Genomic DNA, 141,007 nt, shown 5'->3' on the forward strand with positions numbered 1-141,007 from the left:
GGGAAGCTCGTATTTCCAATGCTGCTCCATTTGAATTTATTCCCTGGTCATTAGCGCTTTTTTAAAAAAAAGAAAAAAGAAAACGGGAACAAATATGCGTATATATTGAAGAAAAGAAAAAATCAAACACAAAAGAGGGGACTTGTCACCTCATTATAATCAAAGATGAGCTCTTAAAAAACTTCTTATGGTGAGTTAATTATAGATTCACAGGAAGTTGCAGAAACAGCACAGGCAAACCCGGAGCCCGGGCTGGAGCTGCGGCTGGGCGTGGACCTGTGTGCTGCAGGCCGCGCCACGGGGGGCGTCTGTGTGATGTGTGTCTGTGTGCAGCTTCTGTGTCTATGCTTGTGTGCCTGTGTGTTTGTGTGTCTGTGTGTATGTCTGTGTTGTTTCTCTGTGTTTGTGTGTGCCCATGTGTTCGTGTCTGTATGTCTGTTTTGTGTCTGTGTGTGTCGGTGTGTGTGTGTGCATGTCTGCACGGCAGGGCACGGCGCAGTGTTCTCCCACATGTAGATCTGTGGCTCTGTCACAGCCAGGGTGCAGAATCCGCTTTGCCCCAAGGCTTCCGTGGGCCCTGTTCTCTCTGCTGTTCTGAGCTCAGAGGATGTTGTGTGAACAACATCACAGCGGGTGACCTTGGTGTTGGCTTCTCCACTCAACACGATGCCCTTGAGGTCCAGTCCAGCCACGGGTGGCTTCGTTTCCATCATGGGCGTCCCAGCAAGTAAAGGCACTGTCTGCTTAACCACTTGAGGTGGAGGCCTTTGGGTTGGTTCTAGTTTTTGCTGTAATGGGATGAAGCTGGCAGACACATTCATGCGGGTGTTTTTGTGTGAAGCTGTTTCCATTCCTCTGGGACCCATGCGGAGGCTGGCTCAGGTGCTAAGTGCACACGCAGGTATGGAAACCTGCCAAGCTCTTTTCCAGAAGGGCGGCTCCGCTTCAGATCCCTTCCAGAGACACGTGGGAGACCAAGGATTCCTGGCGTGTTTGCTTTGCCATTTCCAGTCCCTTGATTCAGGGGAAACGAGGTCTTGGCCCCAGTCTCCCTGCTGGTTCCTCTGCCTGCCCCTGCCGCCAGCCTGTCCCCTCCTGGTCCCCACAGCCCTGCGGAGCTGGGTCTGCCCTGGACCTGTCAGAGCGCAGACCACGCCGCCTCTGCCACGGGGCCGGGACATCAGGGCTGCCAAGTCCCACACCAGCCACGCCACCAAGGCATTTGCAGTAGACACCCCAGCCCTTCCCATCCCTTTGGCAAAGCCCCACGGGGCCAATGGGTGAGGTCCCGGGCTGGGCCCCTGGGCGTCCTGAACACACGGTCACCTCTACCCAGAATGTGAGTCCCACTCCCGGTTGGAAAGCTGGGGCAGGGACGCCTGGGGGCTCAGGTCATGGCCACACCCTCCCTGTGAGTTTGGAGGTGCTGGCATCTGCGCCAGACGGGGGGCAGAACCAGGCTGGTCCCTACTTTGGGGGCACAGAAACACAGTTCAGAGGTGATGAAGCTGTTTATTGAAGCACTTGGACAGACCCATGTCCTCATTAGGAGCAAAGGCATGGAGGCCTGGGGCCCCAGGGAGAGCCTGGAGAAGCAAGGGCCCCCGGGTCCAGGCAGCTGTGGGGTAGGCCCAGGTACCCCCACCCGCCCCCAGAGACTCCACCCCCCACCACGGGGCCCTGGCTCCACGGTGGAGATGCACAGGCATTGCCCTGTGCAGAACGGGGTGGGGGCTCCGCTGCACAGCCTGGCAGGGGTCTCAGGAGGAGGCTGAAGGCCCCTGGGAGCGGGCCGGACGCCCCTCACACGATGGCCTGGTGCGGCAGCCCATACAGGACCGTGTTGAGGGTGATGGGGAGCCGCTCGGAGCCCTGCAGCTGTGGCCGGAGTGCCGCCGGCCGGTCCTTCCAGGCGTGCAGGGACTCGTCTGGGGAAAGCGGACGGGCGCGCGATGCAGGCTCACGGGGACAGACACCTGGGGCCAGCCCGACGGAGGGGATGGTGCCAGGCCCTGCCTTCCAGCACCGCCCAGGTGTGGACGCCGCAGAGCCACGGGCCACCCTCACCCGCTCGCCCGTGCAATTGCTGCCTCACTCACACACCCTCACACTTGCTCCTACACGCTCACTCACACACCCGCTCACACACTTGCTCATACACATACTCCCATACTTGCTCACTCACGCACACATTCACTTAGGCACACACACACTTGGCTCACTCATGCACTCACTCGCTCATTCAACAAGCATTTATTGTTTGGCAACGACCTCCCTGGCACTGTGGACCGTGGGATTTTAAACTTTAGGCTCTTCTGCACCCTGTATTTGAAGACCTCATGAGCTAGGCTAACTCTTTCTTAGTTACAGCAGATTCTTGCGTCAGCATGCTGCACTTGGGTTTTTCACACCAGAATCCACGTGGGCGCTGTCGCTACACGTGGATATTAGGGTTTCGTTTGCACTGGAGGATTGGGTGGGTTTCCTCCCCAAGAGCGCCCCGGGGGGCTTTTCAGGGTGTGAGGACTTGAGCCTTTTGAAGATAAAGATGTTCTAGTCATTTGCGTGTTTCTCCCTAAACACACTGGATGCCAGATTTCGCACAGGCTATGGGCTGTTGGAGGCTGAGGGTCCCCAGAAACAGGAGGAGTGAGAGCCCCCGAACCCCAGACCGAGGGGCTGGAGGAGGAGAGGCCATTGCTAGTTACCGTGGTGGGCAGCTTCACTGGCTCCCGCCTCCTGAAGCAGGCGGGTTGTTCTCCCGATCGGCCTGCCAACCGCCAACAGATCTAGAGAAGAATCAGCCCTGAGATGGGCCATCCGCCCCCCAGGCCCGGGGAGGCCGCGTGGCTGCAGGACTGCACAGCAGGACCGGAACCACTCACTTTCCCACAGGACCCGGGCCCGCATCGCGTTGTCCTGCAGGACCGTAGGCCACTGGCTCGCCACGATGCTCCCGACCCCCACCAGGCTCAGGAGGATGGCAGTCTCGACTGGCTCCTCCAAGGACAGCTGGAGTTCACTGCAGGGGACCAAGATCGTGGGCCGGCACGAGGGGCCCGGCCAGAGCCTCCCCGTCCACAGCCCGAAGAGCACCAAGTGTGGGACCCAGGAGATGGACTCACCGTCCTTAAGCTTCTTGAAAAGTCAAGATTCCACCCGCCCGCCCACCACCAGCCTCCCCACGCACACAATTAAGTGCCATTTAGCAAGAAAAGTCATTCCGGGGACCGGCACACTCTGGATGGCTCCCTGCATGGGGGGAGCCGCGAGGGGAAGCATCCCCCGCAGAGGGTGGTCTGCAGCCCCGCTGCCCGCAGCCCCTGAAGCCCTGGGGGGTGTGTGACGGGTGACGCGGGGTGCTGGAGCCAGATGTCCTCCCCACTGCCCCCTCTGTCTCCGGTCCCAAGCCCAGCTGCCCAAGGCTCCGGCCAGGCCTGTGGTCTGGGGGCAGGTCACAGCGGCCCAGCTGCTGTGGGGGGCAGGGCCACTGCCCCAGATGGACATCCACCGCTCACACGCCCCCTGGGTCTCCCATCAGCTTCCAGAGGGGACCCCTGGCACCTCCTGCTCTCCGAGGACTCTGCGTGGCGCCGCACACTCTCGTAGGACTGGGCCAGGTCCAGCAGCACCACCATCTGGCACTCTGTGGTCACAGGCGGGACTCATCGGCGGGGTGCCCGGGGCGGGGAAGGGGGGAGCCCTGTGGGCAGGGTGTCACCCAGGGCACAGGCAGCTGTGGAAACGCAGCCCCCTCTGCCCAAGGCTCGGACTTTGGTCCATTTTCTGGGCCACATGGGCAAGCTGGTCATTTGCCTTAGGGGCTCCACACCTTCATAGTCTCCCTAGGCGGCCAGGCCAGGCAAGGAGTGAGGGGCGGGAAGTCCACCCGGGGGGCCTACTGCATCTCCCGACCTGCAGGAGAAGTCTCAGCTCCCAGCTGCCCCCACGAGGCGGTGGCCTTCTGTGCCCACTGAAACAGGGCCCGTGTTGGAAATGGAGCACTTGGGTGTGGGTGTGAGAAAGCCCCATGGACGGAGGCCGACCCCCGCCCAACCTGGCTGTGGGCCGGCCTCAGGGGCCATCCCCAGGGGAGCCGACAGCACAGGCTTGGCTGGGGGTGAGGTGGGGGCGGGGCACGGGGGCACCTGGGTGGGGCAGGGTGATGAGGTGCCAGTGGACAGCGAGGAGGAAATGGGAAAAGGGGCCAGAGCCTGCAATTCAAGCAGAAGAGCTGGGAGCGGGGAGAGTCGTGACCAGCACCTTCCAGAAATGCCAGCCCAGCCCTCCTGGACTCTGCATGCTCAGTCGTAAAGGGTGAACTGCCCCAACTCCAGAGTCTGGGCTCTCAGAGAAATGAAGGAGGGGGACGGAGGGCAGGAGGGGCCTCAGCCCCACCCCCAGGCCCTGCTGTGCGGTCCTAAAGCCCCCAGCCCTTCGTCAGAGGACGGGAGAGACCTGATAAGACACAGGGGGCGTGCTCTGTCCTTGTGCGAATTCGACCTGTGCCCCGGGCCGGTGGGTTTAGCAGAGAGGCGGGCCTCCGAGGTCTCACCTTCCAAGTTCATGGCGGCCAGCCTTTCCACTAATATGTGCGATAGGAAGTTCTCCATCCCGTAGAAGAAGAAGCCTGTGCAGCTGCCCAGAAGCTGCTCCCACTCGGCCTGGCTGCCAAGGCAAGAAGAGGGAGAGCGGGGTTGGGGAGGCGACGGGGCTCGGGCCGCCACCGTGAGCAGCCTGTGTCGCGGTCCGCTCCAGCCCTCCCCCGGGCGGTTACTCTGAGAAGCAGCAGAGGGACCTTCCTGCATCCCGGGAGCCCAGTTCCCCGAGGGCGTCGGCTGGGACGAGCCCGGCCGGCAGCTGGCCCCACGCTCGCAGGCCCCGCCCAGACCCCGCCACGGCCCCGCCCCGCTCAGGCCCCGCTCTCCACGGCCCCGCCCCAAGCCCCGCCCCGCCTAGGCCCCGCCCCGCCCAGGCCCCGCCCCAAGCCCCGCCCCGCCTAGGCCCCGCTCCGCCCCAGGCCCCGCCCTCCCAGGCTTCTTCCTTCAGGGCCCCGCCCCCGACACGCCCCTCGGCGAGGCCCCGCCTGGAGGCCCTTGAAGCCGAGCGGGTGGGCGCGCACCCGCTGGGCACTGGGGCTCTAGGCGCCTCCGGGCAGGGAGGAAGGGACTGAGGAAACAAGGGGTCAGCGCGGGAGGGGAAGGGGCCTCCCGTGGGCACAGCCCAGAGGCCAACCTGGGAAACTGCTTATTGCCCAGGTGCCCCGTCCATTTCGCAGTGAACGTGTCTCGGAATCTTTCCAAAATTTCCCGGGTCACGGAGACAGGAGTCAGCATTTCTGCAACCAGAATGGGATGGTGACAAAACGGGCGTCGAAGGTGCGGACACGGGGTGGCCCTTGGTGTGGCGGGCGCCCGGGGCCTGGCTCCTCACAGGCAAGGGGGCCCAGGGAGTGGAGGGGTGGCGCTCCTTCCCTCCTCTGTGAAGATATGAAAACCAGCTCAGCCAAAGAGCCAAGGAATTGTCCCAGAGCCGCGGGGGCGGCCCTCGGCCACAGGTCCACACGCGGGGGCGGCACCTTGCCAATTCAGGGGTCCCTGTCACACGCTGTTAACCTGCCCTGGCTGCAGACGAGAGTGAGGGCGGGTCTCGGAGCACATGGCCACCGCCCCCCTTCCCCGGGGCAGTGTAGCAAGAGCTGGCCCAGAGCCACATGGAGGCAGAGGCTCAGAGGCCAGCACCCAGGCCTGGATGGTCCCAGTGCTGTGGGTGGTCCCTGGCAGGGAGCGCTCACCTGGGCCTTGGGCCTCCTCATAGGGGTCCACGACAACTGGGCCTTGGTTAAGGAGAACTAGGCCCCAGGATCCGTGTCTGGGGCGGGTGAAGCATCAAAGGATACACTTGAAGCTGTCCGAGTCGACGAGGACGCAGTGGGAGGGGACGATCCGGGGTATGCTGCCCTGTGACGACAGGCAGGAGTCCCTGAGGGTGCAGCCTGCGGGCAGAGCTGACCCGCTCCAGCCAGGGGCCGGGCCTTGGGCTCCCCAGGCCTGGGGCTCAGTGGGGCCTGGACCACCTACCTTCCTGGCCTTCCGTATTGTGCCTTTCTTCTTGTGATCTTTGCCTCTGCTCTCCTTCTTCATGTTCCCCTCTGTTGAGATAGTAACGGGAAGTGGGGTCACGGAGCTAGACAGACGCACAAGGATTGACTGCACCAGACACCACTGCATGGTTAATTTTATATTATGTGACTCTCACCTCAGTGTAGAAACAAGTAGTGAGAACAGCTGGTTTTAATTTTGGTAAATACGAAATGGCAGTAATTTCTCCAATGTAAAGGCTCCCAGGGTTGGGAAAGGCCTGGGCCAGGAGGTCTCAAGAAAGGAACAGTTGCCAGAGGCGCCCAGGCCCGCACGCCTGACCATTCACACACCATGCTGGGCACCTGCCAGCGTCCATGCCGCCTGGCGCACTCACCGCGGGCGGGGCACTGCTTGCTGGCTGCTCTGCCTCCTGAGAATGTACACCGTCCGCTCCCTGCCCGTCCCTCTTCTGGTGGAGGGAACTGACCTCTGCGGAGGCCTCCAGCTGAGCACAGATGTGAGCGCTGACGTGGGGGCGCTCTGCTGAGTCCTGACTTTACGGGGCACATGGGAGGCAGCCTGCCCTCCCTCAAGATGAGGTGTTCACTCCGCTCCTGGCTTGCTAAGAATTTCTGTTTTGAATACCTGCATCATCTGAGATGTTTATAGGTTCATTTTCCCTTTACTCTCTTCACCTGTGACATCTGTAGGTTTTAAGGTCAGACGGGGTGATGAAATGTTGTATTTTTCTTTCCTATTCCTAGGCAGCTCGGGTGTCAGGGTCGCCACTGACCAGCAGAAGATAGCCTTTTTCCTTCTACCTGGGAGATATGTACAGACTGACAAGAACGGTTTCTTGGAATTTTGGTAGAATTCAACAGAAAAAAAAGGTAAACCTGGTATTTTTGTGGGGGAATGTAAATCTGTTGATCGTTCTTTCTTGGCTATAAGGCTGTTGGGGTTTTCTTTCCTTCTTGAGTCTCGAGTTCTTTTCCCTAGGATGTTGTCCAAAATTTGCATAAATTTTTGAATATATTGCACAAAGTTGTTCACAATATTCTATTATCTTCAATCTCTGATGCTCTTTAGAATTTGTGTCTCTTTTATTTCTAATATTGTATATTTGTGCCTTTATTTTTTCTGGATCATTCTCACAAGAATGTGTCTATTTTATGAGGTTTTTTTTATTTTCTCAACCAACCAATGTTTATCTTTGGTTCTAATTTTGTTGGTGTCTGTTCATGTATTTTTTGTAGGCTTTCCTTTGCTTTCTTCATTTTTTTCTTTTGTTTTTTGTTTTTGCTGTTCTTGCTCTAACTTCCCGAATTAGATGCTCAGCATAAAGCCTCCAGCCCTTTTCCTAACATAAAGGTAAAAGATCCTTCTCAATTCTGCTATAATCCAGTCTTTTTGACATTTCTATGGTCGCTTCTTCTGAGTCCCATGAGCTATTTAGAAGTCACTGTTATAAAATTTCTAAAAGTATGGGGATTTTAAAAAAATCCATCTTTTGGGAGTTGATATCTGACCCAGTCACACATGGCCTCAGCCTGTTTCTCTAATTTCTAGACACAAGGTCCACGTGTCCGCGAAGCTGAGTTTAACTGTGTTGCTCAAAGCCTGTCTGTGCTCTTTCTGCTCATCCGACTTGCAGTGGTGGATGCGGGCTGGACTCTCCCATCTTGAGCGTGGGCCCCACAGTCTTGCCCCAGGTTCTTGCTACTTGTGCTTCCCACGCTGGGGGCTCTTTGGTCACTGAGTGATGGCCCTGCCCTGCGGGAGCCCGAGGCTACAAAGGTGGCCCCGCTGCAGTGAGAAGGTGGCCCTCTCAGTGGCACCCGGCACTTCTCTTGTCTGTTCCTCTGCTTTCCTGCTGCCGTGGCTCCTCTCTGGTCAGGAGTCTCTCGCTCAGACAGCACCTGACTGGCATGCTCTGGCTCACTCTGCCCTTAGTGGCAGGTGGGGCCCACTCACCTTTTTGGCTCACGATCCAACGGACGAGTCCCGGCACCTCGCCCCGTGTTCTGTGTGTGGGTCTCCGTCACTGGCCGCTTGTAACTTGACTGAGGTCTTGGTTCACCTGTTCTCTTACTCATTTCCCCTCTTTACTGGTTTGGAATTTATACACCAGTTGTCTTCTTTTCTGGTTAGCCTTAAAGGTTTGCCCTGAATAATTAACATTCAAAGAGCACTCCTGCAGCCTGAGGGCTCCAGGGTCTGAGAACTCCTCACTCTGGGGTGTGCAGAACCCTTCTTTCTATCCCCACTCAGCACTGCTTCGGAAGGCAGCTCGCATCCACGCGCTGTGCTCGCTGCGTTACGGTGGGAGTGTGCTCGAGTGTCGCTGCTGCTGTAACACATGACCACAAACGCAGGGGCTTCCACAACAGCTCCAGAGGCCAGAGCCCAAAAGGGGCCCCACTGCGTTAAAACCGAGGCGTGGGCAGGGCTGGGTCCACCTCAAGGCTCCAGGCACAATCGGCAACCTTGCCTTTTCCAGTCCCTCCGTGCCCGCCCCCCACCTGTTTTCAGGACCCTGGTGATGGCACGGGGCCACCCAGACAATCGGGACAATGTCCCCATCTCAGGATCTGTCACTAATCACACCCTGAAGGCCCTTTTATCATGTCGGGCCGCATCCTCTTGGGGCCTGGGGATCAGGAGAGGGACATCTCTGGGACGTTGCCCTGCGTCACCGCCGGATGCCCACAGGATGATCTGCTCTTCCAGACAACGCTGGCAATGCAGAGCAGAGCAGGAAGGCCCTCCAATAATGGTGTGCAGACAGCTGGGGCCTCACGCGGAAAAAAGAAAACTAAACCCTACCTCACACTGTACACAAAAACCAGTGTCAGATGGAAGGTAGGCAAAAGCATGAAAGGTGAAGAAAGAGACATACAGGACATCACAGAGTATCTTCATGGTCTTCAGGTAAGAAAATATATGTTTTATTTTAAGACCTCATAAGCATGAGGTGTTACGAGAAGATGGATACACTGGACTATATTCAAATACTTTGTTCACAGAGAGGTACCAGGCACAGGAGTGAAGAGACCAGCTTGAGGAAGATCACTTTAGACAAGTGATCAGAAAATGTATGCAGACCTAACGAGCAAAACCTGGAAAACCCAAGGCAAACACTGGCAAAAAACTAGAACAGATTCTCACAAAGGCATCAAATAGCCCATAAAATGTGAAAGGGGCGGGACTCCCAGCAGCAGGGGTGCAAATGGGCAGGGCTTGTTCCAGGCTCTGCCCGCCCAACCCACTCCTGCTCTTGCTCCGAGTGGGCCAGGAACCCGCGCTCTCTTCTGTCCTTAATTTCTGGCCCATTAGTGTCCTTTGATTTAAGCTGATTTCCTTAAAGAAGCATGTTTGGGGCCAGGCCTTGCATTTCCATTCAGGGAGGGGACCTTCACCTTTTGATCTGGGTGTTTTGACCTGCACGGAGACTGATTATTGGTGTGTTTGGGTGCAAACACACCATCTTGCTGTTTTATTTCTCTTTGTCCTGTCTGCTCTGCTCCATGTCCCCTCTTCCTGGCCTCTTCTGATCAGTCCTGCTGCTTTATGAGTCTGTTTCATCTTCTTCATCGTTTACTAGCTGTACGTTTCTGTCTCTGTGTGCAGTTGCTGCGCTGGTCGCTGGTCACGGTCGGTCAGCACACGACCCTCACCCCCTAGCCTTTGCTGCCCCACACGTGCCATTTATATAATACTGTAAACCCCATCACACATTGCTATTAATTTTTAATGTCAACATCTCTTAAAGAGATTTTAAATTAAGAAAAAGTTTTAACGCCACCCACCCCTTTCCAGCTTCTGGTGTTTATTCCTTTGTGTAGACGTGGACTCCTACCCTTTTTTCCCTGCCTGGAGAACATGCTCAGCCTTTCTTGTGGGGTAAGCAGGCCTGCTGGGAATAATTCAGCTCATCTGTTTCTGAAAAAGAATTTTGCCACTGTTCTTGAGAGTTATTTTTGAAAATGTCCACACTGATAGATATTTCTCTAATAATTTAAAGACGTCCTTCACTACTTGTGTCGTTTCAGTTGAGAAGCCTGCTGTGCCTCTTGTATTTGCTTCTTGGTACACAAGGTATCTTTTCTCTTTCAGTTCAGTTCGGTTGCTTAGTCAGGTCTGACTCTTTGCGACCCCGTGGACCGCAGCACGCCAGGCCTCCCTGTCCATCAGCAGCTCCCAGAGTTTACTCAAACTCATGTCCATTGAGCTGGTGATGCCATCCAAACATCTCATCCTCTGTCATCCCCTTTTCCTCTCGCCTTCAATCTTTCCCGGCATCAGGGTCTTTTCCAATGAGTCAGCTCTTTGCATCAGGTGGCCAAAGTATTGGAGTTTCAGCTTCAGCATCAGTCCTTCCAATGAATATTCAGGACTGATTTCTTTTAGGATGGACTGGTTGGATCTCCTTGCAGTCCAAGGGATTCTCAAGAGTCTTCTCTAACACCACAGTTCAAAAGCATAAATTCTTCAGTGCTCAGCTTTCTTTATAGTCCCAACTCTCACATCCATACCTGACTACTGGAAAAACCATAGCCTTGACTAAACGGACCTTTGTTGGCAAAGTAATGTCTCTGCTTTTCAATGTGCTATCTAAGTTGGTCATAACTTTTCTTCCAAGGAGTAAAGCGTCTTTTAATTTCATGGCTGCAGTCACCATCTGCAGTGATTTTGGAGCCCAAAAAATAAAGTCTGTCACTGTTTCCCCATCTATTTGCCATGAAGTGATGGGACCGGATGCCATGATCTTCATTTTCTGAATGTTGAACTTTAAGCCAACTTTCTCAGTCTCCTCTTTCACTCTCATCAAGAGGCTCTTTAGTTCTTTTTCACTTTCTGCCATAAGGGTGGTGTCATCTGCATATCTGAGGCTATTGATATTTCTCCTGGCAATCTTGATTCCAGCTTGTGCTTCATCCAGTCCAGCAGTTCGCATGATGTACTCTGCATATAAGTTAAATAAGCAGGGTGACAGTATACAGCCTTGACGAACTCCTTTTCCTATTTGGAACCAGTCTGGTGTCCCATGTCCAGTTCTAACTGTTGCTTCCTAACCTGCATACAGATTTCTCAAGAGGCAGGTCAGGTAGTCTGGTATTCCCATCTCTTTAAGAATTTTCCAGAGTTTGTTGTGATCCACACAGTCAAAGGCTTTGGCATAGTCAATAAAGGAACTCTCTTGGTTTTTCAATGATCCAACAGATGTTGGCAATTTAATCTCTGGTTCCTCTGCCTTTTCTAAATCCAGCTTGAATATCTGCAAATTCACGGTTCACATACTGTTGAAGGCTGGCTTGGAGAATTTTGAGCATTACTTTGCTAGCATGTGAGATGAGTGCAATTGTGCGGTAGTTTGAGCATTCTTTGGCATTGCCTTTCTTAGGGACTGGAATGAAAACTGACCTTTTCCAGTCCTGGGGCCACTGCTGGGTTTTCCAAATTTGCTGGCATGTTGAGTGCAGCCCTTTCACAGCATCATATTTTAGGATTTGAAATAGCTCAACTGGAATTCCATCACCTCCACTAGCTTTGTTTGTAGTGATGCTTCCTAAGGCCCACTTGACTTCGCATTCCAGGATGCGAAGGTCTGGCTCTAGGTGAGTGATCACACCATCACGATTATCTGGGTCGTGAAGATCTTTTTTTGTACAGCTCTTCTGTGTATTCTTGCCACCTCTTCTTGGCTCTTTTCCCCTTGGCTGCTTGCAAAATACTCTACCGCTGGTTTTAATCACTCTCACTACAATGGTCCCTTTGTAGCTTTCTTTGTTTCTTGTGTTCGGATTCACTGAACTTCTTGGGTCTGCAAGATTGCAGTTTTCATGAAATTTGGGGGAAAGCTGCTGATTATGCACTCACATAATCCCCAGAGCAAGCTCCTCTGCAGGCACATCCAGTTACTGTACCTTGCCCAGCAGCTCACTGCTGCTCTGTTCTCCACAGTGTTTTTGTCCTGTTTTTCCCTCAGTTTGTTTTTTCAATCTCTTCAAGCTCACTAGGCTTCCCTCCTGCCATGCCAGGCTGCAGTAATGCTGCCCAGGGCATGTCTCTCCTCAGCAGAAGCTCAGTTCGGGTCCACGTCATGTCTTGCGCATCTCTGCTTACCGCACTCCCCCTCCCACCACCTCCCGCCACGCAGGCCGCAGGTCCAGGGCCGCCTAATGGTCTGCTGGCTGACTACCACCTGCGTCGTGTCTGCTTCTGCTTTTGACTGACTTTTCTTTAGGGGTCTCTGAAAGCACGTACTTTTTGATTGGATGTCAGACATTTCACGGAGAAGGCAATGGCACCCCACTCCAGTACTCTTGCCTGGAAAATCCCATGGACGGAGAAGCCTGGTAGGCTGCAGTCCATGGGGTCGCTGAGGGTCGGACACTACTGAGCGACTTCACTTTCACTTTTCCCTTTCATGCATTGGAGAAGGAAATGGCAACCCACTCCAGTGTTCTTGCCTGGAGAATCCCAGGGACGGGGGAGCCTGGTGGGCTGCTGTGTACGGGGTCGCACAGAGTCGGACACGACTGAAGCAACTTAGCAGCTTAGCAGCAGACATTTCAGATTTTACCTTGTTGGGTCCTGGATTTTTTTTAATTTTGAAATTAAATTTAATTTTTACTTTTTAAAAAAATTTTTAAACCTTATTTTGAGACACAGTTAAGCTACCTGGAAACAGTTTGATGCCTTGAGGCATATTTCAGCTCTGGCGGCGGGACTGAAGCCGGCTCCCCTGGCAGAGGCAGCACCCCTGGCCCCTGTGCCTGATGCGGGAGCCATGAGCTCTTGTGTTTCCACACACACCTGCGCTGACTGGCTTGCAGCTGGGGACGGAGGGGACCCTCTGCGTGTCTCTCTTCCCAGGATCGCATGTGTCCTCAGCCCCACTCTGCTCACCTTGGGGAGACCGCTGGGCTCTGCCTGGGCCCCCCTCACCTGTGCAGCCTGAGACTCTCTCCAGGCGGAAAGCTGGGGCTCACCTGCCTGTCTTGGGGGTCGCTGGGCCCACTGCCTGGTTGCCAATATCTGCAAACTGGTGCTTCATGTATTTTTGTCTGGGTTTTCGTTGTTTCAGCTGGAAGGGCATATCTGGTCTCTTTCACCTCATTCTGGGTGAAAATAAAAGTCCAATCTCTTTGTTTTTAATGTTATTTGACATTTATCACAGTGAAACATACCTGGAAACCACAGGGCACAAATGGACAGCCTGGAGAGTGTTCACACGCCCTGCACGCTCATGGAACAGAATGTGACCATACCTGGCTCCCCCTGCGCCCAGGCCAAGCCAGGCCTCCCGGTCGTCTCCCTTGCCGCCTCTCACCATCTAACCGATGACCAACTATATCGTTGGCTGGTGAACACCAGTCCCGTCCTTAGAGACAGAAGTTTGTGAGGCCAGGAGGGAAGTTAGGGTCCTGCCTGGGGTACGTTGGCAGCTGTCAGAGCACTGGCTCATGGAAGGTGCTGCCTAAACACCTCCAACTGCGCCAGGGCCTCGAAAAGTGTGGCAACTTAGATAACTGCCTTTTCACAAGAGTTACACTCTCTTATCGTGAAAGCTGTCTACACGTTTCAGGTGTCTGCCGGGCTCTTACCTGGCTCCTCTCTGCGGAGGCGATTGCACAGCATCTGGAGAGAAAAGTCCCGTGACAGCGAGGAGACCAGCCCGTCGTCGAACACGGAGAGCCCTTCCAGCGGCAGCTCCAGCAGATCCCTGTCCGCGATCAGGATGACGTCGTGTGCGGCCTCGGGTTGCACTGTGGCGGGGGGGACGCAGCTGCTACCGCCCCCTGGAGGCACAGACCCCTGCCCCTCACACCCCCAACCCCACCCCGTGAGGGACTTGGGGAAGAGGCTGAACTGGGCACAGTCAGGACCTGGACACAGCCCGGGTAGGGGGACAGCCTGTCCTCTGTGGTGCCAAGGGCCGCCCACGCTCCGTGGGCACTCCTGAGGCAGGTGCTGGAGCCTCGGCTCCTCCCACCAGGGAGCCCCTTCAGGGACAGGCAGTTGCGCTAGCCCCCCTCCCCGAGGACTGTCCGGAGCAGGCCATGGCCGCTGGGGCAGCTCCGTTAGAGGAAGGGTAGTGCTGCTCCCAGAACCCCGCAGCCACTCCAGCCGTCAGCCCCCGAGGGTGACGGTGACATCGCCATGGTCTCTGTCCCTCGGCCTGCCCAGGCGGGGCGCCTGAGGGCAGGGTGGGCAGCGGGGGGCTGCACGTGGCCCACCAGGGCACCGATCAGCGCCGTCCAGAGCGGTTTCTGCCAGCCTCCGTCCCACAGGCCAGGCCCCAGGCCCCGCTCACCCTGGGACAGGGACGCTTTCCTCTCCTTGTCTTTGCCCTTGGTTTTTCCAGAATCTGCAACAACCATGGGGATTGGTGCTCTGAAAGCAAAGGCACAGATTCAGGTTGAAAAAACCCATGAACACCACTGAGAAGGGGCAGTGAGTCCTCAGGCGCAACGTCTCCAGGGCAGCATCAGGGCACGAGGCTCCCCATGCTCCCTGCTGGGGACTCGTCTCCCGAGACCGGGGCATGGACATGAGCACATTGGAATCAGGACACTCTGACCTGCTGGCCAATCAGGGAGTCCATGCACTGACCCCTCCAGCTTCCTTCCCCCCCAAACCCAGATCCACAGGGCCGGGCCCTTTGCCAGGCTCTCCCCTCCCACCACACTCAGACTAGAGGGCAGCGGGGCTCCGCGTGGCAGGGACGTCCCCCAGAAAAAGTCTGGGGTGGGGCCAGACTTCCCCCCGACAGCAGGCAGGCAGAGCCCAGCTTGTGTCTCCGAGGGCCTGTGCTCTCTCCAGTTCAGTCCGCCGCCCAATTCCACACAGAAAGAAGCCCGGGGCTGAGGCCTCAGAGTCCCCAAGAGGACACAGCTCTGCCCGCCCCCACACCCACAGCCAGCCGCTCAGCTAGCCGCGGGGCTCGGGGGCGGAGGCTGAGCTGGCTTTTGCATGGAGCCCCCTGCCCGCCCACCCTCGCCCTGGGCGTCACACTGCTTGGGACCTGTGCACACCTGTGGGGACAGAGGGACGCCGTGCCCCTCCGCCCCCAGGGTTCCAGCAGTCTGGCTGGAACTCCGTGCCTGAGCCCCTCGGGAGGCAGCCCTGGGCAGTACCTGGGCTCCGGGGGGCAGCTGAGCAGCGGGAACAGCGGCTGCAGGTACTGCTCCATGGACTTCAAGACCGCCTCGAACCTCGGCAGCGCACGGTCCTCCCCCATCGGGTGCCCACCTTCCGACTCCTCCTCAACCCAAACAACCGCGGAGGTCAGAAGGTGTCAGAGGGGACCCTGTCCCCAGGCGGCCAGAGGGAAAGGGCCAGACCCTGTAGGCGACCCCCAGGAAAGGCCCCGTTCAGAGCCAGGGCACCCTAGCCTGCAGCACTATTCTGGTCCCCGCCCTACCCGCGGGCTCGGGTCTCACCAGGCCAGCGCTCAGGGCCATGTCCCCACTGTAGGCCTCGGCCTGGGCCTGCTCCCGGAACTGCTGGATCCTGGCCAGCAGGCGGGAGAAGTCGGCGGGGCTCACGGCCACCCGAGCCACCTTGCAGGAGCCTGCAGAGACAGAGGCATGTCCCCACACTGGGCCTCGCAGACTGCCCTTCAGGCCGAGAGCACTGCGGACGGAGCCCTGTGCACCACCAGACTTGATGGGGGGTGGCAAGCTATGGGCAAAGCTTTGGGACCTTCCCCAGGAGTCAGCACCAGAACCCCGCTGGAGGGGGGACAGCCAGAGAGGTTGGGAAGGAAGGCAGACAGAAACTCGGCCTCTGCAACGTGCCAAGGCTGCTCTGCAGACACAGTGAGGGGCCAGCAGGGAGCGGGGGGTCGGTCCCCCGGCAGGGGACAGGTGGCTGGTACCACTCCTGTTGACGTTCAGGAGCGGGGACAGGCCCTCGGGGCACCAGGAAGTAGCCAGGGGTCCTGGGACAGAGCAAATGGCTCTCTATCTGTGGTTGTAAATGAATGGGCAGGTGGAATGAAGAGCTGAGGCTGAAGAAGGAGCTGGAGAGGGAATGTTGGGGGGGGGTCTCCCCAGTGAGAGGCACATGGGCCAGGCTCTGCTGCTTCCACCTGATGCCCCCTCCCTACCTGGGAAAGATGCCTGGATGGGGGCTGGCAACCCGGGGAGGGGGGTGGTGGAGAAGTCTCAGGTCTCCGTCTGTCCCGCCCTCCCAGGGACGCCCCCACTCCACAGAGGACGGTGCTGTGCCACGACTCACCCCCTGTCTGGAGTATTCTGCCTTTGGCAGCAGGGATGGACTTGGGTTTGTCGTAGGAGGCGCCGTACAGATGGGTCCTGTTGGCAGGACAGGGTGGGGTCCCAGAGGAGCCCAGAAGAGGCAGACTCGGTGCCACCCCCCCGACATGAGGCCCTTCCTTGAACCTCAGACAAGTCAGGACATGGAGTCACACAGCACCCCACCCCCCCGCCCCGCTACCCAAGGCCGGCAGACCAGGGGTTCTGCTGCACTTCAACCATGCCCTTTAGGCCAGGGCTGTGTGCTGGCAGGATGCGGCACTGTGCCCAGCCCCCCGCCGTCATACCCGTCAGCCTGGGCACCCTGGCAGAGGGACGGTCCACCCACACCATCCCAAAGGGCGGCCCACCCTGGCCTGTGCTGTGTCCACAGCGACCGCTGGAGCAGGGGGCAGGGTCCTGGGGAGCAGCTGGGGGACAGGGGAGAAGGCCTCACCTGTCCCTGCAGTGGTGCAGAAAGACGATCCGTATTGTGGGGGGAATGTCATTCAAGAGGTTAAAGTGCTGTTCGGTGACCCCGAGGTTTTGCCAAGCCTGCGGGTGACACTCGGGGTCAGTCCGGGCCGGCGGCCGCCGCCAGGGGGCAGCAGAGGCACGCGGACCTCGCCGCGGGCACCGCCGGGAAGACACGGACCCAGCGCCGCGGAGGGCCCGGCGGCCCCGCCCCTCCGCTCCGCGCGGCGCCTCCCCCAACCCCCAGCAGACACAGGCCCGGAGGCCCGCAGTCTCCCAGCCGGTAGGTGGTGCGGTTCAGCCCCTTTCCTGCGGGTCTGCAGCAGGAGCCACAGGCAGCCCGCAGACCACCCCCAGAGAGGAGCCGCTCACACCCTCTCCCCACTTTCTGATGAAATGAGCTTCAGGTTTGCAGCGACTGACCAGTGTGCACACTCAGGTCCACTGCAGGGGGCGCGGGGAACGCCTGTTCCAGCGGAGCAGACGGAGCGAAGCAGGGGGAGACCGTGCGCCCCAGTCTGGGGGATGAGTTACAGGGGCCAGACCTCCTCCGCTCCAGCGGCCACGCCCAGCGTCCGGGGTCCCTCCAGGCTGGCACCCGTGGCAGCTGACCCTGTTGCCCTTTACGCCTGCAGTGTCCCACGGGGGAGCCACAGCCTCTCATCCGCCTGTGGCCAGTGGGCACTAATACTGCTGTGACGTCTGTCCTTGGGGACCACAGCCCGCAGGGAGAGTTGCTGAGTTGAACTCACTTGCCAAGGGGCTACGTGCGGACGGAGCCTACCCCCACCCCCACCGGGGCCCTCTCCTCTTCAGCCCTGGGTGTTTTCCGCCCCTCTGGTGGACGTCCAGTAGCACTTGGGCAGGGTTTTAAGTTTTGCGTTTCTCTGATGACCAGTGAAACGTTTTAAAAGTTTACTGGCCGTTTGGGTATCTTCTGTGACAGTCCAGCCTTGTGAATTTCCTCTATTGGAAGCTCAGTCTTTCTCTTCCTGAGAGCGGGCCGCCTCCTTTCTCTACACAGGATTCCAGCTCCCGGTCACTCCGGGAGTGTGCTGGACCTCTGAGCTCTGCCTTTGACTCCTGGGCTGTGGTTCTGATGAACAGAGGTTCTTCACGTCCGTGCAGTGCAGCGTGTAGTAAGTACCTGCTTCCTGGTGATGAGGAGGCTCGTCTCCGAAAGCGGCGTCCGCGAGCTCTGCTGTGTCACCTCCTCAGGGGGAGGCACCGTCCCCTCCCCGCCCAGCAGTCGCCCTCGATGTGAGTCAGGCGTGCGTGGCGGGCCTGTTCCTGGCCTTTCTCTGTCGTCTCTTCCGCCGCTTCAAGCAGGTCCTGCTATCCTGTTTCAGAAGCTGGCACTTCCTTACATCCCCCAGACGCGGCTGCCTCTCTGCTTAGTCAGTTCTTTTTGAATTTTCCTTAGAGACGTTTGTGGTTTTGGGGGTAGAGACCGTGTGTCTTTTATTGGGTTTTCCTTAGGTGTTTGATTGGTTTTGATGGCACTGAAAACGGTTATTCAGACACCGTCGCTGCTTGTAACTGGCGTACGGAGCCGCAGCCACGGCACAGCCGGCAGCCGCGGCCTCCCACCGTCTGCATGTTGTGTCTCAGAGACGCTGACTTTTGAGGCCCACAATCATGCTGACTGTGAGTACAGGTTTACTTCTCCCTTTTCAATGCTTCTGCCCTTTATTCCTTTTTCTAGTCTAACTGTTCTATTGAATAGAAGTGTGATAGCTTTCTTGTGTCATTTCAACTCTAGGAGAAAAGTTTTCAGAATTTTTCTGAAAATTAATGTATAGTATGATCTTTGCTATAGAGTTTTAAAGATATTCTTTATCAAATTAAGGAAATTATTTTCTTAGTAACATGGAAACATACATTACCATATGTAAGCCAGAGAACCAATGGAAACTGCTATGTGACTCAGGGAACTCACACCCGGGCTGGGTAACCACCTAGAGGGGTGGGTGGGGAGGGAGGGGGCGGGGCAGGGGTAAACCCTTGGCCGATTCATGTTGGTGTTTGGTAGAAACCAGCACAACGCCGTAAGGCAATCACCCTTCAATTACAAATAAATAAAATTATCTCCTATCTTGATTTTTTGAAATCACGGGCTGGTGTTGAATTTTGACAGTTTTTCTGCATCTATCAAGATGGCCTTATGATTTTCTCCTTTTCCTCCTGTTAATACGGTGGACTATATTGAACGAGTTAAAATACTGGACTGCATGGTGCACAGCATCTGATCCTCCTGCATTATCCCTTCACAGTCGCTGGGCCTTCTGGCTGATACTTTGTGTCCACGGCGATAAGAGATTTTTCCCCGCATGTGAGGTCCTCGCTGGGTCTTCAGTATGGAGTCTCGTGGGGCCTCTCTGAAGAGAGTCAGGGAGTGTTCTTCTTGCTCCTGGTCCCTGAAGGATCATTTCTTCCTTCAGTGTTTGGGGGAATTTGTTGGTGAAGCCAACTGGGTCTGGGACTGTCTTTGTGATGGTGTTAAGGCTTCACTTCTTGAAGAGAGATTAAGTTATTCAGATTTTCTATTGTCAGCTTTGGTAGGTTATATTTTTTGAGGAATTTGTCCATTTCATTCAAATTGTCAAATTTATTAGAGTAAGGTTATAAAAACAGTCTCTTATTAGTTTTTCGATGTCTGAAGGATCTCATGATGTCATATCACCTATCCTGAAATTTCTGTCTTTTCTTCGTCAGGTCTTCCTAAGTGTCTATCAGTTTTACTATTGGCAGTCCGCCCCTGGGAACCCATTCTTGCTGTTACCGATTTCCTCTGCCGGAGGCGTGATTTAATTTCATGGTTTCTGTTGTTCTGTCTCTCACTTGTTTTCCTTTTTTCTTAAATGTTTTTATTCTAGCTTCTTGAAATCAAAGTTTAAATCAGTTTTTTAAGGCTTTCTTTTTGTACTCAAGGGTGTATTTTTCCCTAAACCCTGTTTTAGACAAGGCTCCTAGGTTTTCATATATAGTATTTTCATTCTTTAAGTCAATTTAAAATATTTTGTAAATTCCATTGTCATTTCTTCTCTGACCAATTGATGATGATAGACATACTGTTTAATTTCAAGGAAATTGCATTTTTTTTTACATGTATCTTTTAGTTATTGATTTATGTTTTAATTTCCTTGTGGTTAGAAAACAAACTCTGAGTGATTTCAGCACTTGGCATCTGCTGAGGCATCCAGCGGCCAGCGACGGTCCACTTGGTAGAGGTTCCACACACACCTGGGGGGGGCAGGTGCGCCTGCTCCTTCCTGGCTCCTCGTTCCATGAACATCGGGCCATGTCCGTGCAGGCCTCCTGCACTCGGGGACGTTCCCGCACACTTCTGCAGGTTGCTGCCGATTCATTTTCTCTTTCTACCAGCAACTGCCAGGATGGGTCCAGCCTCCCCACGGAGCCGAGGATCTGTCTGCGGCTCCTGTTTGAGTCGGTTCTGTTCACACATTTGAAGCTGTGTCTCTGGTGCTCACGGGCTGGGGACGCGGGTCCCCGCTGACTGGCCGCTGGGGCGTCCTCTCCAGTACCGTGTCTCAGCAGAAGACTGCCGGGCTTTCAACTGATGAGTTTTCCCAGGGTTTACAGACTGCCTCTCACCTCCTCCAGGCTGGCCCTGCCCTGCAGGAGAGGGGATTCCTGTCCCTGGGTCACGGCAGGGCTCTTGGCCTGGAGACATTTCTGGGGTGTCACATGGGAAGGCACTGGAGGCCAGGGCTGCCGCTAACACCCCCGGCACACACAGTTACGGCCGTGCACAGAGAGTCATCCCATCCCTACTGGTCAGAAGGAGAAAGGCAGCCTGGATCGAGGGGTGCGAGGTCTGCCCACACCAGCGGCCATGGAAGCCCCACAGAGGAGGAGGGTGGGCTTGACCAGAGTGTTCTGGCCTGTTTTCTGTATTCAATTTCATCAAGTTTACTTTCTTTAGTTTCCAATTCATATTTGCTAGTCTAAATAAAAGAGGAGGTTCTATTAGCTACCATGCTCTGCAAATTTCTTCCAAAATTAAATTCTAAGACTTGGCTGAATATAAAACATTTCCTCAAACACAGCATGAACTGAAATGGACCCCCCTAGAGCCCCGTCCTCCCGATGGTCCTTCACGACCTTCGCAGGCCTGGGTGTCTGTACTGTGAGTTTGCGGAGTCCAGCCAATGCTGAAGGTGAGCTCTCTCCCCGCTGGGCCCATGAGAAGCTGCAGCTCAGAGATGGGGAGTGGCTCTCCCAGAACCACACAGCAAGCGGGAGGCAGGGCCGGGATCTGCACCTGGTCCGAGGGCATCTGCAGAGCTGCGGGGCGGGGCAGGCTCAAGGGTGGCCTCGGCTGGTTTACCTTGGATATGGCGGCCAGTCTCTGCTCCACGCTGGCACACAGGTTGGTGGACGTCCTCTCCTGGCGCCTCAGCCTGTCCTGAAGCTGCAGCAGCGCAGCCAGCTGTGAGCTGCTGGTGTTGGCTGTGGCGGCGAGCAGGACATCGCGCATCCTCTCGGAGGCCGAGCAGCTCTGAAACAGACCGCGGAGGCTGCCATGGGGGCCTGGGCACTGTCCGTGGCAGGTGGGCACCCAGGCGCTCCTCCAGGTGGCTGGCACAGCCTAGAGGCCGGGCGAGGCGGCCTTCACCGCTGAGCCCGCGGGCCTGCCGGCTCAGGACGCAGGGAGGAGAGTGCTCTGCTCTCCCGAGCCCCAGGAACACAAGCCTGGGGGCTTTCGCTGCTCGTGCGCCCACGGGAACTGCGATGGGGGGCCGGGCCCCCTTCTCCAGGTACCTGGGGTGCCTCCTCCAATGAGCACTGTCCTTAAAGCGGAGCCCAGTCGTAGCCTGGTGGGTGGGACCGCCGGCAGAGGGAGCACCGGGGTCTCCGGGGGCCTCCCTCTCCCCAGTGGCCAAGGGGGGGCCTTGCAGAAGGGGCCCAGAGCAGAGCACACCTGAGACAGCGCAAGGAACTGGCAGGCGGTCGCGGGCTCCAGGATGCCCATGCACTCCACCATCTCCAGGCTGGCGGCCGCAGCGATGTCCAGGAGGTTGCTGCCCAGGGCCCCGTGCAGGCACTGCAGCAGCACCTCGGACGCCTGGGCCAGGTACTGCTGGGCCAGCACCACCCTCCTCTGCGGGGGGAGCTCAGACTCAGGCGGGCTCTGCGGGCCGGGCGGCCTGGCGCTGGGCGGGGGCCGGCGTACCCTCTGGTCCCAGCCCTTCCTCCGCTCCTCGGGGGTGGCCCTGAAGGACGGCAGTTCACTGTAGAGCCCTTCATGTTCTGGGTCCTCCTGGTTGACCTCCAGACCCCTGAGGCTGCTCAGCTCAGCGGCCCCCTGCAGAGGACACCCCTCCAGTCAGTGCCTGGGGCAGTGTGGATGCGCGTCTCGTCAGGACCCCTCGGTGAGGGGTGCGGCAGGTCAGCTGCAGCCCATCCTTCGCTGATTTAGGTGACCGGTGGGGGCCTGGCAGAGAAGCTGGCACCTAGCAGGTGCCGCAGGGAGGAGCCTTGGCATGCCCGTGGGGTGGCCTTCTGTGCCGCGCCCCTTCAGGCTCTGCAAATACCCTCCCTCGAGCACCAGGCCTGGGGGAGCCGGGTGCCCATCTGCCCCAGGGGCCCAGGGGCCAAGGCTCCTCTTGTCTCCTCTGCAGGACAAGGCACCCTGAAGGGGTCCTTGGGAGGCCAGAGGGACCTGCTTGGGGGGCAGCGGGCCCAGGAGACTCAGATTGGGGGAGCCCTGGGTCTGCGAGGATAAGACAGAGATGGGTAGCCCCTCCGAGCGGGCGTGTGGTGAGCGCAGCTTCCTTGACGGACGCCCGCTCACGAGGCGCCACATGTCTGGTCTGTATCTACCTGACTCAGAGCCACCTTTTCAGGTGCTCAGTGAATACCAGTTGAATGCAGGGCCACAATGCCACAGATTCCCCCAAACGTGAGTCACGTCTTAGGGCCTGGAGACCCGGATGCCACCAATTCCCCCAAACGTGAGTCACGTCTCAGGGCCTGGAGACCCGGACAGCTGCCACTGAGCTGACCCCAGGGCTGTGCACCCGGCCAGGTCCCTGGGGCCGGCCTGGCTGCAGCTGGGCAGGTGCCTTCTGGCATCTACAGAGGCATTTAGGACGACGACCAGGAGCTCCCACGGTGGCGGCTGTCACCAGAATCCCTTCCTAGGGGCAGGGGCTTCCTCAGGGGCACCAGGCCTGCAGGGCAACCTGGCAGGGGTGGGTACTGAAGAGAAGAGGGCGGTCCTGGGTGCACTGGCACGGCTGTCGGGAGGAGGGCTTCCCTGGACCGTGTGGGTGGGTGGGGGCGGGGAGTGGGGGGTGGCAGCGAGAGTGGGCAGGACCGATCCCTGGGTAGGGCAGGGGCCCGGTCCTCAGGCACAGAGCTGCTGGGGTGGGGGAGGCGCCAGGAGCCACCGCCCAGGAACACCCCCATTTGGGGCGGGGGTGGGATGCTCCACATAGGACGGCCTGTCCTGCTTGCCCCTGCTCCCTCTCGCATCCTTCCTCCGGGGGTCAGGCCTTTGGCCTGCCTTTTCCTCCCTCCACAGCCCACACCATGCTTCTTGACCCCAGACAATTCAAGGCTTGTTTTCTACCCCAGTTCTTACAAAGATCCAGTGAGCTCTGAATATATTTTTGTTTTTTAGGCCTAAGCGGTCAGTCTGGGAGTCAGCAGAACGCACCCAGAGGCTCTCCTCCCAGGAGCAGGCGGGCAGCAGGAGGTCCCAGTTCTCAGCCAGCAGGCGCAGCGCCTTCCCGGCCAGGCCCAAGAGCTGCGGGTGAGGCTCCTCGCACTCCGTGCTCAGCGACTGCAGGCTCCCCAGCTGCGCCAGCACCACGTGCGCCAGGCTGTGCTTCAGGTTGAACCACTTCTTCAGGGACACAAACCACCTCAGTCAACAAGGGCCGCCGCTGCTGCCCACCCGGGCCCCACCCTCCAACAGCCCTGCAATGTGGCGAGGGTCTCCAAGGCTCAGGTGCTGGGAGGTTCTAGAGTCTGCTGAGGAGCCTCAGTTTGGGGCAGGTTGACAAGGATGGGAGTGGGTGATGGGCAGGGAGGCCTGGTGTGCTGCAGTCCATAGGGTCGCAGAGAGCTGAACGTGACTGAGCTACTGAACTGAACTGAACTGACAAGGACATGAGTTTGTACTGAGTTCCATTTAGGACTCATTTGGTTCATTTAGTTACGTCAAATTAATTGGGTCCACACTTGATGAAATCTGAAACAGTCTAAGAACAGAACACATTTTCCTCAGAATCGTTCTGCAGATGTAACTCATCTTTTTAACAGATGGCAGCTCACCTTTATGGACAGCTTCCTGTGGCGACACAGCCGTCAGAGCACCCGCCTTGGGAAGGGGCACCTCCCCCAGGCAGACCCCGATCTCATTAGCCAATTAGACGGGCCTTTTTGGGCTGCTGGGAGCTACCGGGGCAGAGAACCCCTCTGCTCAGAGATCTCGGGGGACGTTTATGAACCCCGACCTTCTGGGTTCCCAATAGCTGGTCAGGCACACGGTGGGGGGGGGGGCGGGGGGCCAGCGCGTGTCCGGGGACGTTACCAGGCCGACAGCGGTGTAGTCACTGGGGCTCTGCAGGAAGTCGGACAGCAGCTTGTCCGTGGAGCTCTGCTCCAGCTGCCGCTGCCGGGCGTCCTCCCAGGTGAGCTGCAGCGTGTCCAGACAGCCCTCCACGAGGCTGAGCCTGAGGTGCCGCAGTCTTCGCATCAAAGGGCTGCTGACATTCTGTAACTGAGGGGTGCGACCATCAGGGCGGGAACCACCGCCAGGGCAGCCCGCCCGCCAGGCCCCGCCCGCTGCCAGGCCCCGCCCACCGTCGGCCCCGCCCACCCTCTCCCTCCGCTTCTCCCTCCTAGGCGAGCCCAGCCCACCGCCCCGCCCCCGCCACGCCCACCGCCACGCCCACCAGTCCCCGCCCACCGTCAGGCCCCGCCCGCCTCTCCCTCCGCTTCTCCCTCCTAGGCGAGCCCAGCCCACCGCCCCGCCCCCGCCACGCCCACCGCCACGCCCACCAGTCCTGGCCCACCCTCAGGCCCCGCCCACCCTCTCCCTCCTCGGCGAGCCCAGCCCACCGCCCCGCCCACCGCCCCGCCCACCAGCCCCCGCCCACCGTCAGGCCCCGCCCGCCTCTCCCTCCGCTTCTCCTTCCTAGGCAAGCCTCTCTTCCGGCTCGGCTCGGTCAGTCAGTGGCTCTTCCTGATTTTACGTAATGGAACCGCAGAGCACGTGCTCTCTGCAGGCTGTGTCCATCCTGGGAGTTGTTCCGTCGCTCAGCCATGTCAGACTCTCTGCGACCCCACGGACTGCAGCGCGGGGCGCGGTGAGTCCCTTCACACGGATGAGCTGCACTCTGCCGAGGCCATCTGCCCGCCTGCTCCCACACCCCCAGTTTGGGGCTGTGGCAAAGAGCCCTGAAGTGAGCGTTCGCACACGCGTCTGTGTGGGGCACACGCCCAGGAGCGGGGTGGCTGGGCCACACGGGGCCGTGCCTTCGCTCTTCACGAAACCGCCAAACCGTTCCCAAGGTTAGCCCCTGCTGTCCCCACTGGCAGCCCAGGGGGCTGTCCCAGTGTCTTACGTCCTGATAACATTTGGTGCAGTTGGTCCTTCAAGTTGGAGCCGTGTTAACAGTTGTGTGGCGGTTTTTCCGACTCACTAATAAACTTGCCGTCTTTTGTGATTATTTACCATCCACGTATTTTCTTTGAAGAAAGGTCTGTTCACATGTTTAGCCCGTTATTATTGGGTTACTTATGTCTATTTTGAAAGTTCTTTACATTAATATATTCTAGATACAAGACCTTTGTCAGATAAATGATTTGTAAATATTTTCTCCCAGTTGGCAACTTGTCTTTGCATTTTCTTAATGGTGTCTTTTGAAGAGCTGAGTCCAATTTATAAAATTTTTTTTGATGGATTATGATTTTGGTCTCATGGGTAAGAAAGATTTTGGTCTCATCTGCTAAACTTTAAGGCTGCAGAGGCATTTTCCTATGTTTTCTTCTAAAAGTGTCACAGTTTCAGCTCTTACATGTAGCCCTGTGACCAGTCTTGAGCTGGTTCTTACACGTAGTGTGAGGTATGAACGGAAGGGTAATTCTGGGGGATGGACGTCCAGTTGTTCCAGCAGCTTTGTTTTAAAGGTGAGCCCTTCTTCACTGAACTCTCTTTGCACCTTTGCTGAAAGTCAGTTTTCTTTCTGTATGCATGTGTCTCTTTTTACATTCTCTATTATGTTCCACTGATGTGTAATTTTACATTAAAGCCACACTATCTCGATTCCCATAGCTTTACGGTTTAGTTCAGCTGCTCAGACGTGTCTGACTCTTTGAGACCCCGTGGACTGCAGCACGCCAGGCTTCCCTGTCCATCACCAACTCCCGGAGTTTACTCAAACTCATGTCTATTGAGTTGGTGATGCCATCCAACCATCTCATCCTCTATCGTCCCCTTCTCCTCCTGCCTTCAATCTTTCCCAGCATCAGGGTCTTTTCCAACAAGTCAGTTCTTCATATCAGGTGGCCAAAGTAGTGGAGTTCCAGCTTCAGCATCAGTCCTTCCAATGAATATTCACAGTTGGTTTCCTTTAGGATGGACTGGTTGGATCTCCTTGCAGTCCAAGGGACTCTCAAGAGTCTTCTCCAACACCACACTTCAAAAGCATCAGTTCTTCAGTGTTCAGCTTTCTTTATACTCCAACTCTCAGATCCATACCTGACTACTGGAAAAACCATAGCTTTGACTAGACGGGCCTTTGTCGGCAAAGTAATGTCTCTGCTTTTTAATATGCTATCTCATTTCAGTTCAGTCGCTCAGTCGTGTCCGACTCTTCTCGACCCCATGAATCGCAGCACGCCAGGCCTCCCTGTCCATCACCAACTCCCGGAGTTCACTCAGACTCACATCCATCGAGTCAGTGATGCCATCCAGCCATCTCATCCTCTGTCGTCCCCTTCTCCTCCTGCCCCCAATCCCTCCCAGCATCAGAGTCTTTTCCAATGAGTCAACTTTTCGCATGAGGTAGCCAAAGTACTGGAGTTTCAGCTTCAGCATCATTCCCTCCAAAGAAATCCCAGGGCTGATCTTCAGAATGGACTGGTTGGATCTCCTTGCAGTCCAAGGGACTCTCAGGAGTCTTCTCCAACACCACAGTTCAAAAGCATCAATTCTTCAGCGCTCAGCCTTCTTCACAGTCCAACTCTCACATCCATACATGACCACAGGAAAAACCATAGCCTTGACTAGACGGACCTTTGTTGGCAAAGTAATGTCTCTGCTTTTCAATATGCTATCTAGGTTGGTCATAACTTTCCTTCCAAGGAGTAAGCGTCTTTTAATTTCATGGCTGCAGTTACCATCTGCAGTGATTTTGGAGCCCAAAAAAGTAAAGTCTGACACTGTTTCCACTGTTTCCCCATCTATTTCCCATGAAGTGATGGGACCGGATGCCATGATCTTCTTCATGTGTAAAATTACACATGAATGTTGAGCTTTAAGCCAACTTTTTCACTGTCCACTTTCACTTTCATCAAGAGGCTTTTGAGTTCCTCTTCACTTTCTGCCATAAGGGTGGTGTCATCTGCATATCTGAGGTTATTGATATTTCTCCCGGCAATCTTGATTCCAGCTTGTGTTTCTTCCAGTCCAGCACTTCGCATGATGTACTCTGCATATAAGTTAAACAAGCAGGGTGATAATATACAGCCTTGACGTACTCCTTTTCCTATTTGGAGCCAGTCTGTTGTTCCATGTCCAGTTCTAACTGTTACTTCCTGACCTGCCTACAGATTTCTCAAGAGGCAGGTCAGGTGGTCTGGTATTCCCATCTCTTTCAGAATTTTCCACAGTTTATTGTGATCCACACAGTCAAAGGCTTTGGCATAGTCAATAAAGCAGAAATAGATGTTTTTCTGGAACTCTCTTGATTTTTCCATCATCCAGCGGATGTTGGCAATTTGATCTCTGGTTCCTCTGCCTTTTCTAAAACCAGCTTGAATATCAGGAAGTTCACGGTTCACATATTTCTGAAGCCTGGCTTGGAGAATTTTGAGCATTACTTTACTAGCGTGTGAGATGAGTGCAATTGTGCGGTAGTTTGAGCATTCTTTGGCATTGCCTTTCTTTGGGATTGGAATGAACACTGACCTTTTCCAGTCCTGTGGCCACTGCTGAGTTTTCCAAATGTGCTGGCATATTGAGTGCAGCACTTTCACAGCATCATCTTTCAGGATTTGAAAGGTTGGTCAAAACTTTTCTTCCAAGGAACAAGTGTCTTTTAATTTCATGGCTGCAGTCAACATCTGCAGTGATTTTGGAGACCAAAAAAATAAAGTCTGTCACTGTTTCCACTGTTTCCCCATCTATTTGCCATGAAGTGATGGGACCAGATGCCATGATCTTAGTTTTCTGAATGTTGAGCCTTAAGCCAACACTTTCACTCTCCTCTTTCACTTTCATCAAGAGGCTCTTTAGTTCTTTTTCGCTTTGTGCCATAGGGTGGTGTCATCTGCATATGTGAGGTTATTGATATTTCTCCTGACAATCTTGATTCCAGCTGTGTTTCTTCCAGTCCAGCGTTTCTCATGATGTACTCTGCATATAAGTTAAATAAGCAGGGCAACAATATACAGCCTTGACATTACTCCTGTCCCTATTTGAAACCAGTCTGGTGTCCCATGTCCAGTTCTAACTCTTGCTTCCTGACCTGCATACAGATTTCTCAAGAGGCAGGTCAGGTGGTCTGGTATTCCTATCTCTTTCCAAATTTTCCATAGTTTGTTGTGATCCACATGGTCAAAGGCTTTGGCAGAGTCAATAAAGCAGAAGTAAATGTTTTTTTCTGGAACTCTCTTGCTTTTTTAATGATCCAACGAATGTTGGCAATTTGATCTCTGGTTCCTCTGCCCTTTCTAAATCCAGCTTGAACATCTGCAAGTTCACGGTTCATGTATTGTTGAAACCTGGCTTGGAGAATTTTGAGCATTACTTTACTAGCATGTGAGATGAGTGCAATTGTGCGGTAGTTTGAGCATTCTTTGGCATTGCCTTTCTCTGGGATTGGAATGAAAACTGACCTTTTCCAGTCCTGTGGCCACTGCTGAGTTTTCCAAATTTGCTGGCATATTGAGTGCAGCCCTTTCACAGCATCATCTTTTAGGATTTGAAACAGCTCAACTGGAATTCCATCACCTCCACTAGCTTTGTTTGTAGTGATGCTTCCTAAGGCCCACTAGACTTCGCATTCCAGCATGTCTGGCTCTAGGTGAGTGATCACACCATCGTGGTTATCTGAGTCATGAAGATCTTTTTTGTATAGTTCTTCTGTGTATTCTTGCCACCTCTTCTTAATATCTTCTGCTTCTGTTAGGTCCATACCATTTCTGTCCTTTATTGTGCCCATCTTGGCATGAAATGTTCCCTTGGTATCTCTAATTTTCTTGAAAAGATCTCTAGTCATTCCCATTCTACTGTTTTCCTCTATTTCTTTGCATTGATCACTGAGGAAGGCTTTCTTATCTCTCTCTACTATTCTTTGGAACTCTGCATTCAGATGAGTATATCTTTCCTTTTCTTCTTTGCCTTTCACTTCTCTTCTTTTCACAACTATTTTAAGGTCTCCTCAGACAACCATTTTGCCTTTTTGCATTTCTTTTTCTTGGGGATGGTCTTGATCCCTGCCTCCTGTACAATGTCATGAACCTCTTCCGTCCATAGTTCTTCAGGCACTCTATCAAGTCTAATCCCTTGAGTCTACTTGTCACTTGCACTGTATAATCATAAGGGGTTTGATTTAGGTCATACCTGAATGGTCTAGTGGTTTTCTCTACTTTCTTCAACTTAACTCTGAAATTGGCAATAAGGAGCTCATGATCTGAGCCACAGTCAGCTCCCGGTCTTGTTTTTGCTGACTGTATAGAGCTTCTCCATCCTTGGCTGCAAAGAATATAATCAATATGATTTTGGTATTGACCATCTGGTGATGTGTGCATGTGTAGAGTCTTCTCTTGTGTTGTTGGAAGAGGTTGTTTGCTATGACCAGTGTGTTCTCTTGGCAAAACTCTATTAGCCTTTGCCCTGCTTCATTCTGTACTCCAAGGCCAAATTTGCCTGTGACTCCAGATATTTCTGGACTTCCTACTTTTACATTGCAATCCCCTATAATGAAAAGGACAACTTTTTTGGGTGTTAGTTCTAGAGGTCTTGTAGGTCTTCATAGAACTGTTCAACTTCAGCTTCTTCAGCATTACTGGTCGGGGCATAGACTTGGATTACTGTGATACTGAATGGTTTGCCTTGGAAACGAACAGAGATCATTCTGTCATTTTTGAGATTCCATCCAAGCACTGCATTTCGGACACTTTTGTTGACTGTGAGGGCTATTCCATTTCTTCTAAGGGATTCTTGCCCACAGTAGTAGATATTATGGTCATCTGAGTTAAATTATTCACCCATAGCTTTACAGTAAGTCTTAAAATCAGGTAATGTTAGGCCTCCAACTTTGTTCTTTTTCAGAGTTGTGTTGGCTATGTTAGGCCTTTTAAATTCCACATAGATTTAAAAGTCACTTTGTCAATTTCTATTTTAAAAATACCCTGCAGAATCTTGATTAGGATTGTAGATAATTTAGGGGGAGAATTGACATCTTAATAACATCAAGTCTCCTGAGCCATGAACTTAATATACCTTTCCATTGATTTAGGTATTGTGTAATTTTTCTAGCAATGTTTTGTGGTTCTCAGGGTACGAGTTTTCACTTTCTGGGTCAAATTTCATATGAAAGTGAAAGTGAAGTTGCTCAGTCGTGTCATGGACTGCAGCCTACCAGGCTCCTCCCTCCATGGGATTTTCCAGGCAAGAGTACTGGAGTGGGCTGCCATTGCCTTCTCCGAATAACATAGATTAGGAGAACAATTGTATGGCAGTTTCATATGTATGCTGTCATATTTAATATACATTGATATTATTGGTGTATGGAGATGTACAATTAGTGTTTGTGTACTGTTCTTGCATCGTGCAACCTTGTCAAGCTCACTCCTTAGCAGTAGCAGCTGTATTTTCCTGTAGTTGCACAAGGTTTCTACACAGACAAGCACATTATCTGTGAACAAAGACAGTTTTACATGTTCGTTTCTAATCTGAATGCTTTAGTTTCTTTGTCTTGCCTTATTGAATTGGCTAGAACCCTAATAGCATTCTGGATCGAACTGGTGGAGGACACATTACTATCTTATTCCTCATCTTAAGGAAAAGGCATTCAGTCTGTCAACATGTGATGCCCTTAATCAGACTGAGGAAGATCACTTCTATTAACAGTTTGCTAAGAGGTTTTGCTTTTTTTTAAATCAGGAATGGATGCTGGATCTTGTTAAATGCTTTCTTCTTATAACTGTCTTCTTTCTGGTTGCGCTGGGTCTTCTGTCATTGCACACAGGCTTCCTCTGGTTGTGGCGAGCTGGGCTTGCTGCCTAGTGCTGTGGGCTGCTCTTGCTGCGGAGGCTGTAGGCGCGCACATCGCAGCACGCGGGCCAGTGGCTGTGGCACGCGGGTGAGCTGCTCCACGGGGGTGGGATCTTCCTAGACCAGGCATCAACCCCCATCCCCTGCGTTGGTGGGTGGATTCTCATCTACTACACCACCAGGGAAGTCCAATAATGTTTAATTTTTAAAAATATCTGGTGAACCAAACTGATTGATTTTTGAATGTTACACAAGTCCTGGGATCAACCTGGTATATTATCCTTTTTACACATTGTTGGACTTAATTTCCCATATTTTGTTTAGAATTTTTACATCTATGATCATGAAGAAGAACTGTCTATAGGGTTTTTCTTAGTATCTTTATCTTGTTTTGGTATCACACTGACACCAGCCCTACAGAAGAGTTGGGATGTATTCCCTCCCTTTCAGTTTTCCCAAACAATCTACACAGAACTGGCATTATTTTTTCCCTTAAATGCTTGCTGGTATTCTCTAGTAAATTCATATGGGTCTGACATTTTCTTCATGGAAAAACTTTTAACTACAAATTCAATTTATTTAATCAATTGAGGGCTACTCACATTATCTCTCTCTTTTTGACTGAGCTGTGGTCGTTTGTGTCTTCCAAGGCGTTTTCCATTTCATCTCCATTGTCAAACATATGACGTAAAGTTTTTCATGATATTCCCTTATTATATGTTCAACATGCGGGGTCTATAGTGATGTTACATCTCTTATTTCTGATACTGGTCATTTATATTCTTTCTCTCTTTTTAATCAATCTGACTAGAAGTTTATCAATTTATTGATCTCCTTAAAGAAACAGCATTTGGCTTTGTTGGCTTTTCCAGTTTTCAGTTCTCTATTTCATTGGTTTCCACTGTGGTCTTCAATTTCTTTTCTTCTACTTATTTTGAGTTTGATTTGCTCTTTCTACTTTCATGTTGAGGTAAGTGATTTAGGGTTTTTTCCTCTTCTCACACAAGTATTTGGTGCTACAAAAGCTCCCCTAAGTGTTGCATTAGAGATTTCTTACACATTTTGATACGTGCCACCCCCGACCACACACATACTATAGTTCAAAATAGTTTCCCTTCTGATTTTTTCTCTGGCCCACAGTTATTCTGGTGTATGCTATTTACTTTCCAAATATTTGGTCATCTCTCCCGTAGCTTTCTGGGATTTTTTTTTTTTTTTAAATCACAACACTTTTTAACTGGGATTTTTAAAAATTGAGGTAAAATTCACATAATGTCCTTACGTCATGAAGGGACAGTAAGCTCTGGACACTGAGAAACAGGTCCACCGCTCCAGCCACGGCTCTCTGGGCCAGGTCATATGCTTCCAAGTACCGTGCAGTTCTCTGCTCTTCGTATTTCTCACTTTGGGCACACAACCTTTATCAGAAGAAGAGTGGCCTTTAGAACAAAACCGTCAAAGCGTCACATGGTCAGCACGAGACGAGTACGTGCAGTTTTCATGTAATTACGATGTATATTTCATTAGTACTCTAAATCTTGTAATCAGGTGTTTTACCTGGAGGGATCCTCTCAGTCTATCTGGAAGAGTGATGGAGGACCGCGCACGCACCGTCTGGAGCTGGCGTGCCGGCGCTGCGGCAGCGCTGCCGTCCGGGGGCCGGAGGGCCCCCGCTTCCCTGCCCGTGTCTGAGTGTCCCTAAGCCCTGCAAGGACCCCAGCGGCTTCGGCGACCACAGCTGCTAGCTGGGGGCTCCCAGGCAGCGCGTGGCTTTTCCCTCATAGAGGCTACTTGTAATGCCCGGCCTTTGGTTTGCTGGCTGTGTTTTGAACCCCTGCATGGACCCCACGGTGGGGTGGCCCTGGGTAGGCGGGGGGCGGGGATGGGCAGATGATGGGAGCGGTCGGGGAGGTGACCACACTGCTGGGGCTGGGCAGCTCCTGGCCTCTGAGGTGTCACCTGTGAGGTGGAGTGTGAAAAGGTGTGCATGTCCACGCCTGAGCGAGATGCGGAGCTACGCTTGCGTGCCCTGGGCTGGGCGGGAGGCTGCATCTGCGCGCTTCCCCGGGGCAGGGAGCACAGCGGGTCCCCCCACCTCTTCATGCGGGCCCGTTCCAGCTGAATGTCCACGCACTTCTCCTTATGGCCGATGCTGGCAAACTTCTCCTCGACCTCCAGCAAGCGGTTGTCTATTTCCAGCATCAGAAACAAGTGCTCCAGGGGGTCTCTGTCCAGCTGCTCCTGGACAGCTTTGATCTGGAGGTTCACACACCTGCGAGGGCGGGGGCAGGGGCATTGCTGCGACTGATGGGCAGGGCCGCCAGCCACCACCACCAGCTTGGCTCTGGGAAACCAGAGGGGCACCTTCTTGAGAGCACACTTCTCTCCACACCACAAGCCACGCCCTTTGGTGACAATGCCACGAAGTTAGAAACTAACCTCTCCCCACCCCAGGCCCTCAGCATCCCTCTGAAAATTCAAAATCCCTCTCTTAAAGAACTCTGGGGAAGAAAAGAAAACCAGGTGGAAATGCAGCCTGTTCACAGGTCAAACCTGCAGCTAGGGGTCCAGGTGCATCTGCTGGGGCGGGACCGGGGCGCCCCCCAGAGGTGGGGACAGAACAGCCATGAGGAGCCCTCTCCCAGCACAGGAAGAGCTCAACAGAGAACAAGGGAGTAAAGAAAACCCCAATCAGACGAAAGCTGCGGCGCTCTGGTCGTGAAGCAAAAGCTGCTCTGTGAAGGCGGGACCTGCAAGTCTGACTTGACAGACAGACCTCGGCCGGCTCTGCACGTTCCCAGAAAGAGGCCCGTGCAGCTGGAGCTGAGGCCATGGGAGGCTGCTTTCCAGAAGACCAGTGACCAACCAGGACGACGGCCCAGGGACACACTGCTCATCTGAGCGCAGAGGTTCCTGCCTGGAGGCTGTCCTGCGGCCTCCTGCCCCTTGGGCGTCTGCAGAGAGCTTGATGCTGTGTCCATGGACCAGACGCTCGGGCCGAAAACTGGAGGGGAGAGCGGCAGGCAGACCGACAGACCCCAGGAGGAGGCTGACCACCTGGGGCGCCCCACACTGGCTGTGGGGAGCAGAGTGGCCGGACCTTCCCCAGTCTTAAGAGGCTTCCTGGACATCGAGTCACTCTAAGGAGCTGAGAGTCCAGGGACAAACAAGCCACCAGCCCGCCCAGTCCCGAGAGAGGCTGGCTGCCAAGGAAGGGGTGCGGGAGGCGGCTGCGGACACAGGGCCTTGTCCTGAGAGTCTCTGAACTTCACAGGCTCGAAATATGACTTAGAGTTAATAGTGGAAAGAAGTACACCACAACTTTCATGGTGATTAACATTCTTCCTCACAGAAAGTTACCTGGCCTCCAGGTCTGTGGTCATGAATTCCAATATGGGCATTCGGTTTGGTCTCTCCTTCTTGAGCACGTTGAAGGTGTCTATGAGTTTCTGGAAGAGCTTGCAGACCTGGGGCAGGCCCGGCGGAGTCACCGTGGCCCTGCCACCCTCCACCCGCAGGCCCCCGCCCCACACACAGCAGCCCCTCACCAGGGTCTCTCTCCTCTCGCCCTCTGCAGACAGGAGCGTGTCCGCCAGGGTCAGGGTGGACTGGTACCAGAACTCCTCACTCCCTCCCAGGCGCTGGGCCTGCTCCACCATCCGCCGAGCCTGCCCGTGCTTCTTCTCCTTGTTGGCGAGCTGTGCCAGCAAGTGCAGGCATCTGGACTGTGCAAGAGGATCGTCCAGCTCCTGCAAAGGAGGTGCGTGTGGACAGAGGATGGGGTGGGGAAGTGGGCGAGAGAGACAGAGAGAGACACATATAGACACAGAGACAGAGAGAGACACATATAGAGACAGAGACAGAGACAGACACACATAGAGACAGAGACAGACACACATAGAGACAGAGACAGAGAAAGACACACATAGAGACAGAGACAGAGAAAGACACATATAGAGACAGAGACAGAGAGAGACACACATAGAGACAGAGACAGAGAGAGACACATATAGAGACAGAGACAGAGAGAGACACATATAGAGACAGAGACAGAGAGGCAAAGAGAGAGAGAGAGGCAGGAAATTGAGGTGGGAGAGAGACAGAGCCAGAGAGAGGCAGAGACAGAGCGAAGGCACCATCCGGGTGCCTGCCCAAGGATGAGCCTGCAGGACAAGGGCCCCAGCACTGAGCTCAATGCTTGTGTGTGTTAAGACCTGTTCCACAGAATCTAGGCAGCCCCTCCAGCAGCAGGAGGGCCAGGCGGCCGCCGGGTGGAGGTGCAGACAGTGCGTGGAGCACCCTTTCATGGGTCTGAGGGAGGCTGACTGGGAAGGTCCCGGATGCTCAGGCACAAGCCAGGAGACGGGGTCGCGGTGCCCGGGGCCCGTGGGTGCCGGCTCGCAGCCCCGCCTCCTCGACCTCCTGCACCCCCTCCAGGTCCCCCCGCTTCCCCAGGGCCCATCCTGGCTGCTCCCCTCCACCAGTCACACGGCCGTCTCAGTCCCTCCCCCTGCCACACTGTCCCCCTGGCCTGAGACAGAGAGCTACAGATGTTTCTCTCTCGAGGGTTCTGTTCCAAAGCAAGGGTCAACTTGAACAGTTCTGCAACCTTGGCTCCCCCTCCCAGGGAATAATCCTGAATCCCGCATGGAGACGGAGCTGCCCATCGGGGGCCCTGGGAGTCGCTGACGCTGCAGCCCAGCTGCCCCCTCGGGGAGGGAGGGACACATGGGTGGCTCTGCTCTGTGCTGGGCCTTCCCAGGGCACCATCCTTGTGGGGACGGAGCCCAGGAAGAGGGTCTCAGTCTGCCTGGGGAGAGGAGGCAGGAGCCGAGGCATCCAGGAGCCGACAAAGGAGGTCCCTCCCGGGGGAGTGGCCGAGCTGCCTCAGGAAAGCCAGCAGACAGCAGGGGCCTGGGAGGCTGAGCCGAAGGCTGAGCGTCCACACTGCAGTGAGCCTTTCCAAGGGGGCCTGGCGAAACCCAGGCTTCCAGGAGACCTCCGAGCGGCCACAGACACCTGCAGGGCCCACACAGAGGAGCAGAACAGAGCTCCAGAGCAGGTTGGGGCCCTGGGACACCGTCTGCCACTGAGAACAAACTGAAGCCCTCGGCCTCTCGAGGGCCCCATCATCCACACGCACCGTGAGGGGCCTGCTCAGAAACACACGCGGCCCCGCAGCCCAGGAGGAAGAGAGCCCACAGCACAGACCCGCTGCAGTTACAGGAAACGGGCCGTAATGAAGCCAGAGGAGCAGACAGACAGAGCACGTGGACAGACCTCCACAGTCAGACGGAGGCTCCAGAACAGTCTTCAGCACAGAAGGTCCCTGCCTCCATCCTAGCAGGGGCCTGGGGGGCTGCTTCTGGGGGAGGAGCCCCCACAGGTGAGGTGGGCCTGGCAGGTGTGGCCTCACCTGGAAGGCCAGATATGCCTCTGACAGCAGCAGCCGCGCAGGCTGGTACAGGTCCATCGCCAGCAGGACTTCGGCCTTGAGGGTCCACAGCAGCGGGAAGGATGTTCCGTCCAGGCCCCTGCCGGTCTCTTCGTTTACCTTCAGGATCTGTAAGATGCGCAGGCCCACGGGGGCCATTTGGGTGCAGGGTGGGCACCGTTGGCGCCGCTGCCCCCGGTCCCGCACGCCCGAGCCCAGTCCCTGCTCTGGGGCCCGTGGCCAGGCTGTCCTCTCGGGACGCCTGTCCCTGCTCCTGGCCAGGCCACTGAGCAGTGCCAGGTGCAGGGGACTCGGCACACCCCGGGGTCCTGGCACTGCCCACCACAAAGGGAGCCCCAGGGACGGCACTGCCACGGTGACCAGTGCCCTTGGAGCACACGTGGGATGGTCACTTCCTTCACAGGCAAGCCCACCGCACGGAGGGCGGGGGCACTCAGACCTCCCAGCTGCTCTGCGCCGCTGCGAGGGACCGCCCTTCCCTTCCCGTTGATGTGGGCCACCCCCAGCCTGTCCTCTCTGAACCACAGCTCAGCCCCTGCCGTCTTCCCCGAGGGCCGGAGGGGCAGGGACACGCCCCGCCAGTCCCTGGATTTCCCAGGAGCCGGCACAAGGATCAGGAGGTCTCAGCCACTAGGATAGGTCCAAGCAGAGTGGCTGGAGCTGGGCCAGGGGCCAAGCAGCTTCTGCAGAGCGAGGCTACCTTATCCTTTGCTACGAGGGGCTTCATCTCTGCCTGCAGGGCCGAAGTAGGGGGCTCATTCAGTGTTGGCAGATTTTCTTCTAATAGAGGTTCCTTATTCCTCTCCTTTTTCAAGGCAATTTCTTTTCTGCAGCTAATATAAGTAAAACAAGCGTCATTATGCCAAAGAAGAAATGCAACGGCCAGAGCACCTGAGAATGTTCAACTTCAGTAGTAACCAAAGAAATACAAAATAAGAAGCCACAACAAGCAACTATCCACTCACGTGCTTACAAAGTTCTTTTTAAATTCCCCTCGTTTAGCAGCACAGACGACTGCCAGTTTTCCACATGTAGCCCATTCCCTCTCCCACACTGTAGGCTCATGAACCAGCTACTAATTTGACATCCTAACCTGGGTGTTTAACACGAATCTCAGGCTTTCTCTAGCCAGAACTCCAGCCCATCCACAAGGCAGGCCCTCCTTCCTTGCTGGGCACCAACCGCGGAGTCCCGCCAGCTCCTGCCTCCTGGGGGCCCTACCTTCCCCATGTGCCCGGGACACCACCTCCCTCAGCTCCGCCCCACCCAGACCCGTGCACCTGCCCCTCGGCTACTGCACACAGCCCTGTACATGGACATGGGATGCAGGAGGGCTGCTGAGTAATGACCTGCCCCTGGGCCCAGGATGCCCCCAACATCCTGCGGTGGGAGATGGGTCCCCGGGCCCCAGGAGATGCAGCTGAGAGCAGGGCCGGCACTGAGCCCAGGCAGAGGGCGGGGGGATCAGTGCTGCAGCGGGGGCTCTGTGCCACATGGGGGGCCCAGGAGGAGGGCACCACAGCAGGGGTCCATGCCACAGTGGGGGCACACACGGGGGGTGTCAGAGCAGGGGACCCTGCCGCAGTGGGGAAGGGGGGTCCATGCTCACACTAGGGGTGTCAGAGTAGGGGGCCCTGACGCAGTGGGGAAGGGGGGTCCATGCTCACACTACGGGTGTCAGAACAGGGGGCCCTGATGCAGTGGAGAGGGGGTCCACACCAGCCGCAGCGTCTCACCTGGCCTGCTCCACGTCACAGATGTAGGCCTGCCCCACCACCTCCTCGTGGTACGTGGCTGCCTCCCTCAACCTCAAGTCGGAACAAGCCAAGGCAAGTCTGGGGGTGAGAGGAGCGTCAGCCCTGAGTCAGGCTGCCCTGGGCTCAGGAGGCTTGACACAGATTGGCAAACGGAAAAAGAACAGATAATTTGAGAATGTTTTCAAGAATCTTTAAAGCTGAGCCAAGTTACTAGGGGAAAATAACAGATGCCGTCATCAGATTTCTCAGCACATTTATAGTCTCGGGGTCTCAGGGTCACCTCCAGAGGTGGAGACAAGGCCCGGTGGGCCTCTGACCCCATCACAACTGCAAACCAACGAGCTCTGCTCTGACTTTTGTGCGAATCACTCTTATTTTGAAATGATTTGAAGCTTCCAGAAAAGTTACACACACACTACAAAGAATTACTGAACATCCTTCATTGTCCAGGTTCTCTATCTACATATACAATAATATAAAAGTTATACTAATATATATATAAATTACGTTATATACAAATTTTATATATAGCTTAGGAGTGTGTGTAAATATATAAAATTACGTGTAATTATATAAAATTTATATATATATGTAATTTTTTTTCCTGACCTATTTGAGAGTAGGTTGAGGACACAATGCTCCTTTATTCTGTTTATCCTACTTCAGCGTGTATTTCCTTGAAATAATGATACTCTCTTAAAAACCAGGTAGAAATTTTAAAATTAAAAATATTTTTATGTTTAAGTATTTTGATGTATTCGGCTTTACAAGTCTTAGAGACTTTATTATTTATATAAATAGTCAACCACAGAATTAATGTTTTAAGATCTGATTTGTCTCTATATTGCTTTGGGCAAATTTCCGCGTTAGCCATGTAAATGTCTCCCAGCTTCCCTGAAATACAGCAGGAGCACCCACCGCAGGTGGTAGAGATCCTTGAGGCTCTTGCTTTCAACCACGGAGGCTGCGATGAGCACCCCCAGCTGCAGGACCGGGACTGCGAGCTCGTGAAGGAACATCTTCTGCAGGGCCTCCACCAAGTGGTCCAGATAGTATAGACTATATGTCTGCGTCAAAACACAGCAAACATGCGAGGTCAAAGGGTGTGGAGAATTAGGTCCCGGCTCACAGGGCCTCCCCTAGGAACTCTGTCCTTCACGGGCCCACACACAGGGGGTGTTGGACTCCTGCCTGTTGAGGGAGCCACTGACTTGCTCTCTTCCGCCTCTGCTTCGTCGTTAGCTTTCATCTCCTCGTGTGCAATTCCCTAGACTTTTTAGCACAAGCACAGTTAAAGATCCTCATGAGAATAATCTACCTGCTTTCATTCAAATTAGAGTCTTTGTTTTGTTTATGTACCCACGAACTGCTTTAAAACTTCTTATAATGTTGGACTAGGTTTGATAAAGCAATTATTCTTCAGTGGAAAATTAAAAAATATGGATGAACGATTTAAAAAATCTGCTTAAAGCACTGAGGAGTGAACAACTCGGAAAAAATGCCCGGGCCACGACGTGCAAGAAGAAGGGTGTCAGATGTGTGAACCCAGCGTGTCAGGGCTGTGACCCGGGGCGTCGGCTGACGCTGAGGCGGCAGAGAGCCTGCGCGGCACCTCTGACTTTCCTCTGTTGGGTGGAGTTGAGGGCCCACTGAAGCCTTAAGGGCAATGAAGTAAAACAGCCCTGTCACATTCAAGCCCAGTGGTGTTTGGGTGGCCTGGGAAGCACGTGGTTTTTTGAGGGGCCAATAATTGATAATTCCTGATGAGGCCACTCAAGAAAGGGGGTGGAGGGAGACAGAAATATTTATAGACTTAACAGACACCAGAAAGATAATAACAGGATATTAAGAACAACATTATACCAGTAAATCTTATATTTTATATTCACTGGAAGCCTCCTAGAAAAAGACAACCCACCAAAATTACTACAAAAGAGAAATTTAAAAATCGAAAGTGTTCTGTAACTATTAAATAAAGTGGATCCATAATTTAATATCTTCACAAATAGGTCTAGGCCCAGAAGTCTTCACCAGGGAATTCTTCCAAACATTTAAGGAAGAAATAATAGCTAATTTTATACAAATTCTTCTCAAGAAGAGTTTAAAAAAGGAACACTTTGGAACTGACTGAAAGGTCAGTGTGATGCTGGGAGAAAGATGACACGTGCTCTGGTCTTGCTCCTGGTTCACCACTGAGCACCTAGAACCCCCTCACCCCACCTGAGTTCACGCCCACGAGGGGACTCCTGGCCATCCCTGTAGACCTTCAGGAGGCAGGCCGGCGGCCAGAGGGACCAACCACACGGCAGGACAGTGAGACCCTCGGCCCATCCCCCGATACCTGGGGAGGGGAGGGGCTGGAGGTCAAGTTAGGGACCAACGGCCCACGAGAGGACCGGTCGTGCCCTGTCCTGGAACCTACGTGATCCTCCTACGGGACGGGCTTGGGGAGCTTCTGGGCTGGTGAGCATGTTGTCCACCTGCCAGGAGGGAGGGGCATGCTGGCCCCCAGCTCCTCGGGGACAGAGACTCCCGAGTTTGGGACCCTCCAGACCTGCCCTGCAGACCTCCTCATCGGGCTGTTTGTCCATATCCGTTACAACATTCTTTATAGCAGACCAATGTATCTGCTAAGTAAAGTTTACCCAAGTCTGGGGGCTGGCGTAGCAAACATCAAACCTGGGGAGGAGCCCGGGACCCCAGTTGGTGGCCACACTGAAAAGACGTGCGGTGGCCTGGGGACCCGATGCTCATGATGGGGTCTGCTGGGGCAGGCCTCGAGGGAGCCCTGATCCCTGGGCCACACTGGCCCGGTGCTTAAGTGTCAGAGCCGAGCTCAGGGGGGCGGTCCCCTAGCTGGTGTCCATGGGGGCGCTGGGCACCGGCTGCTGTCGTGGAAACCCAGGCGCCTCGGCTCAGAAGCATTGGGAGCAGAAAACAGTTTGGAGTCAGTGTAACTTCTCACCCCATCCTGACAAGCGTGTGGTGTGAAAGGAAAACTGAACACCAACTTTTCTCATCAACGTGGAGACAAACACCCCAAACAAAACATTAGCCTGTTGAACCTGATGATAAATGAAATGAGTAATACATCTCAACCAAGTTAAAGGAATGAAAGAGAAAAAAATTATCATTTGAATAGATGGAGAAAAATATTTGATAAGAATCTATAGCTGTTTGTGGGGCTTCCCTTGTGGCTCAGCTGGTGAAGAATCCGCCTGCAATGCGAGAGACCTGGATTAGATCCCTGGGTTGGGAAGATTCCCTGGAGAAGGGAAAGGCTACCCACTCCAGTATTCTGGCCTGGAGAATTCCATGGACTGTATAGACCATGGGGTTGCAAAGAGTCGGACACCACTGAATGACTTTCACTTTCATAGCTGTTTAAGCTTAAAACTCTTAGCAAATATAAATAAAGGAACTCGCTTAACCACTGAAGAACATCTATGAACCTCCAACAGCATCGGTCACACGGAGTCTTGCTAAGACCAGGAGGCCTCGCCACCTGTGGTATTGAGCTGGAGGCAACCAGGCAAGTAAGATGAGGCGAGGGAACAGTGTAACAATGCCACATTAGGGAAGACATTTGCAGATGAAATGCAGATTTTGCATACACACATAAAATCCAAAAAACCTATGGATGAATTACCAAAATTATCTGGGAGATGAGACAGACACAGAGGAGAAGCCGCGTGCACACAGAGGCAGACGCGGGGGCCTCGCGGCACACGCCTGGGAGCCCAGCTGCTGGCGGAGGCAGGGAGGACCCTCCCGAGGGCCAGGGGGCAGTGCGGCCCGCAGAGCCCTCGATGGCAGCCCAAGTTTTGAACCCGTGCCTCTGGAGCCATGGGGAAGACCCTCCCGCTGCTCGGAGCACTCAGCAGCACCAGACACCCTGGGGCGCAGCTGGACCACAGGCGCAGGGGTGTGGTCTGCGCGGGAAGCATGCGGCACAGGTGCCCGCGGAGGGGCCTGGGGCCCGACACACCCTCTGGGCCCACAGAAAGCCCAGCAGGCAGGACGCGGGGACGCGGGCCTGGGGGAGAGGCGCTGAGTCCACTCACCGGCTTCTGCATAGTTGACGAGTTGATGGTAAAGTCGCTCTGATCCTGTCTGAATACAGATATGACTTCTTCAGGGCAGGCATAGGAAGCCCACTCTTCTAGGCTTGAGGGCAAGTCTTCGAGGCATTTGCCAGGAGCAGGGCTCTGGAACTGCAAAGCAAGTAGCCAGGCTCTGCTTTGGGAGGTGGAGCTGGAGGCAGACACCCAGGGGGCCCCATGGGAATAGAGGTCGTGAGCCCCAGGCAGGCAGCCCCTCTGGGGATGGGTGTGGTGGGGCTCCCTGGAGACACTCAAGCCACAGACGACAGCTGACACCACTTCCCACAGCCACTTGGAGCCTTGTGCCCTGGACATGACCCCCACCCACACATCCCAGCTCAGCAGGGCTGCAGGAAGGAGGCGGGGTGTCTCCTGAAGCCCCAGTCCAGCAGTATGGCCAGGGTTGGGGCAGTCCCTCCAGCTGATGAAGTGACATGCACAGGCCCCCACGGGATGCAGAGAAAGTGCTGCCCTGCCCTGCATGGCCAGGGCTCCAGGAAAGCAGCTGATCACCAGGGCGAAGCCAGACCCTCTCGTGTCAGCCTCCTGACACCTGGGGCAGGGGCACTGAGGCCGCCTCACGTCCCAGGGCAGGAAAGCGGACAGAGGAACAGGGTGCTCCTCGCCCTTCGAGGCCCAGCCTCTGGCACAAGAACCTGCAGGGGCAGCTGGGGTGCAGCCTGCCCACCCGGAGGGTACGGTCACCTGCTTCGGGTCCCTCCCCTTGTCCTTGTCCTTCTCCTTGTCTCTGATCTTGTCCTTGTCTCTGTCTCTGCTTTTCTCCTTCTCTTTTTTAGGCAACAACAAGTGTGAGCTTGCTACTGCTGAAATTCTACTTTCTGAAGTGGATTTTCCTGCTGTTGAGAAAGAAACCTGTGAAAAGAAATCCAGATTTGCAATGCTAATGTTCGACTGCAGCAGTGAAAGTAAAAGACACTTGCTCCTTGGAAGAAAAGCTGTGACCAACCTAGACAGTGCATTAAAAAGCAGAGACATTACTTTGCTGACAAAGGTCCGTCTAGTCAAAACTATGGCTTTTCCAGTACTCATGTATGGATGTGAGAGTTGGACCATAAAGAAAGCTGAGCACCGAAGAACTGATGCTTTTGAACTGTGGTGTTCAAGAAGACTCTTGAGAGTCCCTTGGACAACAAGGAGATCCAATCAGTCCATCCTAAAGGAAGTCAGTCCTGAATATTCACTGGAAGGACTGATGCTAAAGCTGAAGCGTCAACACTTTGGCCACCTGATGCAAAGAACTGACTCCTTGGAAAAGACTCTGAAGTTGGGAAAGATTGAAGGCAGGAGAAGGGGATGACACAGGATGAGATGGTTGGATGGCATCACCGACTCGATGGACTGAGTTTGAGCAAGCTCTGGGAGGCGGTGAAGGACAGTCTGTGGGGTAGCAAAGAGTCGGACATGACTGAACGACAACAGTGACAGAGGTGGGCTTCCCTCCCCCCGTGCAGATCTGAGGGCCGGTTGAGGACCCTACGGCTGGGCGTGGCCAGGCCGTGAGCACTCAGGGGACTTCCTCCAGGACTCTGGGCCTGCAGATATGCGTGGCTGACCCTTAAGAAGGGTTTGTCAGTTCCGTAAAATGAATTAATGTCTTCAATGAAGAACACACTCAAGTGACTTTTAATGGTTCTCCTAAAAGAACTGCAGGGTGCGGGGGTAGGGGCATCTTGCAGACAAGGATGGCCTTCCTCGTCCTTCCCGCTGCCAAACGCCGATGGCCCTGTTGTCCCCATCACATGGCTGGGGGCGGGGGGCAAACTTGCCCCAAGAAGAGAGGCCTGTCCTGCTAACACTGTCCTGCTGGGGGTCACAGCCCAGGGAGGTTCCTGAGAAGACGAGGCCACCAGGAGCTGCCCTGAGGACCCTGTAGACAGGTGGTAGAAAGGCGGCTATGTGAAGGGGCACAGAGAAGGCTCTGGAAGCCCAGGGGCAGTGCGCTGGGAAGGTAGGTGTTGGTGGTGGTTGGGCAAAGTCGCTGGCCTGAGTCTTGCAGAGGAGGAAGCCCCCTCAAGTCTCCAGAGCCAGGGGCAGGGGTCGCTGGGTAGGAGGGGAGGGACGTGGTCCCAGGAGAGACCAGGACCCCAGGGAGCATGGCAGGGGCCTCACCTGCCAGATGCGGTGCAGGAAGGCATAGGCCATGAGGCAGTGGTCCTGGTGGCCAGCGCCGCTCGGGGTCACCACCAGGGCCAGCAGCGTGTAGGCGCGGGCCAGCGTCTCCAGCTGCCGCACGCTCTGCAGCTCCTGCAGGGAGGGGGGCCCCGGGTCCCCGGGGCCCTCCAGGGCCCCCATAGTGGACGCCGGCTTGTCTGGAAGACAGGGCACTGCTGGCATCCCCACTGACTGGCCCAGGGCCCGCTGGCCCCCAGCCCGGGCTGGTTCTCTTCTGGAGGGGGCAGTGCCCCCCTCCCAGGGCTCAAGGTCGGCCTCAGGGACAGGCCTCCCAGGGCTCCCCTGGCCTGCCTGCAGGAACACTGGCCACATCCCAGGCTGGGGTAGGGGTCTGGGCTCTGGTGTGTACTTGGAGCCCCCCGCCCACCATGGTTCCCTCTAGCTGGCTGAGCTGGGCATGCGGACACACCCAGAAGGGGCTGGACACCAAGCAGACAAGCCCTTGAGCCTCTAGCTCCTGCAGACAGGAGGCGGCCCCTCTCCCACCCTGAACTCTGCAGGTCTAGGAAGCGGCCGCCTTGGGGCTGGGAGCGCCGGCCAGCGGCCCTGAGGCCCTCTGCTGCCCGGAGCACCATCCTCCTGGGGGCGGGTCCCGCCCTCTGGTGACGGCGCTCACGCTGGCCCCCGAGTGGGCACCCAGAGCAGCTGCTGAGCGGCCACACCACCCCCCCCCCACCGCCTCCCTGAAGCAAGTTCTGCTCAGTCCGTCAGCCGCTGCCCTCCCTCATGGCACTGGGCTGGGCGTGCCGGCTGCACAGGCCCTAGTGGACGCAAGGATGGACACCCAGCGAGCGTGGCGGGGTCCTAACCTGGGCAAGCCCACAAGGAGCGTGCCCGGCAGGGGGATGTGGGGACAGTGGTGCCCAGGAGCCCCCAGCGGCGGGTGGCCCGCCGCAAGCCGGAGGCACCCCTCACCTGCATCCTCTGCATCCGCGGCCCCCATGCCGGCCGGCTCAGGGACAACCCCCACGGGCTGCATCCTCAGCAGGATGTCGATCGCCCACTTGAGGTGGAAGATCACGTCTTCCAGAGGGAACTGCTTGTAGTACAGCCACTCGCTGAACTCCAGGATGTAGTCCACCTTCTGCCACTCACTCTCTGGCTTCTTCGGGATCCAACAGAAAAGGCTGGAACACGTGGCAGCCACGCGGCAGCCATGCGGCCGCCGCAGAACCCACCACAGGCATCATGCTCCTCCACTGCGAGAGCAGAGGGTGCCCACCAGGCTCGGCCAGACCGCCACGGGCGATGGGCAGCAGGGCAAAAGCCTGGCGAGTGTCCCCGGCCTCTGCGCCCTGTGGACGCCCCACGGCCTGCCCGCCAGGCCCCCTGCAGGCCCCTGTGCCTCTCCCGCCCGCCCCTGGGGCAATGAAGGCCTCAGGGGCTCCCTGCCGGCCCTCTGACCTCGGCACAGGGGCTCCTCCAGCACGTGGCCCGGAGGGCAGGGGAGGTACTGGGCCCAAGGCTTGCCGGCTCAGACCCGACACTGGTGATCATGCACTGCTGCAGGACGGCAGGCACTGCCCCCTGCCCCTACCCCGAGGAGCCTGCCCGCCCTTCACCTGCTGGGCTTCAGACTGGGCCCCACACCCTGCACCTAGGAGGATGCGTGGCCGGAGGGGCAGGAGTCGGAGGGCAGGGGCAGGCGGCCAGGTGGAGGGGACGCAAGGGCAGGATGGACCAGCCTAGGACACTGTGGGGTGGGGCTGAATGGGGCATGAACGGACCCTGAGCAGGTCCCCCCTTTAGCACGTGGGCAGACGGCGCTAGAGGGCGGCCTGGAAGCCAGGTGACACGTGACCATCAGCACAGAGAAGGGCTCAGATGGGGCCTCAGAATGGCCATGGTGGCCACTGGTGGCTTTGACAGGAGCTGTGCAAGACAGGTGGTGGGGACAAGTGGCGTGGAAGAGAGAATGGTCATCATTTCAACAGTGGAGCTGGGAAGACTAGGAGCCACAGACCCACGAACAGAGCAGGACCTCACGTCACACCAGACACAAGACTGAACTCCAGATGGAGCAAGGACTTAAACATGAGAGCTGCAACCATGACTCCCTTGGAAGGAAACATAGAAATCTTCATGGCTGTGGATTGCACTTTGGTTTCTCAGATACAAAGCTAAAAGCACAAGCTCCAGCAGCAGAAAAAATACATTAATTGGACTTCATCAAGATTATCAGCTTTCGTGCTACAAATGACATCATCAAGAAAATGAGAAAGTAGCTGAAAAGACAAGCTACAGAACGGCAAAAATACTTACAAATCGTGTATCTGATGAGGGACTTGTATCCAAAACACACAAAGAATATCTACAACCCAACGATAACTAAACGCTGGGCTGGATGAAGCTCAAGCTGGAATCAAGACTGCCGGGAGAAATATCAATAATCTCAGATATGCAGGTGACACCATCCTTATGGCAGAAAGTGAAGAAGAACTAAAGAGCCTCTTGATGAAAGTGAAAGAGGAGAGTGAAAAAGCTGACTTAAAACTCAACATTCAAAAAACTAACTAAAAAAACAGATCATGGCATCCAGTCCCATCACTTTGTGGCAAATAGATGAAGAAACAGTGGAAACAGTGGCTGACTTTATTTTTGGGGGCTCCAAAATCACTGCAGATGGTGATTGCAGCCATGAAATTAAAAGAAGCTTACTCCTTGGAAGGAAAGTTATGGCCAACCTAGACAGCATATTAAAAAGCAGAGACATTACTTTGTCAACAAAGGTCCATCTAGTCAAGGCTATGGTTTTTCCTGTGGTCATGTATGGATGTGAGAGTTGGACTATAAAGAAAGCTGAGCACTGAACAATTGATGCTTTTGAACTGGTGTTGGAGAAGACTCTTGAGAGTCCCTTGGACTGCAAGGAGATCCAACCAGTCCATCCTAAAGGAGATCAGTCCTGAATATTCATTGGAAGGACTGATGTTGAAGCTGAAACTCCAATACTTTGGCCACCTCATGCGAAGAGTTGACTCATTGGAAAAGACCCTGATGCTGGGAAAGATTGAAGGCAGGAGGAGAAGGGGACAACAGCGGATGAGATGGTTGGATGGCATCAGCTAGTTGATGGACATGAGTTTGAGTAAACTCCAGGAGTTGGTGACGGACAAGGAGGCCTGGTGTGCTGTGAGTCGCAAAGAGTCGGACATGACTGAGTGACTGAACTGAACTGAATTGAATAATAAGTGGACAGACGACCAAATTAAAAAATCTGCAAAGGATCTGACATTTCTCCAAAGACATGCAGATGGCCAACGAGGGCATGAGAGGATGCTTGCTGTTAGCGACTAGGGAAATGCAAGCCATACCAGGATTCAAGTAGTTAGAGAGTCATCACGTGGCCTGGCAGTTCACTCCCAGGTATGCGCCCAAGGGAATAACTGCACACACGTCTGTGCAAACTCCTGCACACGTATGTCACAGAGCTAGTAAGTGGAAGCAACACACAGGCTGGGGACACAACATCCACCCACAGGATGGAAGGCTGTCCAGCCACTGGGAGTGAAGCCCTGATGTGCGCCTCCACAGACAAGGCCCCAGGAGGGCGGCCGGATCCAGAAGACCTGCCTGCCTGCTCCCATCCTTGTGACTCCGGCTCCCTGGGGCTGGTGGGGAGGTGGGGAAGGACAGGGTGCCAACCGACCTGGGGGTTGGGGGTGCCAAAGTGTTCTGAAACGGACTGAGAGGGGGCTGCACAGCCCTGCAATTTACGAAAAGCTTGGCCAGTGGCCCCCCAACCTGGCCTCGGGAGCCCTGGCCTGGCTTCAGGAGCGAGGTGCAGGGGCGCCCATGGCCACTTGTCGGGGAGCCAGGCCTCTGCTTGACCACAGGAGCCTGTGCTTGGACCCTTTCCCGGGGGACACCCCAACCTGACAGTGCTCAAATCAAGGTGCCTGCCCCTCTCCAGATCTCCAAGTGCATCGAGAGGAACCTGTGTTTTAGCTTCTGGGGGTGTGGGCTGTCCCCAAGGACCCCCAAACTCTGCAGAGCCCTGTGTCCTCCCTGACCCACTGGCCACCCCACCCCACCCCCACCACAGCCTCTCAAGGACCACGTCCCTTGGGCAGGAGGACGGCGTCTCAGGCCTGGCTCTGCCCCCTGCCCCACTCTCCTCCCAAGGCACCGGGTGCCTCCCCAGCCCGAGTGCAGGCCCCCAGCAGCGCCCCGCCAACCTGCAGGGCCTGGATGGCGTTGTGGTAGCAGGTCAGCTCGCCGTGCACGCTCTTGGAGTTGAGGGCCAGGCGCTGCCACATGTGGGCCAGGTACTCCTCGCTCTGGTCCCTAAACTTCTGGATCTCCATCAGGAAGCTCTGGCCGAGCTTGGCCTTCACGATGACCATGTGTTTGAAGATCAGGCTGAAGAAACGTCAGGGAGAAATTAATGCCTGAATGGTAAAAGCCGCAAACATATAGAATGCACCTGAATGGGTGTGTTTGTCCATCTTCCCACTTACAAAGAGAAAACAAAACAAAAGCTGAGTGTCTTGGAGATAGTGTGTTGCACTGTGTCTTGTTAATTTATCATTTGTGTGTGTTGAGTGTTAAATCCCTTCTCTTCTTGTGCTGAGTTCTTGGAAGGGAAATAAAACCACCAGAGGAAAGGGGAGAGTGAAAGCTGTGGGGGAGGCACCCTGGGGGCTGGGGGGGGCACCCTGGGGGCTGTGGGGTGGGCACTCTGGGGGCCTGGGAGCTGGGGGGGCACCCTGGGGGCTGTGGGGTGGGCACCCTGGTGAGGGCTGTGGGGTGGGCACCCTGGGGGCTGTGGGGTGGGCACCCTGGTGAGGGCTGTGGGGTGGGCACCCTGGGGGCTGTGGGGTGGGCACTCTGGGGGCCTGGGAGCTGGGGGGGCACCTTGGGGGCTGTGGGGTGGGCACCCTGGTGAGGGCTGTGGGGTGGGCACTCTGGGGGCCTGGGGGGCTGGGGGCACCCTGGGGGCTGTGGGGTGGGCACCCTGGTGAGGGCTGTGGGGTGGGCACTCTGGGGGCCTGGGGGGCTGGGGGGCACCCTTGGGGGGCTGGGGGGGCACCCTGGGGGCTGTGGGGTGGGCACCCTGGTGAGGGCTGCTGGGGGGGCACCCTGGGGGCTGTGGGGTGGGCACCCTGGTGAGGGCTGTGGCATGGGCACTCTGGGGGCCTGGGGGGCTGGGGGGCACCCTTGGGGGGCTGGGGGGGCACCCTGGGGGCTGTGGGGTGGGCACCCTGGTGAGGGCTGTGGGGTGGGCACCCTGGGGGCTGTGGGGTGGGCACCCTGGTGAGGGCTGTGGGGTGGGCACTCTGGGGGCCTGGGGGGCTGGGGGCACCCTGGGGCTGGGCACTCACAGGCGGTGCACCGTCCGCGGCAGCACCTGCATGGCTTCGTCCAGCACCTTGAGGCCACCCTCCCAGTCGTCCTGGTCAGCGTGGGTATGGAAGAGCAGCCCGTAGAGCGCGGCCCGAAGTGTTAGGTCATCCTCAGTCCCTGCAGTGGGAGAGGGGGCTCAGGGGGGCCTGGGAACACCAGGGCGTTGGGTGAGGGTCCTGGGAGTGGGGTGTGAGCAGCTTGAGGCGACCCCACCCAGGCGTCTGCAGGACCAGGAGCCCCAGGAAGCACCAGGGACATGGCTGCCAAGGCCACCTGCCTCAGAGCTGGGCAGTGGGCAGGACCACGTGTGCATCCAGCCACCAAGCACTTGCGGTCTGTGAGCCTCAGACACGCACAGGGCTGCCCTGCAGGGCCAGCCTCAGGGCAAATGCCTCAGTCCTTTTGGGGGCAATGGCTCAGGGGTCCTCACGGTGTCACCCTGCCCCACTGTCCCTAACCCCCCACAGCCTCATCTACTCCAGGTGCCCCGCTGCCCCCGCTCCCCAGGCTTCCCCAGCCTTGCAGGCCCAGGGTGGAGGCCGAACCCCGATCTCGTGCACCGCTCACTCCACACAGCATGGCGCTCGCTGCCTGGGCCTCAGCCCCAGCCAGTCAGCCAGCCAGCCAGCCAGCCAGCCAGCCAGTCAGCCAGCCAGTCAGCCAGCCAGTCAGCCAGTCAGCCAGCCAGTCAGCCAGCCAGCCAGCCAGCCAGCCAGTCAGCCAGCCAGTCAGCCAGTCAGCCAGTCAGCCAGCCAGTCAGTCAGCCAGTCAGCCAGTCAGCCAGCCAGTCAGCCAGTCAGCCAGCCAGTCAGCCAGTCAGCCAGCCAGTCAGTCAGCCAGTCAGCCAGCCAGCCAGTCAGTCAGCCAGTCAGCCAGCCAGTCAGCCAGTCAGCCAGTCAGCCAGTCAGTCAGCCAGTCAGCCAGCCAGTCAGCCAGCCAGTCAGCCAGTCAGCCAGCCAGTCAGCCAGCCAGTCAGCCAGCCAGTCAGCCAGTCAGCCAGTCAGCCAGTCAGTCAGCCAGTCAGCCAGTCAGCCAGTCAGTCAGTCAGTCAGTCAGTTAGTTCAGTCGCTTGGTCATGTCCAACTCCTTGCAACCCCATGAATCCCAGCACACCAGGCCTCCCTGTCCATCACCAACTCCCGGAGCTTCTTCAAACTCAAGTCCATCGAGTCGGTGATGCCATCCAGCCATCTCATCCTCTGTCGTCCCCTTCTCCTCCTGCCCCCAATCCCTCCCAGCATCAGAGTCTTTCCAATGAGTCAGCTCTTTGCATCAGGTGGCCAAAGTACTGGAGTTTCAGCTTCAACATCAGTCCTTCCGATGAACACCCAGGACTGGTCTCCTTTAGGATGGACTGGTTGGATCTCCTTAAAGTCCAAGGGACTCTCAAGAGTCTTCTCCAACACCACAGTTCAAAAGCATCAATTTTTCTGCGCTCAGCTTTCTTTATAGTCCAACTCTCACATCCATACATGGACCACTGGAAAAACCATAGTTTTGACTAGAAGGACCTTTGTTGGCAAAGTAATGTCTCTGCTTTTTAATATGCTATCTAGGTTGGTCATAGCTTTTCTTCCAAAGAGCAAGCGTGTTTTAATTTCATGATTGCAGTCACCATCTGCAGTGATTTTGGAGCCCCCCAAAATTAAGTCTGTCAGTGTTTCCATTGTTTCCCCATCTATTTGCTGTGAACTGATAGGACCGGATACCATGATCTTTGTTTTCTGAATGTTGAGTTTTCAGCCAACTTTTCCACTCTCCTCTTTCACTTTCATCAAGAGGCTCTTTGGTTCTTCTTTGCTTTCTACCATAAGGATGGTATCATCTGCATATCTGAGGTTATTGATATCTCTCCTGACAATTTTGATTCCAGCTTGTGCTTCCTCCAGCCCAGTGTTTCTCACGATGTACTGTGCACAGAAGTGAAATAAGCAGGGTAACAATATACAGCCTTGACGTACTCCTTTCCCAATTTTGTGCCAGTCTGCTACTCCATGTCCGGTTCTAACTGTTGCTTCCTGACCTGCACACAGGTTTCTCAGGAGGCAGGTCAGGCGGTCTGGTGTCCCATCTCTTGAAGAATCATCCACAGTTTGTTGTGATCCACACAGTCAAAGGCTTTGGTGTGGTCAATAAAGCAATAAAGTGGCCTCAGCCCCACTGTCCCTCACAGCAGAGGGCCCTCAGCTGGTCCCAGATGCTCAGGCTGTCCTGTTTTACATCGGTGGGCATGTAGCTCTCTTTCCTGTGTTTGAATCACTATAGCGAAGTGATATAGCACGTCATCCGGCTACCAGCTAAGAGGACAGCAGCAACTCCCACCCCCCAGGCCCCGGGGGCTGCCCGTGCTCCCCTTCCCCTCTCCCCCTCCCGTCAGTGCTGGGACGGAATTCACAGGAGCAGGTGGATTTAGGTCACGACCAGATAAACTGGCCAACATCTGACACGCAGGAACCGTGTGGGTTCTCCCCACACCTCAGCCAGCGTAACGTGGAGCCGCACGCGCAGGCCGAGAGGGTGCCTCGCAGTCAGGGCTGTTTGTTACTGCAGCTCGGCGTCTCCTAACCTGACTGGTGCAACTGCTCGGGCATCACAGAAGTGTACCATTTAGGGGCCAAACTGGTGCAAATACCTTTCCAGTGTTCACTTTTTAATCTCCTGCATTTCTCATTATTCTCTCGTCATTTAAATTCTCATGTATCTGAAAGTGTGCCTTTTTGACCACTCTAAACTTCAGGAAGTAATCTTTCCTCAAAACACTGCTTTGCTCAGTTCTAGTTTCTCGTTTTCCCTATAATTTGAATGTTTACAGCTGCTAACACTGTAGCCATCTGATGTATATTTCAGCACGTGGAGTAAAGTGTAGCCGGGGCGCTGGGCGCGCCAGGGGGTACAGGTTCCCCCGCAGCCCAGCTCCTCACAGGTCCTGAGTGTCTGGGCTGCCATCTGCGTCTCCCACGCCCGCACCAGCAGTCTGAATGGCTGGGTCTAGAGCTCAGCTTAATAATTACACACACTCACATTCTTGTTCACTCTTTTAAATCAGAGTTTCTCTCTCACAGACTCTGCAGTGCCTGAGGGAGCGGCTGCTGCTCGAATCCACGTGTTCAGCCTTCCCAGTGTACACCTTGGCCCCTACGCTAACAAGGATGGGCTACTCTATTTTTTAGCAGATAGTCATCTTATCTTATAAGTAAATTATAAAGTATTTACTGTCTTAAGATCACTTTTTCCCGCAGAAATGTACCTCCACGTTTCTATGGCTATAGAAGTGTGAGGTACCTGCCAGAACAACCCAGAGAGCAGACCCCAGGGCTCGGTTTCCTCGTGAGCACAGCGAGGGTCCCTGGTTGTTCGCAAAGGGCCCGCTCCGTGCCCACCCTGTGTTCCGCGCTGAACGGGCACTGCCTGTGCTTATGGCCATGGCTGTGCCAGCTCTACAGAGACTCTGAAAGCAGGGCGCTCCCCAGCCTACACACCTGGGCGGAAGCTCCCTTCCGTCACCCCTCCGCTTTGGAAGTCGGTCGTGGGCCACTGGTGCAGAAGCAGCGCCCCCCCTTTCTCCTGAAGCAGAAACAGAGGAGCAAGGCAGACGTCAAAGCTGCGGTTCATTATTTCAGCAGTCTGCTTTTCATTTGGCTCCATATCGAATTATGGAAATCACAGCTAAATTTCTGAAATACCAGGTCCCAAGAAGTGGAATCACATTTTGTTCCAGTTCAAGGTTCAGTGACTTAGAACCAATGCCTGTGTGTGACTTAGAACACACAGGCACACACGCATATGCACAGACCGGCCTCTCAACATAGCTTATGGCTTTTAATGACACAACGCATCCGAGGCAGCTTTACAGCTTTAAATCAACGGGATCAAGGGCACATCAGGAAAACTTACGGGACACGACAAAAGCAGGGCTCAGGGGAAGACCATTGCTGCAAATGCCAGCATTGAGAAAGAAGACAGACCCCACCAACGATCTAACTTTACACCTTAAGGAATGTGGGGGGAAAGTAAATCCAAAGTTGGGGGTGGTTACTAAATATAGAGCACAGAAAATAACAGGAAAAAAACAATGCAAGATCAACAAAATGGACAGACCTTTAGCTAGACTGACAGACAAAGAAAGAAGACACAGGTTACTAAAGCAGAAACGAAAGTGGAAATGACAGTATCAGCCCTGCAGTGACAGAAGAAACTGCCGTATCAATAGACTATCAATCAATTAGCAACTCTATTCCAACAAACTAGATAACACAAAAGAAACAGAGAAATCCCTCCAAACACTCAAATCTCCTAAGCTGACTCAAGAAGAAATAAAAAATTTCAACAAACTTCTAACAGGAAAGTCTGACTCAGTAATCAGAAACCTCCCAATAAGGAGAATTGACAAGATGGCTTCATGGGTGAATTCTACCAAACATTTTAGAAAAGAACCACACAGATCCTTCTCAATTCTTCAAAAAACTGAAGAGGAAGGAATAGCTCTTAATTCATTCTATGAGACCAGCATTACTTTGACAGGGGGTCCAGATAAAGACATCACAAGAAGAGAAAATGATACATGAATATCCTTTATGCATATAGAGGCAGGAATTCTCAACAAAATACACTGCCGAACTCAAATTAAATCCAAAAATATGGTAAAACATTATTCACCATGACCAAGTGAGCTCTATCCCAGGAACACAGGGTAGTCCCACATAAAGAATGCATTAATACAAGGAATAAAGGAGAAAACCACACCGTCATCTCAACTGATGGAGAAAAGGCAGTTGACAAAATCCGAAATAATTTCATCAGATCTCCCAGAAAACTAGGAGTGGGGGGAAACCCCTCAACGCAATAAAGCTATGAGAAGGTCACAGCTGCGCGGCGCTGAGTGCCGGCCACTGAGCCGCTCCCTGGGCCTCGACCGCCCTTCCACATGATGACGGGGCAGCGGGAGGCTGCGCCCCAGGGGCCCCAGATGCCTTCCCTCCCCCGGGGGGCCTCCCTGGGCCCTGGGTGGTCTGTGCCCCCAGCCTGCCTCCTCTCCTCTCTCATACTGGAGCTTTCGGTGAGGGGCGGGAGGCCGTGCGGCCGCCTGCCTGCCCCGCTGCGGGCTCAGCGATGTCACGCCCCCGCCCCAGGCGGCCACCGGGTTCCTCGCCCTCATGGCTCCGCGGCGCCGGCCTCTCCCCAGGAGGAGGCAGGACGAGGGGCGCCCCAGCACCTGCTTCCCGGCCTCCGTCTTGTTGATGATGCTGATGATCCTCTGGGTGGCGCTCTTGCACTCCTTCCGGCTGCCGGCGGAGGACAGTAGCGGGAGCCAGGCGTTCCAGTAATGCCGGGCGGCCAGCATCACCAGGGCACTGCTCCCTGCCATGCCTGCAAACCTGCGGGGAAGGCCTGGCCTAGACTGGCGCTGGGGGTGGGAGCCCAGGTCAGCTCCGCAGGGCCTGGGCGGGATCCTCCGCAGCCATGCTGTGACCGCTCACCACCCTCCGCTCCCGGTTTCTTGGGCCCATCCCAGCTCAGCCACTCATGCCGCCTGGGATCCTGGGGGTGGACTGGGGATCGCTGCACGGGGCAGGAGATGACCCTGGCCACAGGGCCCCCGGGGAGGGGAGGGCCTCGGGGACAGTCCCACGGAGCACCATGCGCCGTGGTCCCCAGCATCTCCACCCACGGTGAGTGGCCCTGGAGAGCCGAGGCACACCTGGCACTTTCGATGAAGGCCTTGGCGGCCGCCAGGCGCAGCTGCTTCCGCCCCTTGAGGTTCTCCATGATGCTCCTGCCCTGGATGCAGGCCACCGAGCTCAGCATCTCCGCCAACAGCTGAACCTCCACCCTGGAGACAGACAAGCGCCTCGCTCACAGGGGGCTCCCGGGAAGGTGCTGCAGAAGGGGAGAGCCCCAGGAGCCGCCTGGTGGGGGAGGGTGCTGGGGGCGTCCAGAGTAAGCCCGTGAACGTCCCGGAACCAGAACTAACCACTGAGTCCAGCCAACCCGCAGAGTCATGAGACAGAATCATAAACTGATGTCTGAATGGCTACTTTGTAGGGTGTCTTGCGCGGCAATGTGAGTGGAAGGAGGCCCCGCCCCAGATGAGGTCCGGCCCTGCGGGAGCAAGGGGGCCCTGTCCCCAGGCCGCAGAGCACGCCTTGTTCAGCGGCCTTCGCTCTGCGCTGAGAACTGAGAGCCTACAGTTCAGACTCTGCAACATCAGATGCCACGAGCGCTCTCCTCTCAGCGGCTTGTGCACTCACAAGACGTGCATTCCTGCAGCTTGGCCTGGGGGCAGCAGACTCACTCCAGGAGAAAAGCACTGGTTCCTGGGGAGACCCACCTCCCCATGGCCGGGACACCCTGAAGCCAGGGACCTGAATGCAGGAGCCGCCAGCTACTCGGCCACCCTGTCCATCAGGAGTCCAGGGGAGAAGGAGGCTGCTCCTCGGCCTGCAAGGATCAGGGTCTGCAGGGCCCGGTCAAGTCCACTCTAGGGATGAATGGCAAGCTGGCTCCGTCGCCCGGGAGGTGGGGGAGAGCCACCCGAGTGGGCCTTGGTGTCCGGGAGACCTGAAGACCAGGACAGGGTCCGTGGGGAGAGTCTGTCAAGCACGGCTGGGGATGCGCTGAGCGCCCTTTTCCTCTGTCCGCCTCTGGGGACGACTGTGGACAGCCGCAGCTGTAATTCTCATGTGTCTAATTCTCTGATTTTTGAAGCTCTGCCGTTGTACACACACTTAGGGTTTACGTTTTCTTGCTGGTTGAACCTTGTCTCTGATCACACTTCCTGCAGCCCCACCAGTGCTCCTTACACCCGAGGCCGGCGGAGTCCGTCTTCTTTCCCCTTAAACTGTTCCTCTGTGTCTCTGTATTTGGAGCGTCTCTCTTGAAAACGGCTTCCAGTTGGGTCTTGCTTTTTGCGTCCAGTGGGGTAACCTCCGCCTTGAACCTGAGTGTTGGTCTGTTTACTTTAATACCTTCTTTGACGTGCTCAGGTTCAACCTTCCACTTCGCTGCGTTCCTTTTGTCTCGTATGTTCTGTGTCTTTCCACCCCCTTTTGGGTTAATCGAATATTTTTTAGCATCCAGCTTTATCTTCTCCACTGGGTTTTCCATCATCAGCTTTTGTTCTCTGGTGTTTGTAGTACTGGCTTTAGTTATCACAGTGCACACCCTTCACGAACCACAGTCTGGTCAACTGACGTCATGCCCCTGCACGGGTGACAGGAGACCACCACACGCGTGTGATGACAGGAGACCACCACACGCGTGTGTCTCTCAAGCCCGCTCTCTCTAGTCACCGTCACACACTTGACTTCCACGTTTGTCAATAATCTCATAGCACAACATGTATTTGTTTTAAAACAGCATGTGCCTTTTAAGGGCTTCCCAGGTGGTGCGGATGGTAAAGAACCGGCCTGCTAATGCAGGAGATGTAAGAGATGCGGGGTTGATCCCTGGGTCAGGAAGATCCCCTGGAGAAGGGAATGGCAACCCACTCCAGTCTTCTTGCCTGGAGAATCCCCATGGGCAGAGGAGCCTGGTGGGCTACAGTCCACGGGGTCACAACGAGTCAGACATGACTGAAGCGACTTAGCACAGCACACAGTCGAGTGTCTTTTAAGGAACTGAAGCGAGGAAGAACTATGCACGCTCAGCCGCTCATCCACCACTCAGGCGTTTGTCGCTGCTTCCGGAGCGGAGTCTCCATCAGGGACCACCCTCCTTCAGGCAGGACAACCTTCTGAGCACATTGTGTTTCGCGGTGGCTCTTCTGGGGATGGAGTCCCTCAGTTTTAATTAATCTAAAATGTCTTGATTTTGCCTTCATTTACTGAAGACTATTTTTGGTGTACATAGAGCTCTAGATCAACCAGGCTTTTTCTTTTTTACCACTTAAAATGGGCTACATTGCTCCCGATGAGAACTTGGATCTCATCCCTGTGTGCGATGTATCTATTTCCCTTCCACCTTCCTTTCAGGGTTTTCCTGTCACCTCTGAGTGTGTAGTCCAGCGATTTGACTACAATAAATATAGGTGCAGTTTCCTTTATATGTTTATCCTGCGTGGGGTTCACTGAAAATCCTGGATCTCTATGTCGATATCTTTAACTCAGTTTGAGACAATTTCCACCTTGCCCTCTGACCTTCCAAGACCCCACCTGCACTGGGGCGGCTGCAGCCCCCTCCCCCGAAGGCGCTGCTCCTGTTTTTCAGCCTTTCTTCCTGTGCTTCGGTTTCCATGTCTGCTGACCAGTGTCCAGGCCCTCCCAGTGATGTGTCCATGCTAGAGATCATACTTGTCACTTCTAGAATTTTCCCTAGTTCTTTATTATAGTTCCCATTTCTTTGTTGAAATTCCCCACCTATACACTAATTTGTCTATTAAAATGCTTTCTTTCTTGTATTTATAATCACTGTTTTAAGCCCATCATCTGCTGACTCCAACACCTGTGTCACGTCTGAGTCTGCTGGCTGCTTTTTCTCCTGGGCCACACGTTTCATTTTCCCTGTGTCTAGCGACTTTTGCTGCCATGCTGGGCACTGGTGGTGGGGGGCTGTGTTGTTCAGAGTGTGGCTGAGATAGCCTTCTTTAAAGGGAGATTGGGTTTCACCCTGGCAGCTGGCAGCCAGTGAATTTCCTTGTGGCTCATCCTTATCCGACTGAGATCTGGGTCAGGCTTCAGGGTACGTCTCACAGAGCCCTTACAGCCCTGCCCCTCAGGCCTGCTCTTCCTAATAGGGGAGGTTCAGCGGGTGCTCCCTGACTCCTGGGTCGGCCCAGGAACTCCCTCATCTCTGTCACTGGCTTCTGCCAGGCATGCATCGCGCCTTCTCTCCCCAGGAGCCTCCTCCCGCCCTGCGTCCTGTGGGGGCCAGCCGCCCCGGCAGCCCCAGCTTTGATCTCCAGCCCTCTCACTGTTTCTTCTGTCCGGGCTCCTCCACCTCCCTACCCCAGGCAGAGGCTGCACGTGCGGTTCACGGCTGATGGGTCTCTTCCTGCAGGAAGTGCTGCCTTGGGCCATCTGCTGGCCAGTGTCTGGAAACAGACGTTTCATGTATTTTCTCAAGTTTTACAATTCTGTTTTAATAGCAGAAGCATATGAGATCCATTATGTGTCATGGCTAGAACTGGCAGAAAAAGTGACTTAAATTCATATAAAGACCCAACAGTCATGATGATTCTGTTAAATAAAGATGGTAAACAAAGTAGAAAGGTAACCTATGTTGGTTTACTTTAGGGACCCATGTGAAGTTTATATGTTACTTTAAGAGCATAAACATGAAACTGATTCTGGTAATTACACACTTGCCCTGGAGGAGGGCGTGGCAACGCACCCCAGTATTCTTGCCTGGAGAATCCCATGGACAAAGGAGCCTGGCGGGCTGCCGTCCACGGGTCACAAAGAGCACAACCGTGTGAGCCCCACTGTGTGCCATGTGTCCATGTGAGAATACTGGTTGACTAGTAACTGCACTATTTTTCACCAAGATCTGAAAACTATTTGCACTATTGTTGTGAAATGCCATCATAAAAATTACTCTGTGACCAATTCCACAGTTTATATAACTTGCAAAATAGAAAAAAAAATAGCATAAAATTTTGAAATGTGTGTGTGTGTGTGTGTGTGTGTGTGTGTATACATTTTTTTTAAGGTGAATCATTTGCAGCACATGCCACAGGGCTGAAGTTGATTGAGGATCTTGCTGACTAGGGCCAGGGCCAGGGCTTTGAGCGGCCAGTAGGGTTATGTGAAGTGTGGCACGCCCTTCAGCCTCCCAGCGCCCAGCTCCAGGCCTGCACACAGCCAGTGCTCAGTGTGGGTTGAGAGAAGGGTCTAGTCCACGGTCAAGCCCCGGGAGGGGTGGCCCCACTGAGTGCAGTGGCACCGAGCACCACGAGAGGGCAGCAGGAGTCTACAAATGAGTTTTCACAGGTCTTCAGTGAAAATCAAACTTTCAGTCTCATACAACCTGCCCTTTACTGCCATATGTAAACATTTATATTTATAGCCTAGTTTATTACGCTAGGAGTTGCTGTTTTGAAATGAAACTCAATTTAAGAATCTCTGATGAAACAAAGATGGACGGGCGCCCTGCCACGGCGGGCCCTGATAAGCCCTGCCGTGCCTGCAACAAGCAGCGACGTCAGCCTCATCCCTGAAGACAAAGCGGCGCTGACTCTCCTCCTAGCTTGTTCTTTCTTTTAAAATCAGCTTCTGAACTTTTATCAAGGTGGCACCCTTACGTGGTTAAGAACTTTCCACCCAGCGCCCAGTCTGCTTCCCAGCAAGAGCTGACCCCCCTCTTCAGCTCTCCAAAAAGGGGCTTCCTTCTTGGTTTCCCGGTTTATGAATTTTACACACGACCGACAGAAGTCTCACCGTGGAGAACACGGAGTATCCTCCTCAGACCGTCCTCTGCCCTTTGCCCGACTTACTAACACACTGGCCCTGGCGTTGCTTTTATTCCCCCTTTATTATCTCTGTGCCTCGGAGTGCCCTGCAGACCTCCAGTGACGTCCCGCTCCCAGCTCCCCAGACGCGGCCTCACACCATCCTCTCCCCACTGCTGAAGCATGTTAGCTGTGCTTTCCCTGTGTTTCTGTGCTGTTAAAACTGGTAGCCCTTACATTTTATTGGGTAACCATGGATAAATCTTCTTTGTCAAAATGCTAGTCCTAACACAGAAATATCAATAAACACCGTGATGATGTCAACGTGTTTCACTGAAGAGTCAAGCAGTATATTACTTTCCTGTTTCCTGGCGTTTCCAATTGCCTTTTCTCCCTTCTTGCTCCTCTGGTCCTGCCCCTACATCCTGGCAGAGGTGGCCCTCAGCCAGCAGCACAGCTCGGCAACTTTTCTGGATTGAATCTCTTATCTGCAGCACCCGACATCTTTTCCTCTTTTGGTTTACTCCCTCATTTTTCCAGAGTGTATCCTCAAGTAACTTTCTAGAAACAGATGTATGGCAAACATGTTTTCTGTTTAAAAGTAACTTTCTTTACCCGGATGCCTGAAAGTTTGGGTGAGTTAGAATTACATGTAGAAATCTACTTCCACTTAGACCACTCTGTTTTCTTTTAGCTTCAACTGATGGTTCCTGAGAAGACGGTTGCATTTCTATTTCCTACTTCTTTGCAGATAAGCTTCCTTCTAAAAGCTATAGGATATCCTTCTTATCACCTGACTATCCTGTGATGCATCTGGACGTGAGTATCTCTTCATTCTTCTCACTGGCCATAGCGTTGGAGAGTCAGTCGTGAGAGTCAGTCCCCTGCTCAGGGAACTCTCCTGCGCCACTCTTTCCTTAATTCCTCTCTTAGGAACTCCTCCTCCCTCTTCCTGTAATCCCGACAGCTGGGGGCTGGGTCTCCAGTACAGTCCCCACACATCCTCCGGCTTTTTTGTCACGTTTTCCATCTGTCCTTCTTTATATATTTTCTGAGAGATTTCCTCACACTTCATCCTCTAGTTCTTCACTGACTTTACTTTCACTTTCACTTTCAGAAATTACCTAATTCTCAAGAGCTCTTTAATCCATTTCCTTCTTATTCCTTCTCCATAATAAGTAAGTGTTAGTCGTTCAGTCGTGCCCGACTCTTTGCGACCCCATGGACTGCAGCACACCAGGCTCTTCTGTTTGTGAGATTTTCCAGGCAAGGATACTGGAGTGAGTTGCCATTTCCTTCTCCAGGGGATCCTCCCATCCCAGGGACTGAACCCGGCTCTCCTGCACAGCAGGCAGAAGCTTTACCAACTGAGCTACAAGGGACGTCCTTTTCCATAACACCATATTTTAATTTTTAAATGTTACATCTTCTCAAGATATTGGAAATTATTTACTTTTTTAATGTTCATTCAGATCATCAGATGATCTGTGGAATGAATCACAGAGGGCTCAGCCACAGCTGAGTTGGGCCAGGCCTGTGGGGGAGGTCCCATGCCCCCATGCACCTCAGTTACCCCAGACAGGAAGGCGCCGCCACCACACGCCCAAGAGAGGAAGGCACCCCCGCGACACGCTGGGGACAGGAGGGCGCCCCACCCACACGCCCCAGACAGGTGCCTCTACTTACTGTCCAGATGGAGGCAGAAAAAGTGCCTCCGCCCCTCCCGCTCTGTGACAGCCCAGCCAGTAGAGATGGTCACAGCCAGCCAAAAGGAAGCCTTCTGCACTTCAGACCCCCAGCTCCTCCAATGACTCCGGTCACTGCAGGCCCTCCTGACACCCCTTTTCCATATAAACGCAAGTGCCCCTCCTTGTTTTCTGGATTTTCTGTCGTCCACCAAAGTTTGCATTTACCGAAGTGCAATTCTTCTGCCGTTCCCTGAATGAACCTGCCTTTCCTGGGAGATAGCTGGCCATTATATTATTATGGCACTCTCATCCTAAGCAGTTTTCCTTATTTCTTCCTGTTGGTGTTCTCTTTAAAGCTGAAACCTTTTAAAACTCTGAGAAACCTCAGTTCACGCGTGATGAATGCGGCCTATTTGCTGATGGGCACAGCTTTACAGTGGTCAGTGGACGCTAGTATCTGGGGGGACCCCAGGAAGACTTCCGAGAAGAACTCCAAGTCCCTGCCTGGTGTCAGACGTCCCGCCGGGCAACCGGGTACTCTGTGTGTTACCCCTGTGCCTTCTCTGTCTCCCCACACTGGGCACCTGGGCTGGCCGCCCCCTCATCTTCCCTGAGCCCGTGGCCCCATCTGATGCACCTCACCCTGCAGTGAGGCCAGGGTGCGGCGTCTGGAAATCTTTCACAAGCGAAGACTTGGATCCGGCCGTGCGCTACCAGCCTAGCCGTGCTGCCACAATGGATGACTTCCTGACTGGGGGTCCAGGACCCCCTCTTTTAGGAAATAAACTCAGGGAATAAGTTGAAGAGAAGAGCCTCAAGGAAAACTGTCTTTACAGCAGAAATACTCATGATAGCAAAGAAGGAAGACTTGAGTGCCCTGACTACCTATGAGCTGAAGGGAGCCTGGGGCACAGGGCCACACACGGGGCTTTGAGGAAGCGTCCGGACGGCACGGGGGCCCTGGAGAGCCGGCTGCCAGCAGCACTCAGGCAGAGAGGAGCCAGGTTAGGGGCGGGGGACATTTTCCTTTCACTGTAATCACCATTTAATTACTTCTGAATTTACTTGGCGTCCTAAGTCACCGGCTCAAAACCACTTTAAATGAAGCTTCCCCTCTGGAGCCATGGGTTGAGCTGTGAGACCCTTTCCACCTCTCTGCCCCCAGGATGCTGCTGAGTACGGCTTCCCAGGGCCCCCGGATGAGGTATCGCCCTGGCAGACATGGGGCTGGGAGGGGTGGGGCGGCTGTGGGGCCTGTCTGGTGGGGGGTGAGCCCCGGTGGAGGTGCCTCATCACGGGGGCACAGGTCAGGCCCAGGGTGACTCACGGATTGAAGGTCCGAAGGTACTTGATGCCCATCTGGATGGCCTTCTGTGAGCAGGCCATGGTGGCCTCGTGGTCCCGGGCCATGTAGGTGAAGTGGGTCAGCCGCATCAGGGTCTGCAACTCCACCAGGAGGTCGGACCAGGTGCACTCTGAGGCCATCTTCACCAGCTGCCCGCGTGGAGGAGGGGGTGCCTGTGAGCGGGGGATGTCTCCGCTGCCAGCACACAGCTGGCCTCCCCCGGGTCCCCTGGTCACTTGGTCTTGGCTGAGCCACCCATGAGGGTGAAGCACTAGCTGCCAACCTCGGCCAAGCCCAGGTGGGTTGGCAGGTCGGAGACAAATGTCCCAAGGTCCACACTGCCTTCCTGCCACACGGGCGGCCCTGCCCTGGGCGGAGTGTGGAGAAGCGCAGACATAGCCCTCAGGAAACCAGACTCGGAGGCCCTGAGGGAACCTCGGCGCTGCTGGAGGCGGGTGAGTGCTGTGCTGAAGACGTGGGTGGGACCCCGGCACAGGGCTCGGCCCTCTACCATGTTCCTTGTCTCAACAACAGGGTTCAAATAAGCACCCGCAGTCGGGTAGGTTTGTCAGGGCACAGCCCCCGGATATGCCCACCAGACACGTAGTGACACGGACCTGGGCTGGGGGAGAAAGGTGACACCTGGAGGGAGGTGACACCTGTGGGGGAGGGCACACCTGTGGGGGAGGGCACACCTGTGGGATATGAGGTGACATCTGTGGGGGAGGGGACACCTGTGGGGGAGGGGACACCTGTGGGGGGGGACACCTGTGGGGGAGGGCACACCTGTGGGGGAGGGGACACCTGTGGGATATGAGGTGACATCTGTGGGGGAGGGGACACCTGTGGGGGGGGGACACCTGTGGGGGAGGGGACACCTGTGGGGGGGGACACCTGTGGGGGAGGGGACACCTGTGGGGGGGACACCTGTGGGGGGGGACACCTGTGGGGGAGGGGACACCTGTGGGGGGGACACCTGTGGGGTGGACACCTGTGGGGGAGGGGACACCTGTGGGGGGGACACCTGTGGGATATGAGGTGACATCTGTGGGGGAGGGGACACCTGTGGGGGGGACACCTGTGGGGGGGACACCTGTGGGGGAGGGGACACCTGTGGGGGGGGACACCTGTGGGGGAGGGGACACCTGTGGGGGGGGGACACCTGTGGGGGAGGGGACACCTGTGCGGAGGGGACACCTGTGGGGGGGGACACCTGTGGGATATGAGGTGACATCTGTGGGGGAGGGGACACCTGTGGGGGGACACCTGTGGGAGGGGACACCTGTGGGAGGGGACACCTGTGGGGGGGACACCTGTGGGGGAGGGGACACCTGTGGGGGGGACACCTGTGGGGGAGGGGACACCTGTGGGGGGGACACCTGTGGGGGAGGGGACACCTGTGGGGGGGACACCTGTGGGGGAGGGGACACCTGTGGGGGGGGACACCTGTGGGGGAGGGGACACCTGTGGGGGGGACACCTGTGGGGGAGGGGACACCTGTGGGGGGGGACACCTGTGGGGGGGGACACCTGTGGGGGGGACACCTGTGGGGGAGGGGACACCTGTGGGGGAGGGGACACCTGTGGGGGGGGACACCTGTGGGGGGGGACACCTGTGGGGGAGGGGACACCTGTGGGGGGGACACCTGTGGGGGGGGACACCTGTGGGGGGGGACACCTGTGGGGGAGGGGACACCTGTGGGGGAGGGGACACCTGTGGGGGGGACACCTGTGGGGGGGACACCTGTGGGGGAGGGGACACCTGTGGGATATGAGCTGACACATCTGTGGGAGGAGCGGACACCTCTAGGGTGGGGGGACGCCTACCTGGGCTAAGGGGGGCACAGTGAAGTCCATGAGGCCCAGCCCGTTGCAGGAGTACATCTCCAGAGCGACAAGAACTCGGGTCGTGCAGTTGATGTCCTCGCTGGTGCTCTGACGGGAGGGAGGCACGGAGGCCGTGAGGCCGGGGGCGGGAGGGCCCGGGACACCTGGGGCGTGAGCCGTGTGACAGGGGCTCTTCAGCGACAGCAGGAGCCATGAGCGGGAAAGTCTGTCTCCAAGATGGCTTAGTCACTGAGTGGTGCCAGATTCTTCTGACCCCGAGCCTGCCAGGCTCCTCTGTCCACGGGATTCTCCAGGCCAGAATCCTGGAGTGGGTTGCCATTTCCTTCTCCAGGGGATCTTCCCAGCCCAGGAATCAAACCCAGGTCTCCTGCATTGCAGGCGGACTCTTTACCGACTGAGCTATGAGGGAAGCAAAAGACTTGGCAACAAGGGAAGCTACAAGGACTTCCCTTGTGGCTCAGCTGATAAAGAATCCGCCTGCAATGCGGGAGACCTGGGTTCGATCTCTGGGTAGGGAAGATATTCTGGAGAAGGGAAAGGCTACCCACTCCAGTATTCTGGCCTGGAGAATTCCATGGACTGTATAGTCCCTGGAGTCGCAAAGAGTCAGATATGACTGAGCGGCTTTCCCTTCCCTTCCTTCCTTCCTGTCTCCAAGTTATCTTTTCATGAGATAAACGGAAGCAGGCACTGCAGCCCCTAAGGTGACTGGGCAGCTAGCTGACCCAGCCAGACATGGGGGGCAACTGGCAGGCACAGCGGGTGGCCCTGTGCCTGCGGGCCACCTCCTTGAACCAGCTCCAATGCATGCTCGCTCCTGCCAAGCTTAGATGCCCCTCCCTGAGGGCCACACTCTCGCCAGCCTCACTTCCCACCTGAACCAGTGTGTCTTGGTCCAGTTGGGCCAACGGAGCCTCCCGTGGGCTCCATCCATGTCCTGCCCCGTCTGCTGGGTCCCCAGATGCTCCCCATCCCTCACTCCCATGGTCTTCTGCTCACGGCTCAAGGGCTGCAGGGCCCTGCTAAGGGGGCGCCCCCTCTGGCCTGGCGCCTCCAGATAAGCCAAAGTGAGGTATCACAGCAGGTGGACAGTGCCCCAGAAGCCCAGCACTCTTGGTGGACAGTTAGAACCACGGCCATAGGCTGGAGGAAGGAGGGGAGGCTGTGGCAGGCAGCTCGAGAAAGCCTTCTGCCCCATCCCTAGGGATGGCAGCCACAGCCAGGACACAGCCTCCAGCCGGGAAGCCTCCCAGCACGGCCCCGCCCCCAGGACGGCCCCGCCTCCAACATGGCCCCGCCCCCAACAGGCCCCGCCCCCAGGCCGCTCGTAGCACCTGTTCCTCCACGCCCAGCCGTGGCCCGATCTGCTGCTGCAGGAGCTGCTTGCCCTTCACCCACGTTGCAATGAGCTGCTGCCGGGCACTCACGGGCACCACCTCCTCGGGCTCCATCCCGTTGGTCAGGTTCAGGGCAAACTCGCAGATCTGAAATGGAGGGGCTCTTGTTCACAATACCTGAATCCAAACAGGGACCCGGGCCAAGACCCCATCTGCAAAAACGAGTGGACCTGGCTCTCGGTCCAGCCGGCAAAGTGGTCCACACAGGCCCAGTCCCGAGGCGATGAGGCACAGCGGCTGCGGCCACGTCCTCTTGTGCCCTCACCCCACGGCGAGCCCAGCCCCTGGTGTTGCCATCAGGCCCCCACAGCACCGCTGGTCCCCACGGACTGCGACCCAGTGGCTGATGCTGGCTCTGGGCACACGGCGAGGACTGTGCTCCCTGCCCTGCCTGCCGTGACTGAGGCCATGGTTCCCTATGTGTCACTGGGGGTGGAACCCCATCACCGGCCACAGGCTTGGCCCCTGCAGCCACCAGGCCGCGCACTAACCACGGGCCCCATTTTGCTCCATGTTTTCTGAGGTTTCATTTTTCCCCAAAAGTATAACATGAACACCTGTCTTTCGTGAACCGCTCAGGACCCTGCAGCTCAGAAGCCCAGGGGGCTGACGGGTCCACCCCTGCTGTTCCTCTGCACAGCCTGGCCAAGGACACCCCCTTCCTGGGCTAGCCTGGGAAGACCCCTTCCCATCACACCCCACAGCAGAGGGCATGGTTGATCCCAGATCCAGTCACCTGCCCTCCATGGGCACGCTGGCCTGGCTCTTCCTGCCAGATACCCAGCCATAGAACAGTCGTGCTTCATGCCCTGCTCTCCTGGATGGTCTGGAAGCCATCGGACAGGCACCAGCAAGGGCAGCCCAGGCTCACCCCTCCCTGTCTGGTGGGATCCCTGGAGCCTCACAAGTCGCTGCCTTCTGGCCTCTGCCCGAGCCCTCACCCACTCCGCCCAGCTCTGCCATCCCTCCCAGATACTGCAGCCGGCCCAGTTTGCCTGGGGTCCAGGTGCCCCCGCAGCCTGACATGGCAGCTCCTTTGACCTTTCTCCCCATCCTGTGTCACAGCCAGGCCCGCAGCACAGGGCAGAGGTGGTCTTTATACCCCCACAGGAGGTGCTGCTCTGGGCCCAGACTCAGGGCAGCCGCGGGAACTCACTCTCCTTCATGTGGACTCAGGTGGGAACTCATTCTCCTTCATGTGGACTCGAGTGGGGTGGTGGTCACCAGGTGTTGGTCAGCACCATCAACTCCCATCCTCCTTGGCTGGGATGGCTACCCCAGTCCACGCCACCGGGAAGTAAAGTCAGGGGATAAGCATCCCCCCGCCCCGGTCACTGTGGAACTGACATTGTCCAGGGTCTGCGTTTTGTGTTTGGTTCTGCAGTGTCCTGCTCTGAACCGGCACTGGCCCTGTTCTCCAGCCTCACATCGTATTTTTCTGCAGGCTGGGCCATGCAGGGATGTCTCTGACCCTACAGAGTCCTCATTTTTAGAGAAAGCACGCCCACCCAGCCCCCCGCCCCCAGCCCCATTTGCAGGCAGTTGAGAAGCCCCCAGCCTCACTTCCTCAGCTGCCCTCCCCGCGCCGCTGCATCTGCTGGGCGTAGGTACCTCCACAGCGGCCCTGACTTCAGAGGCAGCCTCGGGGTCCAGCGGCGTGTGGAGCGGGTTGGAGCGCGCCTGCTTCCTGGCCTTCTCCGGCACCAGGGCTGGGATCCAGGGGATGATCAGGCCTCGCGCGAGTGCGCTACACAGCATTGCCAGCAGCAGCGAGTCCCTGCAAGACAAGCACGTCCAGGCCAGGCCGCCCCAGGGGGAGCCGCGGTGGCGCTGTGAAAGGCCGGCCACAGGGCGACCTCTGTGCTGCATGGGCGGGACCCCCAGGGAGTCCGCGGGGCCTGGGCGCATGCCCACCACTGGGCCGTCTAGCAGGCCCTCCATCGGGTGCCAGGTAAGCAGGCTTGGGCCAGAATCTCCCTGCTTCTCTTTGAAAAGTTTCAGTGCCAGAACTGCCAGAACCGGCAAACACGTCTGATCTGTATGAGCACAGAGGCGGACAACAGCCTGAGAAGGAGAGGCACGCACTGCCCCCCCCAGCACCCACGGTCCCGGGGACCCTGCCGGGTCTGGTGCCCAGAGGAGAGCCGAGGGCACCAGGCAGGCCCCTGCCCCATGGCCCACTCTGGCTGTGTGCTCGTGTGTGGACATCTCTGGGTCCTGATTCACTCCAGCCTTCCTACTTCAGGATCTATCGAAAACCTTTAAATCTGAGTGTTTAGACTAAAAGCCAAACCAACAAAAAACACAAAGAAGGCTTCAAAAGCTCATCGTGAGGGAAAGCCTTGACCTTTGACCTGACTTAACGCTTTGACTTTTCTCCCCCGGATAAAGAAACACAGGGACCCAGGTCAGTTTCCAGCCCTGTCTCTGTGAGACTCTGGCCTCTGCCAACCTTTCCCAGAATCCCTCTGCTTGGAACAGATTGGGACAGGCTTGGAATCTGCGTGTGGGCATTAGGGCGCCCGAGCGATCCCCCCATGCTGCCCTGTGGCTCAGAGGGGGTGCGTGTCTTGTCTGGGGTACACGGCCAGTAAGACAGAAGCCCCATCCCTGCCGGGTGCCGGTGGCCCCACACGCCCCTCCCCCGAGGGGACACATGTCTGCCCCCGGCTCGCAGCCTGAAGCCCAGGGTCTCTGGCAGCGGCAGGACGGAGCCTGGGCAGCCTCACGCACCCGCTGTGGCCCACGGCCTTCATGATGCCCAGCAGGTGGTACAAGGCGTCCAGGAGCTCCCGCTGCCGCCCGGCCTTGATGAGGTGGTGGTTGTGATTCAGCACGTAGACCACGGCATTCTGCACGACCCACGGCTCCTGGATCTCCCGCCCGATGTCGGCGGAGCGCAGCCAGCAGTTCATGGCGTACTGCGAGAGGCCCTCGACCCAGCTCCTGCGGGAGGCGTGCGTCAGGCCTCCGGGAGCCAGACTGCCCGGGAGCCAGACTCTGCCCGAGCCGGCACTCAGACACCAGCCAGAAGCTGTCCCTGGAGCTGGGGCTCAGAAGGCTGCCCTGTCGGGGCTGCCCGTCATTCTTATTGAAGGACAGGACCTGCCTGGCTGCCCCCGGCCCTCCCACCTCCCTGCCCATCCCTGTCTGAGGCTGGACCCCCAGCCAGGCCTGCAAGCTGCCTGTCCACCTTTGCACCTGCCTGTGGCTGGCTCCCCCCGGCCCATCACTCACAGGCCGCCCTCCTCGGTCCACATGGACACGGGACCTGCTTGCCTCAGACCGAGGCTTGGGGAACCCTTATTGTAAAGGGCCAGACGGCAGCTGCCTGGGGTTTGACAGCTACAGTCCCTCCTCTGTCGTGTCTCTTTTGCTACTGAGCTTCACAAACTAAAACATGTCAAGACCACTGTGAGCTGGCAGGCTATACAAAAGCTGTGCATCAGATGCGGCCTGGCCCTCTTCCAGGCGTGGGGAGCCCGGCCCTAGCCCCAGGCTGTGCCCTGAAACCTCCAGACAAACGCTGTCTGCACAAAGTCGGGGTCCTTCCCTGAGCCCTTCCCGGGCAAAGGGCACGCAGGCCCCCCACAGCGGGCACGTATGAGGGCATGGCCACCGGGGCAGCCAGTGGAGCAGGCCCGTCTCTGAGGTCAGTGGGCAGCCAGGGCCTCGGCTCCCGCGACGCCCCACGGACGGTCACTCACGGCCACATTCACTGTTCGCTTCACTTCAGATGAAAACAGCAAAGCACTGGTACTGCGGCAGCACCTCGCTCTCCTGATTGAACGGCTCTTGCCTCTCACGTGGATGAGGCTTCTGCGGGTTTCCTGAGGACCCTCGTCCCGATCACAGACTTCCCGGGACAGCTTCCCCCGTGACCACCACCCCCCTCACATCCTGTTTCCAGTAGTAACAGGAAAGACTGGCCACACGGGCACCGGTGTGAGCCATGAGACACGCCGGGCAGTGGCCCCTGCCTCACAGCGCTGAGCTCAGCCCAGCCCCCGCCTCGCGCCCCCAGCCCCCGCTTTGCTCCCCCAGCCCTGCGGGCAGTGCCCCCAGCCCCTGCCTCGTGCCCCCAGCCCCCGCCTCGCGTCCCCAGCCCCGTGGGCAGCGCCCCCGCCTTGCGTCCCCAGCCCCGCGGGCAGCACCCTCAGCCCCATGGGCAGTGCCCCCACCGGTACATGATCCACTCGGCGTTGTCCTCTGGGCACTCGGGTATGTAGCCCATCGGGTGCTGGCTCATGTCCTCGGGAGGCGTGGGCCGGTTGTTCAGCTGCACGCCTTCCGACTGCAGCAGGTGGACGGTGGCCTGCGGAGGGAGGAGTGGCCAGAGGCCCCTGAGCAGGGACTGGCATGGTGCCTGCAGGCCTTTAACCCCAGGCCCTCCCTGCCCCAGGTGATGTCTCTTCCCCCTACACACCTGCGTCTCAGAGATGCAGCCCCCCAAGACAAACGTGCCTCTCACGCCGCAGGGGCCACCAAGCCCAGGCCCCTGTCCTCTGCAGCCACGCACGGACGCCCCGGAGGTGGCCGAGGCCACTGGGCAGGGTGACGGGACTGAGGATGGGGGCAGGCGCCTTGCCTGACGCCCCGGGCCCGCTCACCTGCCCTCTCACAGCACTGGCCTGGCCCTCAGGACGTGCCCGGCAGACCCGCACTGAACAAGCCCGGGAGCGTCTGTCTGGGTTATGCCGGGTTGCTCCCTCCGCTCCCAAACAAACCACCCCAAGCGGCCTCACGGCTGTGTGCACTCGCAGGCCCCCGCTGCACCACCCGCCTGGCCTGGCGTGGGGTCTCCGGCTGGCCTGGGGTCTCTGCACGCTCACGGAGGGGGCCGGCTTGCTGTGGGGCTTGGTCCCCAGCAGCCTCAGCAGCCTCCGAGATGACAGCAGAGGCCAGGTTTCTCTCTCACACCTGGCTCAAAGTGCTACTGAAGCTACTCTCGGGCCAGGACACGTCCAGGTCCAGGACCAACCAGCCCCCGGGACCCACATCTCTGGGGACTCACAGTTCAGACACTCCTTCCAACGACAATGAACATCAACACCCCTCACAATACATTTTGACATATTTTTCTTCCAGAAAACCTCCCAAGAATGGAGGAAAACTTTCGTAAGCAACAGGCCACTTGGGGAGCAAGGCTGGATGCTGACGGTCACGTCTGTGCACATATGGGAGACGCACCTCAGCGCTGATGAAGCCCACCTCCGCGAACTTGCGCAGCAGGGTGGGAGACGCCTGCTTCTGCAGGGCAGCTTCCGAGTGGCCCCAGGAGTCCTGCCCCGGGCCGTCCCAGCCCTTCTTCTTCTTGCCTGAAACACCAGAGTGCCACCCGTCAAAGCCTGAAGTGCTTCTCAGGGATGGCACGGTCCCTGAGAAGGGGGCAGGGCAAGGGGCGGTGTCTCTGGGAGGCTGACCTCCCAAGTGCAGGGCCCTGGGGGCGGCGAGGGCTCCCCAAGCCAGCTTGGCTGCAGCAAACCTCCAGCTGGTTCCCCGACAGACAGCTCAGCTCTTGGTTTTGCGTGTGCTGTTCTGCCCCTCAAGAAGCCCCCATCGCTCCCGCAACACCCACGTCTCCGCCCCCTGGGGCTCCTGGCATGCCCCTGTGTCCTCACCATCCCCAAGACCACCGCTTCCAGAGACCTGCAGGCTGGACTCAGCCTGACCCAGGGCTCACGGTGGAGGTGTGCCCCTCCCCAGCCTCTGCCTGTGGGCTCCAGCCCCATGACCCCTTCCTGAGCTCTGGTGAACCCCACAGTGACCCCCCAGTGCCTGGGAAGAGCCCGCCGGCGCAGGTGCCCATGTGTGGCTGGAGGGACCCACCTCGCTTGAACTTGGCCGGCTTCTTCACCTTGACACTGTCGTACAGGAGGCAGAAGCGGCTGGCCGTCCGGCACACGTCCCACACGTTCTGCTTCCGGGCCACCTTGGCCAGCTCCGCCCAGATGTGTATCCTGCACAGACGTGCGGGCCATACCTCGCTCGGGGAAGCAGCCAGGGGCCGCCTGGGCGGGGCAGGAGGGTGGGCCGGCGCTTCGCCCCCCCATACCCGAGGCCCTGCACCCCCAGGTTGCTCACCGCTCCTTGTCGTTCTGGCCCCCCAGGCGCCGCAGGTGGCCCACGGCCTTGTCCACGCTGAGCATGTGGTGCCGTGCCTTGGCGAACAGGTAAGTGAAGCGGCCCCGGGTTTTCCCGGTGGAAACTGCAGGGGCCGGCAGGATGGGGTGCTGACGCGGCAGGCCAGGGAACACGCCAGAAACCAGCCCGCGCGGGACTAGGGACAGGCTGGGGCGGAGCCTCCCACCGGCGTTTTTTGATCTTTTCATGAAAGTTAGGTCTCCCTAAATGTGCCTTGTCTGGGAAGGGACTTCAGGCGCCAAGAGCAGCTGGTGGGCAGAATTATTGCCATCTGCAGCCACCAGGCTGGCCCCCAACGCCTGCCACCCATGCCCAGGAGGTCTTCAGGAGCTGGCTGGCAGAGACCCCACTGAAGCCCCTTGCCCGTCAGCCCGCTTCTCCTGCCCGAGCCCTCACTGGGTGCAGTGCACCAAGCCCCGTGTGTCTGGGGCACCTTCCCTTCAGGGCCCGAGCCCCTCACACCTGGCAGGACAGGAAGGAAGGAGGCGGCACTGCCTCCCGCTGGGCGGGCCATGCAGGCCCAGGAGACAGGCTCCCCCGCCCTGCTCTGCGAGTCAGGTTAGGGGCAGGCGGCTGCACATGGGCACAGAGGCCCATGTAGGCGGAGGTCTGGGTGGACCGGGGGCTGCCCCGGGCGCTCCCACTGAGAGCACCCGCGCACCTTTGGCCTCGTTCTCGCCGTCGAGCACGATCTGGAAGGTGTCGGGGGCCAGGGCCAGCCCCGCATTCACCAGCAGCGCCCGCTTCTTGCGCACGCTGTCCTTGGGCATCGCCTTCTTCGCCTGCAGAGGGGACGAGGCGTGATGAGCAGCACCTGCCCGCCCCTCGGGGCCTGCCGGGCCACCCGCCCCAGGAGTGGCGCCCGCGGCACCTGCTCGATGGCCATGGTGGCCCTGTCCTCGTCACGGGCAGGCACCTGGTACAGCAAGGTGCACAGCTGCAGGCGGTTGAGGGCCCTCCTGATCTTGTCCTGGTAGAGGCCCAGGCCGTCCAGCAGCATGGCCTTCCTCAGGTGCTCCATGGCGGGCTCCAGCCGGTCCGCGTCCTCCTCGATGTGCGCCAGCTCCACATGGACCTGGCAGCGCAGCTGTGCCGCGAGGCTGGGGGGCAGACGGCATCACGGGCGTGGCGGCACCGCGGGTGCCCGGCGCCCCACTTTCTGGCCCTGCCTTCCGCCTGCCTTGCTGCCAGGACCCACAGGAGGGATGAAGAGGAGGGCCCTGCGGACCCCGGGAGGTCTCAGAGACCACTGGTGAGCCACGAGGCTGGGGGGCAGACGGCGTCACAGGTGGGGCAGCACCACGGGGGCTCCTAGCATCACCAGAAAGTGAGCTGGTGTAGCCCGAGGCCAAGGCTGCGTATTATCACCCTGCTTATTTAACTTTTATGCAGAGTACATCATGAGAAACGCTGGGCTGGATGAAGCACAAGCTGGAATCAAGATTGCCAGGAGGAATATCAATAACCTCAGATATGCGGATGACACCACCCTTATGGCAGAAAGTGAGGAGGAACTCAAAAGCCTCTTGATGAAAGTGAAAGAGGAGAGTGAAAAAGTTCGCTTAAAGCTCAACATTCAGAAAACGAAGATCATGGCATCCAGTTCCAGCACTTCATTGCAAATAGATGGGGAAACAGTGGAAACAGTGGCAGACTTTATTTGGGGGGACTCCAAAATCACTGCAGATGGTGATTGAAGCCATGAAATTAAAAGACGCTTACTCTTTGGAAGGAAAGTTATGACCAACCTAAACAGCATATTAAGAAGCAGAGACATTACTTTGCCAATGAATGTCTGTCTAGTCAAAGCTATGGTTTTTCCACTGGTCATGTATGGATGTGAGTTGGACTGTAAAGAAAGCTGAGCGCTGAAGAATTGGTGCTTTTGAACTGTGGTGTTGGAGAAGACTCTTGAGAGTCCCTTGGACTGCAAGGAGATCCAACCAGTGCATCCTAAAGGAGATCAGTCCTGGGTGTTCATTGGAAGGACTGATGCTGAAGCTGAAACTCTAATACTTTGGCCACCTGATGAGAAAAACTGACTCATTGGAAAAGACCCTGATGCTGGGAAAGATTGAAGGCGGGAGGAGAAGGGGCCGACAGAGGATGAGATGGTTGGATAGCATCACCGAGTCAATGGACATGAGTTTGAGCAAGCTCTGGGAGTTGGTGATGGACAGGGAAGCCTGGCGTGCTGCAGTCCATGCGGTTGCCAAGAGTCAGACATGACTGAGCGAGTGAACTGAACTGAGGCCCAGTCTTTGCCTCGGGGGGTGGGCCCTCTCTGCTCTGCTCTGAGTCTCTCCATCTCATCAGCTGTGGCACACACATCCCGGCTCAGAACAGCCATGTGTCCGCAGGCTGTGGGCCCTGCCTGGCCTTTGTTCCTGCTGCGTCCCTGCTGGAGCCACCCGCGTCTAAACGATAACCACAGCCTCCCCAAAGCCCTTGCATCAACAGCACCTGCAGCCTGCGGCACAGCCTCTGTGCTGCACAGGAGCATCAACAAGGCCGATAACTTGGGTCTAGTTAAAGTTCGAGGGGACCCACGTGCCGACCCTCCTCCAAAACGAGGTGAGAGCATCACAGGTAGGCCTGTAGCCTCGGGGATGAGGAGGCAGAGGTCAGGGCACCTGGGAGTCGTGGGCAGGAGAGGGCACCCGGTTGAGGCCAAGGGTGAGGTCTGTGCTCCCATCAGGGAACTGGCTCCACAGTCTCTGCCTGGAAGCCTGGATGGTAGCCAGCGACGGGTCCCTTCCCTCTGGGGCAGGGAGAGAGGAGGCCCACAGAAGGAAGCTGGCCCAGGGCCACGGGGTGTGCTCAGGGCAGCCTGACCCTGAATCCACAATGTGAGACTCGTCCCGGGCTGAACCACCCGAGGAGCCAGCTGAGGCAAGCCGATTGAGAGTCCCCTGGACAGCAAGGAGATCAAGCCAGTCAATCCTAAAGGAAATCAACTCTGATATTCACTGGAAGGACTGATGCTGAAGCTGAAACTCCAGTACTTTGGCCAGCTGATGTGAAGAGCCAACTCATTGGAAAAGACCCTGATGCTGGCAAAGACTGAGGACAGGAGGAGAAGGGGACGACACAGGAGGAGATGGTGGGATGGCATCATGGACTCAATGGACGTGCGTTTGAGCAAGCTGCGGGAGATAGTGAAGGAGAGGGAAGCCTGGAGTGCTGCAGTCCATTGCGTCACAAGGAATCTGACAAGACAGTGACTGAACACCACCACAGCAGGACAGTCCTTCCAGGAACACACTAGCCAGCCACGGGCTCAAGGAGGCCACGGGGATGAGGGTGAGCAGACAACAGACTCAGACGAGAGAACCTGCCCCTGCAAAACAGGATGACGGGATCAGACAAAGACGGCTCGAAAGAAGTAATTTTCAGAGTTACTCTGCTTCCAGCCGTGATCAGGTCTCTGCCACGCATAAAGTTGGACCGAACAACCCCAGGTCTGGGCAGCGCAAGCCCGGGGCCCTGAAGCAGGAAACTCAGGAAGGAGCCCATGCTTGTGGCCTCCTGGAGACACTGTCCTGAGGCACCGTGGGCAGAATGGACCCACGCAGCCAGGGCAGAGGAGTCCAGAGAGGGGGGCCTCCGCTCGGGGCTGGAGAAGTGGAACCAGACCTGGAACCGGGCCAGCCGCTGCCGGGCTGCCCGCCAGAGGAGAGAGCTGGGTGTTGCTCTCTCACCCGACGTCAGCTGAGACTGCACGGGGCTTCTCCCCAGGAGTGCAGGCCCAGGAAGGGCGCTCTTGACCCACCCAAGGAGAACGTACCATCAGAGCCTGCAGAGAACACGGTTCAGGCTGGAAAGTACCATGACCTTCCAGAGACACAGCCAAGGAAACACGGAGCCACCTCTCAGCCAGAAACTGAAGTGCCAACAAAAGCAAGCAAATATCAACACTTTCCTAAAAAAGATCACAGACTCCACAGTGCAGCAACCACAACATTCAGTACACGATATGCCAGGAAACAGGAAAAGGTGACCCACAGTCAGGATGCGAGATATGCCAGGAAACAGGAAAAGGTGACCCACAGTCAGGATGCGAGATGGGCCAGGTGCTGGGTTTAGCAGGTAAATCCTTAATGCAGATATTACAAAACAAAAATAAATATGTACAAAAAGTTGAAGGAAAACATTGCTAATGAGAGAACAGACAGGGAATCTCAGTAGACGAAAAAAGGAAATACTACAGCAAAAAATCTGTAATAACTGAAATTAAAAAATTCTTGGTTGAGCCTAACAGTAGATCGGAGAGCAGAAAAAGAGTCAGTGAACCTGAAGTCAGATCAATAGAAATTATCCCACCAGAAGAATGTACTGAAAAAGATTTTTTAAAAGTGAACAGAGCCAGGACTTTCCAGGTAGTCCAGTGGCTGAGACTTCACCTTCCAAAGTGGGAGATGTGGGTTTGATCCCTGGTTGAGGAGCTAAGAATCCAACATGCCTGGCAGCCGAAAAGCCACAACATCAAACAGAAACAAGACTGTAACAGATTCACAAGGCTTCTAAAAATGGTCCATATAAAAAAAATTCTCAGAAGAAAATGAACAGAGCCTTAGAGACCAGTTAAGACAGTATTCAATGTTGTAGCTCATGCTCCCCCAAAAGAGCAAATGAGGCAGAACTATACTTAAAAAAATAATAGCCAGTAATTTCCCAAATTTGATGAAAATATCATCTTACATATTTGAGTATATCCGCAAACCCCAAAAAAGACTTTTTTTTTTTTAAAGGCTCTAAGGAATCAGTTTCATTCAGTCGCTCAGTCGTGTCCGACTCTTTGCGACTGACTCACGGACTGCAGCATGCCAGGCCTCCCTGTCCATCACCAACTCCCGGAGCTTGCTCAAACTCATGTCCATCGAGTCAGTGATACCATCCAAGCATCTCATCCTCTGTCGGCCCCTTCTCCTCCCGCCTTCAATCTTTCCCAGCATCAGGGTCTTTTCAAATGAATCAGTTTTTCACATCAGGTGGCCAAAGTATTAGAGTTTCAGCATCAGTCCTTCCAATGAATATTCAGGACTGATTTCCTTTAGGATGGACTGGTTGGGTCTCCTTGCAGTCCAGTGGACTCTCAAGAGTCTTCTCCAGCACCACAGTTCAAAAGCATCAGTTCTTTGGCTCAGCTTTCTTCACAGTCCAACTCTTACATCTATACATGCTGCTGCTGCTGCTGCCAAGTCGCTTCAGTTGTGTCCAACTCTGTGCGACCCCATAGACAGCAGCCCACCAGGCTCCTCCGCCCATGGGATTTTCCAGGCAAGAGTACTGGAGTGGGTTGCCATTGCCTTCTCCACATCCATACACGACTACTGGAAAAACCATAGCTTTGACTAGACAGACCTTTGTCGGCAAAGTAATATGCAAAATGCAGAAAGCAAAAGTTAAAAGATACAAACCTGAAAACAGCAGGGAGGGGGAGACACCTTCCACACAGGAGAGCCACGCTTAAAGTAACTCGGGGTTTTTATCTGAAACTATGAAGGCCAGAAGAAAATAAAACAACCTCTTCAAAGTATTTAAAGAGAAAAAGTCTGCAAACCCAGAATCCAATAACTGGTGAAAATAACCTTCAGAGGGGATGCTAAGAGAAAGCCATTTTCAGGTCAACAAAAGCCAAGAGAATTCCTCACCAGCAGTCATGCGTTACAAGAGGAAATAAAGGAAGTTGCTCGGGCTGAAATACCCGCAGGCAGAAACCTGGATCTGACCGTAAGCAGGAAGGGAGAGCCTGTAGGATCGCCGAGGAAGTGGCAAATGTAAGAGAAGATTGTTTTTTTCTGTAATTTTCTTTAAAAACAACACCACCAGCTGCTAAGAGCAATACAGCACCGTAAGATGAACTTATAACACACTCAGAATGAAAAGACAAGACAACAACCACACGGTGGGGTGGCCGAGGGGCAGGCAGAGAGGCTTCCCTTGCTGCGTGGGAAGCACTGACCCCCCACTGACCCGGCTCCCTCCAGCGACGCCCCTCCCACCCAGGGGTACCGGGGACAAACGAGCCAACCAGAGAAACAAACACAGCGGCAGAAACTCAGGTAGCCTCAAAGAAGGCGGGAGAGAGCAGCGGCAGAGCACAAGGCGGAGACAAACGATGGGACTGGAGACAAGCTGGAAATTGCCCTGAACCCAGAGACTGAACAGCCCAGTCACAAGGCGGAGACCAGCGTGCTCGGTTTTAGAAAAAGACCGAGCTGCACGCCATTGACAAGACAGGGTGGTAGGAGCTGTGTTCTACACTTTAAATCGAAAGGTCCACAGCACGAGAGTCGAAAGGATGGAAAGAGAAACACCTCAGACGGGCCCAGACAGCCTCACTGCATTCTGTCCACCACTTAAGGAAGAAAACGCCAATACTGCACAAACCCCTTTAGAAAGCAAAGCAGAAAAAGTCCTTCCCACCGTCCCAAACCATTTAATGAAGTCGGCATGACCTTCATGTCAAATCCTGGGGAAGGCGTTACAAAACAAGAAAACCACAGGCCAACATCCTCATAATGAACATACACGCAAAAACCCTTAAGCACACTAAAGGACATCTAACCCGGCAATACAGAAAAAAGCACGTGTGTCGAGACCACGCGGAGAAGGCAAGGCTAGTTCACTACTCAAAATCCAGTCAGCATAATTCACCACGTTAAAGAAGAAAAGAGAAAAGTCAGAGCTCCTTTCGATAAACAAGCATTCAGCAGCACTCAACACCCATCCGTGGTTAAGAAGCAACACAGCAAGCGGACATTTGCAATGTGTCCATTCTGTTGTATGCAATTATATCGCAATAAACTTAATCAGAAAAAGAACTGTCAGAGGAAAAAAAGGAGGGCAACTAGATGTTATTTTAAAAAACCAAACAAATATGAAAATAAAAAGATATTTTTGAAAGAGGACGTCATTAAAATTTAAAAATACAGGCTAAAGAGAGGAAGAAGAATTAGAGAATTTGCAAAATGAAAGAGAACTAACGGGCTGCGTGAAATCTTCAGAATTTGGTGTGCGTCACGAGGGGGTGGGGCTGTGGACACGGAAGTTTCGAAGGGAGACCGGGAGCGTGGGCTAGGAGCTGTCGTACAGCCCCGTGGGTCCCCAGAAGGAGAAACTGTTTTTAAATGAGTAAAAATCCCAGATTTGAAGAGATGTAACTCTTCACAGACGAGATCCCCAAGTGCCCGTAGGAAATGAACGGTGCTGGTTCTGAGGCCGCCGTCCCCAACCTCGCCAGACCACAGGCTGACGACCGGTCCCTGGTGCCCCTGCTGGGAACCCTGCTCCAATGGAGGGCTCACCATGGCGACAAAATTCACCCCTGATTACTCTCAGGGCTTCCCTGGTGGTCAGACTGTAAAGAATCCACCTGCAATGCGGGAGACCTGAGTTTGATCCCTGGGTCGGGAAGATCCCCTGGAGGAGGGCATGGCAACCTACTCCAGTATTCTTGCCTGGAGAATCCCCACGGACAGAGGAGCCTGGCGGGCTGCAGTCCACGGGGTCGCAAAGAGTCGGACACGACTGAGTGACTCGGCACACAGCACAGTTAATCTCCAAAGCAGACGGGGGCAGGGCAGGCCCCCACGGCCCGTCCCTGCGGCTGCACACCCTCCCGGGTGGCCCTCCACGCCTCTGCCCTGTCGAGTCCCCATCGTGCAGCCCCGTGTCCGCCAGGGACGGTCCTGCAGCACAGCCGCCCTCGGGGCCCCCGCCCGGGGCAGGAGAGGAGAAACATCAAGGCCCTCCCTGCTCATCCATCCCACCCCTCCCCTCCCGCGCCTGCGCCCACAGCCCCTGTGCCCACCGCCGTCGCCTGCCCCGCAGCCCAGGACCCTCCTGACGAAGCCCTTTCCCCTCGGCCCCTCTCGAGCTCAGGTGGGTGCCCCCTGGGTGTCCCTGTATGCCCCGCAGGGCCCTGCCCCTGAGCCCCAGGGCACCTCCCCCACGGCCTGCGGCCTCTCGAGTCGCCACCTCTGGGGGACGCCGTGGGCTCCTGCCCTCTTTCTGGGAAGATGAGCTGGATTTCATCCCTGCCCCGAGCCTCTGCTCCCCGTCCCCCCCGGGGCACAGCCCGGGCGCCACCTGTCCGCCTTCTCCAGGGCGTCTGCGATGCTGGTCAGCGGCTTCCGCAGGTGGTGCCGCAGGCTGTGCTGCAGCAGCGGGAGGCACGCGTTCCACTGCGTGGCGCACACCGTGTGCACGAGCCGGGGCTCGCCCAGGCGCACGGCCCGCTGCAGCGTGACGTCCAGTCTCCGCACTATGTCCAGCTGGGCCTGCACACAGCACAGCGGCCCGGGTGAGGCTGGGCCGGCCCGGGCAGCCCCAGCCCGCCCCCGAGCCCCGGATGACGCAGGCGGGCCGGGCCCCCGGTCTGAGCCTGCCGGTGGAAGTGGCCCGCGTGATCTCTCAGAGAGGGCCCTGGCTCCGTTGGATCTGCCCTCAGACAGGCACCGCGTGCCGTGGCAGCGTCTCTGTGAGCCCCTCTGGGCGAGGCTGCCTGCCTTCCAGCCCCGTGTATTCACGGAGCTCGTGGCCCTGCCCAGCAGACAGGGGCCGGCCGGCCTCAGCCTGTGAAATGGCCTCAGCAGCTCCAGGCCTCCCTCAGTGCCCACCAGGGCTGCCCGGGCTCCTGAACTCAGCCATGTCCAGGGGCCTGGCTTCTGGCTCCAGGGGGCCTGCCCTAGTGCTGCTCCTGGGTCATGGGGTTTAGAGCAGGCATGGGGTTCAGACCGTGGGCCTCCTGGCTGCCAAGAAGCGTCCATCAAAGCCTCGTGAACTGGAAGGTGCCCCTGAAGAGCCCTCGGCCAGCAGAGGCAGAAGACACAGCCCTGCAGTCCCACCACACCGCCTGCCAGCACCTGCAGGCAGCCAGCGGGAAGCCACGACCTCCCTTGAGAGGGGCAGCGCTGGTGGGGACAGCCCAGGTCCAAAGAGAGCACGTGAACCGGCCCGGAGCCCCAGCTGGGCTGCTCGTCTGCTGGCAGAGCTCCTCCCGGGCTGGGCCAGGCGGGGCTGGGGCAGGGGTCAGGGGAGCCGGTCCAGGGAGTGGGCACTGGGGCCCCAGAGCAACGCCAGCCGCCCTCATCCTGTTTCAATGCATTTTGGTTCCCTTTCTCGACGGCAGGATTCTATCAAAGACACAGCGATTCCTGGGCTCCTTCTCTGCGGCGGCGGCCAGACCACACCCCACTGCACGGGGCACACAGGCTGTGGGGCTCAGACTGCCACTTTGCCATGGTGCTCACCAGCCCCCTGCCTCACAACCCCCAGTGGAACATTCTAGACAAGCCCACGGTCTCCAAGGTGGGCACCACGGGGGCAACGCTCACCAGGGTCCTCTGAACCCGCTGCTGCCAGGCCTCGGGGCCCCTCTTCTCCTCCCTTCCCACCCTCCCCTCACCCTCCCAGGGGTCTCCCCTTACCCCCCACAGGGGTCCCCACCTCCCCACCCCTGAGATGACCTCAGCGCTTCCCCAGAGCCCCTCAGGCCCTGCACTAGGGCAGGGGCACGCCTGTTTGCCTGGACCTGAGTCAGGATGGCCAAAGCCCTCAGGGGACTCGGTGTTCACCAAGGGCACATGTTCTCAGTGTGCTGGGGGCAGACTGCTTCACACAGGCCACGCGAGGGCCTGGCTGGAGGCCCATCTCATCCCAGCCCCCAGCCCGAGCCCCGGGAACAGGCTGCATGAACCCACGGGCCCGCCAGACAGGGTGGGCCCGGCAGCTGCGGGGCCGGAGCCAGGCGGGAGGACGTCAGCTGGCCTCTGCAGGGCGGGGCCACGCAGCCCCCGGACTTCCTCCCAGAGAGGCCACGCTCACAGGGGAGACCAGGGCACAGGAGGCTGGCTTGTGCCCATCAGGGCCCCTCCTCAAACCTGGCCCCTCCTCCACACCAAGTCCACACACAAGGTCCAGGGACCTGCACAAGGGCTCAGCTTCTGCTCCAGCTCCTGGTCCACAACTTACCTCCACAGCCTCTCGAGTGTAGGTTTTAATTTTATTTTCCAGTCTTACAGCTTCCAATTCATACTCCAGGCACTCGACTTCCATCAGCCTCGCAGGGTCCTGTGGGCACAGCAGTTGTTGCATAGGTGCAGAGTTTTAATGAAAGCAATCACATTCACTAATGTCAGAAAACATTTCAAAATATAATTCATGGACTCGGTAGAAATTCAACAAAAAAAATAGGTAATATAAATATATGTATATATGAAAAACTTAAAATGTTTCTAAAAGATGCAAAGATTTAAAAGAGAAACATAGAAAAAAATTTTTGTTTTTATTTTTCAGTTAATTTCACTGGACATAGAACTTTTAAATAACTACACTGACTTCAGACAAATGCTCTGTTATGAAATCTGGACAATTCCTTTCACTTAACCCCCGCTGGGGTCAGGACGGGGTGCCATGCTGCAGGAGGGGGGCGGCATGGGCCTGGGGTTTCCTGGGTGGGTGGGCAGACAGGTACACGTAACTTTCACAAAACTGCTAACCTGTTTCCAAAGGGGTCCCTTTCCCACCCCTCCCCTGCCCGTGTGGGCTGGTCAGCCTCCGGGTGAGTGGTTGAGAGGTAACAGGTCACAGGATTCCTCTTGTTTTTCTTCTGTTTTTTCCCCATAAGTTTTCTCATTTGAGCTCTCACATTCTTGGTTTAGGGTTGCATGTTGAGTTGATTCCTGTCCACGGGATGAAGGGCGGCCGGTGTTCACTTTCCCTCACGTGGTTGCTCCCCTGTCCGGTACTGTTTTCTGGACGAGACGCTTTGTCTCCAGCGGAAGCCTCTGCACCTGGTCCAGGCCGAGGCCCCGAGTGTGCAGGTCTCTTTCTGGACCCCGTCCTGGCCCTCCGTCTATCTGCGTCTCCACGTCCAGGCCGCCCGTTCTGAACCACGGTGCCCCTCCACCAGGCCTGCACGTGAGGTCGTGCACGCCTGCTGACGCTGCTCCGCTTTTCCGGAGCTGCTCTGGGTTATTCTAGGGCCCCTGCATTTCCCTAACAATTTTATGCTCAGTTCGTCAATTTCTGAAAGACTCCTGTCAAGACTTTGATTGAATCACACTGAATCCACTGCTCCGTCTGGGGAGAACTGACATCATAATAATGCTGAGTCTTCTGATCCATATTATCATCTCTACTTTAAACAGCAAGTACCTTTTAAAGCGCTTTACGGATTCTTCAGTCTCTCTCTGACTCACGTGGCCCCCTTACTGGTCCTCTTCACTGTTTGTGCGGATCCAGATTTCTGCTGGTATCATCATCCTTCTGCTTGAAAAAGCTCTTCAAACTTTCTTGCAGTGAACGTCAGACTCTTTCAGATTTTGTATATTTTAATAAATATTTACTTTGCTTCTGATTTTCAAAGATATTTTCTCCAAATGCAGTTTTTTAGGTTGACTCTTTTTTTGGCTGCACCTGAGGCCTGTGGGGTCTTAGCTCCCCAGCCGAGGGCTGAATGTGTGTGCTCTGCAGCGCAACTGCACGCTTCATCTCCGAGCCGCCAGGGACGTCCCGACAGTCACGCTTTTTTCATTTTATTATTTGGATGTTGATCTGTCTTTAGCTCATACTGTGTCCAACAAAAAGTCTGCTGCCATTCTTTTGACAAATTTTATTTTTATTTGTTTGACTTCGCTCTGAGCTGCCGCGTGTGAACTCTTAGCCGCGGCGTGCGGGCTCTAGTTCCCAGTCAGGGATCGGACCTGCCCCTGCTTTGGGAGTGGGAAGTCTCAAGCCCTGGGCCACCAGGGCAGTCCTCGCTGTCATTCTCTGTTCCTCAGTACATAATCTGTCCCTGTTCACAGACCACCAAATTTAGAATTTTGAGTCATTATTGCTTAACATTTTTTCTGCTCCCCACTTAATCTCCGCTCCTTCAGGGACCCCGATCACATGCACATCGGTTTGCTTGAACACTCATGGCTAAATAATACTGCATCACACACACACACGTTTTCTTTATCCATTCACCCAAAGACAGACGCTCAGGCAGCTCCCACATCTTGGCTTTTGTGAACGCTGCCGCAGTGAACACAGGGTACAGACATCTCTTCAAGATCTGATTTCAGTCCCTTTGGACACACAGGAGTGGGACTGCTGGATCACACCGCAGCTTTTTAAAAAAAGTTTAAGGAACTTTCTTACTGTTTTCCGTAGAAGCTGAACCAGTTTCCATTTCCACCAACAGAGCACCAGGGTTTCCTTTTCTTCACATCTTTACCAACACGTGCTGTCTCTTGCCTTCTGGACGCCAGCCAGCCCAGCAGGTGTGGGGTGATGCTCACTGAGGCTCTGACTTTATCTCCTTGGTGATTGGTGGTCTGAACACCTCTTCATGCAGCGCTTCAATACTTTCTTTAGAAAAATGTCTATTAGGCCCTTAGCCCACTGTTTCCCATTGGAGAATGGTGATGACGGTGATAAGGTGATTTCCTACTGAGGTATGAGCTCCTACGTAGATATTAAATCCTTATCCGATATATGGTTTGCAGATATTTTTCTTCTAGGTCACAGGTCGCCTTTTCGCTGTGTTATTGCTTTCTTTCTGTGCAGACGGTTTTTAGATTGCCGTAACCCTCCTCGTTTACTTTTGCTTTCATTGTCGTATTCAAACAATCATTGCCCAGACCAAAGTCGATAGTTTTTTACCCCTATGTGTTCTTAAAGGAGTTTTACAGTTTCAGGTCTTAAAATCTGTAATCCATTTCAAGTTAACTTTTGTGAGAGGCGTAAGGCAGGAAGGAGTCCAGTTTCATTCGTCTCCGTGTGGCCATTCCGTTTTCCCAGCATCGTTTGTTGAAGAGGCTGTACTTCCCCCATGGCGTTTTGGTGCCCTTGTCAAACGTGAGTTGACATCGTGTGCAGCCTTACTTCTGGGCTCGCGACTCTGTTCCATTGGTCTATGCATCTATTTTCATACCAGGGCCGCACTGTTTCGGTCACTGCAGCTTTGACTACAGCTCACGGTGACTCCAGGCTTGTCCTTCCTCGACAGTGCTTGGGCTCTTCTGTGATTCCATACAGATCGCCTTTGTTTTCTATTCCTGTGAGACTCGCCACTGGAACTGATATGGATGTCAGTTTGGGGTAGTATAGACACTTTAATAATTTTCATTCTCCCAAGAACAGGGGGATATGTTTCCATTCTTTGTGTCTTCATTCATTTATTTCATTACTAGTTTTCAGTGTACAGGTCTTCCAACTCTTTGGTTAAATTTATTAAATATTGTGTTGTTTTTGATGCTATTGTAAACTGCTTAATTTTCTCTTTCAGATATTTCATTTTTAGTGTACAGAAACACAACTGATTTTTTGATGATGATTTTGAATCCTTCAGCTTTACTGAATTTGCTCATTAGTTCTAATAGCTTTTGATGGAGTCTTCAGAGTTTTCTCTGTATAAACAGGTCATGTCACATGTAACCAGAGACAGACTTATTTCTTCCTTTGCGGTTTGGATGCCTTTTATTTCTTTTTCTTGTCTGATTTTTGTGGCTAGAACTTCTAGTACTGTGTTAAATAGAAGTGCCGAGAGGAGGCACCATCATCTTGTTCTTGACATTAGAAGATAAGCTTTTAACCTTTCACCATTGAGTATAATGTTAGCTGTGGGCTTGTCACATGTGGTCTTTATTACGTGGAGGTATTTTCCTTCCACACACTTTTTGTTGAAAGTTTTTAACCTAGCAGGATGTTGAATTTTTTTTCAAATGCTTTTCTTGCATCTATTGAGATGATTGTATATTTACCCTTCATTCTTTTAATGTTATGCTGAAGCCTTTGACTGTGTGGATCACAATAAACTGTGGAAAATTCTGAAAGAGAAGGGAATACCAGACCACCTGATCTGCCTCTTGAGAAATCTGTATGCAGTTCAGGAAGCAACAGTTAGAACTGGACATGGAACAACAGACTGGTTCCAAATAGGAAAAGGAGTACGTCAAGGCGGTATATTATCACCCTGCTTATTTAGCTTATATGCAGAGTACATCATGAGAAATGCTGGGCTGGAAGAAACACAAGCTGGAATCAAGATTGCCGGGAGAAATATCAATAACCTCAGATATGCAGATGACACCACCCTTATGGCAGAAAGTGAAGAGGAACTCAAAAGCCTCTTGATGAAAGTGAAAGTGGACAGTGAAAAAGTTGGCTTAAAGCTCAACATTCAGAAAATGAAGATCATGGCATCCGGTCCCATCACTTCATGGGAAATAGATGGGGAAACAGTGGAAACAGTGTCAGACTTTATTTTTCTGGGCTCCAAAATCACTACAGATGGTGACTGCAGCCATGAAATTAAGCCATGAAATTAAAAGGTAACTCCTTGGAAGGAAAGTTATGACCAACCTAGATAGCATATTGAAAAGCAGAGACATTACTTTGCCAACAAAGGTCCGTCTAGTCAAGGCTATGGTTTTTCCTGTGGTCATGTATGGATGTGAGAGTTGGACTGTGAAGAAGGCTGAGCGCTGAAGAATTGATGCTTTTGAACTGTGGTGTTGGAGAAGACTCTTGAGAGTCCCTTGGACTGCAAAGAGATCCAACCAGTCCATTCTGAAGGAGATCAGCCTGGGATTTCTTTGGAAGGACTGATGCTAAAGCTGAAACTCCAGTACTTTGGCCACCTCATGGGAAGAGTTGACTCATTGGAAAAGACTCTGATGCTGGGAGGGATTGGGGGCAAGAGGAGAAGGGGATGACAGAGGATGAGATGGCTGGGTGGCATCACTGACTCGATGGACGTGAATCTCAGTGAACTCCGGGAGTTGGTGATGGACAGGGAGGCCTGGCTGCGATTCATGGGGTTGCAAAGAGTCGGACACGACTGAGCGACTGATCTGATCTGATCACATTTATTGATCTGACTATGTTAAACCACCCTTGTGACTTCAGGATAAATCCCACTGATCATGGAGTTTGATCTTCACGATATGAGGCTGAATTCAGTTTGCTGGCATTTTGTTGAGGATTTTTGCATCTGTGTTTTTTTGGATTGTTTTCTTTTCTGTATTTCCTTCCTGTGTTTTATTTTCTTGTAGTTACTTTGTCTGGTTTGGTATCAGGGTAATGCTTGCTTTGTAAACCGAGTTGGAGTATTCCTTTTTCTTCAACTTTTTGGAAGAATTTTTGAAGGATCAGCATTAATTCCTCTTTAAATGTTTGGTAGAATTCACTAGTGAAGTCATCTCATCCTGAGTGTGTGTTTCTTTTTTTTCCTTGATTTTTATTGGGGGGCAGTCGCTTCACACTGTGGGGTTAGCTTCTACTGCACAGCACAGTGAATCAGCTATGTGTACACACGTACCTCCTCTTTGTTGGACTTCCTCACAGAGCGCCGAGATCCCTGTGCTGAACCACAGATTCTCATTCGTTACCTATTTTACAATAATATCAAGGGTGTGTGTACATCAATTGCAGTCTCCCAATTCATCCCACACCACCTTTCCCCCTTGGGATCCACATGTTTGTTCTCTATGTCTATGCCTCTATTTCTGTTTCACAAATAAGTTTAATATGCCATTTTTCTAGATTCTACATATATGCACTGCTGCTGCTGCTAAGTCACTTCAGTCGTGTCCGACTCTGTGCGACCCCACAGACGGCAGCCCACCAGGCTCCCCCGTCCCTGGGATTCTCCAGGCAAGAACACTGGAGTGGGTTGCCATTTCATTCTCCAATGCATGAAAGTGAAAAGTGAAAGTGAAGTCGCTCAGTCGTGTCCCATGTCTGACTCTTAGCAACCCTATGGACTGCAGCCTACCAGGCTTCTCTGTCCATGGGAGTTTCCAGGCAAGAGTACTGGAGTGGGGTGCCACTGCCTTCTCCGATATATGCACTAATATATTTATTTTTCTCTTTCTGACTTATTTAACTCCATATGACTGTCTCTTGGTCCATCCATATCTCTAAAAACGACCCAATTTCATTCCTTTTTATGGCCGAGTAATATTCCATTGTGAGAGTTGGACTATCAAGAAAGCTGAGCACCAAAGAATTGATGCTTTTGAACTGTGGTGTTGGAGAAGACTCTTGAGAGTCCCTTGGACTGCAAGGAGATCCAACCAGTCCATCCTAAAGGAGATCAGTCCTGAATATTCATTGGAAGGACTGATGCTGAAGCTGAAACTCCAATACTTTGGCTACCTGATTCGAAGAGCTGACTCATTTGAAAAGACCCTGATGCTGGGGAAGATTGAAGGCAGGAGGAGAAGAGTATGACAGAGGATGAGATGGTTGGATGGCATCACCGACTCAATGGACATGGATTTGGTGGACTCCAGGAGTTGGTGATGAACAGGGAGGCCTGGCGTGCTGAGGTTCATGGGGTCACAAAGAGTCAGACATGACTGAGCGACTGAACTGAACTGAATATTCCATTGTATATATGTACCCCACATCTTCTTTATTCATTTCTCTGTTGACATCTAGGTTGCTTTCATGTTCTGGCTATTGTAAATCATGCTGCAGTGAAACTGGGATACATGTGTCTTTTTAAATTACATTTTCTCTGGTTATATGCTCAGAAGTGGGATTGTTGGGTCACTGGGTGTTTCCTTATTTGGAGATTTTTTGATTACTAATACTTTTTTGTATTAGTATTACTAATACTTTTTTGATACTAATTACTCTTACTCATTGGTCTATTCAGACTTTCTGTTTCCCCACGAGTCAGTCTCGGTAGATTGTATGTTTCCAGGAACTTATCAGTTTCCTATAGGTTACCCGTCTTCCTGGCATATAAGTCATATTGGTCTCTTAAGACCCTTTTTATTTCTGTGTTATCAGTTGTAAGGCCCCTCTTTCATTTCTGATTTTGATCTTCTATTTTTCCTCGTCTAGCTAATGTTTGTCAGTTTTATTTTTTCAAAAAACCAACTGTTAGTTTCATTGATCTTTTCTATTGGTTTCCTGGTCTCTATTTCATTTGTTTTTGCTCTGATCTTCATTATTTCCTTCCTTCCACTGACTTTGGGCTTTGTTCTGTTTTTTTTTTTTCCCCCTAGTTTCTTGAGGCATAAATTGAAGGCAGGAGGAGAAGGGGATGACAGAGGATGAAATGGTTTGATGGCATCACCAACTCGATAGACATGATATTGAGCAAGCTCCAGGAGTTCGTGATGGACGGGGAAGCCTGATGTGCTGCAGTCCATGGGGTCACAAAGGGTCTGACACAACTGAACCATTGAACTGAACTGAACTGAGGCATAAATATGGTGGTTTATTTTAAATCTTCCTTTTTCCTTAATACAGGTGTTTTTGGCTGTAAGCGCCCCTCTGAGGACGCTTTTGCTGTAGCCCGTAGGTGTTGTGTTTCCATTGTCCTATGTTTCAAAATCTTTTTTCCCTTTTGATTTCTTTTTTGACCCATTGGTTGTTCAGGAGTATACTATTTGATTTCCACGTTTTTGTGAAATTCTAGCTTAGCCCTTGTTGCTGATTTCTAGTTTCACACCATTTCAGTCCAAAAAGATACTTAACATGATTTCTGTCATCTTAAATTTGTTAAGACTTGTCTTGTGATCTAACATGATCTGTCCTGAAGAACGTGCATTTCCCTCCTTCTGAGGTGTCAATTAGGCTCATTTTGCTCAATCGCAATATACCCATATTGATCTTCTGTCTGGGTGATCTATCCACGCTGGAAGTGGGTTATTACAGACCCTACTGCTGTTGCGTTGTTTCTGCTCTCAGGTTCATTGGTATTTGCTTGATGTAGGCAGGTGCTCCAATTCTGGGTCTGCACATGTGTACAACGGTTATGTTCTCTTTAATGCACTGATCCAGTTATCACTAATGACCTACTGGTGCAAAAACCGCATCATTTCAACCATGTGAAACGCACTTAAAAAAGACTAGGAGGGAATTCAGCAACAACTCAACAGCTCAGGCCCCCTGGCGAGGGGCTTCTGAATTCCGTGCCTGCTTTCGGTCCTTTAAGTCTCGATCACAGTGAGCAGGAGCAGGGCTGCCGGCCGCGACTACTTACTTTGCTGTCCATCTTCTTCAGGTCTGAGAGGCAATCGGAGGCGATCTCCCAGCATTTCAAGATCAGAGAAAGATGGGCTAATTCAAAAAGCAAAATCATTCTGGAAACAGAAACGAAACAGCATTAGGTCAACAGGAGGCAACAACACATCCGCCTGCAGGGGGGATAAGCCTTCAGCCATCGCTCTGGGGGGCACGAACAAAATGGGACAGAAAAGGAATCCTACGGCAAGGGTTCCCAAGCCCAGCCGCCTCGGCCCTGACGGGATTTGGAGGGACCTGCGCTGTCTCAGGGCAGGTGCAGGCGCAGCTGTGAGCCCCGGGGCAGGGGAGCAGCAAGGGAGGACATGTCCTCGAGGCGGACTCCTCCTACGCCTTGACCAGGCAACCAGAGCAGTCGTAGTGGCCAATCAGGTCTCTGCAGAAACCAACAGGCTGGTGCTAACATGTGGACAGAGATGCAAAGAACCTGGAGGACCATAAGCAACTCCAAAAAAGAACAAAGCGGGGGAATGAGCCCCCTGAATTTAAGGCTTAACAAAGAACTACCGGAATCAGGGCGGTGTTCTGGGTGGGGGAGACAGGCCAGGCTTCCCAGCCTAACCCCCTCACGTCTGGATGTGGTGGTTCTCTGCTGGGTGGGGACCTGTCCTGCACGGGGTGGTTGGTGAGCAGTGTCCCCAGACACACCAGCATCCCCTGGGGCAAGCTGGCGCCCCTGCTCTTCCTGAGGCAGCATCGGTGCCTACCTGTGGCCAGGACACACTCTCTGCCCTTGGGCAGCTCCTCCCAGGTGGGCAGGCCCACGCCCCGCCCTCTTCCAGTGATGCTGACCCAGCTTCCGCCCACTCCCAAGGGGCGGGACCACGCCAGAGGAGCCCATCAACACTACCCCTCGCCTTCACCTGACATGCAAGCGCAAGAGTGCCCTTTGCTGATGCAGAAGGTGAGTGGTCACGGGGGCCCGGGGGAGGAAAACCCTCAGCTCCAGCTGGCAGGCAGGTGCCACTGTAGCTCTGGCCCCCGAGTCTCCATGCCCCTCTGGCGGCTCTGAGCTCACGGACACGTCTGGGTCGTCATCACAGGCCTTCCTCTGTGTGCAGCCCCACAGTGAGTTCCTAACTGTGTGCCACGGAGCTAGGCCTTTGTTTTCAGTCTCAAAGACCCTTCTGAGCTCAGAGGATATTATCCTCTATCTCCCTCCCCTCCCCTCGTCCTTTGCAGGAGAAGGCACCTCCCTTCCCTGCATGGACAGGCGGGCCCTCTGCCCAGCCCCACCCAGTCTGGACCACCAAGGGCCCTAGCGGGGCCTCGACCCAAGCCCCTCTGGCCTTCCCAAGCCCCACCACATGCAGCTGAGAACCCGCCAAGGTACCCATGACTGGTTTTCAGGCCTTTTTTGGCTTTAAACTCATAGACCTTTTTTTTCCCACCCAGAGTTCCAGACACTGAAGCCCAGGTGGGGAGGGGTCAGAGGGAGGGCCCCTCGATGACGCCTGGGGCTGAGGGAGGGCTTGACCCCACAGACGGCCGCTACGAGCGGCTGAGCCCGGGACCTGGGCGAGCAGGGAACACGCGCCTTCCAGGTGCGGGAACAGTGACGGAGCTGAACACACGCAGCAGAAGACACTGCGTCCTCTCGGCCACAACACAGAAACTGGCACCAGGGGTGCCACAGACGCACGGGGGGCGGGTAGGCGGGCACAGAGTCCGGGGCAGGTGCAGAGGATCAGGACCGGGTCGGGGGACCTGGGTCAGCGCCCACTGAGCTGGCTGCTGGGCTGGGACCTCGGGGACTCCCTGAGGGCCTTAAACGTGTCTGGCCCAGCACTGGTGGGGGGTGAACATCAGCTCAAACAATTCTTATCTTAAATAAAATCCATCTGGACATCAAAAGTTATCTTAAAAGAACTAAAAGGTAAAACAAAGTGAAACAGCTGATAAACGCGCTGGAGCAGGAGCGCTCAAATCCTGAAACAGAAAAAGCTTCAGCGAGTCTACAGTAAAAGCATTTACAATCTACTCTATAAAAGCTGGGGAGAGAAAATGATTGGAAAATTAACAGAAGGAAAAAAGTGTTTGCAGATACATGAATAGCCGTTCCACTCGGTCAGCAGCAGCAGGCCTGCCTGGAGGGGCGCGGCCCCAGGAGGCGGGCGGGCGTCCTGGTCGCTGGGTCCGCTCTGTCCCCAGAGCCCCCACCCCCCGAAACCTCAGAGAGGCCGTGCCCAGGGCCCAGCTGGACCTGCTCTGAGTTAGAGCTCGAGCCTGGGTGCATCCAGACCTCTCTTTCAGCCTTCCACTCAGCCAGCAGCTCTGGGAACACCGCCCGGGGTAGACTTCTGAGCCGCCCCCCAGCACTGGAGCAGAGAACTGATGATGGAAACCCCGGGCAGGGAGGGGGGTTGTTCTTCCACCAGTGGAACGACTCTTCAGAAGGTGTGCGATGGTGTGATAACTGGAAAAGCACTTGTGATTGGAAGTCAATTGGACTTTTGAAGGCACAATACGAGGTTTCATATCCCAAGGGCTGCCAAACAGCGCAAACTTCAGGACAAAAAGACTAGAGAGAGAGACAGCCCAGAACCTCCACACGGCTGGCGCCTGCTTGGGGAGTTATGGCCACGGTTTTGTTTTCGCTTTTCTTTCACGTTTTCCTGTAGCTACCAAATGCCGCACACAGACGGGAAACTGGAAGGACACACTTACTTCTCCTCTCTGACTGAAGGGAAGCGCTGGTGATTGTGCTGGGTTAAACGTTTGTAGGTGTCCTTCAGAATTTTGCTGACATCTTCAGGTAAATCATTTTGATCCAGTTTTCTAGAATGTAGATTAATTTAATCAAATATTAAGTAACATAAAGATCCTGTCATATTTCTTTAAAATAAATTCTTCTAAAACTAATTTAGCCTATGAACTTGTGTCCTCCACGAACAGAAGGCCTAGGTAACACCGCCTGCTTTCTCTCTGCCGGCCTCCTGGGGACCTCTCACAGCTCCTCTGGCCGCACCCCCAGTCCAGCCTCTGTCCTCCTCTGTCACTAAGAACGGGCCCTGAGGAAGCGTGCACAAGCCACCCACCCAGATCCAGCCCCACACCAACAGCCCGCCTGGGAGGCAGGGTCCTTCCCATCGGCTGGGTCCAACCCAGACCAGCTGCTGCCTCCCTCTGGACAGCTGTCCTGCCCACTCACACACCGGGACCTCCCCACTCACACGCACCCGGACCTCCCCACTCACTCACACACTGGGACCTCCCCACTCACACGCACCCGGACCTCCCCACTCACTCACACACTGGGACCTCCCCACTCACACGCACCAGGACCACCCCACTCACACGCACCCGGACCTCCCCACTCACTTACACACCGGGACCTCCCCACTCACTCACACGCACCGGGACCTCCCCACTCACTCACATACACCGGGACCTCCCCACTCACTCACACACCAGGACCTCCCCACTCACTCACACGCACCGGGACCTCCTGACTCACTCACATGCACCGGGACCTCCCCACTCACTCACACGCACCGGGACCTCCTGACTCACTCACATGCACCGGGACCTCCCCACTCACATGCACCCAGACCTCCCCACTCACTCACACACTGGGACCTCCCCACTCACTCACACGCACCGGGACCTCCTGACTCACTCACATGCACCGGGACCTCCCCACTCACTCACACGCACCGGGACCTCCTGACTCACTCACATGCACCGGGACCTCCCCACTCACATGCACCCAGACCTCCCCACTCACTCACACACTGGGACCTCCCCACTCACTCACACGCACCGGGACCTCCTGACTCACTCACATGCACCGGGACCTCCCCACTCACATGCACCCAGACCTCCCCACTCACTCACACACTGGGACCTCCCCACTCACACGCACCGGGACCGCCCCACACACATGCACCCGGACCTCCCCACTCACACACCGGGACCTCTCCACTCACACACACACCCGGACATCCCCACTCACACGCACCCAGACCTCGCCACTCACACACCGGGACCTCCCCACTCACACACACACCCGGACCTCCCCACTCACTCACACACCGGGACCTCCCCACTCACACGCACCAGGACCACCCCACACACACGCACCTGGACCTCCCCACTCACACACTGGGACCTCCCCACTCATTCACACACTGGGACCTCCCCACTCACACGCACCCGGACCTCCCTACTCACACAGCCCAGGACCTCCCCACTCACACACACTGGGACCTCCCCACTCACATTCTCAGATCTCCTCACTCACACACCGAGTCTCCACCGCCCCATTTCCCGAGTGTCCCGGCAGCAGCCTCTGCCCAGCACACTCGGATATCCTCACTCACACTGAGTCTCCACTGCCCCGATTCCCGCGTGTCCTGGCAGCAGGCCTCTGCCAGACACAGTCCCTCCCTTGCACTCTCTCCCGTCCCGCCGAGGTTTCACGCGCAGATGACCATCATTCTGTCAGCCTCGTGGCAAGTCTCAGGCTGTCAGAGGCACCTGATGTGCCTGCTGTCCCGCTTCCTAAAAGCCACCCACCTCACTGCCTGAGGAGCGCACCCACTCTGGCCGCCTCTCCGGAGCCTCTCAGCAGATGAAGGCAAGGTCGGGCCTGCCCTCCAGCCTGGCCGCCAGTGCACACACACCCCCGCCTGGGGCACAGAGCCTCCTGGGCATCTGTCCCCACCCCAGAACACCTACGCTTTCAGCATATTAATGTGGAAAGTGACAGACAGGCTGGTAGAACTTCTCCTTTCTTCCTTTAACTGAAGCTCATCCATTAGGTCATGTCGGACCTGTTATAAGATGGAACAGAATATCGAGATTTAAACAGTCACGAAGAGGCCAGATATTGTGCTTAGCTATTATCTTGCAAATATTGCATCTTTAAAAACAGCGTTTGTAACTGACAAGTATTTCCCATTTCATATGCTTTATGCTTAGTTTTGCACGTATAATTTCCGTTGAATTTTATACATAAAATGAATAGGTGATGAACACTCTTTACATACCCTGTCTCAGTAATTATTTTATGAAGTTTCTGCTAATTAAAAAAAAAAAAAAACTCAGTGTGGTTAAAAAGGAAACATTCAGTCACGAGGAAGGGAAAGACTGTGCTTTGTCCTGTCTATGCCTGTGCGCGTGTGTGTGTTTCTATATCCCAACGGATGGTCTCGGCTGTTTTCAGACAAAATGACTTCTTTCTGCGTATGTGAATATTCTGACTCACCATCAGGGCAAATATTTGCCGGTATTTCTGCGGCACGTGAGCCTTGATGAACGGCGCTGCGCTGGCACAGAACTTGGCGGCCTCCTCGCTTCTCCCGGCCTGCAGGTAGCACTGCAGGAGCTCCCTGGGTGGGACAAGAACAGCGCGTGTCAGGCCTGGGCAGCCACAGTTTCTGCCGCTGAGGTCTAATAACCAGACTGCATACATGCGGGCTAAGTCACTTCAGTCGTGTCCAACTCTTTGAGAGCCCATGGACTATACCCCGCCAGCCTCCTCTGTCCATGGAATTCTCCAGGCAAGAACACTGGAGTGGGTTGCCATGCCCTCCTCCAGGGAAGCTTCTGACCCAGGAATTGAACCCATATCTCTTAAGTCTCCTGCACCGGCAGGCGGGTTCTTTACCACTAGCATAACCTGGGTTATCATATTTTTATTAACTTTATGTTTTACAAACTTCAGAAAGACACAGAAATTGGACAGCTCCTTACCGCATGCATGGTCTGGGGCTCACCTGACTGGCCCAGACCTAGCGTGCTGGCCCCCACGCGCAAAGGGGCCGGGGCCTGTCTAGCTGTGATTCCGAGCACCTCAAACAGCAGCCTTCAGAGAAAAGGCATGGTTTTACTAATTTTCTGTTAAAGCTTCCCCAAACTGCCATAAGAGGTGAGAAACACCTGCAGACTCTGGGTTCCAGCTTCAGGGCCGGCCCTCTGGGCCCTCTTGGCACCCGTGCAGTCGCTGGCCGCACACAGCGCCCCCCAGATACAGGAGAGCGTCACCAAGGCCTTTCAGCCCACCCGCCCGGCCAGGACCAGCTGCTGACACCGCCCGCTGTGGCCCCGCAGGGCCATCCGTCCCGGGGCTGGCATGCTGGGGGCAAGCCTCCCGAGGCGGGGCGCGCATTCCGGCTGGGCTGTCTGTTGCTGGAATGTCTACTTTCACAGTTTCTTCAGTTCCTGGGTTTTGAGTAGAAGCGCGCTTCCTGTGGTAACACCCGTCTGCTCGGGGCACTGTGGTGCCTTCCACAGAGTTCAGAAACTTCTGCGCACAAGATGCCCCAAACCTGGTTCCCAGTTCAGCCCAGAGAGTGGAGGGGCCGGCGGGGGCGGGGGACTCACAGCATCAGCTCTGCCTGCCACTCCTTGTCCTCCTCCTCCGTCTGGCTGAGCGCGCTCACCATCTGGGCCAGGCTGGGGACCAGGTGGTGGCGGAAGCCAGGCTTGAGAAACGGCCTCACCATCTGCCAGTAGAGCACCGACGCGTTGTACACCAGGAAGTAGTACCTGCGGGGCCAGGAGGGGACGCTGAGGCCCCCGGAGCCGCCCGGGCCTGCCCGAGGGAACCGGCTCATGCTCAGCCGAGCAGCAGCCCCGCCCGGAGCAGCCGTGTGCCCCGCTCCAGCTCAGACCCTGCCGCGACCGAGGGGCACAGCGCTGACCAGGCCCCTTCCCGAGGGCACCCACCCCTCGGGCTCCGGGGCTCCAGGGCACGGTCACCCTGAAACACCCACTGTCCTCAGAGCTTCAGCTCGGGGTCAGGCCTCGCCCCCCCAGACATCCCTGCTGAGGAAGGGTCTGCGGGGCTGCGCCCTGTACCCCCAGCGTGGAGGAGGCCGTCCACAGCAGACGCAGGGAGGAGGGACAAACAATCCCAGGGCTGACACGCAACTCCTAGGGCTGAGTGAGTCCTACTCAGATACGTTGTGTCAACACCAATTTGTATGCAGATTTAACAATTTCAGTAATACTTCTTTTTGATGACGGATTAACTGTGCCGGAGTTTCCGGAGAATCACCCCTCCAGACACAAGGCCCTGGGCCAGGGAGTTTCAGGAGAATCACCCCTTCAGATGCAAGGCCCGGGCCGGGGGGAGTACAGGACTGTCGGGGGAGGGCAGGGAGGGGGCCCAGTACCAGTCCCCCAGAGAGGACCGAAAAGGAGACTCCTAGGGACTGGCCAAGGGTGAGGCTCCCACAGGGACAGCAGACAAAGGTCGTCTGCAGGTCACAGACTTGGCACAGGAAAGAGGATGCAGCCAGGGCAGACGTAGGTGCACGTGGCCCAGCTCCAGCGTTAGGAGACGTGAGCACACGGCCAGAGCTGCAGTAAAGTGTAAACAAAAGAAGACAGAACCCCGTCACCTGCACAGACAGAGCCACCTGGCAGATTCTGGCTCAAACCTTCCAGTTAGAAATGGCCGCTCCATTGTGCCCACCTTGGTTCTCCTTTTGCAAAGTTGATTGCCTTCATATACTGAGTCACACAATTTTCAAATTCCTCCTAAAACAACATAAAGAATGCACAGTTAGGTTAACGGCCTGCCCCCTTCCGGAAAGCCCACCCCCTGCTCCCCCCACACCCCCCTCTGTGAGCAGGCATGACCACACACCAGGACGCAAAGGTCAGAGGTCAAAAGGACACAAGCCAGACCCCAGGGCTTAGGGAAAAGCACAGATGGAAATGCAGCATCGCACTTCACTGACGATGAACCCGGTCACCCAACTCCCAACAAAACCACGCTGGAGGTGGGGGAACTGCTGCAGGGTGAGATGTGGACCTGTGAGGAGAATCCAAGGAACTCAGGGGAAATACAGCAGCACCAGCAATAAAGTATTCAGCTCAGGACGGCAAACGAGCTACAGTGCCAGCAGACTCAAGGTCGTGTACTCCAAGGCTTCATCACTTAGAAGGAAGAGAATCAGGAGGACCCAGCACGCCGGGCTCAGGACCGCCTCTCACCATGTTTTCCGTGGACTTGGGGGCACACAGCTGGGCCCTGCACAGGTGCGCCCGGCCCAGAAACTGGGTGACCGGCCCCTTCACCTTGAAGTACATCTGGATGCAGTCTTCACTCACCTCCCGCTGTCCCATCTGCGTGAGAACAGAGCCCCGGGAGAGGCTGGGAGATGGGGCAGCCCTTGGACCACCCACCAGGGGCCCCCCACCCCGCTTCCCAATACCAGTGTAAACCAGGAGATCGGGGTCCCCTGAAGCTGCCTCCCTAGGAGCCCTGGGACCGATCACCTTCAGGGCCTGCTCTGCACATAGAACAAACAGGTCGGGGCTGAAGCTCTCTGTGGGGTCGAACTCGGACTTGCCCAGGTTGGCAGACTTAATCAACTGGTAAGCCCTCCTCAGAGAGTCAGCGTCTACCAGGACAGGAGTGAGGAAGAGGAGGTCATTAAGCACCCACCGCCCCGCAGAGCAGCAGTGGGGACGGTCAGGAGGCCCTGGGGCTGGACTCAGGCAGGCTGGGCCCCGCTGGTGCGCTCCTCTCCAGGTAGGAGGGCAAGGTGCCCCGAGCCCAGCCCCGAGAACCCCGCGGCAGCCCTGCCGCTCAGGCTTCGGGATCCGCGCGAGGTGAGTGATTCTGAGGAACAGTTAGGAAAAACGACAGCTTTCCTTTAAAAGGGCGCCTCAGTTTGCCCAGGTCAGACACATCCTCGAGGTGCTGGCTTCAAGGGGTCACTGGATCAGCAGGGCGGGGGTCATCAAGGTGGGGAGGGGGTCCTGGTAGGCCCCGGAGTCTCCCCAGGGGCTGGGATTCAGCGAGTCCCCGGGCCTCCCCGGGGGCGGGTGGTGGGCGGGTTCTGGGGTCTCCCAGGGGCAGGGATCCCTCCGTCCCGGGGTGTCCCCAGGGGCTGGGATCCAGCAGGTCCCGGAGTCCTCCCGGGGGTGGGGGTCAGGGGGTCTTGACCTCCCCCGCCCACCCTGCTGGCTCTCGGCGCGGGCCAGCTCCTGCGTTATGACCAGGTCCATGGCTCCGGCGTCCGAGCTGCCCACTGCCCGAGGTCTGTTGATTTTCTCTGTGCCGGGGCCTCGAGGTTGCCTAGCGACGGGGAAGGACGCAGACTACGGGTCCGCGGTGGGACCAGACTTGTCGCGAGGCGTACCGCGCCGGCGCCCACCAGCCCCGCGGAGAGGGCCTGGGGAGGGGTCTGGGGAGGGGCATGGGGAGGAACCGGGGCCCGGGGGGCCGGTCGGGGGGAGCCGGGCTGAGCCGGGGCCGCACCCTCGCAGGCGGGTCTGCAGCCCTGCCCCCGCCCCCGCCGCTGCCTGCGCCCCTGGCCCGGCTGCAGACCGCAGCTGCCCCCGGTCCGCGCTGGATTCTGGGGGTCCCGGTTGGGTGTCGCTGGTCCAAGATGCCTCAGCTTCCGGCCCTGGCCGTCGCCTAAGCCCCTCCCAGCCCCCCAGAAAGCCGCTCTGTTCCTCAGCGTGTTCACTCACGTACCCTGCAAATAGTTGTGTGCCTCGGCGGGGCTGATCTGGGCCTGCGGGAGGGGCGGGCCGCCCGCGTGGGGGAGGACACGACACCTCACCGAGCATCTGTGCGCCCCGCCCCACAGGGGACGCGGGGAGCCTGGCCCTTGGTGGAGAAGGCCCGTCCCTGGAAGGGCGTTGGGGGAATGCCGCAAGCTCAGGTCGGTTGAGCTGAGGTCTGAAAGAGTGAGGTCTGAAGAGCGGCCCCGGCTCCGCCCGGCTCCCCCCGACCGGCCCCCTGGGCCCCGGTTCCTCCCCAGTGCTGGACAGAGGAAGGGTGAGGACGCCAAGGGAGTAGCCTCTGCCGAGGTCTGGAGGGCGGGTTCCCCTTCCTACAGCTTGAACCGGGGTGCTGGCGCCAGGGGGAGACTGACGAGAGGGCGCGGGTGAGGAGTGTCGTCCACAGGCAGCCGCGCAGGGTGAGGGCAGGAACGGAGAGCGGCCGATGGCTGTGGGGCTGGGGAGGGCCGGGGGCCCACAGCACGGACACTGCACACCCAGGAGGCGGATGGGGCATGGGGTCGCCCTGGGACGCTCTGGGAAAGGGCGAGTGTTGGAGGACTCGGGGGTGGCAGGCCTTCTGTCTGGGACGGGTGGATCAGGGCAGACATTTGTGGGAGGAGAGGTCAGGGCTGGAGGTGCAGGGCTGGAGGGAGGTGTACAGAGGGGATGGGGTGCGAGTGAGATTGCAGAGGGGGAGCGGGGTCTGGAGGTAGCCCTGGAGACTCCTGGGCCTCAGGCAGCAGGAAGAGCTTCAGGGACACAGAAGGGAGACTGGAGAGCTGGTGGGGATGCCGGGCAGGGCTGGGTCCCAGAGCCAGGGGAAGGGGCAGGGAGGGGTCAGCCAGTCACATGAGGCCCAGACAGCGGTGAGGTCAGCTCTGAGAAGTCCTGTCGGGTTGAACAGCACCCAGGAGGAGGCTCAGGAATGGCGTGTCTCTAATAGGGCGGTGGGGGAGGGCGGGTGGGGGAGTGAGCATGGGGAGGAGCGGGAGGTAAAGACTTGGATCCATAATTCTGTCCAGAAGTCCGGCTCCTAATGGGGAAGAAAGAGACTGGGGTGGGGAGGTGCTGTGGGTCCTTTGGGGTCTGGAGAGGGGTCTTTTAAAGGTTTATAAGACAACTGAGCACTTTTCAAGTTGATGGGCTTTTATCCATACACAAAGTGATCACGGAAGTTAAAAATCCTGAGGCATCTACCAAAGCCTGCACCTACAGGACCAGCGCCACAGGGCGGCAGCTGTGTGTCCTGACAGCAGCAAAGAAGGGCAGAAATGCAGCCTGTAAAACAGCATCGACTACCGTGGAATAAAGTTAACAAAAGATGCGTTAGTACTGATCCACCGAAAACTAGAAGCCCCCCGTGAGCCCCGAGCTCGTGAACCAAGACTGACCTGTGACCCATCCTTCTTTCCAGCCAGATCTTTCCTCTTGGCACAATCTCAGAGTCCCAGCAGCGCTTTTTGAAAATCGACAGTGATTCTGAAGTTTACATGGAAACACAAAGGGCCTGGAAAGAACAAAGGTGGGGAACGCACACTCCTGGATTTGGAGACTTACTCTAAAGCCGGGTGTTTCAAACAGTGTCATGTTGGTGAAAGACAGACGAATAGACGACAGGACAGAACAGTTCAGAACCAAGCCGCACGCGCTTGCCAGATGCGCCATTTCAAGAGGGAAAGGCAAGTCTTGGCAACAAGGATGCCAGGACAGCTGGGCAGAGAGTGGCCGGGGACCCGCATCATGCCGTGGACAGAGCTAGTTTGAGCTGGGCCACAGATAGACTTTGAAAGAAAAGTGTAAGTGGGTGCAGCTCCTTGAGTAAAACAGAATACTTCACCAGGAGAGGGGAGAGGGCGGCAGACAGGAGCAGCGGTCAGCCAGTGGGCGCCTTGCCTGGGAAGCTGAGGGAGACCAAGTGGTCTGGGGAGGGGTGTGCAGTGTGGAGGAGGGTGGGGGGTTGAAAAGAGGCTCCTGTGTGACCTGGGTTGGGGGCTGTGAACCCCAAGTGGTACTCTCTCCCCTTGAGTCTCCCACAGGGCCCAGGCGATCGCATCCAGGGCTAGAGAAGGTCTCCTGGGGCCCAGGGGGTGGGAGGCTGAAAGGGCAGGTGAGGGGCTGTGAGTGCTGGGCCAACGTGAGCAGGAGGGAGGGCCAGCAGGCAGAGGTAGAGCGGGGTCTTGGGGCCCCGCAAGGGGCTGGGCCCCGGGGACATGGCCACAGGAGCCCGGCAGGCCCGCCTGGGAGGAGGAGAGTGTCGTGGGCCCTTGGACAGTGGCCAAGGGGCACCGGAGCGGCTCTCCCACACTCATCCTCCTGCCTTCAGGGAGGTCTTCTCTCTCCTCCCCTCGTCCTCAGCAATCAACCCTGGTTTGGGCAGGCACAGGATGGTCCCGCTACCCACCTCCCTGATGAGCAGTGTTCTGGTCACTGTGATGTGGCCTCAGGGGAGTGTCCTCACAGGGAGAGTGCCTTTCTTTGGCCCTTCCTTTTGTCTGCTGCTGGGGGAGTGGCTATGAAGACCAGGGCTTGAGCAGCCGTTCTGTGCCATGAGCAGGAGACCTTGTGCTGGGTGATGGAGCCCAGTGTCCTCCTGCCGGCGGCTGCTCAGGCAGGGCCCTCGCGGGAGGGAGGAGCAGACGGCCCCCTTGCCGACACTGCGGCCCTGTGCTTCCTGAGACGCCCATCTGACATCATCACCAGGGCTTCAGCTATGCCTGTGGGTGAAGGGTAGGGCCCAAACGCAGACCCCAGGGCAGTGGTCCACTAGTCCGCTGGAGAAGGGAATGGCAAACCACTTCAGTATTCTTGCCTTGAGAACCCCATGAACAGTATGAAAAGGCAAAATGATAGGACACTGAAAGAGGAACTCCGCAGGTCGGTAGGTGCCCAATATGCTACTGGAGATCAGTGGAGAACTAACCCCAGAAAGAATGAAGGGATGGAGTCAAAGCAAAACCAACACCCAGTTGTGGATGTGACAGGTGATGGAAGTAAAGTCCGATGCTGTAATGAGCAACATTGCACAGGAGCCTGGAATGTTCGGTCCATGAATCAAGGCAAATTGGAAGTGGTCAAACCAGATGGCAAGAGTGGACGTCAACATATTAGGAATCAGCGAACTAAAATGGACTGGAATGGGTGAGTTTAATTCAGATGACCATTATATCTACTACTGTGGACATGAATCCCTTAGAAGAAATGGAGTAGCCATCATGGTCAACAAAAGAGTCTGAAATGCAGTACTTGGATGCAATCTCAAAAATGACAGAATGATCTCTGTTCATTTTCAAGGCAAACCATTCAATATCACAGTAATCCAAGCCTATGCCCCAACCAGTAATGCTGAAGAAGCTGAAGTTGAATGGTTCTATGAAGACCTACAAGACCTTCTAGAACTAACACCCAAAAAAGATATCCTTTTCATTATAGGAAACTTTTCATTATAGGAATGCAAAAGTAGGAAGTCATGAAATACCTGGAGTAACAGGTAAATTTGGCCTTGGAGTACAGAATGAAGCAGGGCAAAGGCTAACGGAGTTTTGCCAGGAGAATGCACTGGTCATAGCAAACACCCTCTTCCAACAACAAGAGAAGACTCTACACATGGACATCACCAGATGGTCAACACCGAAATCAGATTGATGATATCTTTTGCAGCCAAAGATGGAGAAGCTCTATACAGTCAGCAAAAACAAGACCAGGAGCTGACTGTGGCTCAGATCATGAACTCCTTATTGCCAAATTCAGAGTTAAGTTGAAGAAAGTAGGGAAACCCACTAGACCATTCAGGTATGACCTAAATCATATCCCTTAATACAGTGGACATGAGAAATATATTCAAGGGATTAGATCTGATAGACAGAGTGCCTGATGAACTACAGACGGAGGTTCATGACATTGTACAGGAGGCAGGGATCAAGACCATCCCCAAGAAAAATAAATGCAAAAAGGCAAAATGGTTGTCTGACGTGGCCTTACAAATAGCTGAGAAAAGAAGAGAAGCTAAAGGCAAAGGACAAAAGGAAAGATACTTATTTGAATGCAGAGATCCAAAGAATAGCAAGGAGAGTAAGAAAGCCTTCCTCATTGATCAATGCAAAGAAATAGAGGGGAAAAAAATAGAATGGGAAAGACTAGAGATCTCTTCAAGAAAATTAGAGATACCAAGGGAACATTTCATGCCAAGATGGGCACAATAAAGGACAGAAATGGTATGGACCTAACAGAAGCAGAAGATATTAAGAAGAAGTGGCAAGAATACACAGAAGAACTGTACAAAAAAAGATCTTCATGACCCAGATAACCATGATGGTGTGATCACTCACCTAGAACCAGACATCCTGGAATGTGAAGTCAAGTGGGCCTTGGGAAACATCACTACGAACAAAGCTAGTGGAGGTGATAGAATTCCAGCTGAGCTATTTCAAATCCTGAAAGATGATGCTGTGAAAGGGCTGTACTCAATATGCCAGCAAATTGGAAAACTCAGCAGTGGCCACAGGACTGGAAAAGGTCAGTGTTCATTCCAATCCCAAAGAAAGGCAATGCCAAAGAATGCTCAAACTACCACACAATTGCACTCATCTCACACTCTAGTAAAGTAATGCTCAAATTCTCCAAGCCAGGCTTCAACAGTACATGAACCGTGAAATTCCAGATGTTCAAGTTGGATTTAGAAAAGGCAGAGGAACCAGAGATCAAATTGCCAACATCTGTTGGATCATCAAAAAAGCAAGAGAGTTCCAGAAAAACATCTACTTCTGCTTTATTGACTCTGCCAAAGCCTTTGACTGTGTGGATCACAATAAATTGTGGAAAATTCTTCAAGAGATGGGAATACCAGACCACCTGACCTCCCTCTTGAGAAATCTGTATGCAGGTTAAGAAGCAACAGTTAGAACTGGACATGGAACAACAAACTGGTTCCAAATAGGAAAAGGAGTACGTCAAGGCTGTATATTGTCACCCTGCTTATTTAACTTAAATGCAGAGTACATCATGAGAAACACTGGGCTGGAAGAAGCACAAGCCGGAATCAAGATTGCCGGGAGAAATATCAATAGCCTCAGATATGCAGATGACACCACACTTACAGCAGAAAGTAAAGAAGAACTAAAGAGCCTCTTGATGAAAGTGAAAGAGGAGAATAAATAAGCCGGCTTAAAGTTCAACATTCAGAAAACTAAGATCACAGCATCTGGTCCCATCACTTTATGACAAATAGATGGGGAAACAATGGAAACAGTGACAGACTTTATTTTTCTGGGCTCCAAAATCTCCGCAGATGGTGACTGCAGCCACAAAATTAAAAGACGCTTGCTCCTTGGAAGAAAATTTATGAATAACCTAGATGGCATATTAAAAAGCAGAGACATTATTTTGCCAAAAAAGGTCTGTCTAGTCATAGCTTTGGTTTTTCCAGTAGTCATGTATCCTGTGAGAGTTGGACCATAAAGAAAGCTGAGCACTGAAGAATTTATGCTTTTGAACTGTGGTGTTGGAGAAGACTCTTGAGAGTCCCTTGGACTGCAAGGAGATCCAACCAGTCCATCCTAAAGGATATCAGTCCTGAAGATTCATTGGAAGGATTGATGCTGAAGCTCAAGCTCAAGCTCCAACACTTTGGCCACCTGATGTGAAGACCTGACTCATTTGAAAAGACCCTGATGCTGGGAAAGATTAAAGGTGGGAGGAGAAGGGGATGACAGAGGATGAGATGGTTGGATGGCATCACCGACTCAATGGACATGAGTTTCAGTAAGCTCTGGGAGTTGGTGATGGACAAGGAGGCCTGGAGTGCTGCAGTCCATGGGGTCACAAAAAGTCAGACACAACCGAGCAACTGAACTGAACTGAAGGGCAGTGGGAGGAAGGGGCAGACATCTGACATGCTTTCTGACACAGTTTTCTTAGGAAAAGTGTAGAGCCCAGTGCTTGATAAAATATGGATACACAGGTCCATGCATGACAAATGCTCCCTCTGGATTTCATTTTGAAACCTAAATACCATTCTTCCTTGGGTGCAGAGCGGTGCGCCACCTTGAAGGGAGAAGGCTCAAGTCCCCGCCAAATTAGCCAGCAATTAGTCCTCACAGATGGTTCTCAAACGAGTCTTTGTTTATTCATAAAGACATCAGGCACCGTGTGCACAGTAGTTATAAAATATTTATTGCCACCAAGGAAGTGTCTCACAGACATTGTGTAGTAAGAGACTTCCAGAGTCCTGGAGTATTAAATATTAAAACTTGTGTTTCCAGGTTTATAGCTGCCTTAAACATTAAGAAGACTGGAAAGCAAAGTTATCTTTGCGGGATGGTGTCATTTAGCAAAGGCATTTCAGGTCAGCCTTGCTCTTTGCTCTATTTGCCCAAAAATCAAGTTGGAAATTGTGGGACGCCAGGCATTCACCCCTGTAATTCTCCTCCCCTCCCTCCAAACGCAGGCGCCTGGAGGAGCCCAGACAGAAGGGCCCAGCGTCTGCCCAGGGGGGTCCCGCGGGCCTCTCCTCACCTCAGACTCATCTGTGCGCCTGTGCCCACCAGGAGCAGGACGCCCCTGGGCACCTAATGGTACATTAGAGTGGCATCAGGTCACCGCGGGTGGCGCAGAGGTCCTTTGTGTCATTGGCAAGGGTGGGCAAGGGTAACACAGGGCCCGGGGGTGCCTTTCACGGGGTGGGGGTGGGGGGAGGAGGGGAGGGAGGTGAGGGGGTGGAGGGGTGGAGGAGGGGGAGGGGAGGGGATGAGTGAGGAGGGGGAGAGGTGGAGGAGTGGAGGAGGGTGGGGAGGGAAGGACCTGGTCACAGCCGGACCTCCAGCTGCTGAGGGAGGGAAGGCCCTGCTCGTGCAAACATCTGACCTGCCCTCTGTGCCTCACCCTGGAGCATAAGGTTGTTCTGCGCTTTCTTCCCAAACACATAATTTAGAAACTTCTCTTTTTCCCTTCTCCCCACCCCCCGACTCTGGTTTCATAACATTGTAATTATGTGTTCCTTAAAGGTTCTCTAGAGCCTGTGGAACAGAACATTTTCTTTCTTGTTTTGAGCTGCTGAGTGATGTGTGCATATGTTTCTGTGTGTGTATGGTTTGTGTGGATACATACGTGTGCACATATGTTCAGGCATCTGTGGGTGTGTGTGCATATGTATATGGGTGCACACGTGAGGGTGTGCTAGGGCTTTGACAACACTCTCACTTGTGGCACCTGGCTCCTCCTGACTCAGTTTGTTTGCTTCTGATTTCCTAATTTTGTGTGTCTCTCTTTTTCTTGATTGTTAGCTAACTTATTTTTTATTTTATTCTTTTCCTTCTTTAAAGGACCAACTTTTGGATTTATTTATTGGTCTGATCATTTTCTATTTTTTAAGTCATTTCTTCTTTAGTTCTTATCCTTCTGTCTGCTTAACTTAGCTGTATTTTTAGTTTTTGAATTCAGAGCAAGATTGATTATTTTCACTTTTTCTTATTCAGATCAGATCAGTCGCTCAGTTGTGTCCGACTCTTTGCGACCCCATGAATCGCAGCATGCCAGGCCTCCCTGTCCATCACCAACTCCCGGAGTTCACTCAGACTCACGTCCATCGAGTCAGTGATGCCATCTCATCCTCTGTCGTCCCCTTCTCCTCTTGCCCCCAATCCCTCCCAGCATCAGAGTCTTTTCCAATGAGTCAACTCTTCACATGAGGTGGCCAAAGTACTGCAGTTTCAGCTTTAGCATCATTCCTTCCAAAGAAATCCCAGGGCTGATCTCCTTCAGAATGCACTGGTTGGATCTCCTTACAGTCCAAGGGACTCTCAGAGTCTTCTCCAACACCACAGTTCAAAAGCATCAATTCTTCAGCGCTCAGCCTTCTTCACAGTCCAACTCTCACATCCATACATGACCACAGGAAAAACCATAGCCTTGACTAGATGGACCTTTGTTGGCAAAGTAATGTCTCTGCTTTTGAACATGCTATCTAGGTTGGTCATAACTTTCCTTCCAAGGAGTAAGCGTCTTTTAATTTCATGGCTGCAGTCACCATCTGCAGTGATTTTGGAGCCCAGAAAAATAAAGTCTGACGCTGTTTCCACTGTTTCCCCATCTATTTCCCATGAAGTGATGGGACCGGATGCCATGATCTTCGTTTTCTGAATGTTGAGCTTTAGGCCAACTTTTCCACTCTCCTCTTTCACTTTCATCAAGAGGCTTTTGAGTTCCTCTTCACTTTCTGCCATAAGGGTGGAGTCATCTGCAAATCTGAGGTTATTGATATTTCTCCTGGCAATCTTGATTCCAGCTTGTGTTTCTTCCAGTCCAGCGTTTCTCATGATGTACTCTGCATAGAAGTTAAATAAGCAGGGTGACAATATACAGCCTTGACATACTCCCTTTCCTATTTGGAACCAGTCTGTTGTTCCATGTCCAGTTCTAACTGTTGCTTCCTGACCTGCATACAAATTTCTCAAGAGGCAGATCAGGTGGTCTGGTATTCCCATCTCTTGAAGAATTTTCCACAGTTTATTGTGATCCACACAGTCAAAGGCTTTGGCATAGTCAATAAAGCAGAAATAGATGTTTTTCTGGAACTCTCTTGCTTTTTCCATGATCCAGCAGATGTTGGCAATTTGAACTCTGGTTCCTCTGCCTTTTCTAAAACCAGCTTGAACATCAGGAAGTTCACAGTTCACATATTGCTGAAGCCTGGCTTGGAGAATTTTGAGCATTACTTTACTAGAGTGTGAGATGAATGCAATTGTGCGGTAGTTTGAGCATTCTTTGGCATTGCCTTTCTTTGGGATTGGAATGAACACTGACCTTTTCCAGTCCTGTGGCCACTGCTGAGTTTTCCAAATTTGCTGGCATATTGAGTACAGCACTTTCACAGCATCATCTTTCAGGATTTGGAATAGCTCAACTGGAATTCTATCACCTCCACTAGCTTTGTTCGTAGTGATGCTTTCTAAGGCCCACTTGACTTCACATTCCAGGATGTCTGGCTCTAGGTCAGTGATCACACCATCGTGATTATCTTGGTCGTGAAGATCTTTTTTGTTCAGTTCTTCTGTGTATTCTTGCCATCTCTTCTTAGTATCTTCTGCTTCTGTTAGGTCCATACCATTTCTGTCCTTTATCGAGCCCATCTTTGCATGAAATGTTCCTTTGGTATCTCTGATTTTCTTGAAGACATCTCTAGTCTTTCTCATTCTGTTGTTTTCCTCTATTTCTTTGCATTGATCAGTGAAGAAGGCTTTCTTATTTCTTCTTGCTATTCTTTGGAACTCTGCATTTAGATGTTTATATCTTTCATTTTCTCCTTTGCTTTTTGCTTCTCTTCTTTTCAGAGCTATTTGTAAGGCCTCCCCAGACAGCCATTTTGCTTTTTTGCATTTCTTTTCCATGGGGATGGTCTTGATCCCTGTCTCCTGTACAATGTCATGAGCCTCCGTCCATAGTTCATCAGGCACTCTATCTATCAGATGTAGGCCCTTAAATCGATTTCTTACAAATCATAAGGGATTTGATTTAGGTCATACCTGAATGGTCTAGTGGTTTTCCCTACTTTCTTCAATTTAAGTCTGAATTTGGCAATAAGGAGTTCATGGTCTGAGCCACAGTCAGCTCCTGGTCTTGTTCTTGCTGACTGTATAGAGCTTCTCCATCTTTGGCTGCAAAGAATATAATCAATCTGATTTCGGTGTTGACCATCTGGTGATGTCCATGTGTAGAGTCTTCTCTTGTGTTGTTGGAAGAGGGTGTTTGTGATGACCAGTGCATTTTCTTGGCAAAACTCTATTAGTCTTTGCCCTACTTCATTCTATATTCCAAGGCCAAATTTGCCTGTTACTCCAGGTGTTTCTTGACTTCCTACTTCTGCATTCCAGTCCCCTATAATGAAAAGGACATCTTTTTTGGGTGTTAGTTCTAAAAGGTCTTGGAGGTCTTCATAGAACCGTTCAACCTCGGCTTCTTCAGCATTACTGGTTGGGACATAGACTTGGATTACCGTGATGTTGAATGGTTTGCCTTGGAAACGAACAGAGATCATTCTGTCGTTTTTGAGATTGCATCCAAGTACTGCATTTCGGACTCTTTTGTTGACCATGATGGCCACTCCATTTCTTCTGAGGGATTCCTGCCCACAGTAGTAGATATAATGGTCATCTGAGTTAAATTCACCCATTCCAGTCCATTTTAGTTCGCTGATTCCTAGAATGTGGGCACTCTGTTAGCTCTATCCCATGATTTCTGACATGTAATGTAGAAGCTTGATTCTCTAATAGTTGGTGGGGGGTAGGGTGCCCGTTGGCCCATTGCTGAGGAGACTGGTGGATGCCCATGAGGCCTGAGGCTGGAGGACCCGGGATCCCACTGACGGGCAGAGAAGTGAATCAGGTTCCGTGTCAGATCTGCAGCTGGTGCGCGTCACAAGGGATGATGACAGCGTCGCCTGAGGTCGCTTCTCTGCCCGCCCGCCCTCGCCTTTCCACAGGGGGAGCCCTGACCTCCCAGCTGAGCCCCGGGAGCTGCGCCTGCCACCCCACAGGCGAGGGCAGAGCCGGGTGTTGAGTCAGAGCGTCAGCTGCCTCCTCTCGCAAGTCGGGCGCATTTTCCCGAGCGGTGAGGTCTCCCAGGATTGCCTCCGAGACCTTCTGTCCTGAAGGAGTCTCTTCTCCGGCTCAGTAGTTCCTTATGAAGTTGGAAGCTGCCACCTGCTGCTTTAGCTCCTCTGTAAGCAGAGAGCTGGCCGGCGGCGCCTGCCCTGCGTTTCCCGAGGCTCCTTCCGACGCAGGCGCGCGCCGTCCGAGCACCGCCGCGCGGCGCCCGTCAGCCTGAACACGTGTCGGTTAGCCCAGCAGCGTCGCTGCAGCCTCCCCTCTGAGAACACGGCGCCCCCCGCCCGGCCTCCCTGCCTTCGCTGCCGCTGTTCCTGCGCCGCGTGCGCGTGGGTGTCGGGGTGTCGGTGGCCTGCCCTCTGCACCGTGGGTCGTCACCTCTCGTCTGGCTCCGTCTTTCCGTGGGGTCCAGCCTCCTTGACGCGGCCTCGAGGTGCTCACTTGAGCACGCGTGGTTGCGCCGCTGCTGCCGGACTCTGTGGTATAGGCCCGGGTGTTACAAACAAGGTCACCACGGGCTCACTGCCGGTGCCCTTGGACGAGTGTTTTCATCTCTTTGGTGTAAAAGCTGAGCAGCGGAGGCCGAGGTCCAGGGCGGAGGCCGAGGTCCAGGGCGGGTGCACACGTGCTTCACAGAAACTGCAAACTCTTCCCCAGAAGACTGCACCACTTTTCACGTCCACCAAGGCTGGAGGCTGCCTGGTCCCCCGAATGCCCTGGATATTGGGTGACCCTTGGGTGACCCCTGGTGCTACTGTCTGTGGTTTTAACTGTTCTCGCAGGTGTGAAATGGCATTTCATCGTGGTTTGAGCTTGCGTTTCCTTAGTGACAAATGATGTGGACCACACTTCCCGTGCTTTTGGGCCTTTGTATGTCTTACTGTGTGAAGTGTCCAGTCACCTTGGCTTCCTCGAGAACTGCTCCTTGCATCCGGGGTTTCAGGTCATTAGCACAGAACTGCTGACACAGTTGAGGAGCTGTAATTTTCTGCATCTGCAGTTAGTCTCCCCTTCCCAGAGCTAATTTTGTATGTTGACTTTTCCTTTGATTTTTTTCTTGATTCGATTATCAGTTGGTTTAGAGATCTCATTGTTGTTATTATTTTGCTTTTTTTTTTTAAAAAAGAAAGGTACAACCGTAGTGACCCAGCAGGCTCCGTGGGCCCTGTGCAGACCCCAGCCCACCAGGAGATTCCTCGGAGGGAAGAGGTGGTCCCTGCTGTCCAGGTGGGGGACACGGCCAGGCCCTCTGCACGCTGCTCTGGCCAGCTGTGCTTACACCGTTCACACCCGTGCCCACTTGTGCCCCTGAGAGTGGTCACTCCGGCCTGGGCAGCCAGGGGTGGGGAGGGACTGGCTGCCTGCCCCCCCCCATCGCCAGCCAGTGGGGCCCAGGCAGCCTCAGCCCAGGAACCAAGGGGGCACAGGTGCCTCCTTTCTCTGTGCCCCTAGACGAGGGTGCTGCCAGAGACCCCAGGCGGGCACAGAGGGCGGATCCCCAGGTGCTCTGGAGCGGGGTTCAGGTCACCGGGGTTTGGTGGAAACCTAAAGTCAAGCCCAGGGGTGAAAGGCCTCCCAGTGGGAGGGGCTCGGGGGCCCCGGGAGGCTGCGTCCTCGAGATGAGTTGGGGAGCCCGTGACCTTCCTGGTGGGTTAGAGCTGGGTTGGGGAAGGTGACAGTCCTGGCGGGTTTGGTCTGGACGCGGAGGTTGTGGGTCAGAGTTGAGCTTCAGGTGTGATCTGACCTAGGTTTGTTATAAATCTGGTCCCAAAGAGTTTCTGGGCCCTCGTGGAGATTCCTGTCCTTAGATCGGTGGGGCCTGGGGCTCCTGTTCACGTGCTCGGCACCCTGATCCGGCAGCACCTCCAGGAGATCACACATCCTTTGCTTCTGCCTGAGCCCGGCCCTCAATGGTCCCGCAGGGCCATCCTCACCCCTGACCTGACCCCTGGCCAGCCAGCTGCTTGCAGTCTTGGGCCAGGGCCCTTGGCTGCATCTTCTCCCGAGAACAAAACATGTGGCCAGGCCGAGCATGGAGCCCGGCTGATCAGGGGGGACCCTGGTGCCCATGAGGCCTGACCTCCCCTTTCCAGAGCCCGGCCCTCCCCCCCTGCCCCTCCCCCCTCCCTCCTCTGTCTCGCCTCCCCCTCTGTCCCCCATGTCCCCCGTCCCCCCGTGCCCCCTCCCCCCGTGCCCTCCCCCCTCAGTCCCTCATGTCCCCCTCCTCCTGCCCCTCCCCCTCTGTCCCTCATGTCCCCCTCTCCTCTGCCCCTCCCCCTCCCCCAGTGCCCCTTCCCCCCAGAGCCCCTCCCTCCTCTGTCCCCCCTCTACCCCTCCCCCTCTGTCCCTCCCCCCTTCCCTCCCCCCTCTGCCCCTCCCCCATCTCTCTCCTCCCCCCTGCCCCTCCCCCTTCCCCTGCCCCTCCCCCTCTCTCCTCCCTCCCCCCTTTGTCCCCCATGTCCCCCGTCCCCCCGTGCCCGCTCCCACCTGTGCCCTCCCCGCTCTGTCCCTCATGTCCCCCTCTGCTCTGCCCCTCCCCCCTCCCCCAGTGCCCCCTCCCCCCTCTCTGCCCCCTCCCCCCTCTCCCCCTCTGCCCCCTCTGTCCCCCTCCCCCTTCTGTCCCCCTGCCCCGCTCCACGTGCTCTGTCCTCGTGGGGGTTCGCCTTCACTGCCCACCCCAGGCAGTGTCACCTGTGCTGACTTAACAAGAGAGGGAGGGCTTGTGTCTCCAGTCCTCTATCTTGATCTAGAACTGCATTGGCAGACTTAACAAAAATTAGACATACACCGGAGGACACCCAACTACATTGGAATTTCATATAAAGAGTTCATTTTTGTATAAATATGTCTCATAGAATACTTCACCGCCCACCAGTGCATGACTTAGGTATGTACTGAAAAACAGTATTTGTTGTTTTACTAAAATTCACAATTAATGACACCTCTTGTGTTTCACCTGGCAACCCTACCCAGAAGCTCCAAGCTGAGAATTTTACATTCAGCCAAACTACCGCCCAAATTACTGCAAAAACTCAGGAAATGTGGCCCTAAGAGCACTTCCTGAAGACCCCAGGAGAAGTCTCCAGTCATGGGAGAGTGATGGGGGCAGGAGCGTCTCACTCAGAGCGAGGGGCCTGGGCTGCTCTGCGGGCGCCTCCTGGGGTTAGGGCCGCGGGACAGAGGTGAGTGCCAAGGAGTCACAGAGAAGTCATCTCAGAGGACAGTTGTGAAGGGAGGGGAGGGAACGAAGGTAGAAAACAGCTTTTAAAAAATCATTAAAATTGATGTATCTAGAAGGATATCTAAATGTGTAGACTAGACCCCTGGTAAATCAAGATGTTACTCATGAAGTTTGACTGGTGGACAGGAAGGCCCGGGGTCAGTGGAGTGCAATACACCCTGAGCACCGTGGTCACACAGAAACCAGGACACCTTCCCCTGCAGGCATGTCCTCCTCGGTGTCGGGGAGCCCGCAGCACCAAGGTGGGGCCGTCATGGTGATGTGCTAAAACAAGAAGACGAGAAACAGTAAAGACAGAAAGCTCCACATAAAACTTTAGAATATAAATAAAGATATGCATGAAATAAAACAGAAGCAAAGATAAATATGTAATAAGACCAATCTAATATCAAGAGAAATAAAGAGACCAAACCCTCTGATTGGATGAAAAAGACTCAAATCGGAGCACAGAGCAAACGTGGTTGCTCACCATTGAAAGAAGCTGACGATTAAGGGGCTGGAAGTTTGAACAGAAAAGAGGAGATGGAAGCCGGAGAAGGAGAAGGAGGAGGGAGCTGAGGCAGCATCCGGGATCGGGCAAGCTCAGCACCAAACCCGAAAAGACCGATCGACTTTAATTCTGCCTCAGTTAAGGACAGATCCAGCAGACAAATGTAAGGTTTTATATATTAATGAGTGCTCAGATTCAGATATCTAGCTATAATATATCTTGCTGAAAATAGAGAATAAACTTTTTTTTCAAGTACCCAGGGAACATTCAATTATTTGATCATGATGGGTTACCAAAAATCCCTCAGTATAGTCTCCCAAAGTAGAAACAGTAGAGACAGCTGTCTGATCATAAGACAAAGCGCATCTACAACTCAGCCATTCCAGGGGCCCCCAGGTGGTACTAGTGGTAAGGAGCCCGCCCGCCAAAGCGGGAGACGTGAGAGACGCAGGTTCCATCCCCGGGTCGGGAAGATGCCCTGGAGAAGGAAAGGGCCACCCACTCCAGTGTTCTTGCCTGGAGAATCCCAGGGACAGAGGAGCCTGGGGGTCCATGGGGTCTCAAAGAGTCGGACATGACTGAAGCGAGTTAGCGTGCACGGATATTTTAAACAACTCTCAGATTCAAGAAGAAATCAAAACTTAAATCTATTAAATAGAGTATTGCAAAGTAACCAGAGGGGAGGTCGTGCACCTTCTTGCCAAAGACAGTGCTTGAAAGTAAAATAAATGCTTGTGATTATAAACCAAGCATAATATTAGCCTTCCAACCCGAGTTTTAGAATACAATGGCCTTAACCTAAGAAAAATGCAAGGAAATAATTAAGATAATAATAGACAATAATTAGAAAACAGAAGAACCAAAGCGTGGTAAGTAAATTCAACACATGGTTAGCCTGTCACTAATTAAGAAAAATTGAGAAAGCACAGATACACAAAATAATAGATGGTGGCGAAACCACATAGAGACTTAAAATTTAAAATCCTAAGAGAATACTTTGCTTTATGGATGCTTTTCTAGAAAAATGTAAAGTGTACAATCTACCCCAGAAGAGAGAAGATGTCTCAATGGACAAGTTGCTGTAGAGGAAATAGTGGAAGATGTTGAAGAACTATCCACCCCTAAAATTAGCCAATTTCACAGGGACAGTGTGCAAAATCTTCTAGGAAAACATAACTCTGTCACTGCTTCCAGAAGACTGGAAAAAAAGAGAAGGAACTGCCATATTCCTGGATAGAAAGATTCAGTATTACAAAGATGCTAACTCCTTTAAACAGAATCAATAATTAATGCTATTTAAACAGTTTCAGAGTATAGAAGAAGGAAAGCTTACAGACAATGTTTATGAAGGCAGAACAATGTTGATATTCAATTTCGACAAAGGGAGAACAAACGTAAGAACTACAAAAGAGTCTTGTTTATGAATATCAGTGTAAAAATCTTACATAAAATATTAGTAGAATGCAGTAACACATACAGAATGCTGGATCATGAGCTGGTAGGCTCATCCTAGGAATTCAGTGATGGTTTAACACTGGGAAATCTCTTCTTCTCAATCAGCACATTACCAGCTCAAACAGAAAAAAATACAACTATTTCCATAGATGTGTAAAAGGCATCCCTAAATAAATTATGTAGAAATGAGCATCTTCCAAGATCCTGCTTGATATGTGAATGAAAGTCACTCAGTCGTGTCCAACTCTTTGCGACCCCAAGGACTATACAGTCCTTGACATTCTCCAGGCCAGAATACTGGAGTGGGTAGCCTTTCCCTTCTCCAGGGGATCTTCCCAACCCAGGGATCAAACCCAGGTCTCCCACACTGCAGGTGGATTCTTTACCAGCTGAGCCACAAGGGAAACCCAAGAATACTGGAGTAGGTAGCTGTTCCCTTCTCCAGGGGATCTTCCCAACCCAGGGATCGAACCCAAATCTCCCACATTGCAGGCGGATTCTTTACCAGCTGAGCCATCAGGGAAGCATACCGTTTAATGGGGGCTATTAGTCATTAAGTCAGAACATGACAGAGTTCCTCACCACCTTGACGTCATTTGGCAAAAGGAAGGAATAAGAGGTCAAAATGAGAAAAAAGGTAAAAATCACTATTTCAGAGTGGTGTGGTTCCATAGCTGCACACTCCAGGGACGCTGTTACAAATAAAAGGATTCCACAAGGCTAGCTGCAGAGTGGATTGTAACAATCCACAGACTTCCTACTGGAAAAGGCCAGTTAGGAGAAAATGGGAAAGTAGCCCGGTTTACGGTGAGCACAACAGCAGCGATAACAGAGGTCGGATGTTATCTACATTACGTTTTATGCGTTCACATCTATGTTGCATTAGACAGATGAAAGAGGGGAGAAATCCCCAAAGAAAACTTTAAATGCTATGCGTGCTCAGACCCTCAGTCGTGTCTGACTCTTGGTGACCCCGTGGCCTGTGGCCCGCCAGGCTCCTCTGTCCGTGGGGATTCTCCAGGCAGGAAGACTGTCATTTCTTCCTCCAGGGAATTTCCCGACCCAGGGATCAAACCCGCATCTCTTTACTTCAATGTCTCCTGCACTGGCAGAAGGATTCCTTACCCCCTGGGTCAGGAAGGGAATGGGCTTCCACCCGGGGAAGGGAACGACCACCCACTCCAGTGTTCTTGCCTGGAGAATTCTAAGGACAGAGGAGCCTGGTGGGCTACAGTCCATGCGGTCGCAAAGAGTCGGACACGACTGGGCAACCAGCACTTGCTTACCTAGGTCCACTGAGGAAGCCTTTAAACGCCACTGAAGATCCAAAAAGAAGGCTGGAAAAAACAAAGAACTGCCGTATTCCTGGATGAAAAGACCCAGGATTACAAAGATATCAATCCTCCCTGAAGTAACTGAAAGTCTGGAGGTGGCTTAGACGGTAAGCAATCCACCTGCCAACGCAAGAGACTCGGGTTCCATCCCTGGGTTGGGAGGATCCCCTGGAGTAGGAAATGGCAACCCACTCCAATGTTCTTGCCTGGGAAATGCTATGGACAGAGGAGCCTGGCGGGCCATGGGGTCGCAAAGAGTTGGACATGACTGAGTGACTGAACAGCACCAGCAAACTGATAAATTAGGCTGTAAGTCACAGGTAACTCCAGCAATAATACCAACGGGAGGGGGTGTATGTGTGTTTAGGAGCTGGCCAAGTGCACTCAGTTTTACTTTGGAAACATACGGTTGACTCTTGACAGCAGGGCTGGGGGCGGTGTATGGACTCGCGTGCAGGATGGGGGCCCGCCCAGGGGAGGCGGGAGGTGCCGGCTTCCACCAGGCCCCTCGGAGCACTCGGGCAATGGAAGCTGTGGCCCACGCCCCGCAGCTGCCCCAGCCCGAGGCCTGCCTCGTCACCCTGTCTGCTGAGGACGGCCGATGAGCTCATGACAGACGGCTCTCTGGTGTCACCTTCACCCATGTCTGTCTTCGGTGAATTGGGGGATGAAACCAGCTCTGGCCTTAGTTTTAAACAAACAGCATCAGGAGGGTCAGGGAGAGGGCGGCCTGGCCCCGATGGCCCGGGCATGGCCGTCTGAGGGTCTCTCATTATTTATGGAAATACTCATGGAAGCTTGAAAAATTCAGCCTCAGTGGTTTGCCTGCATTCCATTATTGATGAAGAGCATGGCTTTTCTCTTGGTGAGGTGCTCCCAATCTTTTCCAAGAACAAAAGTAGAGCAGCAGCCCTCTGTCCTGAGACTGAAATTAAAATTTAAATGACCTTCCTCCCGAAGTGCAGACGGAATGAAGTGCTTGTGAATGCCGGCGACTGAAAGTGAAAAATATGAGAGCTCTATTACCCATTTTGTGTGTGTCGGTTTTGCTCAGGCCACTCTCCCGAGTGACTCTGAGCCCCACTGGCTTCTGCGGACGCCTGTTCAAGGGGTCTGTCTTTCCCTCTGCCCTGTGGGGGGTGTCCTGGGTCCTCACGGGGCTGGGGGCGGGGAGGAGGCTGGGTTTCACTTCCTGGGCACAAAGTCGCCTCTGAATGGACGTGGCCCCAAGGTCCCCCACACACCTCCCCAGGCTCCGTGACTCCAGGAACACCCCCAGAGCTTCAGGTCAGAAGGGAGGTGGGCCGGGGGGATGGGTGTCCACGCGTTGGCCTCCCGGGGCCGCCCTGCAGACCAGCACAAGCTGACAGCCTCCCAGGGCAAAGTGCACATGAGGCCCTGACCCCACTGAGGCTGCAAGAGGCTCCTTCCCACCTCCCGCAGCTCCCGGGGCCCCGGGCATCCCCAGCCAGTGACCACATCCCTCCTGCCTCTGCCCCGTCATCATGGGACGCCCGCTCCGTCGCATCTCTGTCTCAGATCCTCCTCCCCTTCCTCTCAGGAGGATGCCAGTGGCTGGATTTAGGGTCCACCCTAAACCCAGGACCATCTTATCTCCAGGCCCTGAATCGCATTTGTCACGTCCACAAAGTCACCTCCACGGGGACCAGAGGCCAGGATGCAGACAGTCCTTCTTTGGGACGACATTCAACCAACTGCACAGCGATTTCACATTCGGGGAAAGGAGAGCTTTGGAGTGGCTGAAGTCCTAGTTCAAGTTTATTTCAAGATTTTAGTAATAGCGATCGTAAACCTGCACGATTCACTGTGTGAGGAGTGGGGCTCGCACGCCCACCAGGCAGCCCTGTGGCGCTGTGGGGGTCCTGATATCCATCTCCGCTCCCGGTGGGTTCCCCGGAAACCAGCCTCCAGCCTCGGGGACCTTCCCAGAGTCACCTCATCACATAGAATCAGCATCAACTCCCAGAAGCGGGGCTGCTGGGTCACATGCACCCTCCTTTCAGCTTGTTGAGGGATTTCCGCGCTGTTTCCACAGAGGCTGCACCAGTTTACATTCCGTGTTTCCACGTTAAGGTGGCTCAGATGCTGAAGAGTCTTCCTGCAATGTAGGAGACCCAGGTTCGATTCCTGGGTCGGGAAGACCCCCTGGAGGAGGAAATGGCAACCCACTTTAGTATTCTTGCCTGGAAAATTTCATGGACAGAGGGGCCTGGCGGGCTACAGTCCATAAGTTGCAAAGAGTTGGACGAGTGAGCAACTGATATTTTAACAAACTTCCCCAAATCAAGTTCTAAATGGAGTCTCTTTGGCCTCAAATTATCTCTGGGATTTTCCAGAGTGTGGGAAATCTCAGGAGATTTGTTCTCTCTCCTTATGGAGAGGATGTTGAACTAATCAGGCTGATTTGATCTGTTAAACGACAAGGAGAACATTGTCCAGTAGAAACAATGATTAATAACCTTCTTTAGATTATATTGGCGTGGAGTGAAAAGGTGAAAATGAAAGTGTTGGTCACTCAGTCGTGTCCGACTCTGTGCGACCCCATGGACTGGAGCCAGCCAGGCTCCTCTGTCCATGGGATTCTCCAGGACACTGGACTATCCTGGAGTGGTCCTCACCACCTGGACGTCATTTGACAAAGGGAAGGCATAAGAGGTGTCAGAATGAGGAGAGAGGTAAAGGCCACTGCCATTTCAGGGTGATGTGGTTCCACACCTGCGCACTCCTGGGACACTGTTACAAACAAGAGGATCCCAGAAGGCCAGCTGCAGAGTGGATTGTAGCAATCCTCAGACTGCCCGTTGGAAGACGGCCGGTTAGGAGAAAAGGGGGTAACCATAGCAACAGCAATAACAGAGATCGGAGGCCCAGCAATAAACCTCACACGAAACTCCCAAAGAAAACTTTAAGTGATATGTGTGCTCAGCCCTCAGCCGTGTCCGACTCTTTTGCAATCCCACGGACTGTAGCCCACCAGGCTCCTCTCTCCGTGGGATTTTCCAGGCAGGAAAACTGGAGTGGGTTGTTATTTCCTTCTCTCGGGGACCTTGCTGACCCAGTGATGGAACCTGGCTCTCCTGCGCTGCACGCAGGTTATTCACCATCCGAGCCACTGTTACTAATATTCCGAAAGAACATGTAGAATTCCTAAAAGTTTGTTAATGTCCTTACTGTCCATATAATCAGTCATATTTCCAATTATTATTTTAAAATATTAAGTATGTCACAGAAATAACCGAATTTACTTGCCAGTCACATCGTTTTCTTTACTAGATTCTTAGCCATGGCTGTTTTTACACCTTTTGTTGTTCAAGTTACTATTTCACTCGTTTTTTTTTTTTTTTTTTCTGGGAGCACCGCAGTATGTAAGACAAATGCTAACAAGTATGAAAGGAGAAATTAACAGTAACACAATAATAGTGGGAGACTTAATACCCCACTCACACCTATGGATAGATCAACTAAACAGAAAATTAACAAGGAAACACAAACTTTAAACGATACAATAGACCAGTTAGACCTAATCGATATCTATAGGACATTTCATCCCAAAACAATGAATTTCACCTTTTTCTCAAGCGCACATGGAACCTTCTCCAGGATAGATCACATCCTGGGCCATAAAGCTAGCCTTGGTAAATTCAAAAAAATAGAAATCATTCCAAGCATCTTTTCTGACCACAATGCAGTAAGATTAGATCTCAATTACAAGAGAAAAACTATTAAAAATTCCAACATATGGAGGCTGAACAACACGCTGCTGAATAACCAACAAATCGCAGAAGAAATCAAAAAAGAAATCAAAATTTGCATAGAAACGAATGAAAATGAAAACACAACAACCCAAAACCTGTGGGACACGGTAAAAGCAGTCCTAAGGGGAAAGTTCATAGCAATACAGGCACACCTCAAGAAACAAGAAAAAGTCAAATAAATAACCTAACTCTACACCTAAAGCAACTAGAAAAGGAAGAAATGAAGAACCCCAGGGTTAGTAGAAGGAAAGAAATCTTAAAACTTAGAGCAGAAATAAATGCAAAAGAAACAAAAGAGATCATAGCAAAAATCAACAAAACCAAAAGCTGGTTTTTTGAAAGGATAAATAAAATTGACAGACCATTAGCCAGACTCATCAAGAAACAAAGGGAGAAAAATCAAATCAATAAAATTAGAAATGAAAATGGAGAGATCACAACAGACAACACAGAAATACAAAGGATCATAAGAGAGTACTATCAACAATTATATGCCAATAAAATGGACAATGTGGAAGAAATGGACAAATTCTTAGAAAAGTACAACTTTCCAAAACTCGATCAGGAAGAAATAGAAAATCTTAACAGACCCATCACAAGTACGGAAATTGAAACTGTAATCAAAAATCTTCCAGCGAACAAAAGCCCAGGTCCAGACGGTTTTTTTCTGAAAATGTTTCTAATCAGCAACGGGAAACAGTGCTTCATCCGCAAGGCTCTTCACAGAAAGAACTCTGACAAGTACTGTAGAATATAGGCTTCTGGTAACTTTACAGGTTATACCATTGAACTTAGAAAGAATTGCTAAAACTCTTAAGGGGAAACTGATTCATGAAACTGCCAACCTCAAAGTGAGCAAAACAACAACTGATTACCTGGAACTTCCCTGGTGGTGCAGTGGCTGAGACTCCGTGCTCCCACCAGGCGGGGACGGGGGACGGGGGACGGGGGGCAGGTGTCTGATCCCTGGTCAGGGAACTAGATTGTCCACGCCGTAGCTAGGAGTACACGCGCCGCAACTAAGGCACCCACCTGCCACAACACAGACCTGGTGCAGCCCAATAAATAAATACTTTTAAAAAAGAATTAGTTGAATGAGCTGATGAGGATGATTATAATTTTTATAACTTTTTCTTTGACATGTTGTTGGGTCTTTGACGTTTAGTCCTCCAGATCTGCAGAATCTCTTTTCTCTTTTTTTTTTTTTTTCATCTGTAACTTATAGCAATTTGGTAAAGCATGCTTTTGTATAAAAAGAAATGAAACATTTCCCTGTCTCCCTGCCTGCATGCTCAGTCTCTCAGTTGTGTCTGAGTCTTTGCTGCCCCATGGGCCGTAGATCGCCAGGCTCCAATGTCCACGGGGTTCTCCAGGCAAGAATACTGGGGCGGGTTGTCATTTCCTCCTCCAGGGGACCTTCCCAACCCAGGGATGGATCCTGCGTTGGCAGGCAGATTCTCTACCACTGAGCCACCAGGAGAACCCCTCCCGGCCTGATCCCTCCAGAATTCAGAAACTCTTACTGAATATTCTTATGTTCATGGCAATATAGAGATTTATATAAATTAAATAAAAAATTGTTCTACTTATAATAGGACACAATTGGGTGAGTCCTTGGCTTGGCTTCCTAACCTGGACAGGTTTTTATTTTTCTGGCTGCACTGCACGACATGAAGGATCTTAAGTTCCCCAACCAGGGCTGGAGCCTGTACCACCCGCAGTGGAAGCGAGGAGTCTTAACCCCTGGACCTCCAGGGAAGTCCCTGGAGAGGCTTTTAATTGTCTGATCTGAGATTTCTCATCACTGCCTTCACAGACCCAGTACAGCTCCTTGATGCTGCTAAAGCTCATGTCGAGTTGAGGTTATACAAAGAATCACTGTTCTTCCTGCACTTGTGTCAATAATTGGGCCAAGTTCAATGAGACGAGACTTATTTTGCAAACAAATTAGTCTCACTGTGATTATCCTTGGTGAAGATGGGTTCTGGTTTTACTGAAAACTGTGTTTCAGTAGAAAACGATTGTATGCCTGTTATCAGACCCAGTCCACTGGCCGTCTCCAAGGTTTCGTCATCTCCCTGCAAACTGGACCGACCCCCAAATCCCAAATGTTTCCCCAAATGTCTGCCCATGGTTCTCCAAACCAGTGTTTGCAGCTGCCCTTCCACGTTTCCGGCCTGGAGTCGCTGAGAACCTGACCGCCCCCCTCCACACGCGGGAGCTGACGCGTGGTAAGCCTCCCACCTGCTCTGGGCGGGCCTCTCAGGGCGCGAGGACCCTGTGATGCTGTGGTGTGCTGCAGCAGGAGAACCCACGGGGGGCTGCGTCCACCCCGCCTTCGAGCGGGGCTTCGAGGTCAGACGCAGGAGGTCTGCCACCGCCGCTCGCAGACCCGGAAACCGGGTTTGTGGTCTGCTCCAGTGGCTGAGCTCTGCCCCTCTGGCTCCAGTGGCTGAGCTCTGCCCCTCTGGCTCCAGTGGCTGAGCTCTGCCCCTCTGGCTCCAGTGGCTGAGCTCTGCCCCTCTGGCTCCAGTGGCTGAGCTCTGCCCCTCTGGCTCCAGTGGCTGAGCTCTGCCCCTCTGGCTCCAGTGGCTGAGCTCTGCCCCTCTGTTTCCACAGAAGCGCTCTTGTCACTCCGTGACCCCTGACGCCGCTTCTCAGGAGCCCGGCCGCCTCCCTGCCTCCCGAGGGAGACGCCCCGTCACGACTCGGTCCGGCTGTCAGGCACGGATGCAGGATTCAAAGCCTCTTCCACTCAGGCCCCCAAACCTCTGTGCCTCTGTGCCCTCCAGAAGACCAGGTGCCCCCTAGAGCAGAAGCCGGAGACTCCCTTTACTGGAGGAAACATCAAGAAAAACTGTATTTGAACTTTGTTGGAAGGGACCTGACCACTGCAGACTCTACAATTACAGTGAAAATCTATAAACTCTGCAGCCAGAGGTATTAGCCAAGGGGGCAGCCTCGGACGGTTCACTAGCCAAACAGGAAAGAGTGTATGTTACTTCATCACGTGCCTGTGTCACGCTCAGAAAAAATAGAATTCCAGTTACTTGGCTTGGAAAAGTCAAACCTGAACCGTACCATAATTTAAACAATTAGCATAATTAATTATTCGGTTGATTGATTACAATAATTGGTTAATTTGGGGCCTATGGAGCAGGGCCTTGGTATTACCCTCCCAGGTTTCTTGGGTTTGTAAATTTATGTTTTTCATCAGGTTTAAGAAATTTGGCCTTTGTGTCTTCAAATTTTTTCCACCTCAGTGTCTTTCTGCTCGACTTCTGAGGCTGAATAAGCTGTATGTTAAGCCACTTGATACTGTTATGCTCTGTTCATTTATGAAAGTCATTTTCTCTTATTTTTAGGTTGAGTGATTTTTTTTGCTCCAGTGACATGTGTTTTGGGGGAGCTGGGTACACAAGGCTGTGGGCTGGGCTGGACTCAGGGCCACCAGGTCTCGGTGGTGACCAAGCCCATCCTGTTGGGGTCGTGGCCTGTTTCAGCTGCCATCTGGGGCCAAGACTCCAGCTGAAGCAGCAGGGTGCAAGCCCTGCCCATCCGTCCTGGCCCTGAAGGGGCGCTGACCGAGACCTGGGGGTCTGCTGCCTGTGACACCTTCAGGCACAGCCCCTCACTGGGCCCCAGCCCACCAGATGCCCAGCTCCTCCGTCAGGGACAGAGGCCCAGCTACCTGCAGGCCATCGCCTCAGAGGGGCCACACCAGCTGGGGTACCGATGACCAGAAGCCCACTGGGTGCCAGAGGCTTTCCCCAACTTCAGACAGAGAAGCGGCCCCACCAGGAATCGCCCGGCTCCACTCACAGGCTCCCCCCGCCCCAGGAGCACCAGGGCGAGCCCAGCTGGCTGGGACAGAGCTCTCCCCACAAGTCAGGGGCGTCACAGGCAGAGGTGACCCCACCCCCGGGGAACCCTGACTGTCACCAGCAGGGTGACCCCACCCCTGGGGGACACTGTTGACAGGTGGCCAAGGGCCTGTGCGGGCCCAGCCCTGGAGGCGCCTCCCTCACTCCCTGTCTTTCCCTGTCTCTCCCTTCCCTCGATCCCTGTCTCTCCCCTCACTGTCTCTCCCTGTCTCTCCCTGTCTCTCCCCTCCCCGCCGCCCTCTCCTCTCTAAGGTTCACCTAATTTAGTAAGCACACCAGCCTGGGTTACATAAGGCCCTTTTGCAGCCTGAGTGGACACATTAAAAAATAAGACTTGTCAGGTGTTGTTACACTCCATGAGTTGTCTAGTCTCGGCCTCTCTGGGAAAGACAGGACCCCTGGCCGCTGGCTTCCCCCCACCTCCCTCTGTCCTCGGACTCTGGGGAAGGGGAGGCGGTGGGAGCACTGGCCGCAGACAAAACCTCCTGATGAAACCACAGTGAGTTGGGGCATCGGGGGAGCAGGGGAGGGGTGTAGGCACAAGACCTGGGCCGGAAAGGTCAGGGAGCCGGTGGAATCCAGCAAGGCCCCGGATGCAGGTGAGGCTGCTGTTCTAAGACGGGTCTCAGGGGTGGGGGGGACTTGCAGAACCCACGTGTGCAGGAAGACGGGGCCCTCATCCCGGCCCCTGCTGCCCCACCTGCAGTGTGAGCGGGACCCTGTGGTCCAGATGCGCTGAGGCTCTGTGGGTGGAGCCCAGCCTGGCCCTGCGGTAGGGAAGGCCCCCGCACCCTGGGGCCACACTGGTCCTGTGCGGATGGCCCTCAGGTGGAAGGGTCCCCTGAGATCAGCTGGCCTCCCCAAGTGCCCCCCAGGCCCTGAGCAAGGCTGGGCCGCCTACAGAAGGAAACTACTGGCCTTTGTAAATGACTGGAATGTTCCTGAGCTCCACTCAAGACAGGCCTCTGGTCACGACTCTGTCCTCACGGTCCCTAAGGTCCCGTGGCCGGGCGATTCTCCCATGGGACCTGCTGCAGGTCGATGCGGCAGGCTCTGCCCGACGGGGAGCCTGGGCCCTTCCCCCCGCTGGGTGCCCGTGCCGGCAGCCCTGGCTGCTGGCACCCCATGGAGGTGCGCCTGCCCTGCCTGCCCTGCCCTGGGGAAGAGATGTGAACACCCAGCCTGTCTGCAGATCTCAGGACCCGCGACCTCAGGTGGAAGCTCCTCAAATGCCCTCATTCCTCAGGCCTCCAGGGTACCAGGCACGTTCCTCATCGGGTTAGGCTCAGGGAGGAGCGGCTGTCACAGCCACGGCTGGCCCCGGGGTCTGAGGGCCCAGGCGGCGTTCCTGACCCCTGGGTCCTGATCCAGCAGGATGGAGCATTCCCCTCGCTGGGGGAGCATTCCGCAGGGGGGCCGGGGTCACGCCAAGGGTGGCTGGCGAGCTGGGGGCAGCTGGAGGCCCAGCGCGGGCGGCTTCAGGCTGCACTGGTGGGTCTGGGAGACTCGCAGCCCCGTGCTGGGTCCCACGTGGTGGGAGCGCGTAACCCCGGTGACGCCACGGGCACCAGATGCACTGGGGGCTCCAGACGGCTCTGCACGTGCCGGGACTTCACGAGGGCAGGAGTCGACTTTCTGCGGATTTCAGGAGTCGCTGTGTTTGAGCTGCTGGGCCATGTGGATGCCCAGCTCTGGCGAACACCGTCCTGGCTGCCTGCCAGCGTCCTCAGGCAGCCCCGGGACCGACGCCCCACGGCCCCTGGGGCACGGTCTCCACGGCACTGCCTTCAGACACAGTGCCATTCTTCATCTTGCCAGCTCGCAACCTAATAAAAAGCTGTGCATGAATATTTTATTCTGCATATGGATTTCATTTTATTTCTGCAGGAAAGAGAAATTCGGAAAAAGTAAGTCCATTACTGGTGGGTGTCAGTCCTGCGGAGTCTGTGAGGGGGCGTTGCTTTTGGACACCCCCTCGGACAGAAAACCAGCCCCTGCAAACCGGACGTCAGCTGCACGGGGGACCCGGAGCTGCATGGGATCAGGCCCCATTCCCGGACTCAGGGGAGCTTGGCAGGACCAGGAGAACTGGGGGTGGCGACTTGGAGGAGGAAGGGTCGGAGGTCATGCAGGTTCTTCTCTGAGCCTCTCCCCCAGCCGTGGGATGGGGTGTCACCTGCTCCAGGAGGAAGCCTTCCCGGCCCCCCCTCTTCAGAAAGACCCCCGGGGGCCGAGCCTGCCGAGCAGGGCTGGGTGAGGGGCCCTGGCTCAGGGAGGCCACGAGTGGGCACTGGCTGAGCGGGGAGGGTGGGCGTCATGCGCCAGGATGCCGTGGGGTCAGGGCTGCAAGGGCCAGTCCTTGGCCTCTGAACACGGCCTCACCCAAGTGCTCGTGGGCAGGGCAGTGCCACACGGGACCATGTGGCCGTGAGCGAGGGTCCCGGCTGGAAGCCCTCATGCTGCCTGGCAGGCCCCGGGGGCCACCATGGGGGGCAGTACTGCAGGACCCCCGCCTCTCCACCCAGGCGAGAGCCGGCAGGTCAAACGCACCTTCTCAGGAGGTTGTAGTAAAAGGCTCTGAAGAAGAAGCCGCCATGTCGCCCGCTGGCCACTGAGCCTCTGCAGAGCACCTGTGGCCTCTGTAACTTGTCCACGGGCACTTCGGGCTCAAAGGGCACAGTTCCCACCAAGCCGGGCATGAATAGGGACCAGCGGGGGCCCGGTGCCCAGTCATGGGGTCGGTTTGGTCGACCGGAGGGGCCGGGACTGAGCTCCAGGCTAGACCCCGGCTTCCTCTTCCTCTCCTTCCGCGGAGGTCGGGGCTTGCTCTGCCGTCTCTGCAACCGTTCGCGGCGGCCGGGCCAAGGCGGTGAGGAACCAGCGGCCGGCGCCTTGCGGGGCGCCACAGGGACCCCCAGACCAGGGAGGCCAGCGGGCCTGGGGGCCACACGGACGGGAGGTTCTGTCTGTGCATGTGCCCACGCTCACACGTTACACACACACCTTACTTCACACTCACACACCATGCTCACAGCTTACACACTCAACCTACACACTCATGCCTCACACACTCGTGTCACACCCACACCTTACACACTCATGCCTTACACACACCCCACGGTTCACACACCCCACGTTCACACCTTACACACTAAACCATACACACATACCTTACACACTCACGCCCCCACACACCATACTTCATACACCACGCTCACATCTTACACACTCATGCACCACACTCACACCTTACACACTCATGCACCTCACTTCACATTCACACGCCACACTCACAGCTTACACACTCAATCTTACACGCTCACAGCGTACACACTCACACCGCACCCACACATAACACACCCATATACCAAGCACACACCTTGCACACTCACGCATTACACACTCACACTACACCCACACCTCACACACCCAAACCTCACACACTCACACCTTACACACACACCACAGTCACACCTTACATACCTCATAGTCACACCGTACACACCCAAACCTTACACCCTCAACCTTACATGCTCACAGCTCACACACTCACACATCACACACACCACACATTCATGCACCACACTCATGCCTTACATATTCACACACCATGCTTCACACTCACACAACATGCTCACATGTTACACACACCTTACACACTCATGCCTTACACATGCCTTGCACACTCAAGCCTTGCACACTCATACCTTACACACCACACTCACACCATACACACCCATACCTTACACACTCACACACCACGTCACGTTGTACACATCCATACCTTTCACACACACCACACTTCTCACACCATGCTCACACCTTACACACACAATACACCCACACCTTACATGCCATACCTTACACACTCACACATCACACCCATGCCCTACACACTCACACACCACACAGTTCACACTCACACACCACACTCACACTTTGCACACTCATACACTACACATCACACACACCACACTCACACCCTACACACTTATACACCACACATCACACTCACATACTGTACTCACAGTTTACACACCACACACAGAGAGCCTCATTGTCTAAATTCCTCCAAAGGGACTCAAGCCGCCCAGCGTTGTGGTGGGAATGTGAGGGGCACAGGCGCGGCCTGGGGCAGAGGGTATGGGGTCTGAGAGCAGCAGGAGTGCCCCGAGGCTGAGGGCGGGTTGGGGTGGCCGGCGCCAGCGACGGTCAAAGGAAACAAGGACGGTGCCCAGTGTGGCGCTTCAGACCCCCGACCTGTGCTCGTGTGGGGGCTGCAGCCACGTGTGCACGTGGCGGGAGCTGAGCCGCCACCTGGCGCCCCTCGCGGCGACAGGTGGTCTGTACCAGCTCCTGCAGAGGGAGCTGCTGAGTCATGACTTTCAGGCAGAACCCTGAAGTAAAGAGCCCCGAGAAGTCAGCGTCAGCCAAAGCTGTCCCACATCCCGGGTTTGCAGGTTCAGAGCCTCTCCCCGTGTCCCAGGCAGTCTGGGCACAATTCAGCCCCAACTGTATAGAACAACCTCCCTCTTCCCACATCTGCTCCATGTGGGGCTGGAGACAGGGCTCCCCAGACACCTCCTCCCCACCCGACTGTGAGCAGCGCAGACCAGGATCCGGGTGGACCTGGGGCAGATGAGACAGAGCAGACCAGGATCCGCCTGGACCTGGGGCGGATGAGGCAGTGTAGACCAGGATCCGGGTGGACCTGGGGCAGATGAGGCAGTGTAGACCAGGATCCGGGTGGACCTGGGGTGGATGAAGCAGAGCAGACCAGGATCCGGGTGGACCTGGGGTGGATGAGGCAGTGTAGACCAGGATCTGGGTGGACCTGGGGTGGATGAGACAGACCAGACCAGGATCCGGGTGGACCTGGGGTAGATGAGGCAGTGTAGACCAGGATCCGGGTGGACCTGGGGCGGATGAGGCAGTGTAGACCAGGATCCGGGTGGACCTGGGGTGGATGAGGCAGTGTAGACCAGGATCTGCATGGACCTGGGGTGGATGAGGCAGTGTAGACCAGGATCCGGGTGGACCTGGGGCGGATGAGGCAGTGTAGACCAGGATCCGGGTGGACCTGGGGTGTATGAGGCAGTGTAGACCAGGATCCGGGTGGACCTGGGGTGTATGAGGCAGAGCAGACCAGGATCTGGGTGGACCTGGGGCGGACGAGGCAGAGCAGACCAGGATCCGGGTGGACCTGGGGCGGATGAGGCAGAGTAGACCAGGATCCGGGTGGACCTGGGGTGGATGAGGCAGAGCAGACGAGGATCCGGGTGGACCTGGGGTGGATGAGGCAGAGCAGACGAGGATCCGGGTGGACCTGGGATGGATGAGGCAGTGTAGACCAGGATCCGGGTGGACCTGGGGTGGATGAGGCAGTGTAGACCAGGATCCGGGTGGACCTGGGGTGGATGAGGCAGAGCAGACGAGGATCCGGGTGGACCTGGGGTGGATGAGGCAGTGTAGACCAGGATCCGGGTGGACCTGGGGTGGATGAGGCAGAGCAGACCAGGATCCGGGTGGACCTGGGGTGGACCAGGCAGAGCAGACCAGGATTCGGGTGGACCTGGGGTGGAAGAGGCAGAGCAGACCAGGATCCGGGTGGACCTGGGGTGGATGAGGCAGAGCAGACCAGGATCTGTGTGGACCTGGGGTGGATGAGGCAGTGTAGACCAGGATCCGGGTGGACCTGGGGTGGATGAGGCAGAAAAGACCAAGATCCGGGTGGACCTGGGTGGATGAGGCAGTGGCAGGATGAGGGACAAGCACTGCTGTGGTTTGGGGCACCTCTGGTACGTCGATCAGATGATGTGAATCCAAGTCTTAGCAGCTGTGGTCCCCAGGGGCCCAGCCTTCCAAAACAGAATCCGAAAAGGCTTCGTGACAATCAAAAGTCACTTTAAATCAGCCTTTGCCCGCTTCAGGGTTCCTCTGTGGAAGGCTTCCCACACCTCGGGGAGCCAGGCTCGGTCTCCAAGTGGCTGGTCCTCCCCATGGCGCGGAGATGAGAAGATGAAGCTGGTTCCACAGACGTCCCCTGGGAAGGTCTCTTCCCTCATCTTGTCGCTGTCGTCCTACCGTCGACATCTAAGGCCTCAGCACTTCAGTGAGGAGCTGAAAACGAGGCGGCTGGGGGCGCGGGGGCAGGGGCTCCCTGAGCAGCCCTGGAGCAGCCCCAGGTCAGGTCCTCCCGGCTGCCTGCCGCCCGGAGCCGGTTCCCTCCACCTGAGAGGCCCAGGTGCTCTGACGGGCTAAACGCCGCGGGAGCCTCACTGTCATCTCCTGGGATCAGACTGTCCCCCACCCTCGCCCAGCCGGGCCCAGGTTCTCTTCAACAGGATGATCGTCTCCAGATCGTCCAGTCCTTCTTGCAGGATTCTGAAAAGCTGTTGCAGGACTGGGTTTGGGGGTGTAGGCCTTTCTTTCTGATGGTGACCGTCACCCCTGTCAGGAGCAACTCCAGGGGGTTTCGGGAGGCCCTCACTCCTGTTGGACAGTGTGACTATCTAAGGTTTCTGGAAATAGCAGTCCATTGCTGGTCTCTGGCCAAGGGCGTGTGGGCTCAGCCAGCTCCCTGTGCCCGGCAGGGAGCCGGGGGGACGGAAGGGGCATTGGGGCCTCAGAGAACCAGCAGGAAGAGCGCCAAGCTGTGACCGCTGAGGAACAGGCCCCGGGCGTCCTGTGAGCCTGGAGGCCCCCGCTGAGGACCCTGGGCCGGGGAGCCCTGCTGGGAGGGCAGGCGGGGGAAGCAGGACTGCCCATCCCCAGCACCACCTGGACCCCCATGCCCGTAGGTGAGCATACCCCTGTCCTGAGCTGCCCCGCAGGCCCCAGAGGGCGCCAGGTTTACTGCCTCCTTCCCGCAAACGTCCGTGTGTTCCCTGGGGGGTGAGTGTGGCCGTGAGCTGATCTGGACCTGCCTCCCATCGCCTGCCCTGATGGTGCTGTCAGGCCAGGGGGGTCGTCCAGGGGACCCCAGGGAGGGCAGGCAGCTGCGGACTCTCAGGGACCAGCCCAACCTCCTGAGGAAGCCACTCCAGCGCTGGCCGACCCTGCTCAGCATAAGTGCCCACAGACCCCAAGGCCCGCGAGACCCCTCCCCCGGGCCTGCGAGAGCCCTCCCCGGGCCCGCGAGACCCCTCCCCCAGGCCCTGGAGGTTGGATCCAGGTGCTGGAGTGCACTCGAGGCTGCAGGAGTGTCTGAGTAACAGCGTGTGGTTAAAGTGAGCCCCCCACAGACAGCGGGTCCCAGGAATGCTTGGTGCGTCCAGCCCGCGGTGTGAGAACCTGTCCCCTTCCTGTGACGGATGCCTCGTATAGGTTACTGTGTAGCTGGTAACAAACCCAACCCGCCAGCCAGCTTCTGAAGAGTTCTAACCCAGAAAGCTATAAATATATAATCTACCAAAGCTTTATTACTGAGTTTTATTAGATTTTTGAAGACAGATTTCACTATTAGTGGCAGAAACCATGGAGCAAGAGAAGAGTCCACCCCTGTTCCTTCTATAGAAAGTACCCGCCATTCAGTTTAAAATAGCTGGGAACGCGCCCTGCAGTGACCCCAGCCCTCGGGCTGCGTTTCCTCCGTCCGAGCAGCCTGTGAAGGGTTCCTGGCCCCTGGAGGCCACGGCGTGGGGCGACTCAGAGAAGGTCGCGGCTGAGACCGCGGCAGGGTGGCGGTGGGGGAGGGTCTCTCATCGGGAGCCTCCCTGCTGTGGAGGGTGGAGGGGGGCCACGCCTCATCAAAGGAAGGGATTTCTTCCCAGTTCAGAATCCGCCCTCACGGACGTGGGCTGGCCGTCTGTGTGGCTCTGGAGGGTCCGCAGGTGAGCCGCGTGGCTCTCGTGAGGGATGCCCGGGCCGGGTCTGGGGCCGGAAGCCCATCCTGTTGACGGGAGGACTGCTCCCTGGGCGCGGGGCCCCTAGCCTGGCTGGGCTGGGTTTGGCGCAGCTCCAGGTAGAGGTGGGGGGTGGGCCCCCAGGAAGCCGGGGCTGTGCTGGCGGCTGTGGGCCCTCCTGCCGGCTCGTGCCCAGGCTCCCGAGGCCCGGCTGGGACTCCTGGGCAGATGATCTCCTGGGTCCCGTGGGCGCCCAGGCTGTCCAGGGGGTCCTTCACTGCTTCAGTGGTGATGACACGGGTCGGACTGCTCGGCGAAGTTGGTCTGCAGGCAAGGCTGCTGGAGTCTGGTGATGGAGGCTCTCGGGAACCTTCTTCGTCCACTGGGCAGTGACGGGGGTCGAGCTTGCAGAGCAGAGAGTGGACAGCACAGGCCCCTCTGGAACAGTCCGGGTGGAGACCGTGCTGCAGGCTGGCTCTGCAGCCCAGAGGCTCCTCTGGATCCCGGGATCGCCTCTGCCCACTGGGTCCCTCACTCTCAGTTCCGGGGCCCAGGCCTGCTCTTCCCCTGACTTTGGGGAAAGCGCAGCTCCTGTGGTGGGTCCTGGTGACCCCAGAGGATCTGGAGAGGGTGCTAGTGTTCACATGTGGAGGGCCAAGTCCCCCGGGGTCTCAGCCGCCCCCGCCCTCCTCCTCAGACTTGGAGCTGGGGCACTTTTACAGCCTGCCTCTCTGATGCTTCGAAGGTCACGCGTGGAGCTGGAAGGGCTCAGTTCCAGGAGGCGCATCTGGGCAGGGGAAACACACACCAGCTTCACGTCCCGAGGAGCCGGCCGGGCCAGCCCTGCAGAGGCTGGACAGGTCTTCAGCTTTGGGAGGAGCCGACAGGCAGAAAACGGGCTTCTCATGGGTCCACAGGGAGCTCCAAGGCTCTGTTCAGAGTCAGCTGCATCTCTGGACACAGTACTGGGGAGGGTCCCGCCAGCCCCAGGGGCGCCAGGAGGAACAGGGTAGAACAGGGTGGGGAGCTCGGAGGGGAGAGCCAGGGGCGCATTGGGGGCTGCCCAAGGCCTCCCAGGGGCTGGGCACACAGGGCTGGAGACAGCCGGATGGGGGTGCGGGTGCCCAGGCAAGTGGGGGTGCATCCCGGGCAGGGCTCAGGTCCTTGGGATCCTTGTGTTGTGCCGGCTGCCACCAGGCTCCGCCCCCTTAACTACCGCACCACTGGGCTCACAGGACCCCCGTCCTCACCCACGAAGCTCACGCATCCTTACCAGGGGCGTCGTGTAGCCCAGCTCTCGGAACCAGCGGCCTGAACAACCCAAGGAGACCCTCGTCAGGGCCTAAAACCAGAGGACTCGGGCCGTGTGGTCGGCGTCTCCCTTTGCCCGGGGCGGTCACTGGGCGCAGAGAGCCCCGGGCAGCCCTGGGCTCCGGGACCCTCCCCCGGGCGCTCGGCCCCCACAGTGCCCGTGGCCTGAGTCGACGGGAAGGGCTCTGCCTGGGGTCCCTGGGGTCTGTTGGTCCACAGCCCCCGCTCCCTCCAGGTCCCCCCGCAGCCCAGCACCGGCTCTCGAGGACCACAGAGGGGGAGGGTCTCCCCTGGGGGCCTCGCCTGGCTCTGGGCAAAGGGCTGCCTGAGCCCCAGCCCTTGGCGCTCCTGCCTATCCAACTCAGGGCTGAGCCGCGGGGGCTTCGAGAGGAAGAGCCGCAGCGTCATTACCGGGTCGGTGCGTCCCTTGGGGAACAAGGCCCAGAGGTGGGCCCGGTCCGGCGGGGCCGCCTGCTTCCTCCCCGGGGCGGCATGCCCGTTGCCCACGGCCATCACATCTACGTCTCCTTCTGTCAGAATCCAGGCGCCCTTAAGGTAACCTCTGCAGTGAAATACCTGGGCTTCTCAAGGAGAGATTCTGGGGACTCCCAACTGAAAGGGTCGGAGCATCCCTGGTCCTACTGTCTCAGCCTCAGTGTGATGTGCTGATTACAGGCAACCCTTGAAAGGAAGATGAGACAGGAAGCTCTCTGTGATGTCCCTCATGGTGCGGAAGGGCCCAGACAGCGCCTTGTCGGAGGGAAGCGGCCTCCCCACCTCCCCTCCCCACCTTCCCCTTCCCCCCACCCCTCCCCACCCGCCCCACCTTCCCCACCCCTTCAACAGGCCACCCTGGAGGGGGCTTGTCCCTGAGTCCTGGCAGGAGGAGTTGGCTGGGGTGTCCCAGGGCTCACGCATGCCTGCTTTCCTGGCCTGCTTGGGCAAGCCTCCCTCTGGGTCGGAGTGGGAGTGCCCTGAAGACACTCCCTCCCCTCTGACCGGATTTCTGATCCAGCTCTCCCACCCCTTGCCGGCGGGTTCCGGGGGGCATCTAGGCATTAGTGCGTGTCCACCCTGTGCATCCTCTTCCGTGAGGTTCCAGGGGGCAGTTCCGGTCAGTACTGCACGTCACTGTGTGCGTTCTGCCTCCTGGATCCTCTGATCCCTGGAGGTGGCCCCGGCCAGCAGCAGCTCCCCTCCCTGATCCTCCAGCCCGACAACAGGAATCTGCTTTCTGTCTCTCTGGATTTACCTCTTCTGGACACTCTGTGTAGCAAGGACTCACATAATACATTGCCCGGTTGGTCTCTTCCACGGGCACAGTGTTTCCAGCGTCCGCCGGTGTCATATGAGGCTCAGGGCTTCACTGCGCCTCACGGCTGAGCTGCATCCCAGGTGGATGGACCGCGACTTGCCTGTTCCTTCTCATCCGTTAACGAGCATCAGTGCTCTTCCCGACCCTTGGCCCCTGGGGATCAAGCGGCACAGTCTTGTCTGAACTCCTCTTTTCGCTTCTCTGGATGTGAGCTCAGGAGTGGCGCTGCTGGGCCGCATGGTAGTTCTAGGTCTAACTCTGAGGGGACCTCTCTTGTACTGGAGAGTGACCGTGCGCACCAAGGTGTCACACGAGGCGCGGAGCGTATTACCCTGCTGCCGACGCAAGATGAGTCACGCGCTGCCTCGAGTTTAGAATGAGCTTCTGCAGAGCTCAGCATCAAACAGCTGTGTTATCTGTTTATTAACTGTCCTGATGTGAAAATTCACAGCATTTGAAACTTTCTAAGCCGTGCTGAATTATGAGGCCAATCAGGGAAGCTGATTCTTTTTCATTTAAATACATCTGGAGCTTGAGTGGTTTTGTATTTATAAAATAAATGAGTTGCATGGCTTTTTAAATTAAAAACCTTAAGAAATGTTATCACTGAGATGAACACAATTAGGTGAGATCCTCAAAACAATAAAATGTCCTCTTGCAGAGCACTTTTGGGTATAAAAATAAACTAGCACATCTTGGGGGAAGCTTGTCATCTTTGCAGCAGAAATTCCCCAGGGCCTGTTGGAGTGGAAGCCGTGTGGAACCGAGGCAGCAGGTCTGGCCACGGCTGCTTCCAGCTGGACGTGGCTCCTGGGGGTCTTAATTAATAACAGCTTTGGAGAATGGAATTATACACTGTGCTTCTTCCAGAGCTGGTTGAGCTTTTTCTGTGTGTATCTCCTCGGGAGAACAAAGAACTCAGACCCCCACAGAAACGTGCTCTCTGACTGTGGCCTGGGACCCGAGCCCCGTGGGCAGTGTGTCCGTCTGCCTGGTGCACGGGGCCCGGGGCAGAAGAGAACAGTCCCGGGAGACCAGGGCGGAGCGTGTGGCCGGTCCAGCCGGCAGCACCTGGTGTCTGCCCGCAGCTCCCGCGGCAGCTGAGCCTCCAGTCCCCACAGGGGTCCCGCACAGCCAGCGGGCGGCCTTTGGGGACTGATCCCTAAACTGGCCAGATGTGAGCTTGTGTCAGGAGGGGGCCTCCGGGCCAGGGTAGAACACCAGTGGAGGAACGCCGTGTCCAGATTCGTGGACAAACCAGGGTGGGGCGGGGCTGGCTCCTCTTTACTTGGGACCCTCCCTCATCACACAGTGAGGAGGAGGAGGAGGTGGAGGAGGAGGAGCAGGCGCCGGAGGAGGGGTGGCAGTGATTTTGCACTTTTGATCTGAGGCTGGGTCCGCACGCTCTGGCCATGCCGGTGGCCATGCTAGGTTATGTTAGGTTTCTGTATAATGAGCCACCTTTAGGAGTGTGTGTACAGAAGCGCTGTCAGTATTCCTGATTTTCCCAGGGATGGAGAGAAACCCCTGAGGCCTGGGAGAGGCCGGGCTCCAGCCTGTGCCCAAGGAGCTGGCTCCCCCTCACCCGCCTGCGGCCAGCTATGCAGGGAGGCATCCGACTCCGTGACCTGTGGGGCTTCTCCCACCATCCCAGCCTTGTCGGCCTGTCTCTGCAAGAAATTAGTCCAGGGTAACATCTTTGCTGCCGAAAGAATAAAACAAATGTGAACGACCATGACAGCTCATTACTTGGAACACGTTTCCAGAAGTCCCGGCCCAGCTCCTAGCTGAGCCGTGCTCGGCGCAATGATGTACCTTGTCCATCAACATTGATGAAACCCGAGTAGCTGACCACCAGGCCTCCAGCTTCATCACGCGGACAAGAAATCAAGGATTGTGTCTGTCACAATGCTGATGGATGCCCATTGCACACATCCGGGTTCTCTTCACCCCAGCCCTGCCCAGTGCCCACCTGGGCTGGACGGGAGGTGAGGGTCAGTGGACAGTGGAGGGGACAAGTTCACACAAGCCAGCTTCCATCCTCATGAGGAGTGACCACCTGCCCCCAGCCCCAGGGGCCAGGCCCTGCCCTCTGTCTGTGCGGGAGCAGCGTGGATGCTTCTCCAGGACCTGCTCTGCAGGGCAGGTTCCCTCAGTACCACTGATGAGCCAGGCTAGGCCCACCCCCTGCTTCCCCAGGAAGGCCCCCACCCCTGGAGAAGCCCAGCCTGCATCAGGCCAGGGTCAGAGTGAGCTGCGGCCTCTGCGCGCTGACACTTCGGTGCTGGTGCCGGCCTGGCCTCTGAGCAGAGCTTGCAGGGCTCGCTCTGTCGCTGCGTGTCTCACTCTTGGATTTTAAAGAGCATCCCCCAGCTTTCCTTGAAAACCCTGGCCCTGTCCCTCCCACTCTGCTCGCGGCTGGCTGAGCCACGGTCCCCCGGGTGCTGTTGCCAGCTGTCTCGTCAGTGTCAGCCCAGGGCCGGCTGGACCCCGGCAGCCGGGAGACGCCCTCCCCAAGCGCAGGGACCCCGTGGGCTGCCGCAGCCCCGCTCTCCCTGCAGGGGAGGCAGGCGTTGTGGGATGTGGCTCCCGGCCCGTGTGGACACCAAGTAGACTTGGCACTGGGCATGGCCCCACTCAGAGCTCACCGCGGACAACAGCGTGATGGGTGTTGCTACCGACAGGAACCCCCAAGGCCACCCCGGGGACCCTCTGTGTGAAGGCCTGCTGGGTCTTCTTTGCCTGGGTGGCGTGAGTCGGGCCTCTAATCATGAAAGATGTGTCTCCACTGGTTTTCAGAAGCATGAAAGGGAGACTCGAGACAGTCCCGTTCTGACATGGCGGGCGATGCCATCCTTCCTACGTCCTTATTTCCAGAACACAAGTGGCAGCTTGTCCAGCAGACGTGGGGGGCAGGGAGACCGGCTGTTTGAGCTGGTGACCGTGGGCTCTGCTCGGCTGATCGCTGTTGTTCTGACAAGTTGTACAAAACACAATTTTCAGTTAATCAAGGTATATTCTAAATACAGTGCACAGAAGAGTCCTCTATTTAAAAGACACATGCTGACCCTTGATGCAGGAGCTGATGCAGGAGCAGATGTAGGAGCTGATGTAGGAGCTGATGCAGGAGCTGATGCAGGAGCAGATGCAGGAGCAGATGTAGGAGCTGATGCAGGAGCAGATGCAGGAGCTGATGTAGGAGCTGATGCAGGAGCAGATGCATGAGCTGATGCAGGAGCAGATGCAGGAGCAGATGCAGGAGCAGATGTAGGAGCTGATGCAGGAGCTGATGCAGGAGCAGATGTAGCAACAGATGCAAGTGTTGATGCAGGTGGTGAAGCAGGAGTTGAAGCAGGAGACGCGAGCTCACTTTACTTTTCCTTAAATCCAAGAACAGGCTTCCACAAGTGACTGACAAAGACAGTCTCTACAGAGATGCTGTATAAAGTGAACACTCTCCAAGTTGACTCCACCACCCCATTCCCAGAGCCATTTCAAACATGGATTTTACCAGAAAGCACTTGGCCCCAGGAAACAGAGAAGTCACCCACCTTGGGCCAGGCACCAGGAGTGGGGTAGACCGGTGGCACAGGGGTGAATATCTGTGCCATTCTGTATACACACAGTGCATGCACACTCACACCTGGGCACACCTGTGTGCACACACATGCACTCAGACACCCCCACACAGACAACTGTGCACACTCACCTGCACACCTACCCACATGCAGACGTGTGCCCTCACTCCACACCTCCCAACCCTGGGAAATTCTAATCTCTTGTCCATTTCTGCAAGTTCCCCATTTCTGGAATGTCACACCATGTGCAGCCCTGGGACTGGCTTTTTCACTGAGCAAAGGCCCCGGATGCTCACCAGGCGGTCCCCTCACTGGTGGGGCTGAGCAGTGGCCTGTGGTCTGGGCGTGTCTCAGCTGCCTTACTGTTGAAGAACATCTCGGGCTGCTCCCGCACTTTGGTTCTTATAGATAAATCTCTGATGCCATTCATGCACAGGTGTGTGTGTGAAGCAAACTGCTCATTTCTCTGGGATAAACGCCCAGGAGTGCAGTGGCTGGGTCATACAGTAACTGTGTGTTTAGCTGCTGTTTTTCCGGCTGCCAAGTGGGGTCCGGAGGGCTCTCTGTTTTACTTTTCCCAGCTGCCACATCTGCAAATCCAATCTCTCTGCCTCCTGCCGGATTGGGGCGTTTTTTATTTTAGCCATTCTGAATAATGTGTAGTGATACCTCATTGTGGTTTTAATTTGCATTTTCCTAATGGCTAATGATGTTGAACATCTTTTCATGTGCTAATTTGCCATCTGTAGATCCTCTTGGTGGAATGCCCTTGGTGACTTTTGCTCATTTCATAATTGGATTATTTGTTCTGCTTTTAATGTATAACTGTTGAGTTTTGAGAGTTCTTTCTATGTTTTAGATACCAGTCCCTTGTCAGATACAGGACTGGTAGATTTTTTCTACTGGGGTTTGTAGATTTTTTCCTCTGAGTTCTTAGCTTATCTTCTCATGCTCTCAACTAGGTCTTACATAGAACAAAAGTTTTTTATTTTGATAAAGTCCAATCTATCTGTTTATCCATTTATGAGCTGTACCTTTGATGTCAAGGCTGAGAAATCTGCTTGCATGTTTGCATGCCAAGTCACTCAGTTGTAGCCAACTCTTTATGACCCCATGGACTGTAGCCCGCCAGGCTCCTCTGTCCATGGGATTCTCCAGGCAAGAGCACTGGAGTGGATTGCAGTGCCCTCCTCCAGGAAATCGTCCTGACTCAGGATCGAACCCGTTTCTCTTACGTCTACCTGCACGGACAGGCGGGTCCTTTACCTCTAGTGCCACCTGGGAAGCCCAAGAACTCTGCTTAGCCCTAGATATTAAAGACAGTAAGGGTTTGCTCATACACTTTTTCTGAAAGCTTTCCTCTTTTATCTTTCACGTTGAAGTCCATGGTCCATTTTGAGTTAATTTTCATACATGGTGTGAGGTTTCAATCAAGGTTTATTTTTCTGTGTGGGTGTCCACTTCCTCTAGCGCCATTTGTGAAAAAAATCTGCATTTCCTCCTCTGAATTGCTTCTGTGTCTTTGTTGTGAGTCAGTTGAGCACATTCGTGTGGGTTTGTCTGGGCTCCCTTTCTGCTCCACTGATTCGTGTGTCTATCCCTCTGCAGACCCCACTCAGTCTCCCTAAGAAGTCTTGAGCTGAGACAGATCCCTCCATTTTCTCTTTTCTTTTCTCTTCTTTTCTTCGCTTTTCCATATAAATGTTAGAATAGC

General features: G+C 55.1%; 1 protein-coding gene and 1 long non-coding RNA gene across 13 annotated transcripts; one reads left to right on the plus strand and one right to left on the minus strand.

The window, feature by feature from the left end:
* Window positions 1–1,495: 1,495 nt before the first annotated feature.
* CFAP46 (cilia and flagella associated protein 46) lies at window positions 1,496–100,990 on the minus strand. 11 transcript variants are annotated; one of them, XM_025273829.2, is made up of 59 exons: window positions 100,439–100,984; window positions 99,918–100,036; window positions 98,947–99,356; window positions 98,423–98,487; window positions 97,327–97,491; window positions 96,209–96,332; window positions 95,680–95,774; window positions 93,667–93,777; window positions 90,959–91,058; window positions 82,939–83,037; window positions 81,055–81,245; window positions 73,832–74,060; window positions 73,622–73,742; window positions 72,901–73,024; window positions 72,646–72,776; window positions 72,007–72,134; window positions 70,998–71,131; window positions 69,550–69,762; window positions 68,428–68,593; window positions 66,754–66,903; window positions 65,399–65,506; window positions 63,555–63,721; window positions 55,854–55,985; window positions 55,368–55,530; window positions 53,635–53,719; window positions 50,134–50,272; window positions 48,988–49,171; window positions 45,725–45,914; window positions 44,747–44,946; window positions 43,322–43,489; window positions 42,578–42,727; window positions 39,432–39,580; window positions 38,493–38,591; window positions 37,457–37,589; window positions 36,718–36,864; window positions 34,850–35,050; window positions 34,662–34,768; window positions 33,397–33,573; window positions 32,584–32,719; window positions 24,387–24,575; window positions 23,508–23,696; window positions 22,020–22,151; window positions 21,768–21,947; window positions 21,174–21,344; window positions 16,806–16,903; window positions 16,332–16,408; window positions 15,533–15,663; window positions 15,227–15,354; window positions 14,404–14,483; window positions 13,694–13,855; window positions 6,081–6,151; window positions 5,900–5,960; window positions 5,795–5,830; window positions 5,236–5,338; window positions 4,556–4,668; window positions 3,565–3,646; window positions 2,886–3,022; window positions 2,709–2,789; window positions 1,496–1,928 (listed from the first exon to the last, which is right to left on the minus strand). In XM_025273829.2, the coding sequence occupies exons 1-59, from the start codon at window positions 100,531–100,533 to the stop codon at window positions 1,804–1,806; spliced, it is 8,151 nt and encodes a 2,716-aa protein (XP_025129614.2). In that variant the 5' UTR covers window positions 100,534–100,984; the 3' UTR covers window positions 1,496–1,803. The 11 variants fall into 11 exon arrangements, 9 of the variants coding, with proteins under 9 accessions (XP_025129614.2, XP_025129615.3, XP_025129623.3 ...); XM_025273830.3 differs by having other exon boundaries at window positions 21,768–22,151; window positions 98,947–99,078; window positions 99,232–99,356; window positions 100,439–100,982; XM_025273838.3 differs by having other exon boundaries at window positions 15,227–15,351; window positions 21,768–22,151; window positions 98,947–99,078; window positions 99,232–99,356; window positions 100,439–100,980.
* Window positions 16,915–20,815, plus strand: LOC112581529. 2 transcript variants are annotated; one of them, XR_006640501.1, is made up of 4 exons: window positions 16,915–17,105; window positions 17,847–17,961; window positions 18,302–18,469; window positions 19,976–20,815. It is a non-coding gene; the product is annotated as an uncharacterized LOC112581529 (long non-coding RNA). The 2 variants fall into 2 exon arrangements; XR_006547858.1 differs by having other exon boundaries at window positions 18,302–20,815.
* Window positions 100,991–141,007: the final 40,017 nt, after the last annotated feature.

The sequence above is a fragment of the Bubalus bubalis genome, chromosome 23 (assembly GCF_019923935.1).
Source record: "Bubalus bubalis isolate 160015118507 breed Murrah chromosome 23, NDDB_SH_1, whole genome shotgun sequence".
In the NCBI taxonomy this organism is placed as follows: Eukaryota; Metazoa; Chordata; class Mammalia; order Artiodactyla; family Bovidae; genus Bubalus; species Bubalus bubalis.

What these genes read in the sequence shown, in the direction of transcription:
- CFAP46 (XM_025273827.3), bottom strand. Translation starts at nt 100,533, where the DNA reads ATGCTCGGTGAGGTGTCGTGTCCTCCCCCACGCGGGCGGCCCGCCCCT. An exon ending in GCCGGCCAAGTTCAAGCGAG is followed by an intron (nt 72,135 to 72,645) that starts GTGGGTCCCTCC and finishes CTGGTGTTTCAG; the next exon opens with GCAAGAAGAAGAAGGGCTGG. An exon ending in GAGTCCTCGGAGAGCAGGAG is followed by an intron (nt 3,023 to 3,564) that starts GTGCCAGGGGTC and finishes GGTCCCCTGCAG; the next exon opens with TGAACTCCAGCTGTCCTTGG.